The sequence below is a fragment of the Podarcis melisellensis genome (genome assembly GCF_964234715.1).
Source record: "Podarcis melisellensis genome assembly, chromosome: 8".
NCBI lineage: Eukaryota > Metazoa > Chordata > Lepidosauria > Squamata > Lacertidae > Podarcis > Podarcis melisellensis.
The window spans coordinates 70,590,274-70,726,117 of NC_138540.1; the positions used below are offsets into that span (position 1 = coordinate 70,590,274).

At 44.2% G+C, this 135,844-nt stretch overlaps 3 protein-coding genes across 12 annotated transcripts; 2 read left to right on the forward strand and 1 right to left on the reverse strand.

Annotated features, from left to right (window-relative positions):
• Window positions 1-46,162: 46,162 nt before the first annotated feature.
• SCMH1 (Scm polycomb group protein homolog 1) lies at window positions 46,163-91,596 on the forward strand. Of its 6 annotated transcripts, XM_081920628.1 has the most exons (16): window positions 46,163-46,581; window positions 51,241-51,305; window positions 54,479-54,564; window positions 59,845-59,913; window positions 64,506-64,576; window positions 66,259-66,493; window positions 67,508-67,596; window positions 68,855-69,098; window positions 78,439-78,674; window positions 79,307-79,433; window positions 79,888-80,088; window positions 81,898-82,080; window positions 83,640-83,768; window positions 86,636-86,839; window positions 87,129-87,271; window positions 89,586-91,596. In XM_081920628.1, exons 3-16 carry the CDS (start codon window positions 54,540-54,542, stop codon window positions 89,709-89,711), a joined length of 2,082 nt encoding a protein of 693 aa, XP_081776754.1. In that variant the 5' UTR covers window positions 46,163-46,581; window positions 51,241-51,305; window positions 54,479-54,539; the 3' UTR covers window positions 89,712-91,596. The 6 variants fall into 6 exon arrangements, with proteins under 6 accessions (XP_081776754.1, XP_081776755.1, XP_081776758.1 ...); XM_081920629.1 differs by lacking the exon at window positions 51,241-51,305; XM_081920632.1 differs by lacking the exon at window positions 83,640-83,768 and having other exon boundaries at window positions 46,164-46,581.
• Window positions 91,597-92,421: 825 nt separating this feature from the next.
• Window positions 92,422-96,365, forward strand: SLFNL1 (schlafen like 1). 2 transcript variants are annotated; one of them, XM_081920775.1, is made up of 4 exons: window positions 92,422-92,553; window positions 93,156-93,860; window positions 94,424-95,095; window positions 96,174-96,365. In XM_081920775.1, the coding sequence occupies exons 2-4, from the start codon at window positions 93,408-93,410 to the stop codon at window positions 96,285-96,287; spliced, it is 1,239 nt and encodes a 412-aa protein (XP_081776901.1). In that variant the 5' UTR covers window positions 92,422-92,553; window positions 93,156-93,407; the 3' UTR covers window positions 96,288-96,365. The 2 variants fall into 2 exon arrangements, with proteins under 2 accessions (XP_081776901.1, XP_081776902.1); XM_081920776.1 differs by having other exon boundaries at window positions 94,424-95,042.
• A 435-nt stretch (window positions 96,366-96,800) lies between these two features.
• CTPS1 (CTP synthase 1) lies at window positions 96,801-116,668 on the reverse strand. 4 transcript variants are annotated; one of them, XM_081920663.1, is made up of 20 exons: window positions 116,482-116,627; window positions 114,973-115,098; window positions 113,208-113,385; window positions 112,409-112,579; window positions 111,293-111,393; window positions 110,071-110,187; window positions 108,823-108,906; window positions 108,507-108,587; window positions 108,040-108,191; window positions 107,048-107,180; window positions 105,706-105,794; window positions 103,916-104,010; window positions 103,492-103,554; window positions 102,737-102,780; window positions 101,680-101,776; window positions 100,594-100,649; window positions 100,407-100,503; window positions 100,008-100,152; window positions 98,643-98,733; window positions 96,801-97,791 (listed from the first exon to the last, which is right to left on the reverse strand). In XM_081920663.1, exons 3-19 carry the CDS (start codon window positions 113,371-113,373, stop codon window positions 98,649-98,651), a joined length of 1,776 nt encoding a protein of 591 aa, XP_081776789.1. In that variant the 5' UTR covers window positions 113,374-113,385; window positions 114,973-115,098; window positions 116,482-116,627; the 3' UTR covers window positions 96,801-97,791; window positions 98,643-98,648. The 4 variants fall into 4 exon arrangements, with proteins under 4 accessions (XP_081776789.1, XP_081776792.1, XP_081776790.1 ...); XM_081920666.1 differs by lacking the exon at window positions 114,973-115,098 and having other exon boundaries at window positions 116,482-116,668; XM_081920664.1 differs by lacking the exons at window positions 114,973-115,098; window positions 116,482-116,627 and adding an exon at window positions 115,761-116,044.
• Window positions 116,669-135,844: the final 19,176 nt, after the last annotated feature.

Below are 135,844 nucleotides of genomic sequence, written 5' to 3' on the forward strand. Positions count from 1 at the left end.
TATTTTAAAAAAATAATCAAGTACGTCCAAGCCTGCTTACTCCAGGCTATAGTTAAGTGTGCAGAGAATCACAACCTAATGCAATCCTATGCAGGTTGAGTCAGAAGTAAGAAAAAAAATCACTTTGTCCAAGGGTGCCTCCTTCCAGGTAAATGTACACAGGATCGTGACCTCGGTCCTGAATGTGCCATTTGTGACTAGACCCCAGAATATAGAAGAGAAGCCTTTTAAAACCAAACGTACAATCATGCAAATGTAGTTTTTACATTTCAATTACACTTGTAGCATTTTTTTAATTAAAAAAACCCAACAATTTAAGCCCCCACCTCACCGTTTGTTTGTTTTTTTGTTTTCAAGGCCTGTTGAAATGTTTTGCGAACTGCGCCAGCTGTGATCCTTTGTGCTAGGTGGAAATCTGCCAGGTTAATCCAGCCCTGATGGTGATCTTGGAGGTGAGAGGTAGAAAGAATAGGTGGGTTATTTTACGCCAGGGGTCAGCAAACATTTTCAGCAGCGGGCCGGTCCACTGTCCCTCAGACCTTGTGGTGGGCCAGACTATATTTGGGGGGGGGGAATGAATTCCTATGCCCCACAAATAACCCAGAGATGCATTTTAAATAAAAACACACATTCTATTCCTGTAAAAACACGCCGATTCCCGGACTGTCCATGGGTCGGATTTAGAAGGCAATTGGGACAGATCCTTAGTTTGCCTAGCCATGTTCTACGCCAATGAAGGTGAACTGAATTGAAAAATATATTGGTTAAAGGTGCTGCGCTACTTTGTCCTCCCATCTACCTGTTCTTCTCCTCCCACAGTTGCTGGAGGGATTGTGGGCAGGCCACCCAAGCCTTGGCTGGACTTGTGAGGCAGAATCTTTCAGAACTCTGCTTTCCGAAGTCAACTGGGAGCACTTTAATGACAGCCTGAGACTGAGTCAGCTCTCTCACTCTGTCCCTGGAGAAATCTGGACTGACTCAGTTAAGCTTTCGCTGCCTCCATTTCATCACAATGAAGCCTCTTTTCTAACCACTGAATTCATGATAATTACAGATCTATTTTTTATTATTTTAAAAAAGGTTACTTTTTGCTCACGTGGGATGTTATGAATGGTGAGCCACAAACCAGCAGGTATTTTGCAATTTTAGTGTGAAATTCTGGGGCACGCACACACAAAAACAACCATACCACTCCAGGCGGATTATTTTCATTTATTTTTTTTTGTTTGAAAAATTTTACGGAGAGCAGCTCACCAGAAAAACATTGTGGGCAGCTCACTCAATTTTATTATCAGGCTTATCTTCCTATCCAGTTCTTACAATCACCAAGCAACAAGTGTGGGTTTCCCTAGAAGTGTAACCCGTCTTGCTGGTTGGCATTGTTGACCAAGTGGCTTCAAGGCTCACTTACCAGAAAGCCATTTGCAAAAGCATGATAAAAAATTTTAAAATGCATGACTGATGCCAATCACTCATTTTAGAAAAGAATCTTATTGGAAAGATGGTAGGTGTGCTTTTGGCCACATCGATTCTGGCCAACATACTTTTTATAAAAAAAAAAAATGGGAGTAAATAAGGAAACCACTCTAAAGAAGGGTGGGGATATTTTCACATTACATGGATAATTGTTATTTATTCCAAAGAGATGACATATATAATTTCCCTCCTTCTCATTTTATCCCACAACAACCCTGTGGGGTAGGTCAAGCTGAGAGACAGTGGATGATATCCAACTAAGTTGTACTCCATTAATTTCCATGGGTCTCCTTTGAGCAGGACTAATGCCTGCTTCTTTGGAGAAAAGCAATGACAAACCTAGACAGCATCTTAAATAGCAGAGACATCACCTTGCCAACAGAGGTCTGTATAGTTAAAGCTTTGGTTTTCCCAGTAGTGATGTATGGAAGTGAGAGCTGGACCATAAAGAAGGCTGATCGCCAAAGAATTGATGCTTTTGAATTATGGTGCTGGAGGAGACTCTTGAGAGTCCCATGGACTGCAAGAAGATCAAACCTCTCCATTCTTAAGGAAATCAGACCTGAGTGCTCACTGGAAGGACAGATCGTAAAGCTGAGGCTCCAATACTTTGGCCACCTCGTGAGAAGAGAAGACTCCCTGGAAAAGACCCTGATGTTGGGAAAGATGGAGGGCACAAGGAGAAGGGGACGACAGAGGACGAGATGGTTGGATAGTGTTCTCGAAGCTACCAGCATGAGTTTGACCAAACTGTTGGAGGCAGTGGGAGACAGGAGTGCCTGGCGTGCTCTGGTCCATGGGGTCACGAAGAGTTGGACATGACTAAACAACAACAACAATATTGAAGACAACCCAATGACTTGCCCAAGGTCTCCCAGTGAGCCTGGTGGTCAGAGTAAGGATTTGAACCCAAGCCCTAACCTGACACTCTAACCCAGCCTTCCCTTAGCTAGTTGGGGATGATGGGAGTTGTAGTCCAAAAACATCTAGGGACTCAATGTTGAGGAAGGCTGCTCTAACCACTAGATTACACTGCCTCTCTCTTCAGCTTGGAGTGCGTCACTTGTGAGCTTCTCTTAACATGAAACAGGAAGCGAGCCGTTTGAAATCAAATGTGCATTCTAACCAGTGCCATCCAGATCTGTAGATTCGGGGAGACTAAAAAGAAAAAAGGGAAGAGAGGCAAGTTGCTGCTTCTGTGTCCCTTTTCCTGCCACATCAATAAAACACTTTGGAATTCGTGGGGAACAACAGCGACACCAAATGCCGTATGGGAGAAAGTGCAGACCATTGTTTGGTTGCGGGGGGTGGGGTGGAAAACGCTTTAATGTGACTCCCTTCCTCAAAGGCAAGAGCCAAGGGCAAGCAATAAGCCGCTGTCTCCATTTGGCACGTCACCCGCATCCTCCACCTTAAGAAATTAAGTGGGTAGAAAATAAGAGCTGGGCTGCATTTCCTGACAGGTCTGAATTAAGAGATTCCAGTTTTTTTCTGCTTTTTTTTTATAGACCCACTTCCAATTCCCTGAAAGTTAGAGTGCAAGCGTAATTTGTATGCAGGATGTATCCGCGCTCAAAGGTACCAGAACTAATGCTGTCCTGTTAATGAACTGAGTGAGTAATAGCCATGGGTATAGAAAGCTTATGTCTGAAACTAATCCTAGTTAATGAATCTATTGTTACAGGTATTAAATGGTGACAGGGGGGTTCATCCATCAAGCCTCCATTAATCACAGCATCCCCGCCTTTGCTTATTATTTAGGCGCCAGAAAAGGGATCTTAATGATATTAGTAATAGACCAGTCGTGGTACGTGACCTAGGACAAGCAGAGGATTTAAGGTGATGAGTGTCTGATCGGATGAGCATTTTTAGAGGTGATTCAAGCAGCTCCTTTCCCCGCTGGTGTGTTATCTTGTCTCTGCCAGCCCAGCTTGCTTGGGGGAGAGCACAACTTTCCCCTCATGTGTGCTTGGTGCCACCATAATCTCCCCGTCTTCTTATTTTAAAGGGAACCTTGCCCAATCCACAAAGAAAACACGAGGCTAGCTCACAAAGCCAAGCAAATTCTTTCAACAACCCCCTGGACTGAAACACACAAACACACACACACATATACAAGTGTTGCATACTTGATTATCAAAGCAGAGGAGAAAGACCAAAAATGGTCATCAAATGACCCATTGTTAATATTATCCAAAATGATAATTATTAGTATTAATAATAATAAATGAGAGAGTTTAGTGCAGATGAGAGCCAGAGTGGTGATTAGGGTGTCGGAATAGGAACTGGGAGACCAAGGTTCAACTCCCTACTCAACCATGAAGCTCACCAGTTGACCTTCGGCCACTCTCATCCTACATCCAGGGCCAGATTTAGGTTTGATGAGGCCCTAAGCTACTGAAGGTAATGGGGCCCTTTATATGTCCAGCTGTCCTTTGTCAACAACAAATTGTCACTGTTTTTTGTGTTGAACATATGCTATATGGTAATTTATGGACCTAATAGGTATCTAAGGCCATTTGCATATGTTGCCACGCACACAACCAGTCCATGCAGAATGTAGGCACCCTATATATAGAAAGGAGCAAACCAGTGATATTTTAGGGAGCAGGCTAGCAGGTGGGGCCCATTATTTACATCATAGGAGCCTACACAACACAACACACTGTTGCTGTATGTAGGGGTTTTTAAATTGTTTTTTATCTCATATTTTGGAAATGTACATCCAGGTTTTTTTCCTTTTTGCGGGCCCACAAGAGAGTGTGGCCCTAAGCTATAGCATGTTTAGCTTATACATAAATCCGGCACTCCCTACATAACAGGGTTGTTGTGAAGATTTAATTAAGACCGGGAGAAGCATGTAAGTCGGGTACCTCGGGTTACAAACCCTTCAGGTTACAGACGCTTCAGGTTACAGACTCCGCTAAGCCAGAAATAGTACCTCGGGTTAAGAACTTTACTTCAGGATGAGAACAGAAATTGCACAGTGGCAGCAGCAGGCCCCATTAGCTAGAGTGGTACTTCAGGTTAAGAATGGCTTTAGGTTAAGAACGGACCTCCGGAACGAATTAAGTTCTTAACCCAAGGTGCCACAGTAAATGCAATGAATAAAAAATTGCCCATGCTCCATCCTAAGGTCCTTACGCCAATCAGGTTGAGCTCATAACTCGTAACTGCTGCCTCCTACATTGTTTGTGCTGCTAATGCAGGGTGCAAGGCAGGGCAGTGTCCCTGGAGGTCTTGGGCTGCTGTGGTCCAGTGGAAAGGAGAGCATTTGGCACCAGTTTGGCTGCAAGAGTTGCTGGGAGGAGGCATCCAAGATACCAACTGTCTTAGGGACTCGATTCGCCTTTTCTATTCCCCATGGAGGCACATATTTGTTAGAAATGCCATTCAGATTCTACGTTCCATTTCCTGCATATATATTTGTGTATGGTTTGTTTTTGGGTTTTTTAATGTTTTCCAACACCCTTTATCTGTCCAAGCTGCAGCAAAAGCAAAAAAAGAACTCAGTAATCCCAGCAGAAGGATGCAAATGAGGTCAACACACAGCTGAACTGCGAGTCCTGCCTTACAGCTATTCAAAGCCTCAATCATGTGCAGCAAATGGCGATTACTTGCGGGGAGAGAACTGTTGTGTCCCACCATCATCCAGGACTGGTCTAGACCTCAGAGGAAATACTTTATGGAGTTCAAGGTCAGGTGGACACAGATAAGTCTCCTGGGCGCTGGTGTAGTTAGAATCATAGAATTATGAAGTTGGAAGGGACCCTGAGGGTCATCTAATTCAAGTCCCGTGCAATGCAGAAATATGCTGTTGTCCTTTTTGGGCACTGAACCTCCAACCTTGGTGTTACCAGCACCACGCTTTAACCAGCGGAGCTGTTTGTATGCAACTAGAACAGGAATGGGAAGGAGCACAGCTCTGGGTCAAACAGAAGCAATGATGCCATTTGCCAGAGTGCCAGGACAATGGACAAGTGCTCCCTGCTTTAGCAGATTAATGAGGAGACAGTGGGGCGTTCAAGTTTCGCTGCTGTTTGTGACTGACTAGCAAAGAAGACGTCAGAGAATGAGGGAAATGAACGTGCAGAGAGGATTCCTGTTCCATCCCAGCAGCTTAAATGGTAATACAGTGGTACCTCGGGTTACAGACGCTTCAGGTTACAGACTCTGCTAAGCCAGAAATAGTACCTCGGGTTAAGAACTTTGCTTCAGGATGAGAACAGAAATCGCGCAGCAGCAGTGTGGCAGCAGCAGGAGGCCCCATTAGTGGTGCTTCAGGTTAAGAACAGTTTCAGGTTAAGAACGGACCTCCAGAGCGAATTAAGTTCTTAACCCAAGGTACCACTGTACTTCTTTGCAAGGTTGACTTGATTATCTGATCAAAAGGTTGCATTTCAGCTGACTGAAGACCTTTCATTCAAACCTCTATGTGTTTTACAAGTTGAACCTATGCAGTTAGAAGTCCATGCTATGACTGCCAGCTAATCCCAATAAATTAGGGGTGGTAGTCAAGTAAGTTTTACTCAGAGTAGACCGACTGAAATTAGTGCACTTAAACGTCCTGAATATTCTCTAGTACAAGGCCTCTGCTCCATCCATATCAAAATGTCTTTAAAAGATGAATTTGAGGGGAGATATGTTTTTATGCCTCCCTCTCTCTCATAAATACCAGAACCCAGGGTCACATCCAATGAATGGTGGGATATTCAGATCAAACAAAGGAGGTGCTTTTTCACACAGTTCATTGTTAACACAAGGAAGTGGTTACTATGAGATAAGGTGACGCTCTCCAGCCTGGATGACTTTGAAAAGGAATTGGACAAATCCAGTGGTTTTTTTTCTTTAAAAAAATGCTTAGGGGTACTTTCATTTTGACTCAAGAAAATCACCATTTTATAGTTCAAATCGGGGGAAAATAATAATAATTTATTTGCACCTTGCCCATCTGGCTGGGTTTCCCCAGCCACTCTGGGCGGCTCCCAATCAAGTGTTAAAAACAGTACAGCGTTACATATTAAAAGCTTCCCTGAACAGGGCTGCCTTCATATGTCTCCTAAATGTCAGGTAGTTGTTTATCTCTTTGACATCTGATGGGAGGGCATTCCACAGGGTGGGCGCCACTGCCGAGAAGGCCCTCTGCCTGGTTCCCTGTAGCTTTGGTTCCCAGGCCCTGGGCGCTGGACCTCAGTAAATGGACAAAGTACAGAGATTCACAAAATGTTTAGGGGTATCCGTACCCCTGTGTAAACCACACACACCCCCGGAAAAAGCACTGGACAAATGCATGCTTGAAGGGGTTCTCAGTGGCTACTGGTCATGATGGCTACATTATTACCTCCAGTATAAGAGGGAAGATGACTCTGGATTCCAGTCACTGGTGATCACAAGTACGAAACAGCTATGGTACTGGTGAGTATTTTGCTCCCAGTTGCATCTTCATTAGAATTCTCTGACATGCCTACTCCTGGATGGGCATTTCCTTGACCACTGTGGGGATAGAAGATGTCTGGGATAGAAGAAGACCTGAGCTCTTCTTAGGTTCTTAGAATTGCATAGTTTGACAGCATATATGTTTTAAATCTACAATGATTATTTTTGTTTTATAAAAAAATCAAATTAATTTAGAGATGGGATGGAATTCTGAAAGAGCACGTCTGAAAGTGACATGGACTGCAAATAGACTGATTTTTCTAGTCCTAATTATGAGTTAATTTGCATTCCAAACTAGGTGATTATGAATTTTGGCACTAATCACTCGAACAGGCTTGCATTCTGCGCACCTTGCGTTGACCTTTACATCAATTTTATTCACACATTCAGCCTTCTTAACATGTATATAGGTGGCATATTTGATCATGTGCCGTCTGCGTTTCTGGCTATATACCCCACCCAGTAACAATATTCTTTCGTTGTTTCAAAGAGGCTAAAAGGTTGAAAAGGGATTTAGCTTGAGAGCCCGTCTCAGACCAGTAGCCTGCATTTCAGATAACAAAATTCCGAGAGCTGATGAGTAATTTGGTGCCAAAGGAGAGGTTAATTGAGAGATGCATTTAGTTACAATACATGTGCTTGCATGCCGTTTTGTTTTTGTTGTGGGAAAAGTCCATTATGGGAGTTAATGAGACTGGAGTGGCTTAAATCTAAGGTCTCTGGTTTAGAATTCTTCTTGATCAGGCTGCGTGGGCAACATTCCTAAAATCAAGCGTGGGAAGCTACTCCAACTAGCTCAGGAGTGGCCAACTCCCAAGAGACTGTGATCTACTCACAGAGGTAAAGACTGGCATTGAGCTACCCCTTTTGGGGGGTTCAAGTCAAAGTTGTTGAGCTTTTTTAGGAAGGAAAGCCCTGTTTTGGGGAGTTCAGGGCAAAAAAGTTGAGCTTTTCTTAGCACAGCCAAATTTGTTGAGCTTCTTTGGGGGGAGCCAGTGATCTGCCAGTGATCTACCACAGACATCCAGTAATCTACCAGTAGATCACAATCTACCTGTTGAATATGCCTGATGTAGAAGAACATGCCTCTATCGCTATTGCTCCTACTTTGCTGCTGATATTGTCAGCATTGTGTACAGTGGTACCTCGGGTTAAGTACTTAATTCGTTCCGGAGGTCCGTTCTTAACCTGAAACTGTTCTTAACCTGAAGTACCACTTTAGCTAATGGGGCCTCCCGCTGCTGCCGCACCACCACAGTGTGAGTTCTGTTCTCATCCTGAAGCAAAGTTCTTAACCCGAGGTACTATTTCTGGCTTAGCGGAGTCCGTAACCTGAAGCATCTGTAAACTGAAGCGTTTGTAACCTGAGGTACCTCTGAATTCCTAAATACACAAACCCTGCAGTCTCAATACTGTACTGCTGTGGTGGGGGACCTATGGTCCTCCAAAAATTTGTTGATCTACCTGTTGGACGTGCCTGATCTAGCTCCATTATTATCTACACTGACTGGAAGTGGCCCTCTAGAGTTTCAGCCAGAGAGTCTTTTCGCCAGCTAGTGCTGAATGAATACTTCAATTTCAGTTTCGCATTTTTTTCACTCCTCACTTCAGTTGCTGCTTCAGACCGAGATTCTTTTTGTAGAAATCAGCAGGGAGGCAGATGGGGACTCAAGCAAAGTTAGTTAGCCCTGCCTATCATTGGCTCTGGGTCCACCTATCACTGGGCTCCAGTGCCAGATTTACATATAAGCTAAACAAGCTATAGCTCAGGGCCCCACTCACTTGGAGGCCCCCCAAAAAAATTAAAGGGGAAAAAACCCTAGATGTACATTTCCAAAATATAAGATAAAAAACAAATAAAATAAAACCTACAGCAACAGTGCTTTGTGTTGTGTAGGCTCCTATGTTGTAAGTAATGGGCACCACCTGCTAGCCTGCTCCCTAAAATATCACTGGTTTGCCCCTTTCTATATATAGGGTGCCTACATTCTGTATGGACTGGTTGTGTGCGTGGCAACATATGCAAATGGCCTTAGATACCTATTAGGTCCATAAATTACCATATAGCATATATTCAACACAAAAAACAGTGACAATTTGTTGTTGACAAGGGACAGCTGGAGATATAAAGGGCCCCATTACCTTCAGTAGCTTAGGGCCTCATTAAACCTAAATCCAGCCCTGCTGGGCTCCCCACCAGTCTCAAGGAACACCAGCCAATCTCACTCCACATGATCTGTTTATTGAGCACTCATTTGCTTCCACAAAACTTATGTGGGGGTTATGTTGGCTGTTAGTCATACAGAGTAATGCGGCGGTTTCACCCTCAAAGCCCTAGTGAGGAAGTAGACTCCACACAGATTTTGAAGGCGACTCATTACTTATAGGGCGGCAACTATTAACAAGCTGTAGTATTTATGCGTATCAAGTCCAATTTACAATGTGTTTCTCTCCCTTGAGCCCAAGAGAGGGTCTTCTCCCTTCTTGCTTCCAAAACTCCTTTGAAGCTTTCCATAAATTATAGCTTGTCTGTGCTCACCAATTCCTCCGGGCAGCACATTCTTGGAGTCTCCACACTCGGCAAAACAACCAGACAGCCAACCTCCAAAACCCACCTCTCCTCTCACTACCTAAGACATACACATGCTCACTTTTAAGGGGAATTAACAAATTGACAAGGCAATGATTCAGCGTTTCTGTGACCTTAATTGGAGACACAAGATTTTGCAGCTGCCGTATTACAATACTTTACATAGGTTTTCTTTTCCCCAGTAGAATTTATTCTTTGTATAATCCATCTTCTAACAAATACAGTACAGATACTAACAGGTTATACAATGATGCCCTGACTTTTTTGGGCATTCATTCTGTGTGCAGGGAGGTTATACAATTCATCCTGATTAGCATAACACCACATTTATCTGTCTTCCCATCAATCATTCATTCATCATGCACTTTTCATCGCATTTCCCCATCACTTTCCTACCTGCAAACATCTGTTGTTTTGGATTTGTTGCATCAGGCAACAGAGCACTTTAATCCTCTTTAATGGCACACATCTGAAGTTCTGGTATGTACTGCAAAAGTAACAGTCTGGAGCACCCCTTCCGCCTGCCTTCAAGTTAGAGATGAGTCAAAAGTCTGAGGGTTCCAACTCTCTGCTCAGGTTTTTCCTTGGACAAATGAAAGGGGTACCTAAAACTTGGGAGGTGAGAACAACTGATACTATCTGTGATGAAACATTTGTTGGAAAGATAGAGATGTCACAAACGCATTTAGAGCATGTGGCTTCCCCAAAGATTCCTGGGAACTGTGGCTTACAATTCCCAGCACCCTTAGCAAACTACACTTCCCATGATTCTTTGGGGGAGCCATGTGCTTTCAATGCTTTGTGTGGATATGACCAATGAGAGAGAATGGTGCCACTGGCCTGCCACTAACAGTAAGTGCACCTTAGCAAAAACTCTCTAGAAAACTCCCCACTCTGAAATGTTCATTTGCATTTCATCTCACTACTGTATTCCAGCCAAGGGAAGCAATGGCAAAGGTTTGCATAACTAATTGTTGATATTCATTGATTTAAATCTTTTTAGCTGCACACTTACCTGGGAGTAAACCCCACTGAATTCACTGAAGCTGACCTCGGAGAAGATAATACCTTGGTTTACAAACTTAATCCGTTCCGGAAGTCTGTTCTTAAACCAAAGCGTTCTTAAACCAAGGCGTGTTTTCCAGTAGCAGCAGGGGACTCAATTTACAAATGGAACACACTCAACAGGAAGTGGAACATGTTCTGCTTCCAAGGCAAAGTCCACAAACCAAAACACCAACTTGCAGCGTTCTTAATCCAAGTTGTTCATAAACTAAGCTGTTCTTAAACCAAGGTACCACTGTATGTAGGATTGCTTTGTTAAGCAACTAAAATGTGCTGTCCCACCGATTAATCAGACAGCAGGTTTGAGAGAGAGAAAGAAAGAGAAATTTAATTAAATATGGGGGGGTCAGTAAGCCTTGCCCACGTAATTGATCACATGGCATGGTGTATGCACACCATTTGAATAGCAATGCCCATCAACTTTGGGGGAGGCCTGGCACCCTCAAATATTTTATTGGGGGGCAAAGACCCCTTGGTCCCTCGGAGTTTTCTCTTATAAAAGGGAGAATACATTTAAAGCACAAACACAACAAGACTCCCAGGAAATGTAGCTTGTTAAGGGAGAGGGGAATAGTAGCTCTGGGGGGGACAAACCACAGGTCCCAGGATTTTGGGATGGGGGAGGATGTGCTCTTAATGTGCTTTAGATGTGTGGTGTGGAAGAGAAAGGTATTTATATACAACCTTTTGACCCTAACGGACCCCCAATGTGATAAATAATTGTGAATCACAAAAAGAGGTTTAACCAATGAAACATGTTAAACCAGAGCTTTAAAGCCAAGACGAGCAGAATTAAAACATTCCATCTCGTATAATTCTTTTTTTTTTTAATTTTTTATTGCGTTTCTTTTCATAATTTTATGCATTCCAAACGGTACAGAAAACAGAAATACAAGAAACATTTTTTTTTTTTAACAAAAGAAAGAAAATACCCAAAAAGATTATAAATACTTAACAATTCAACTGTCCTTGAATCCCTTTTGGACTTCCCCACACCTTCCAGATCTGCGTTCTTTAAATTAGCAATGTCAGCAAATTGTTACCTTATTTCAAACCTTATTGTAACTTCCAATCATTATGTCTTCAAATTCAATATGTTGTAACTCAATTTTAACACCTTTATAATAAACATAATGTTTTAGTTCAGATTGTCTCCTTTTCTCTTTTATGACTTATTTTACCATTTACTTAGTCCTATTTGCTAAAGCATAACATTTCCTAATCGTGCACTAACTTAAGCTTCATACAACATATAATATTTCTGCAGATAATCTTTAAATTTTTTCCAATCCACCTCAATTGTTTCTTCTTCCAAATCTCGGATTCTGCCAGTCATTTCGGCTAATTCCATATAGTCCATCAACTGCGTCTGCCATTCCTCCAGCGTGGGTAAATCTTGAGTCTTCCAGTTCTTTGCAATGAGTATTCTTGCTGCTGTGCTAGCTGTGATGGGACGATGAGCTGCTTGTGCGTAAAATGCAAGTCCCTCAGAGTTTGATCAGGTTTTCAAACTTCTGCCTGTGACGGAGCCCCTCCAGCATGGCTGCGTCAATCACTAGTAGTATCCGAAAGTGGCTGCTTTCGGAAACGTTTCCAACATAAAAGCTCCTTAACGGAAACACGTCGTCTGGCCTCTCGGCGTGACAGTTTCCGTCGAGGTGTGGGTGTCCCTATAGGAGGTCCTGAGACCTCCCCACTGGTTTCGCTTGAAGCGTCTCTGAGCCATCCCTCCGACTCACTTTCCCTTGGAGTTCTTGCTCGCCCTCTACTGGTTCCCTCTTCCGCTGCTACTGCTCTCTCAACCTCAGGGAGCCTTTGCACCTGCGGCGCTTTAGATGTCAGTTCCCTGACATCCACCTCCCCTCCAGGGCCCCCTTCACCCCCTCCCGTCTCCTCTCCTACTGGCGGTGAGGAGGTAAAACCCCTGAAAGAACCTCCCTCATCTTCCGACGTCGCGAACACTTCCTTCCACTTGTTGCTGTTCCTACTCTCTAGGTACTCTTCGTCATCAGAGTCCACTCCATCTTCCAACTCCGACTCCGCGAACCCTTCCATTTCCTCTTCCTCATCGGTGGTGCCGAAATACTCCCTCCTAAACCTTGCTATAGGCTGAGGTTTCCTCGGGAACCTTTGGTGGAACGTTTCTGTTAAAACCTCGTCATTGACTTCCTCTGCACTTACCCAGGTGTTTTCTGACTCCGGTTCCCCTTCCCACGCCACCAAATACTCCACCTGATTACCCTTCCACCTGGAATCGAGGATTTCCGCTACATGGTTGCGGCGTTCCCTCTCTTCCAAGGCTGGTCCCCTGACGTGCTCCCCTTCACGTCCCCCCCTGTATGGTGACAGTAACGACCTGTGGAACACTGGGTGCAATTTCATGTGGTTGGGTAATCGGAGTTTGAAAGCTACCGGGTTGACCTGCTGAATCACCTCAAAGGATCCCAATCTTCTGGGCCTCAGTTTCTTACAACCCCCTTTGAACGGCAACCCTTGGGTTGACAACCACACTTGATCCCCCACCCTTATGGTTTCACCTTCCCTTCTGTTCTTGTCTGCCTGCTTCTTATATTGTGCCTTGGCCCTTTCTAAGTTGAGCTGGAGCTGCTGATGGATGGCTTCCATCTCTTCTACAAAATGTTCAGCCGCTGGAACGCTCCATCTCTCCCCTCCTTCCCCTGGAAATGCCCTGGGGTGACACCCGTAATTAGCCAAAAAGGGACTCATCCCTGTGGACACATTCTCCGCATTATTGTAGGCAAATTCTGCCAACGCCAACTTTTCGACCCAATCGTTCTCTCTGTCATTGACATAACACCTAAGATATTGTTGAAGAATGCCATTTGCCCTTTCCGCCTGCCCGTTGGTTTCAGGGTGCCGGGCAGTTGAAAAATTAACTTCCACGTGTAGCAAGCTCATGAGCTTCCTCCAGAACCTGGAAGTAAATTGTTTGCCTCGATCTGAGATCACCCTCGAGGGAGCCCCGTGCAACCTAAAGATATGTTCCACAAACAACTTCGCCGTTTCTTCCGCTGTGACTGCATGTGAGCATGCTACAAAATGGCACATCTTAGTTAACAGGTCTACTACTACCATGATGGCTGTTTTCCCCTTGGACCTTGGCAGATCCGTCATAAAATCTATTGATATCGCTTCCCAAGGCCGTTCTGGTGTGGGTAAAGGTTCTAATAACCCTGCCGGCGCCCTTCTTTCCCCTTTGGCTCGCTGACATTGGTCACACCCTCTTACATACTCCCTTACATCTTCCCTCACCTTAGGCCACCAAAATTCCCTGGTAACCAACCACATGGTCTTGTGTTGTCCAAAATGTCCCGCCGTGGGGCTATCATGCAACTGCTTGAGTACTCTCCCCCTCAATTCACCTTCGGGTATATACAGTGCCCCTTTGTAATACAATGCCCCATTTCTTTCCTCAAAACCTCCGGGGCTCTCGCCCTCCCCCCTGAGACCTCTGAGCTTATCCTGGGCATATTCATCATTTTCCGTTTCCTCCACCAGTTCCCGTTGCCCCACCAGCGCCGCCCCACACACCCAGCGGTCCTCCGGGATGACATGTCTCTCTTCGATCACCTCCTCCCCTTCCCAATATTCTGGTTTGCGTGAGAGCGCATCCGCCCTGACGTTTTCTGGGCCTGGCACATAACAAATCTCAAAGTTAAATTTGGAGAATTCCTGTGCCCATCTCACTTGTCGTTGGTTGAGCACTCGAGCTGTTCTCCAATACTCTAAATTTTTGTGGTCGGTGCACACTTGCACCTTGTGTTGTGCCCCAATTAATAAATGTCTCCACCTCCGGAATGCTTCGTGAATGGCAAGTAGTTCCCTGTCATACACCGTGTAATTCCTCTCGGACTTATTCAGTTTCCGCGAGAAGAATGCACACGGTCTCCACTCCGACGCACTCCTCCCCGGTTGAAGAAGGACCGCCCCTATAGCCCGGTCGGATGCATCTGTTTCCACTCTCATGGGTTTTTGTAAATCCACATGCAGAAGTTGTTCTTCTGAGGCGAAAGCCCTTTTCAGTTCTTCAAAGGCTCGATCCGCCTCCACCGTCCAAACAAATTTCTTCTTGCTGCTGAGGCAGTCGGTGATGGGCGCCGTCAAGTGGGCAAAGTTCTTGATGAACTTCCGATAAAAGTTCCCAAACCCCAAGAATCTTTGCACGTCCTTCTTGGTCTTCGGTGTCTTCCATTCCAGTACCGCTTGAACCTTGCCTGGATCCATGGCCAATCCCTTGTCTGACAAGCGGTACCCCAGGAATTCCACCTCCTTGGTATGAAACTGGCACTTCTCCAGTTTCCCCCACAGCTGGTTGGCTTGCAGCCTGCCCAACACTTCTCGAACGTCCCTCACATGCTGTTCCTCATCTTCCGAATACACCAACACGTCGTCTAAAAAGGCCACACAGTTCTTGTAGAGCAAAGGTCCCAGAACGTGGTTTATAAAAGCTTGAAAACAGGCGGAGCCCCCTTGTAGACCGAAGGGCATAACGAGGTATTCAAAGGCTCCCAAAGGGGTAAACATGGTGGTCTTCCATTCATCTCCCTTCCTTATGCGTATCAGATTGTACGCCCCCCGCAGGTCCAGTTTTGTAAAAATCTTTCCCTTCCTTACTCTGGTCAAAATGTCGTCAATTCGGGGCATAGGGAAAGCCAGGGGCTCCGACACTGCATTGAGGGCCCTGAAGTCACACACCAGTCTCGGTTTGTCTGTGTTCTTTTTGTCCACAAAGAACACTGGGCTGCCCCCCACCGCTCGGGACTCTCTGATGAAACCTCGCTTCAAGTTTTTGTCAATGAACTCCCTCAGCTCCTGCATCTCCCTGTCTGACATGGCGTACAGCTTGCCTACTGGGAGTTGGGCCCCTGGGAGTAGGTTGATTTGACAGTCAAAGGGTCTATGCGGTGGCAGTTTGTCTGCTTCCCTTTCGCTGAATACGTTGCTCAGATCTGCGTATTGCGGGGGCACCTTCCCTTTGCCCATCACTTCCATCCCCGCTAGGGTGACTCTGTCTCCTCCCGAGACCTTCCCCTCCTTGCAGTGTTCTAGGCAATGCGCTGACCCAAAGGAGACCACCCTCTGATGCCAGCCCACTAGCGGATCGTGTAGCGCCAGCCAGCTCATCCCCAAAATGATGGGCGCTCCTCCCAGGATGGCCACATTAAACGCTATCTGTTCGGTGTGCCTTGCCACTCTCATTATCATCGGGACAGTCTGTTGGCTAACTTCTCCCCCCAACAGCTCTCTGCCGTCAATCGTAGTCACCTGCAAGGGGTTACTTAAAGGGATGGTCTGTATCTGGTGCTCAGCTGCAAACTCCTTACTCATGAAATTACAGGAGCTGCCTGAATCCAAAAGCGCCTTGACCTTTAGTGGGTGTCCGTTTGGCAGTTCTAGTAACACCTCTATCACTAAAGCAGGTCTGGGAGGTTCTGGCATGGGCACTTTCATTGCTCTTTGGCCTGGCTGCTGTGCCCCGACGGTGGCAGCCAGGCGTTGGCTTTTACTTGCTCCTTGCTTTCCTCTTCCTTTCCCCCAACAGCTCCTGCCATCCCTTGCCATTCCTTTCTTTGTGGGCAGACTCTGGCAAAGTGCCCTGGCTGTTGGCAGAGATAACATCTCTTGGCGCTCTTTCCCTCCTTCTTCCGCCCTTCACTGGGATTTGAAACTGCGCGCGCCCGCGCTGTTCCAACTTCCATCGGCTCTGCCGGCGGGAAAGATGGCTCTGGAATGTCTGGAATGCGGAACTCCCTCCAACGGTCTCCTTTCCCTTCCCGCCTTTCCAAAGCCCTCGCCTCCTGGCGCGCTCCTATGGCCAGCGCAGATTTGGTTAATTGGTCCATAGACTCCGCCCTGGGCCCCCGGGAAAGCTCATCTTTGACGGTTGAAGAAAGCCCCTCTTCGAAAAGCATTTGGATGGGCTCCGCCGATAGGTCCCACCCCAATTTATGAATCAGCATAGTAAATTCAGTCCAGTACTCACGGACAGATCTGCTTCCTTGCTGGCAAGCCATTAACTGCCTTCGCACCACCCCCTGCTCAATATCGCTGGAAAACATCAGGTCCATGGCACGAAAAAACTTCCTCGTGTCCTTTAAGATCTCATTATTCGCTGCCATCAGGGGTCTAACCCAATCTTTCGCCCCGGATTCGAGATGGCCAATCACATACGCCACTCGCGATTCCTCGTCGGGGAAGTCATCAAACTGCAAGTTTAGAGCGTATTGCATCTCTGTTCTAAAGGCATGATAGTTCCTGGGATCCCCCCCGAATTTCTGCACCAATCCTGGTACCTTTCTGGCGAGCGGGGTGGTTTTCTCCTTTCCCTTTTCTGCATCCTGAGCCCTCCTCTCCTCAAGCCTCGCCGTTTGCAGCGCCAACTGGATCTCCAACGCTCTGTACCTTTCTTCCAGGCTTGGACCCCCTCCAGCTGCTCCTGCACCCCCGGTTCCGGCTGGGTTGCTCATGATGCTTCTCTCTGCACAAGCTGGCTTTCGGTGACTTTCGGATTGCTGTGATGGGACGATGAGCTGCTTGTGCGTAAAATGCAAGTCCCTCAGAGTTTGATCAGGTTTTCAAACCTCTGCCTGTGACGGAGCCCCTCCAGCATGGCTGCGTCAATCACTAGTAGTATCCGAAAGTGGCTGCTTTCGGAAACGTTTCCAACATAAAAGCTCCTTAACGGAAACACGTCGTCTGGCCTCTCGGCGTGACAGTTTCCGTCGAGGTGTGGGTGTCCCTATAGGAGGTCCTGAGACCTCCCCACTGGTTTCGCTTGAAGCGTCTCTGAGCCATCCCTCCGACTCACTTTCCCTTGGAGTTCTTGCTCGCCCTCTACTGGTTCCCTCTTCCGCTGCTACTGCTCTCTCAACCTCAGGGAGCCTTTGCACCTGCGGCGCTTTAGATGTCAGTTCCCTGACACTAGCATACATAAAAAAAGTTCTATCCTTCTTTAACACTTTCTGGTCTACCATACCCAGCAGGAAGGCCTCCGGTTTCTTAGGAAAGGTATATCTAAATACCTTTTTCAATTCATTATAAATCATTTCCCAGAAGGCCTTCACTTTTGGGCAGGTCCACCAGAGATGAAAAAATGTCCCTTCTGCCTCCTTACATTTCCAACATTTGTTATCAGACAGGTGATATATCTTAGCTAACTTGACTGGGGTCATGTACCACCGGTATATCATTTTCATAATGTTTTCCTTCAAGGCACTACATGCCGTAAATTTCATTCCGGTGTTCCATAACCTTTCCCAGTCTTCGAACATAATGTTATGTCCAACATCCTGTGCCCATTTTATCATGGCAGATTTAACTGTCTCATCCTGTGTATTCCACTTAAGCAGCAAGTTATACATTCTCGATAATGTCTTGGTCTTTGGTTCTAACAATTCTGTCTCCAATTTCGATTTTTCCACCTGGAAACCAACTTTTTTATCTATTTTAAAAACCTCTTGAATTTGAGCATAGTGTAACCAGTCCCGCACCTTATTTTTTAATTTCTCCAGGCTCTGCAACCTCCAATTGTCTCCAATTTTTTCAATTATTTCCCAATATTTCGGCCAGTAGGCCTCCATATTGAGTCTTTTTCGAGCCTTAGCCTCCATCGGTGATAACCACCTCGGGGTTTTACTCTCTAATAAGTCTTTGTATTTCAACCAGACTGCAAAAATTGCTTTTCTAACAATATGGTTTTTGAACAATTTATGAACTTTAACCTTGTCGTACCATAAATATGCATGCCCCATCTCGTATAATTCTTAAAAAGCCAAGTGGGATAGGATTTTTGTTTTTGTTTTTTACTGCCTGTCCAAAAGTAAAAACCCCCAACGAGGTTACAGGGCCAATCTAAACCTAACTGAGAGAATTCCACAATTGGGGCACTGCCACATATAAGAAGTTTGGGCTCTAGGGGTTTATCCCCAAAGGAGGTCCAATTTATTACATAAGAAGAAGGAAAAATCCCACCAAGAAGCTTGGAGGGTCATGTCAGAACAGGGGTGGAGAATCTTGTTCAGTCCGAGGGCCACATTCCCTTCTGTGCGACCTTCCGAGGGCCACATGCCAGAGGTGGGCGGGGCCAGAGGCAAAAGTGGGCGGAGCAACCAGTGTGAATTTTATCTTTCACCAGTAGGCTAGTTTGTACATATAGTGGTACCTCGGGTTAAGTACTTAATTCGTTCCGGAGGTCTGTTCTTAACCTGAAACTGTTCTTAACTTGAAGCACCACTTTAACGAATGGGGCCTCCTGCTACTGCTGCGCCGCCGGAGCACAATTTCTGTTCTTATCCTGAAGCAAAGTTCTTAACATGAAGCACTATTTCTGGGTTAGCGGAGTTTGTAACCTGAAGCGTATGCAACCTGAAGCGTATGTAACCCGAGGTACCACTGTACACATTGCTTTCTGTCCAGGCAAGCAAAAAGCATCATCAGAGTTCAAGGACATATACCAGGCTGGCAAAAGCACCCAAGGAGGCTGCATCTCAGGACTGCTGAGGAGTGTGGCTTAGGACAGCGCATAGCCTGGGAAGAGTCCTAGGGGCCAGATAGAGAGGGCTGAAGGGCCACATTTAGCCTCTGAGTCTGAGCTCCCCCACCCCTGCTTTAGACCAATTGTTCTGAGAAGACAAATGGCAGCCAGCTCCTCCTTCTCTCCACAGAGATTCGAACAACTGGAGCATTTTTTTCCCTGACAGCAAAGCCATGGCTGCTCTCCACAGCTCTCCAGCCATCTGCAGGGCGATCAGATTTTATCTGCACATGGCAGGTAATCAGACCTGCGAATTCCCCGAGACAACTCACGCCAAGTAATTTGTCAGTGGGGATTTTTTTATTATTATTTTTAGTTTAATGACAGATGTGCTAAGAAGGAGTACATTCCTTTCCCCGTGATTCAGAGCCAAGCGGCTACCCGTCGCCAAAGCCGAAATGTAACAGGAAGCCGCGCGCTCGAGCCTCACCCTTGCCAACAACGCAAATCGCACATGCTCACCCTTTGCTTTGCTGCACTGCTAATTAGCATCATAACAAATCTGCAGCTAGCCAGAACTTCCCAGATGTCCCTCTTCGTTTCCCTGTGGGTTGGCACTCAGCATTCTACTGAAGCGCTAGGAATGGAACAAGGCCCCTGCTGTACCAGGGAGATGCTGCCCCAACCATTTGGTCTCGAGGCATCATGGCCAAGCAATGGGTCTTCGGCACTCAACGTGACCACATTTCAGAAGTGTGTAGGGGAATGGGAGAGCAACAGATACAGAAGAATGAATGACCATGAACTTCCCACTTGTTTCTATATTTTCCCATTTTTATGCCCCCTTCACACCAATTGATTGCCTTATTTTTTTTAATTTACTAAGCTTATACAGTGGTACCTCAGGATAAGTACTTAATTCATTCCAGAGGTCCGTTCTTAACCTGAAACTGTTCTTAACCTGAAGCACCACTTTAGCTAATGGGGCCTCCTGCTGTCGCTGCGCCGCCGGAGCACGATTTCTGTTCTCATCCTGAAGCAAAGTTCTTAACCTGAGGTAATATTTCTGGGTTAATGGAGTCTGTAACCTGAAGAGTATGTAACCTGAAGTGTATGTAACCCGAGGTACCACTGTATTATTACATTTTTTTAAAATCCCCATTGCAATTCATGTGCCAAGATTTGGGGTGAAGGACCTGTGGCCAGTTCATATCCTTCTAGACTACAATTCCCATCAACCCTGATCATTGGCCGTGCTCTCTGGGTCTTCTACTCTTAACAAGATCTGGTGACTTTTAACCATTAAAAACATCAACATGCAATAGCTACCTGGAATGGCTCCTGAAACATGCATTGCCATCCTCCCAGTGTCCTCCCAGGGACATTGTACAGGAAGAAGAAAAAGATGCAGCAGCCTTTTCATCACCTGTCAAAGAATGAGAAATAATGGGTTGTATTCAATGCAGCTAACTTGGGTCCATTAATTTCAATGGCTCTACTCAGAGCAGAACTTTGTTGGATACAATCCAATGTTTCCTATGTAATAAACTGACCCACCATATCTGGCTTCCCTTTTCCATCAGCTAACCTGAGTCTTGTGATCCACAGTCCTGATCCACTACAGGAGAGGTGATGGCCCAAACAAAGGGATGTCAGTAATTCCTGGTTTCCAAGGCATGGCCCACCACATTGCCACCCATTCTTCACCCCAAAACATCCCATTCTGGGTATTTGCACTGGTTATCACCAGCAGGAATACTACCACCTGCAGCTTCTGTCCACCATTTTTGGAACACTAGAGTGCTCCTTAGTGATAGGGCTCCCCCAGTGGCAGAGGCATGCAGAGCTGGGCAGATGAACACCCCCATTCAAACCCCATCCAGCATGTCAGATCGGAGCTTAGATTGCTCCTCCCAACTTCCAAATATATATGTGGATGACTTCTAAGTGAGATCTGCTCAACTGATTTTAAAAGCGGAACTTTTTGTCACCTGTCATAAAGTGTGTGGGTGCAAGATGACAAGCCGCTGGAAAGAGAACTGTCTCCCAAAATCAGTATCTCTAGACACCTCTCTTAAAAGTTACCAAAATGAGAGAAGGGTCGAAGAAATGACATTTATGTTAAGTTTTAGGAAACTGAAAAAATGAATCTTTCCAAAACTTTCTCAGGGGGGGTAATTTGGGCAGCTTCCGGTCGGGATTTGTGATATTGCATTTGAATGCTGCTCTTAGGACGCCTCATACATTCTTATTTTGTTGTTTATTTGTTTAAAATACCTTAAGATGCCTGGGCTAATATATGGGTGAATCTTCCTATAAAGACCATTTCATCCAGAGTCCAGGAGGTAGTGTTTTTCTGGCACTAAACCATGCTCAAGCTCTCTCGCATCACCACTGCAACTTCATCCTGATGTTAGCAGGCCTGCAACAACAGAGGGACCTTCATACATTTATGGTGGAAGTGCGACAAGCTTACTGGGGTTTTGGCAAAGCATTTATGACATTGCTTCCAATATTGTTGGTCAACCACTGAACCCAAACCCAGCTCTGTCCCTTCTGTCACTAGACTCCGATCTAAATCCTTATACAAAACGATCTAACTGCCATGCTGTTTACTGTTACCCATTTAGAGATCTCTCTCCATTGGAAAGATTCCAAGGGACCATCTGGTGATAGGGTGGCAAGGGAAAGTTTGAGATCTGGCTGTTTCTGAGCATCCAACACAACACATATATCACTGATACAAGCATGTAACACTCTACTGGAATTGACCAATGAATAAAATATTCAACAGCAACAAATATTTTAAGCTAGTTTTTAGAGCTATGTTCTCACAAAGTGATATACAAAGGAAGGAGGGGAAGACGAGATGCAACAGAAAAACAGTCACAGTAGGACAGATCATTGGGAGAAGCTACTTATGGTAGCAATTAAAGGACACTGTGAAGAAGTAGATCAGGCTGGCCCAAATGTCTGTGCTGAAGGGCCAAGGAGAAAGCCCATTAGAAGGCAGTTCCAGAATATGAGGAACACCATTGACAAGGCCACTATCTCTTCTGCATACCAACCCAACTGATCTTAGCACTGGGCCCTCAGCAAGGACTGCAATAGATCTGAAGGCTAAGGAAGGAATCTATGGGTGAAAGTAGTCCTTCAGATAATCTGGACCCAAGCCCTTGAAGGCAGGGGTGGGAAATCTTTTGAGCCCAATGATCCAGATTGTTATCTCCTTCTCCCTACCCAGGCCAAGTGGGTGGAGCTGACCCAGATGACTATTTTTGCCCACAGGGGATTTCCAGAGCCCCCCTCAAAACTCTATTTTGAAAAGGGCTTCTGAAGATCTAGCCATCAGTTGATAATACATCTATCCCTTGGTCATCCGAGAAGCCCAGCTTTTAAGTCCTGGAAAATTCACTGTCTATCTATGTACGACTGCAAGATCAGGAAAGCCCTGTGACCACCCTGCTTATGTATGGAAAGTCCTTCCTCTCAACTTCTTGCAGAACTGAGCCTATATAGGCTACTATTTCTCGTCCCTTCCAGCAGAACAGTGGTACCTCGGTTTACGAACTTAATCCGTTCCGGAAGTCCATTCTTAAACCGAAACTGTTCTTAAACCGAGGCATGCTTTCCCTAATGAGGCCTCCCGCCACTGGTGCCCTTCCACCGTTCGGATTCCGTTCTTAGACCGAGATAAAGTTCTCAAACCGGGACACTATTTCCGGTTTTGCGGAGTCTGTAAACTGAATCGTTCTTAAACTGGACTGTTCTTAAACCAAGGTACCACTGTACTCTAGTGAAGTTTCCTTCAAATTGGGTTGGTCATTGGGTCCCTCTAGAGGCAAAGCTGCACCACTGCATTTAGGCTGTTCATTCCGGGCAATGAAGCATGAAAAGATCAGTCAGGTATGTACGCCACAGTTTGTGCTGGGTGCTGCAGATGTGTGTGTGTGAAAGAGATAGAGAGGAAGGAAGGAAGGAAGGAAGGAAGGAAGGAAGGAAGGAAGGAAGGAAGGAAGGAAGGAAGGAAGGAAGGAAGGAAGGAAGGAAGGAATCCATTCTTCATTACTAAAGTCCAGAACAAACTACCATTGCTGGGTGCTGCAGGTGTGTGTGTGTGAGAGAGAGAGAGAGGAAGGAAGGAAGGAAGGAAGGAAGGAAGGAAGGAAGGAAGGAAGGAAGGAAGGAAGGAAGGAAGGAAGGAAGGAATCCATTCTTCATTACTAAAGTCCAGAACAAACTACCATTGCTGTTTCTACTCTCCCAACTGCTAACACATTCTGAAATCACATATGAACACAGGGGTGTCTTACCCATAGAGACTAGTGGCGCAGGGTGCCAGGGCACCAAATTCTGGAGGGCACCAGGGAAGAGGCAGAGGCTGGACGCGGCGCCTCCTGGCATCAGCTCGCCGCCCTCGCCTGCCTCTGCCATGCAGCGCCGAAACAGCGCCGCGCCCAGAGCCTCTGCCTGCCATGGCCACCATGGCACAGAGCAGTCAGCTGAGCCGGAAGCTGCCATGTCCAGCCTCTGCCTCTTCCCTGCCGGAGGAGCTGCCCTCCAGCCACTGCCTACCTCCTCCAGCCCAGCAAAGCTAGGTGTGTCTCCGGCAGTGCCGTCCTCCCTAAAAAAAGGTCTGCAACTCTGGGTAACGGGGGGAGGGGGAGCGCCAGAGGGATCTTTGCACCATGGCGCCGGATATGCTTAAGACGGCCCTGTATAAACCCAACAGCTTGCTGGATCAGGCCAATGGCTCATCTAGCTCAGCATCCTGTTCTCCATGTGGTCAGCCAGATATCTGTGGGAAACCCACAAGCAGGATCTGAGCCCTCTCACCTCCTGTGATTTTCAGCAATTGGTATTCAGGAGCATGACTGTCTCCACCCGTGGAGGCACAGCAGAGCCATCATGGATTGTATTTTCAAGACTGCTGATTAGCATATCTTGGACAGAGGAAAAAAGCTCTCTTGACTCAGGCCATTGGTCTATCGAGATCAGTATTGCCTACACTGACCGGCAGCGACTGTTGAGGATTTCAGAGACAAGGCGTCCCCTGTCCTGCCTAGAGATGTCAGGAACTGAACCTGGGACCTTCTGCATGCAAAGCAAGAGCTGCACCAAAATATGGCCCTTCTGCTATCCTGCCAAGTGGTGACTTTGGGCCGGTCACTGTACTACCTTACAGGGACATTGTGAGAATAAATTGGTGGAGAACAGCCTGCGTTTGTTCTGCCCGTGCCCCATTTGTCCTAATGGGCCAGGCTCCGCCAAATCCAAGGTCAGATGAGGACACAGCACTTAGAAAGTACCGCGCCTCTGATGGCTTCAGCTGCTTTGCCACCGTTTCTGCTGAGGTGGCAGAACATCCCACTGATAAGTGAGCTGCAGTTCATATTTAATGCCACAAAGTGTATGGAATGGAGGGGCTTGTCCAAGCAATGTTGGGACCAGTGCTGATGGGAGATAGCAAAGGATAGCTGAAACCCTGAGGAGGAAATTATATATATATATATATATATATATATATATATAATTTTATTAAGTTTTATAATTTTGTATTCAACACAATCATCATTGTCACCAAAATAATATGTAAGTCCCAAACTCCCCCCTCCCTTGAGTTCCCTCAACTTCCTCTTCTGGTTCTTTAGATACAGTGATACCTTGGGTTACAAACACTTCAGGTTACATATGCTTCAGCTTACAGACTCCGCTAACCCAGAAGTAGTACCTCGGGTTAAGAATTTTACCTCAGGATGAGAACAGAAATCGTGTGGCGGCGGCGCGGCGGCTGGAGGCTCCATTAGCTAAAGTGGTACCTCAGGTTAAGAACAGTTTCAGGTTAAGAATGGACCTCCGGAAAGAATTAAGTTCTTAACCAGAGGTACCACTGTATTTGCTTCTCCTGCCTATTTTATTCTACCTTAATTTTGTATACTTTTAGCTAAATATTATTACAGTCTTATCATTTTTATAACATATTTTTTCAAATTACCTCATACACTTTGTTATTTTCCCAATTGTTACATCTTAACTTTTACAACTGTTTTCTCAGTTGTAAGTCTTTACTCAAACCCTGCTAGTGAGTCCACTTCTTTACAATGTTTCTGTAAATACACCATATACAGTTCCCAGTCCTTTTTGAAGTCTCTGTTGTCCTTGTCTCTAAGTTTTCCAGTGAGCTTCACCATTTCAGCATAGTCCATCATTTTTGCTTGCCATTCTTCTTTCGTTGGTATCTTCCATTTTTGGGCTAGTAATATCCTAGCTGCTGTTGTAGCAGCAGTTTCTTCCACTCTTTTGGCAAGTCTTGACCTGTAATGCCTAGCAGAAAAGCTTCTTCTAACAAAGGTTGTCTTAAACATTTTTTTCATTTCATTATAAATCATTTCCCAATAGCTTTTGATTATTTTACAGTTCCACCACATGTGATAAAATGTGCCTTCTTTCTCTTTTTTTTTTTAATATATTTTATTGAATTTTGACATAAATATATTTCACAAACGTACAAAAGACAAAATGAAAAAGAAAAAACAGAGAAAAGGATAAAAAGAGAAAAAAAACACTTATTGGAGCTTGTTCTATCCATTTTTCCCATTTTAGTAGGAGTAATATACCATCAATACATCATTTTCAGAGAGGGACATTCTCAATCTGTGCTGCATTAAAGAGACACAGTAAAGGTCCCTTCTTCACAGAAGAGTAACTTCATCACCATGAGACACTTTCAGGTCTTTAGGCGAGAGCACGACCAGCCTAGCATATGTTCCAGCTATCCCCATTCATAGGACCGGCTCTGCAGTTAAGCAGAGGTAGCCAGTTGCCTCTGGGAGCAGAGAGCGATGGCAAGTTGCTGGAGTAGAGAACCAAGTGTACTTCACAGCCTGTTCTCCTAAGCTAACTTGTTACCCACCAGTGCTGTGGAGAACATGGTCCCATCAACACTGCTGAAGAAAGGTCCTTTCAGCTGCCAGTTTCAAATGTGTATGAGAGACATCAAGCAGCACAACGGGCCTTCATGTTGTTACCATCCCTATTGTTGCAAGACTGACGGCAGACAAAAGAAAGTAGTTCTCCACACAGTGCATGGTTAAGCTATGGATTTTGCTCCTGCAAGATGGCCGCCAATTTGGATGTCTGGACCTCAGGACTTCCCTTGGCCCTCTCCCAAGGTCATGCCCCCGACTCCACACCTCACTGGACTACTTTTGCCTGGTTGAGTTGTGTCCTTGCCTGGTAATAATGCCTCTTGCTTAGATGGATGGAGAGCTGTTCTGGTGGATGCCTTGGGAGAGGCTTGAGAAAGGTCCTGAGAGAGAAACCTGGAGGGCTGTATTTAGGCCTGTTTCCCCACCCACAATCTAAAAAATAGGATCCAATAAAACCCTTGGCTTTCACATAGCTGGAATGTCACTGACTGCCCAGGGGCAAAAGCAGCATCCTTTACCATACCCTCCAACATTTCTCTGATGAAAATAGGGACGTCCCATTCCATAATGATAATTTTACTCTTTATACCCCACACATCTTACTGGGTTGCCCCAGCCACTCTGGGCAGCTTCCAACATATATAAAAAACATAATAAAACATTAAACATTTAAAAAAAAACCTTCCCTAAACAGGATTCTCTTCAGGAGGTCAGATAACTCCACCTAAACATTAGGAAGAACTTCCTGACAGTAAGAGCTGTTCGACAGTGGAATTTGCTGCCAAGGAGTGTGGTGGAGTCTCCTTCTTTGGAGGTCTTTAAGCAGAGGCTTGACAACCATATGTCAGGAGTGCTCTGATGGTGTTTCCTGCTTGGCAGGGGGTTGGACTCGATGGCCCTTGTGGACTCTTCCAACTCTATGATTCTATGAACTCCATACCCTCCAAAATTTCTCCAATGAAAATAGGGACATCGGAAGGAAAAGTGGGACATTCTGGGATCAAATCAGAAACCAGGATGGCTTCTCTAAATCAGGGATGTTCCTGGAAAACAGGGGCACTTAGAAGGTCTGCTTTGCTCCTCCATGCTTCTAGCCTGTGGCTGCACCCACTTTTGACCTCTGGCCCTGCATATCAATGGCAGGTATTAAATACCACCTGTAAAGGAATGTGGTCCTGCCCCTGCGTTCGAGGATCCACAATGGATCTCCTTTGGCACATCTTCTTCTTTCCTCTCTTGATTCCTTCTTTTCTCCCCTTTCTTTTTCAAAGTGCATTTGAAGAAGAAGAAAAAGTTCTTTACTGTAATTTTATTTTTTGTTACATAAAGTGCCCTGAGTACCCACTGGTGGGGAGGAGGGGGCACAACAGAGACAAATGCACACATCAAATCAGCCCTGCTTCTCTATCCACAAGACAGGATGAACTGGTTCGCCTCCCCAATTAATTAATTAATAACGGCTGTTTGCAAGTTTCAGCAAAAAAAATGGGGCGGGGGGGAAGCAAAGCTTCACGTATCTGCAGTAATCTAAAGTTTCAGCTCATGAACCGGCTAGAATGGCCGTTATGAGAGATTCCTGGTAGACATTTTCCTGACAATAACTGGGCATTATTCCCAGCCTTTTTTTTTTTTTTAATGGCGGGCGGGGGGGTGAGTGTGGAGTGGTGTTTTGAGCTCTATTGTGAAGCAAACACCCAGCACCCTCTACTGGGGGAAAATAATCCTGCTCTTCGAAGCACCAAATTGCTACAATTACCCGAAAGATTCTGTTGCCAAGGAAACCATGCGTTCTGCTTTTTATCGTGTTATGAACATTTACTTTGGCGGTGTTACTCCTCTGCGTCTCAGACTCTAGAGCAGGGCTGAAGGGTGGGGAGGGGGGGATGAGTAACGGAGCTGAGCTGCTGCTGTGACTTACAGGCTCAAAGACGCCATGCGCACACAGGCACGCAGGCACACAAATCCTTAAGGGATTCCCAGGGATTTAGGGTGGCTTCTCAAAGAGTCTTTTTTTTTTTTTTTTTTGCACTGGAGTACACAGAGATGCAGGTATAAAATACAGGCAACACTATGTTGTTCTATTAATTATTATTATTTTAATTTATTGTTGCTTGCCAAATAAGTCTCCAGGTGACTTAGGAGCATGCAAGGACACACAGGACAGAACCGATAAAGCTATACAGCAGCAAAAAAAATATATAATCAGTGCGTGACAACATCACCATAATCAATCAAATTCCTGGGACAGGAGATCAGGTTTTACCCAGAACTGAAATGATGTTAATGATGGCTCCAGGCAGACTTCACTAGTTGTGAAGGACTTGTAGCTATTGTCCATCAGTGGTCCTTTTTTAAAATGTGCAGAGGCAAGTACTATTTTTATTTATTTAGCTTACACACACACACACACACACACACACACACACACCTTATCAGGAGGTCCATCCAGTATGACATACAAACTTGGGGCAGATCTACACTCATGGTTTATAACATTATGGAAGAGTTAAAGAATGATTTTCATAGCGTAGATAGACATATGACGTTTTGCTTGTAATGTTAATAATGTGTTATTAAAATGTGACATCAGAGGGTACTGCAGAGCAGACAGGAACCAGCATCAGGGAAACTGCATTGGTACGGACAAAACGAGATAAGGAACATTTTTTAATTTCCCAGTATGCCCTGTGACGTTTTAGAACGACCATCTAATATTGTTCTAATAACATTTTAAAAAGATCAGTGTAGATCCAATCTTGAGTGTGGTGACATCTAACCTTTGGAACTCCTTGTCATTACATATCAGACTAACTCTCATTATCCCGTCAATGCCTGTTGAAGGCCTTCCTTTTCCTTTTCATCCCAACCTATATATGTATTGGATTTGAAATTGGTTTTATATATGTTTCAATTGTTAGATCACTTCAGAATGTTTTACGGGAAGTGATTCATAAATTTCTGTTTGTGTGCGTGTACGTGCTGCCCCACAAGACAATGTCATTTTTAAGCAGCTTACAAAATTAAAAGACAAAAGACAAATATAATTGCAGCGTAGCAGCAATCAAAATACAACAATAGCCTACAAGTAGTGGCAATAGAAGGGACACGGGTGGCGCTGTGGGTTAAACCACAGAGCCTAGGACTTGCCGATCAGAAGGTTGTGGTTTGAATCCCTGCGACGGGGTGAGCTCCCATTGCTTGGTCCCTGCTCCTGCCAACCTAGCAGTTCGAAAGCACCTCAGAGTGCAAGTAGATAAATAGGTACCGCTCTGGCGGGAAGGTAAACAGTGTTTCCGTGCGCTGCTCTGGTTCGCCAGAAATGGCTTAGTCGTGCTGGCCACATGACCCAGAACCTGTATGCCGGCTCCCTCGGCCAATAAAGTGAGATGAGCACCGCAACCCCAGAGTTGGCCACGACTAGACCTTTACCTTTACCTAGTGGCCATAGAGTTCATTGGAAAGAAGGTTTGACTGCTAAACCACTCTGTAAATTGTAGCTCCAGGAAGGCAGCAGGGCTCACCTACCAACTCTCAGCGCTCTTAACAAACTTCAGCTCCCAGAATACTTTGGGGGAAGTAATGCCTGTTTAAAATGGTATTATCGTGCTTTAAATTCATGGTGTGAATGTTGCCTGAGCCCAACCCTGTTCCTAATTTGACCCGCAAGGCCATTTCCCCGAGAAATATAGGGCAGATCCACATATATTTAAAGCACATCTGATACACTTTTAAAGCACATGACTTCCCCCAAAGAATGCTGGGGACTGTAGTTTGTTAAGGGTACTAGGAATTGTAGCTTTGTGTTGGTAGACTGCAGTGCCCATAGTTCTGTGGGGGGAAGTCATGTGGTTTAAATGTGCATTGAACGCACTTTAACTACTGTATTTTTTGCTCTATAAGACTCACTTTTTCCCTCCTAAAAAGTAAGGGGAAATGTGTGTGCGTCTTATGGAGCGAATGCAGGCTGCACAGCTATCCCAGAAGCCAGATCAGCAAGAGGGATTGCTACTTTCACTGCGCAGCGATCCCTCTTGCTGTTCTGGCTTCTGAGATTCAGAATATTTTTTTTCTTGTTTTCCTCCTTCAAAAACTAGGTGTGTCTTGTGGTACGGTGCATCTTATAGAGCGGAAAATACGGTATATGGTGTGGATCTGCCCTTAGAGGGATTGGTCGCAATTTGAATTAATATGTGAACATTATATATAGCTAAATCCTGGAATGGCCGGATTGGGCAGCAATTCCCCTGCCCCCCATAACAACTAACCGCCGATGGCTATGGTCTGCCTCCACTGCCAGAGGCTGTATGCTTCGAAATACTAATCGCTGGAAACCACAGGTGGGGAAAGTGCTTTTTGCATTCCAGCCCTGTTTGTAGGCTTCCCACAGGCATCTGACTGGCCACTGTGAGAACAACACACTGGACCACATGCGTCATGGGTCCCATGGAGACATCTTGGCAGGATTTGTCAGAGCGGGAGGAGGACTGGGATGAGAATGTGGAATTGGATCCCTGAGGAGGGGCCTGGAAGGTTGAGAGATTCTGATCTGGATTCAGGTTGAAGGGCTGAGCAGACTTATCAGGAGAGAAGCCCACCTTGGACACCCGGAGTGTTATGTCACAGCAGACTGACGTGAATGCCTCCTATCAGCTAAGAGCCCTCTCTCCTGGAGAGGTGCCTGGAATAGATAAAATATTGGTACAGTGGTACCTTGGTTCTCAAAGTTAATCCGTTCCAGAAGTCCATTCCAAAACCAAAGCGTTCCCAAACCAAGGCGCGCTTTCCCATGGACAGTAATGCAAAATGGATTAATCCGTTGCAGACTTTTAAAAACAACCCTTAAAACAGCAATTTAACATGAATTTTACTATCTAACGAGACCACTGATCCATAAAATGAAAGCAATAAACAATGTACTGCAGTCACACAGTCAATCAATCAGTAGCTGAACTGGGTTCCACACAGTCACAAAAACAAAACAAAAAAACAGCAAAAACAAAAAAGCGGCAAAATAAGTAGGAAAAACAGACACACATCAGGGTAACACTCAAAACGGAAGTGTGGCACTCAAGACTGAAGGGTGGCACTCAAAACAAACCACATTCAGCTTCCCGAAAAAGGTTCGCAAACCAGAACACTTACTTCCGGGTTTGCAGTGTTTGGGTTCCAAGTTGTTTGAGTACCAAGGCGTTTGAGAACGGAGGTTCCACTGTATGTCTCTATGTGACACTCAGGAATTTGGCTGCTCTTCCTCCCCAGGCCACATTCCCTTACTGGCCGTGCTCTGTGGCCTTCTTGAATGCTTTTGACTGGCCAGGATATAATAATGGCTCTTGTTAAGGGGAACAAAATCCATGGATGGAGGCTACAGAGATGTGGGTGGAGAAACCTCTGACTTTGCATGGTTGGGGTGCAGCCTACTGTGCAGAGCAGCCATAGCCCCTGTCCTACCGACTTTGTGCCTCTGGTCTCATCCACCACTGGTATGTGGGCCCCCTAGAAGATTGTTCAGCAGGGAGTGTGGCCCTCAAGCTGAAAAGAGACTCTCACACTCCGGTCTATATGGTCAAGCCAGTCCCAGGTTCCTCTGTCGGCAGTCCTCTCTCCAGCATTCTTTGGCCTAAGTCTGTTTTAACTGCTCTTCCCACCAGTCTGCTGAACCAGAGATATATTTTTTTCTACCTGAAAGGCAGCTAATGAGTTACAACAGGGCCAGGCACACAGTGTGAGATTCACAAGCAGGATCTCTCTTTGATAAGCAGAGGGATGGGTTTGAGAACTTAGTGGAATGGCCCAGCCAAGCCAACGGTCCCAAATCGATTCTTTCATGTGAGAAGTGCCTTGTGTCGCATGGGATGTCTTTATCGCATGGGAGGGAAAGATCAAAACGACCAAGGCATGAAGCGTGCTAATAAGCACAGGCACTTAAACGCTTGCTCTGTCCTTCTGCCCAGCATGTATTCATTTAAGCCAGCTGTCACGCTGACCTTCATTCTCTTACGGCAGGGTTTATGCCATGGGATAATGTGAAATTTAACGTCAGATGGAGATTCAGAGGCAATTTCAAGCTAACAAGGAGAAACTGAGCTCAGTATCTGGAGCTGTCACTCAAGTATATGCAGGGAGAGCTCTTACTAGCCCGGTGACTGACTGAACGATATAGCACACCCCACCACAAGGAAGCAAGGAGGAGATATGAAGCTACTGCTTCCATTCACCAGGCTACATGTGTATCTAAGGTAAACAATGGGATGCAGGTAGCATTGTGGTCTAAACCACTGAGCCTCTTGGGCTTGCCGATCGGAAGGTCGGTGTTTCGAATCCCCACGACGGAGTAATAATAATAATTATAATAATAATTTATTATTATTAATAATATAATGTTATTAGTTTTTTTAACATATCATTTTCAACAGTAATTAAACATACTTTTACATCTTATTCAAATTTTTGACTTCCATCAATCCTGTCTGAAAATTTTCCAATCTAATCTCTCAGTATGCATTTCTTATCTTCTCTATTACATTTCAGACTCATAACCAATATCTTTATCTTTTTATACTTTGTAACACTTCGTATATTTCTCCTTACAAAACAACAAACTGTAATTTGTTGATTACAGTTGCTCTTCAAATAATTCATATACTTCTTCCAATCTTCTGTAAATCTCTGGTGCCGCAGGTTTCGAATCCTTCCTGTCATTTTGTCCAATTCTGCATGGTCCATTAATTTCGTCTGCCATTCTTCTTTCGTCGGAATTTCTTCTTGTTTCCGTTTCTGTCCTAATAATACTCTTGCCACAGTTGTTGCATATAAAAACAATTTAACATCTTGCCTATTAATGTCCTGACCTATAATTTATGATTTATACCCCGTCCATCTGGGGAGTGAGCTCCTGTTGCTCTGTCCTATTTCCTGCCAACCTAGCAGAAAGCACGCCAGTGCAAGTAGATTAATAGGTACCGCTATGGCGGGAAGCTAAATGCCGTTTCTGTGTGCTCTGGTTTCTGTCATGGTGTCCCGTTGCGCCAGAAGCGGTTTAGTCCTGCTCGCCACATGACCTGGAAAGCTGTCTGTGGACAAACGCTGGCTCCCTTGGCCTGAAAGCGAGATGAGTGCCGCAACCCCATAGTCGCCTTTGACTGGAATTAACCGTCCAGGGGTCCTTTACCTTTACCAAGATAAACATGCGGACTTCCCTCCCGCTTCAGGATCACGATGTATATTCTTGCCCTCCGCACTGAAAAATGGTGAAATGCCTTCCTCCAGTTCTCTGCCAATGGGATAGTAAGTTTGGAAGGGGGCATCTTGCAACCCAAAGAAAATGTAGAGGGAAATCAACTTCTTTTAGAAAACGAGGACAGCCCCGAGGAAAACTAATTCATGTGCGGATGAATCACTACTGAACTTTGCCAGGGAGGAGATGTATTCATGAGAGATGCATGAGCTTACTCAAGACAAGAGTCATCCGTAACTTCTGATTGCAGGAGCTCTGTGCCGGCTCCTGTAACCTACGCCTAAATCCTCTCTAAGCGAAAGGAGGACTTTGATCAAAACACTCCACACGTTTGACATAACGAGGGGTCTCTGCAGAGTGCCATTAGCCATATAAAAGCAATTGAAGGGAGTTTCACAGGGACTCGGATTGTAGACTGATGCTTCTACTGTCACAGTCTCAGAGGAAATCATGGTTCCTCTTAATTAGCAACAAAGAATCGCAACCGCAAGGACAACATCAAAACATGATTCAGAAAAGATGTAAAGCGCCCGTTCGTCTGCTAATCCTGAGTACCAAGCTCCTGTGCCCAATGCAGAAACCGATGGAAGTAGAACTCTATCCTTTGGTCTTAAATCGTTGTTTCTGATGCTAAAGGGGCAACCAAAATTATCAAGGGACTGGAGCAACCACCCTATCAGGAAAAGTTACAATCTTTGGGGCTTTTTTGGTTGGGGGGGGAGCGAGTCAAGGAAGGCACAACTAGAGAAGGGGGAGAAATTTGATTCAGTTTGCATTCAAGAGCAAAACTACTTAATATCTGTCAGAGCCACCCGTCTGGTCCCAGCTCACAAGAGACCCAAATCCGATCCAGTTTATTTACAAAAAGTCTTTATTGAAGATAATTGCTCCATTAACATTCCATCTTTGTGACTCTACGTCTGTAACGTTAGACCGCTGAAGTACCCTCTGAATCCGTCCCGCCTCTACACCAATTTAAGAGGCTTGTGCTGGACCACCTCTTCCTCTCCTTCCTTTTCCGCAGGGTCTTTCTGCCCCCCTGGGTTCCCCCTCGCCGGGACTCGCCCGAGGCTGAATCCTCTGATGCCTCTGCCCCCCTCCTTCTCGCTTTGGGGCCGGGCTCCTCCCCAGGGCTCTCCTCACTTCCGCGCGCCTCTACATTTGAACTTGGCGCGCGTACGTTGCTTCTGACCTTTCTCTCGACCGCTACACTGCTCCCGGTGCTGCTCTCCACCCCTTCCGGCTGAGCGTCCTGCTCCGATCTCCTTCCCCTGTCTCCTTCTTGCTCTGCTCCCTCTGACACACTGGTAACTCCACCCCCTTCACTCCGTTCCGGCTGAGAAGCCGGCTCCGGTGTCCAACTCCCACTGGGGCTTCTCCCTTCGCCCCCCTGCTCCTCACTGTTTCCCCCTTGGCCTCCCTTTGGTCTGACCAGGGGGGCCCCCTTTTGGGAGTCCTCTGACTCACTGGACAGACTCATGGACGACCTTTGGTCATCGTCATCCTCCTCCTCATCTCTCTGGGATTCTTCCCCCTCGCTCTCTGTCTCCTCCCCCATCTGCTCTTCTCTCCCTGAAACCCTGACAATATCACTTTCCAAAACCATATGCCAGGGTTTCCCAAACTTTGATCTCTAGCTGTTTTTGGACTGCAATTCCCATCATCCCTGACTACTGGTCCTGCCAACTGGGAATGGTCGGAACTGTAGTCCAAAAACAGCTGGAGACCCAAGTTTGGGAAACCCTGGCATACGTGAACCGAAACACAGTTGCGCTTTGAAATTCACACTTGAAATTTGGCAAAGCAGTTTTCCAGTCAAGTAACGTGGACAAAAATGCACATACTAGGGTAAAGTGTGCATAAAAGTGCATATATTCATGAAAGTTGCATCCAGAAATGGAATATATTCAGGAAATTATCAGAAAAATTAGCTGGTCATGAGGACTTAAATTGCAAACCAATGTGGAAATGTGGGGGGATGAACTTAAAAGTGAAGAAATGAGAAATAGAGAGAAAACAAAATGGACAGACTCACCTAACTTAGACAGTGATGGATGTCCATAAAATTGTGCATGACACAGTGAAAGTGGATAGGGAGGTGCTTTTCTCCCTCTCTCCTAATGCTAGAGCCCAGGGTCATCCAATGAAGCTGAAGGGTTGGAGATTCGGAACAGATAAAAGGAGGTACGTCCTTACACAGCGCAAAGTTAAACTATGGAATTTAATCACAAGAGATGTAGTGATGGCCATTCATGGATGGGTGAAAAGAGGATTAGACCATTTCATGGTTGAGGCTGTCAACGGCTACAGTGGTACCTTGGGTTACATACGCTTCAGGTTACAGACTCCGCTAACCCAGAAATAGTGCTTCAGTTTAAGAACTTTGCTTCAGGATGAGAAAAGAAATCGTGCTCTGGCGGCACGGCGGCAGCAGGAGGCCCCATTAGCTAAAGTAGTGCTTCAGGTTAAGAACAGTTTCAGGTGAAGTACGGACCTCTGGAACAAATTAAGTACTTAACCTGAGGCACCACTGTACTGGTTACTTCCAGTATCAGAGGCAATACACTTCTGAATACCAGTCGCTGAGCATCATGAACGGGAAAGTGCTATTGTGATCATGTGCAGCTTCTGAGTTTTCTGAGTTTTCTGAGTTTTCTGAGTTTTCTGAGTTTTCCACCAGCATCTGGTTGACCCAGCAGGACTCTTTCTATGTCCTTAACCAAATTTCTAGTTTAAATTTCAGCTAGTGAACAAGACATAGAGAGGAGTAAAAAACAACGGGTTGCATCCACTCTGGGGCATACTTAGAACTAGAGGTGGGGGGTGAAATTTGATTAAGTTTACTTTTAAAGGCAAACCTACAGAATCCACACTTTCTGAAACAACGCACGCACTGAAACAAAAGCATCCTTCAAAATGTGCACTTCATACAAGTTATGTGTACAAAAATGCATTCATATGGGTAAAGTGCACATAAGAGAGTGGTAGGGGATGCTTTATCCCATGTTGATGGCCTTTCAGCCGATTCCCTGGTGGCCCGCTGGAATGTGGAGTTAACCGGGGCTATTGACTGTTTGGCTCCGAAGTGCCCTCTCCGATTGCATGGAGCCCGGAGAGCCCCGTGGTTTTCCATGGATCTGAGGGCAATGAAACAATCGTTGAGACGGCTAGAGCGCCGGTGGGGGATAACTCATTCCGAATCTGACTGGACACAGGTTAGAGCTCAACGTTGAGCCTACCAAGGTTAGAGCTCAACGTCGAGCCTACCAAGTGGCGATAGCGACGGCGAAGAAGACTTTCTTCACTGCCTCTATTGCATCTGCAGAAAACAGCAGCAGGAGACTTTTTCAGGTGTTTCACAATTTAGCGGAACCACCTGCAACATCAGGGCCCAGTACGGGCCACATGTTCTCCTGCAATGATTTTGCAAAGTTTTTTGCAGATAAAATCGCTCAGATTCTGGAAGAAGTGGGAGCGGGGCCGGGGCGGGAGAGTGCTAGAGTCCTGTCTAGTCAAGTTGTGTGGGATCAATTCCAATCTGTTACCTCCGAGGATGTGGACAGGCTGCTTGGACGAGTGAAGCCAACCACCTGTCTCCTGGATCCTTGCCCATCCTGGCTTATAAAAGCTAGCCGGGAAGGACTGGGCGATGGGCTTCGTGGGGTGGTGAATGCTTCCCTCCGTGAGGGAGCCTTCCCAGACCCGCTGAAAGAGGCGGTTATTAAACCGCTTCTTAAAAAACCATCGTTAGATGCGGCCACGATGGCCAATTATCGCCCAGTCTCAAACCTTCCATTCTTGGGCAAGGTGATTGAGCGAGTGGTTGCTGAACAACTCCAGGCACGCCTGGAAGAAGCAGACCATTTGGATCCCTTCCAGTCGGGATTCAGGCCTCATCATGGGACTGAAACTGCCTTGGTCGCACTGGTTGATGATCTCCGGCGGGCTAGGGACAAAGGTGAGAGCTGTTTCCTAGTTCTGCTGGATCTCTCAGCGGCCTTTGATACAATCGACCATAACATCCTTCTGGACCATCTTGAGGGGCTGGGAGCTGGGGGCACTGTCATACAGTGGTTCCACTCCTTCCTCCTGGGTCGTGTTCAGAAAGTGGTGGGGGGGATGAGTGTTCAGACCCCTGGGCTCTCACTTGTGGGGTGCCTCAGGGTTCTGTCCTCTCCCCCATGCTTTTTAACATTTACATGCAGCCACTGGGAGAGATCATCAGGAGGTTTGGGCTGGGTGTTCATCAGTATGCAGATGATACCCAGCTCTACCTCTCTTTTAAATCAGAACCAGTGAAGGCGGTGAAGGTCCTGTGTGAGTGTCTGGAAGCGGTTGGAGGATGGATGGCGGCTAACAGATTGAGGTTGAATCCTGACAAGACAGAAGTACTGTTTTGGGGGGACAGGAGGCGGGCAGGTGTGGAGGATTCCCTGGTCCTGAATGGGGTAACTGTGCCCCTGAAGGACCAGCTCCATCTGGTACATAGGCTGAGACCCTATCTGCCTGCAGACTGTCTCGCCAGAGTGGTACATGCTCTGGTTATCTCCCGCTTGGACTACTGCAATGCGCTCTACGTGGGGCTACCTTTGAAGGTGACCCGGAAACTACAAATAATCCAGAATGTGGCAGCTAGACTGGTGACTGGGAGCGGCCGCCGAGACCATATAACACCGGTCTTGAAAGACCTACATTGGCTCCCAGTACGTTTCCGAGCACAATTCAAAGTGTTGGTGCTGACCTTTAAAGCCCTAAATGGCCTTGGTCCAGTATATCTGAAGGAGCGTCTCCTCCCCATCGTTCTGCCCGGACACTGAGGTCCAAAGCCAAGGGCCTTCTGGCGGTTCCCTCCCTGCGAGAAGCCAAGTTACAGGGAACCAGGCAGAGGGCCTTCTCGGTAGTGGTGCCCGCCCTGTGGAACGCCCTCCCATCAGATGTCAAAGCGATAAACATCTACCTGACATTCAGAAGACATCTGAAGGCAGCCCTGTTCAGGGAAGTTTTTAATATGTGACATTTTATCTTTGTTGGAAGCCGCCCAGAGTGGCTGGGGAAACCCAGCCAGATGGGCGGGGTAGAAATAATAAATTATGATGATGATGATGATGATGATGATGATGATGATGATGAATGCATGGTAACATACAAAGACACATGATATACGGGGATATTACTTTGCAAAAAAAGGTGTGTCTTAGGCAAAATTGCATAGAAAAATGTGTTTATTGGGAGCAATTTGTACTAAAATGCCAACAAATTTCCATAAGGATTTTTTAAAAAAACAACAACAACACAGATTGCTGCAGAAACACAGAGACCTGAATTTAAGACTGGAAAAATGAGAAACTGAAAGTACCCCAAAATGACAGATCCATCCCTGCTGAGAGCTTAAGATACTTGTTGAAATCGAGAGTCTGCATAAGTCATGCTGATTTCAATGGGTGTGCTCTAAACAAAACGAAGCCTAGATCCAATCCGGTGAAAAAAGCTTCCCTAGCTATGTTATCCTGCAAGAGGTCCAGAAGCAAAGACCCTGTCACAAACGAGGAGGGACCCAAGCTGTCTCCAACTCATATTTCTTGCCTCAGCTCATTGTAGAAGAACTTCTTCCATTCCTCCACAATGTGGTGACTATTTTGGAACATGTCGCCAGTGCACTACTGCCACTGCCTCCGAGGGAGACATAGGAAGCAGAGGGAACTATGGAACTGGGATCCAAATTGTTGTAGGTGAGCAAGGGAATTTGTTGTTGTTTAGTCGTTTAGTCGTGTCCGACTCTTCGTGACCCCATGGACCAGAGAACGCCAGGCACCTCTGTCCTCCACTGCCTCCCGCAGTTTGGTCAAACTCATGCTGGTAACTTCGAAAACACTATCCAACCATCTTGTCCTCTGTCGCCCCCTTCTCCTTGTGCCCTCCATCTTTCCCAACATCAGGGTCTTTTCCAGGGAGTCTTCTCTTCTCATGAGGTGGCTAAAGTACTGGAGCCTCAGCTTCACGATCTGTCCTTCCAGTGAGCACTCAGGGCTGATTTCCTTCAGAATGGAGAGGTTTGATCTTCTTGCAGTCCATGGGACTCTCAAGAGTCTCCTCCAGCACCATAATTCAAAAGCATCAATTCTTCGGCGATCAGCCTTCTTTATGGTGCAAGGGAATAGGTAAAGGTAAAGGTACCCCTGCCCGTACGGGCCAGTCTTGCCAGACTCTGGGGTTGTGCGCCCATCTCACTTAAGAGGCCAGGGGCCAGCGCTGTCCGGAGACACTTCCGGGTCACGTGGCCAGTGTGACATCGCTGCTCTGGCGAGCCAGAGCTGCACACGGAAACGCCGTTTACCTTCCCGCTGGTAAGCGGTCCCTATTTATCTACTTGCACCCGGAGGTGCTTTCGAACTGCTAGGTTGGCAGGCGCTAGGACCGAGCAGCGGGAGCGCACCCCACCGCAGGGATTCGAACCGCCGACCTTTCGATCGGCAAGTCCTAGGCGCTGAGGAATACAGGGTCCCAAATTAGCGTGTGGAGCCTCTAGCTCCCATGTTTCATGAAGAGAGGTAAGGGAGGGTGGCAACATATGCACCTTTCACACTCAGAAGGAGCACCAAGCAGGTGGGGGGGGTCCTTCCTCAGAGTGAAGCATTCTGAGTGAGTTAACCAGGAAACTGCCTGAGATGCTGCCTTACCTCCATGGCTTAGAAGTGCTTCACGGTCTTGGCCACTTTGAATATCTTTCTCTGAACAAAATGTGGAGCTGGGCTTTGGCAGTACTCAAAGTGTGGCCACAATGTGCATCTGTACAAGGTCATGATGATATGGTCAAGTTTATTTGTGATCAGTGCCAGATTTACGTATAAGCTAAACAAGCTATAGCTTAGGGCCCCACTCTCTTAAAGGAAAAGGGACCCCTGACCATTAGGTCCAGTCGTGGCCGACTCTGGGGCTGCAGCGCTCATCTCGCTTTATTGGCCGAGGGAGCCGGCATACAGCTTCTGGGTCATGTGGCCAGCATGACTAAGCTGCTTCTGGTGAACCAGAGCAGGACAGGAAACACCGTTTACCTTCCCGTCGGAGTGGTACCTATTTATCTACTTGCACTTTGATGTGCTTTTGAACTGCTAGGTGGGCAGGAGCAGGGACCAAGCAACGGGAGCACACCCCGTCGCGGGGATTCGAACCGCTGACCTTCTGATCGGCAAGTCCTAGGCTCTGTGGTTTAACCCACAGCGCCACCCACATCCCTCCCACTCTCTTAGGAACCCCCCAAAAAATAAAAACAAAAACTGAATGTACATTTCCAAAATATAAGATAAAAAACAAATAAAATAAAACCTACTTACAGCAACAGTGTTTTGAGTTGTGTAGGCTCCTATGATGTAAGTAATGGGCCCTGCCTGCTAGCCTGCTCCGTAAAATATCACTGGTTTGCTCATTTCTATATATAGGATGCCTACATTCTGCATGGACTGGTTGTATGGCAACATGTGCAAATGGCTTTAGATACGTATTAGGTCCATAAATTACCATATAGCATATGTTCAACACAAAAAACAGCGACCATTTGTTGTTGACAAAGGACAGCTGGACATATAAAGGACTCCATTACCTTCAGTAGCTTAGGGCCTCATCAAACCTAAATCCAGCCTTGTTTGTGATCCCTTTTCTAATGATCCCTGGAATGGAATCCACTTTTGTCACAGCTGCTGCACTCTGGGGCTGACATTTTCATTGAACTAATCATCACAACCCCAGTATCTATCTATCTATCTGGTTGGCAGCCCAAGAAACAGGGCCTTTTCAGTTTTGGCCCTGTCCCTGCAGTACTCCCATGGCATGTGCAGGATGTGCATTTTGCTCCCTTCCTAGTGGTTTTAAAATGGGTTTTTAAGTCTTGGATATTCCAACCCTTTTAACTGAATAATGTTATTGAGTTATAATTTTAATGGCTGGTATTGTTCGATGGCTATTGTTTTATGCTTTGCATTGCTTTATATTTTAAATTCATTTCACGCTTTTAATTGTGAACCATCCTGGAAGAACCCTTGACCCTGAAAGGTGGTGTTGGTGTTGCTGGTCTCATACTGTAGAATGTTCTTCCAGCAGAGATTCAATAACCCTCATTTTTAACTTTCAGGCATCTCTCAAATACCCTTTTGTGCTGACAGGCCTTTGCAGCTGTTTCAATTGATATGGCAGTCTAGATATACTGTTATAAATAAATCTAAATAAATAAATAAGCCCAAAACTTGGTATATACCACATGTCATACTGCACAAAGGCTCAAATTAAGACTGAAACCCTAACAAACACCCGACTGAGTTCCTTTAGGCACCTTCTCCACATATAATCTAGACTTTGCAAGCTTTTTTTAATGTTGATTTTTTAAAAAAGAAAATACTATGATAATTTAACAACATGGGCATGAATGTAGAAATTAACATGTTTTGAGAGTGAGAGAAAATTGCAGCACGAGGGACATCTGTGCTTATCATTTTGAGTTTTTATGCTGCAGGTTTTCTTGTTTGTAAGAGAGCAGAAAATATTATTTCCACAGAGAATTGGGACTGCACAAGGGGGGAGGTCTAAATGCCCTTAGAAAAAAATAGATGCAGTGCTTTCTTTTTTAAAAAAAATGTTTAGGGGTACTCTCGTTTTCCTACTCATATTGAAATATTGCCCCACAATGAGGCCAAACTTAGATTCACAAAATGTTTAGAAGTACACGTACCCCTGCGTACCCCACCGCGCGGAAAAAAGCACTGAATAGGTGAAAAACTTCTGCATGGCATCCCCGCTTTATTTTCCTCCCTTTCCATTTTGTTCCTCTCCTTTTTTGCACACACACCCAGATTCCCATTCTCTGTTTTAGATGATGAGCCTTTGGACAAGGAATATTTATACAACATTATTGCCTGCCACAAGCCCCTGAGACAGGCAGGCTGCAAATCTCAATGACTAAATATTCCCACATGGAGCACTTAGGATTCAAGATATATAAACAAAATAATTTGTTCCCTGCTGCGGAGAGATTCTTGGGAACGCTAGACATAATACAAAACTCTCACACACCTTTCTGAAAATTATGGCAAATTAGCACCAAAGCCAGTCTCGTGGGAAGTGTAACTAACTGGAGATAGCACTGAAAACGGATAGTCACACCCAGCCTCACTCCCTCACATTTGGGTGAAACGGGATACATCCTTCCCCTCCCCTCTCTCTCTCTCTCTCTCTCTCTCTCTCTCTCTCTCTCTCTCTCACACACACACACACACACACTCCTGGGTATTTACAGACCCTTTACAATCACAGGCACAGATGGAGGAACCGCAGCAAAAGACTCATAGCAGACATGCCAACAGTTGCTCAATGCTCTTTCCCTCACAAGCGTCAGGCAAAACAGCACTGAGAGCTATGACTGGCACATGAAGCCTTTTTCCTGTGGGCCTCTCCAGGTACGAATGTGAAAAGGCACCATTTCCCATTCTGTCCTGTATTCATCACATGCAGCGTCGTTTCCATTCCGCTGCGATTTGTCTTCCCACCAAAATCTATGTTGAAGTTCTCTGCGGTCTGCCCAGGACCAAAGATGGTTTTAATTTCTCCAGCTTTCCTTTCTTTGCGTATTTCCCACTACGGCATGGGCACCTAGTTCACAGATTTTGCTGAAGTCTAGTTATACAGTGGTACCTCGGATTAAGAACTTAATTCATTCTGGAGGTCCATTCTTAACCTGAAACTGTTCTTAACCTGAGGTACCACTTTAGCTAATGGGGCCTCCCGCTGCCGCCGCACAATTTCTGTTCTCATCCTGAAGCAAAGTTCTTAACCTGAGGTACTATTTCTGGGTTAGCGGAGTCTGTAACCTGAAGCGTCTGTAACCTGAAGTACCGAAGTACCACTGTATTGTTTTATGTGATACATAGTGCTTCTGAGATGTGGCCAGCTCACTCCTTCAGAATTGTTCACTGAATATCATTATTAGGCCATGCTGACTGGAATTCATTAAATTACCAAATATTCCTCAGCAGTCTCTCCCCCCCACTTCCTTATTGACCTTTCCCCATTCTTCATCCCCTTTCAAGCTACAATCCATGCACATGTACCTGGAAGCAAGTCTAACTGAACTCAGTGGGACATAGCGTAAACATGCATAGAACACTATAAATGTCTCTTCACAGCTTTCTTACTTTACAAAGATTTGTTATTTTTGCCTTCTCTTTTGAGATCAGTCTTCCAAGTAGAAGTATGGTCCTTGCATATCCTTTGTCTTTCTGTTGCTTCTAATATTAAAACATTTCTTATAATATTGAAAAGATTTATAAAATATTGCCTGCTCATTGCAACTAATCTGTATCTGTGGCATGAGCATTTTTGTTTTGACGTGTTCCATATACTGTACGAATCTACTGATATTGGAAAGGGTGGGAAGACAAGGGAACATTGCAGGATGTCCTAGCCAGGAACATAATAACCTCAGCTGAATCCTTGTTGGACAATGCACCTAATCCGTTTCATGCTCATTGCATGTCACACACCAGGCACAGTTCTCTTCCTTGGCTGAATGTGTTCTTATGAATACTTTTTTGGGAAGCAGCGGACAGGAAAAACAATAGGTGACCGAACAGTCCGAACTGTTCACATTCATGCATGCTTCCTATATATAGCTGATAACTTGCAGAAAGAACAACCAGGGTGTCTAATAGGTATAAATATTGTTAGGAACTCTCTGTCTTATGAATTCAACAGTTATCGTTATTGTAGGGAGGGTGGTTGAAGTGATGGCATATTGCTTCACCAGTCAAGAGACCCATGTAGGTTTTATATAGGGCCACAATGTTTTAAGGACAGGAAGGATGCTACTGTTGTGGAGAGAAGAATAGGAAGAGGAAGAGTTTGGATTTGATATCCTGCCTTTCACTCCCTTTAAGGAGTCTCAAAGCGGCTAACATTCTCCTTTCCCTTCCTCCCCCACAACAAACACTCTGTGAGGTGAGTGGGGCTGAGAGACTTCAGAGAAGCGTGACTAGCCCAAGATCACTCAGCAGCTGCATGTGGAGGAGCAGAGACGCGAACCCGGTTCCCCAGATTATGAGACTACCGCTCTTAACTACTACACCACACTGGCTCTCAGAGAGTTTATACAGAAGATAAGTAGCAGACAATGAAAGTTTTATGCTGTGGAGTATATCAGTTTATAACCTCCCCAATGTCATTCTTATTAATCTCATTCCATGGTGCACCAAGAACCAATGTGATCTATCTGCTCCCCCTGTCACCGCCGCCAACGCCACCAAAACACATTAAGGTCCCAGTTAAGTCTTTCTAAATTCTAGAGAAATGCAGAAAGCTGTTGTTGATGATGAAGAAGATGATGTTATTGTTGTTGCTGCTGCTACTATTACAGTGGTACCTCGGGTTAAGAACTTAATTCTTTCTGGAGGTCCATTCTTAACCTGAAACTGTTCTTAACCTGAGGTACCACTTTAGCTAATGGGGTCTCCCGCTGCCGCTGCACAATTTCTGTTTTCATCCTGAAGGTTCTTAACCTGAGGTACTATTTCTGGGTTAGCAGAGTCTGTAACCTGAAGCGTCTGTAACCCGAGGTACCACTGTACAATTATTATTAACAGAGGCAAACATTTCTGATAAGGCATGTTTCCAAAATAGTACTGAATCAGCCTTGCTGATGTGATCCTAAGGAAAGGAAAGCAATAGAAAAGAATAAATGGACAGAAATCTGAAATAGCAATATTGTAAAACCAGTGGGGGACATTTTAACCTCCTAGACACTGTAACTGACCTTAAGGTGCCTATTCTGGAACAAAGGGAACTTGAAAAGGAGACAAAGTGAAACCACCAAATTGCAATTCATCAAGACATCCAGTGAATTGAATTAAGAGGATGAATTTTCTAACACTTATAGCATTGGTTCTCCAATGCTAGAAAGTCTGCTTTCAACAGCTATTTTTCCTTCTTCTTTAATTAACAACTTTCCTGCATTTCCTTTCCTTCTGGTCCTCACCGTTTTACCATCTCCTTTCCCCATCTGTGACTCAGGATAAGCCCATTTCTCCCTCTCACCCACGTCCCAAAACGTGTAAGAATTACAACATCTGAAGTGCTTTACCAGGAATGAGGAACCAGAAAATTGCTATTACTGTTACTATTGTTATTATTCATCCTAAGTTCCCAGGGCGGGTTACAACATTTAAAGCACAACAGTACAGGGGGGCAGGGTATTATTGGGTTATTGCTTTTATTTTTATTTTATATACTGTTGGTCTTTTTATGTGATCCGCCCTGAGACCTCCGGGCAGGGTCAGATTTAGGTTTGATGAGACCCTAAGCTATTGAAGGTAATGGGGCACTTTATATGTCCAGCTGTCCTTTGTCAACAACAAATGGTCGCTGTTTTTTGGTGTTGAATATATGCTATATGGTAATTTATGGACCTAATAGGTATCTAAAGCCATTTGGACATAACAAAATATTTACATCATAGGAGCCTAAACAACACAAAACACTGTTGCTGTATGTAGGGGTTTTCCCCCCTTTATTTATTTATTTTATTTAGCTTATACGTAAATAATAATAATAATAATAATAGTAGTAGTAGTAGTAGTAGTAGTAGTAGTAGTTTATTATTTATAAAAGTCTGGTAGTTGTTGTTCTCTTTGACATCGGGTGGGAGGGCGTTCCACAGGGAGGGCGCCACTACAGAGCACCGATTGGGTTATTGCTTTATTTTTATTTTATATACTGTGATCTTTTTATGTGACCCGCCCTGAGACCTCTGGGTATAGGGCGGTATATAAATTCAAACAACAACGCTACGTTAAAAAGCGAGTGCAGGCGGAAAAGCAGAATATCTGTGCGGCGCAATGGGAGGGCTGGAATTGTGTGTGTTTGTGTTGGGCCTATTTAACTGCCTCTTGTTTTGTGTGAGGCGGAGACGCGGCGGCGGCGGCGGCCTTTTGAGGAGGGAAACGGCGCGGAGAGGCCGCGGACTGATGTTGCCGCCGCCGCCGCCGGGGTTGCAGTCGAGGCTCCTCCTCATCTCGGCTGTCGTCGTCTCAGCGCTGTGAAGCAGCGGCGCTGCTCCCGCCACCCGGCGCGAGGCGGAGGCGGAGGATGTCTGGGCTCTTTCCCGCTTCCCCTGACAGGCCGGGGCTCCCCGGCTCGTCCTGAGGCGGCAGGGGGCGGCGCTGCTGGGCCGAGCGAGGCTGGGCCGGGCAGGCTCCTTCCTTCCCTCCCTCATCCCCCCACCCCCTTCCCCACCATCACCACCTCCCTGCGCTTCGGAACATGGCGGCGGCGATAACGGTGGCGAGGGAGTGAGAGGAGGGAGCCCCGGCGGCCGCAGGTGAGCAGCAGCGAAGAGGCCGCGGCGGCGGCGGTGCTTCCAAGCGGGGAGGCCGCCTCGGCCTGGAACCTGCCAGCAGCGGGGCTTCGGAGCCGGGCACGGCCCGGCTGCCCAGCGAGGGGTTGGGGAGAGGGGGGCTGTGCTCCCCGCAGCCCAGCAAAGGCCCGGGCCCTCCAGGGGCAGCCGAGCCCATCCTGGCGGAGTGACAGCCAGCGGCCCATAGCACTGCCTGCCTCACGCATCGTGGGCCCTGACTTATCCCCTTCCTTGGGGTGATGCCTCCTGACCCCGCGGGCCTGCTGGGTGGGGTGCAGCGCCTCCTTGTCTGGTGGGTGCTGCTCACTCGCTTTAACGGGGTGCTGTTGTTGTTGTTGTTGTGGCCGCGCATTGCTAGAATTATTGTTCCAAAATTACACCCCCCCCCCGTTATACGAAGCCTGCTCCTCTATTCCTTCGCCTTGCTCTCTCTTCTCCAACCCCCCCCCCCCGCGCCATCTCTGGAGCATCCTCTGGCACACGAGTCTAATTAATTCATATGGAATTGGCTGCCATATGATGTGGCGACGGCCACTTTGTGTGTGTGGCCAAATCCATGGAGGAAGATAGACCCGGTCGATTTATCGAGGGCTGTTAGTCATGGTAAAATGGAGCCTCTGTGTTTAGAGGCAGTATACCTTTGAAATAACACGTGCTGGGGGAGAGCATATAAGCGGGCAGGATAGCTGCCTTCCTGACCTGCTGAATGCTTACTGGAGGCATCTGGCAGGATAGTTGTTCGAAACAGCATGCATGCCGACTACTTTTCCTTATTTAAGAAGACTGCCTTTCTTCTTAAGTTCTGATCCAATGTTTTGATATCTTTCACCCGTGCCCTGCCCTTTCCTCCCCTTCCCTTCTTTATCTTCTTTACCTGGGAATCCTCCCTTATCAGTCTTTTGGCTCTTCCAAAATAAAAGTTTACAGGAGGCTGTTAAACACACACTTTGGGCTAACCCCCCCCCCATATACTTCTCTTCTACTTTATTCCAGAATAACTCTATATTGTGTTGGGACTTGGGTGTTACCTGCACTTTATTTGCTTCACTGTTTCCCCTTGATTGCTTTGAATCTGTAAAAGTGACTGAGGTTGTCACATGAGGTCATTTGTGGATTTTATTAGCAGATTGGTTTTAATTATTGTTGATTTGAAATTTGTTGAATTATTGATAGACGAACTTAGTCTGAACTTTTTCCATCCCCCACTATTATCCAGATGTCCTCTCTTAGCAATGTCTCACATTCAGATCCTAAACATAATGTCAGGTGGGGATGTATGTTCTGTTGGAATGAAAGAAGTTTAATATATAAAAAAATTCTATATCAAGTATATGGCATCAGGATAGTTTATAGAATTTAGGGAATAGGGTAGTGTATTGTGTTATGAACAAATGTGGAATATAAATATATATCATTTGGTCTCTAGTGTGTGTATATATTGCTTTGGTTGTCGGTATATATCTGTCATTCTTGCAGTTTTGAAAACCAAATGCACAAATCAAGGGGTTTCATCTTTCTACTTTGAGTGTAGTTATATGTTACAAGTTACAACTTAAAAAAATAAAATAAAATGACAGACATTTTGATAAACTGCCGTATTCCCTTCTGGGGAACGGGTTCAAGTTCAAAGTGAACTTTCTAAGCACATTACTAGTCAAATCTATGAACTAAATGAGACTTGCTTTCCGCAATCATTTTAGGAGTGAGGATGAATTATATTAAATGCTACCTGAAAAAGTCCTGTACTGTACTTGTCTGCATACTACAGTCAGTTGATAGGCTTGCTGTAGCTGTTGCTTTGATTATTGATGCTTGGTCTGTCATGGTGATTGTTCACTCATCAGTAAACTCTAGAATCTTGTCTAGCCTGTCAGAAAAGGATGCATGTAGTCTCTCCTCTAAAGGATTAAAATCTTGGCTAAACGCATGTATTCGGGAAAACAAGGAGGGACCTAGCCACCTAAAGGAGGCAATTTCATGTTGCTGAAATGGAGGCCATACAGATGATAGTGGCCCAGTTCGTATATTAACTCTAAGCCAAACTATGGCTTAGCAAATGCAAGCAAGCTTGTGGGTACCCAAAACAAAAATCTCATCTACTTCTATCCTCCCCAGGTCCTCCTGCTGCTGTGCTACCCACAGCTAAGCTATGGCCTGACTTAGCATTGTGTGTGAACCTAGGTTTGTCTCACTCCGAACAAACCATGTGCTGTACCCAGTGTTAGAAACTGAGATATGAAAGCTAGGAGCTGAATGGCACCTTAAACCTAGATTAAGGGCGCAACAACAGAATGTCTTTTTATAACAAGAATGCAAAGCTGAAAATGAATGAACTGTAGCTAAAATATTGTGTTCATTTTTCACATGGTCTAGTTCTTCCTCTGCACACACACCCTAATATTCTTAAGAGCGTCTCTTCTCCAGTCTTCAGAGATTAGCTGAAAGTGGGGAGGCAGAAAAAGCTCCTCCTTTCCTTCCACACTGCAGTTTTAATCTGAAATCTTAGGCGCAGTACTGTGCCCAGAGCTCAGAAACTGTTCATGCTGATGAAATTCCCTGTCACAAAATGCGCCTAGAACAATGGGAGTTTCAAACACTGGCTGTAACCAAGGTTTGATATTGGTTTATCACTCATTGTTTGTTTGGCTCAGCATTACCTGCAAACAAGGCAAATATATTGTCTTGTTCAGTAGATTATAACTGAAATGCTAGGATATGCAACATACTACTGAATCATCTTTTGATGTACAGATGCACAGTAGCCAATATGTGACATAGTAAAGATTGCGTTTTGGGAAACATTTGGCACAGAGTAGAAATGTAACATATGTATGTACCAACGCCCCATTTTTTAAAAAAAAAAAAAAATTAAACTAACTAAAAAGCATCCTCAAAAGTCTGCAGTCTGGAGAATAATCACCCTTTCCCTGCTGGTAATTTTGCCACTTAAAACTGCCCCCCTCCACTGCTTCCCCCTTCCAAATTCTAGATGCCTTTTTATAAGAATAAATGTACACTTGGCCTGAAGGCATGTGATGCAGCTGCCTTGTGAAGCTATGCAGGCCTGGGTCTAGGCAGTGTCTGGAAGGGAGACTGCCTGGGAACCTTATATATGCTGCATTGTGTTATATGTGGAAGAAAGGTGGGGTAATAAATAAATAAAAATGTGCAACCATCCATTAAGAAAGAGGAAGGAAAATTGTTCTTCTAGTTTACCAGATACAGTACTATAAGAAATAGTTTTAAATAAAGACCAGTTTAAGATAAGCATTAGCAAAAGCTATTTAAAGGTTTATCAACTCTAGAATAATTGTGAAATTGTCATCCTTTGGAGGTTTCAAAGAAAAGCTGTGGTTTTACCTGTGGGTAATTTTTCTGAAGAAAAGTGTTTGGGCTTAAGCTTTTCTAGAATATGGAAATGTTACCCCTCTATCCGCGATACTTGGAAACTGACCAAGTTTACTTATGGCAAGAAAGTTGATTTATGCCTAGAGGTGTTGATTTTAAAATACAGTTGACTCACATCTTGCACACATTTAACTTGCGCGATTGCAGCTTTATACCCTTGGCAACTGGCCAGCTGAAAATGCATCCAAGGCGGATAGCTTAAAAACTTAAAGAGATTTTAAAAGTCACAAACTTGCTTACAGGGCACTGGGAGGCTCTTGCAAGATCTTGGACAGCCCCACAAGATCTCACAAGAGCCTCCAGAGTCTGCACGAGAGTTTGCCATTTGTTTCAGCTCAGTGGCAAAAAGAGGAAAGTGATGTGGCAAACAGAAGGAGGAGCTCTTTGAAGGAAGCTTCCGTTGGAAAGTGCAATTGAAATATGCTTCTTGTAAAATGAAACTTTGTCTTGGTATTTTCTTGCAAATATACCATTATACATGGTATGGAAGAAGTGCATAGCGAGAACTTTTTGTTCCTTGCTCGTAACAGGAGAATTGGTCGTCAGTCGCCCAGTGAAATTGATTGGCAATAGGTTCAAGTGGGTAGTAACCAGGTTGGGCCAATGGAGGGGGTTGGCCCCAGTTGAAATCCTGGTTGGAATTCCACCAACCCACCTCCTGTGCCTGCTATCCACAATGGGAGAAAAGCTTACATTTGTACCAATGAGAGCAGGTGTGAAGGTGCAATTCTAAAAAACACAAAAAACTAAACTAAAAAAACCCTCTTCTCTTGCCACAGTCCTGATTCAGCTTAGCTTCCCTGAACTGGCTGTTGGCTTGTTTCCTCTAGCAAAAGGACACACAAGGGTAAACAATAAATGTTGCATGGTGCATCTATTTTGGCCCTGTATCCTATAGTTCGCAAGCCAAGTTCAAAAAATGTAAATGTATCACTTTACAATGTGCTGCCACTTGTGCCTTAGGGGTAGTTTTGCCTTTGATCTGCTGACTAGAGCAATATAGCACCACCAGAGAGAGTGGGTGTGTGAGAGAGGGAGACATTTTATCCCATGGCCACTTACAGTGCCTATGCCACTTATGGAACCCAGCCTGCAAGCTTCCCACTCTTACCCAGAAAGGGAAGCTGAAAGAAATATTAGATTGACTTGTTAAAAGCAAGGCTGTTGTAATGGTATATTTGACCATCAATTGTTTTTTGTCTTTTTGTATCATAGGAAGTGGATGTGGTTTCCTCTTTCAAGAGCAGCCACTTGAGATGCTGGTGAAGGCCACCTTTCTGGTTTGTATATATCCTTATGATGGACTTTGCAGAGCTGCTTAGTACTTTGGGAGTACCTTCTTCCTTATGTTCCTCCTCTTTGAGTTCTAGGAGGGAAAACCTATTGGCATTCTCATAATCTGTTAGTGTTGTGGCCAGCACTGAAAAATTGTTTTCACTGGTGGCCTCCAAACTATGAAATCAGTTGCTAAATTCAGCATAACAGATTCAGGAGATTGGCCCCTTTAAAACAAGTTGCCAAGATCTTTCTCTTTTGGCAAGCCTTTTATAACTACAGTATCGTTTCAGCGTCACCTCTCTGTTTTTCATCTGCAACTTTTATAATACCCCACTACTATTTCTGTAATTTTAATAGTTCTTTGTTTTTCTTTATTTGTAACCTGCATTGAGAACAATTGTTGAAAAATGGCTCCATGATCTCCATAATCAGAGTGAGAATTTCCACAATTGTCATTTTATTGTTCTTGTTTGATAAGGGAACACGGGGAAACACTTTTCTTCATCTCAGAACAAAGCAAAGTTGTAAGACCTGTTCTCACAGGATATTTATAACTGTGCAACAGTATATGCAGGAGAGGCAGTATATCAACTTTAGAACTTAGTGACTTTTAACTCTCTTAATTATTTCTACAGTATTACTGAAAATGGTCAGTGATCATGGTGCCTGTGAGACATCAGTAACCCTCTGAGGTTACTCCCTCTACTTTGCTAAAGTTGGCACTTCTACATTAACCCAAAATGTTGGCTCCTGCTCTAGTTTGCTCTTGCATCTACAGCAGCAAAGCAGTCCAGAATCCTTTCATGCTGTGGTTTTTCTGGCTTGTCACTGTAACCATGCAAGTATATGTGGCTGTTAGCTCTTCTCCCATTCAAAAATACAGTCTGTTCTACGGTTGGAACATCTGACACTGTGCCAGATACTACAAGAGACTCCCTCTCCTTTGTGATAACGCTATCTGAGAAACTACTCCAGTTTATAAATTGCTGGAAATGTTTGCTGCTCTCCTGTTGAACATGCTGAGAGCATAGTATAGCATTTCCCCCAGAGTGTTAATGATGCCTTCAGTGTTTAGAAGGATGTAAATAAATGTTTGGGGAGGTGGGGGTTAAAGAGTTGATCCTGTGAGTACACATACCAATTGCTGATGTAGGAAACCAGTTCTCTTAGAAGCTTCTTAGTCCTATGATATATGCTTGGTCTCTCACAGTATATTCCAGGACATTAAAGATAAGACTTTTAGAGACAAGCCAAGAACTTCCTCCATATGCCTTGTAATCGTCTTCAGCTGACTTACAGGTCTAGGATCCTTCTTTTGCCTGTATATTCAGAAATGTCTCCCCTCTTTGCAGTAGCTTAGGCCTATCTCCTGCCATCTCCTGCTTAGCAGGCTTGATTCCAGCTTGAAGAGCACGCAGCCAGGTGACTTCTCAGTAGACAGGGAACTTATGCTCCCTGGTCACTGCCTCCTGGCATTTCTGTTAGCTCAGATCCTTTCTGGGCTGACTGCCAGAAGGTCTTTGCCCTGTTCTCCCCTTCCAGTGTCCCCTGCTGTTTTGCTCTTTTAAGAGGTGGCCAGTAGCCAGAAAGTAGGCTCCATGTGCATGGATGTTTTTCAGCTCAGAAGAGCTTACTGGAAGGTAAATATTCCCTGCAGTAAAGATGGGTTGCCTGCAATATAGAGGGGTGTTTACTATGGGACTTTGTCTCTATGTATTCTGCTTATTTTTTGGGGAAACTGTAAGAACACTTGAGGAAGGTGAGTTGGGGCAGGGGTGTTTTGGCCAAAAGCTAGAAGCAGGAGTAGTTTTTGAGAGCAGTAACACTTTCTATATTATATCCACACTATAGTTATCTCATGGTTACTTCTTGCAAAGCAGGTTTTTCAAACAACACAAAAGTAAAATGATTGCACATGTTTAAGTTGCAAGCCCTCTTTCAAATCATTTTCATCTCTTGCTGGGGGGAAACAATTGTTCTCCTGCCACAATTAATTTTAACTTAGTACAAGATAACTTTACGATTAGTTAGCATTCTGTTCATTTTACTTTTAAAAAATTGGCGGCTCCACACTAGGGCCTTGCCTGGGATGGGAGTAAGTCCTCTGGGACTTAGGATGACTTTTATTTCTGAATAAATTAGCACTGCAGCAGGTTGTAAATGTCTCTAACAAAGATCAACTAAGTGGGCACAAAATATTTTGTGTAATAAAACACAAATGGCTGGTGACTATAATTGTGCTAGCTTTATTTATTTTTGTCTCCTAATTATTGTAACTATCAGGTCTGTTTGCTTCTTAAACAAAGGCCAAGAGCAAAACCTATCTTGGGATCAAATATTAAAAAGCAGACATAGGATGTTCTTTTGAATTTATTATGTTATCAATTATACCTGTAAACTTAAAAGTTTGATGTTTATGGTGAAAGCAGTTGTTGAAGTAAACTGTCAGCATTTCATTAGTGAGTTGGTCCCTTGGCTGTTTCATAAAGTTGTCAGTTTATTTTTATTACACACCTTGAAGTCTCACTGGAAATCATGCAAATCTCAACTTTTTGTTGCAAAGCTGCATTTCTGGCATTCATAACTTGAAAGCATTATTGCAATGAACTCAACACTTAGAAAACGAGGGAGTTACAGTATATTACAATAATGATTTATTTTTAACAGAATAAATTATTTTTAAGTTGGCCACAATATTTTTGAGATATAAGTTGGTTAGAAAACATAATCACTCTTGATATGCCATCCCACTCTTCTAACTAAAAGGAGCCTTATGGTTTCCCACAGGCCAAAAGACCTGGGCTAAAACAGCTATCTGCAGTCTCCACTTTCTAGATCCATCTGTCCAGATAGGAATGGAACCAATGAAGAGTGGTATTGCATGTTCCCATCAAAGCCAGGAAACCCAGAAGGGTATCATGGCTGATGGTATCAAAAGATCTCAAAGTAGAGTAGAGTACAGTTCTCTATCCATCTCTTGGCACAGATTATTCATTAGGATAACCTTTGCACTTTTTGTTCCGAACCAGGCCCGAAAGCAGACTATAATGGATCCGAATCAGGTTAATTTAGGAAATCATGGAGCTGAGATTACTTATTTTCCTGTATATTGGTTGCGAAAAAGTCATGAAGTTCCTAAGAGGATGTAATATTTCATCTCTTTCCCCCCCCCTAGATAAATTCAGATTAGAAAAGCGGAGCCAGTTCCAGGGTGAGGACCTGTAAGAGGCAATATAATGCGGAAACCAAGCCCTCAGAAAGGTAAGCAGTAATCTTCAAACAAGGAAAGCCCATGTAACTGGTTTATTGATATATCCTTAAATATATTAATGGGGCCAGATATGAAAGCTATAGATGCTTTTTCAACCATCTGGACAAGCAAAATTATGGACAACATTTGGAAACCGGGTCCATAAAACTACCTCAGATTTCTGTGGAGAGATGACATGCATATCCCATTTTGTTTTCTTCTTTCACACCAACAGATCTGTACATAAATTCATCCTGTGTTCAGGGCTGCTTCAGACCAGACAGAACTTATTACACTATGATTCATTATGCATGATGAATGCATGCATGTGTCTCAGTGCAGTGGGGCCCACTCTGAAGTAAATCTCCATGGGATTTTCAACTTTATTGTGAAAGACCCTTCAAACATGGGATATGTAACAAATGTCTGTCTTCCCAAAGAATATTCACTGCATAGGCTGGGCAGATCTCATTACCAAAAGCTTTATTTCTACATTTATAATGGAGCATTTCATTCAGATGTTAGCACAACCTCTCAGCCATACAGTGTGATGAGTTGTTTTTCTTCAGATGCGTACAGATATCCTCAAAACCAAACTTTTGTACATGATGATAAACAAGTACAACGTAGTTTGGTAACCTGACATTAGGAGCTGGGGATGCATGCACAATGAATTATCATTACACTGAGACTTGAGTAATACACAGGTGAAGGAGAAAGGTTACCTTGAATTCTTACCGAACTTTTTGCACTTTTCATTTTCATTATCCGAATAGTTCTTTTGAGCTGCAAATGGAGCAGTTCTCAGTGAGCAAGTAGTGTGCGCACAGCATATAGCCCCTTCCAAGATTGAGGTGTGTATAGCATGAGTGGGGAACCTTTTTAGCTGCATGGGCCAAATCCTTACCAGGATCACCCTGGTGGACCAAATTTGGCAAGTGGGTAGGGCCTCCCACTTGTCAGCCACCTGACATCATGTGTAAGGTACTTGAAGCTGGGACCTCAAAGAGCCTCACTAAGTGCTGCTAAAAGGGGAGGGTTTCTTTCTTCATCTTAGCCAGGGGTTGAATGGAATCCCCTGCTAAAACAATGATAGAAAAAGTCTCAATTTCAGCATGGGATCCTGATGCACACCTGTTGCTGAATCAAATGGGGGGGGCATACTCAGAATCTCCCATTAAAGGGTGAGTGTTCCCGTCATTTTAGCATGGGATCCCATGCAAGTTTTCATGGAAACCTTTGCGAAAATAATGAGGAGAAACTCTTAGCAGGAGATTGCAATGCCAACCCCTTCCTGAATCAGGTAGGATTTGCATGGAATCCTGCAAAAGTGAACAGGATTTAACCTCCTCATCAACTAATGAGCAGGCTTAAAATCTGCTCAGATTGGATACACAGTGCTGGGAACAGGGACATCCTGCTAGCACAGGATTTAACCCCACCCTGGTGCCTATCAGGTGACCACATTAGGGATGGCAGTGGTGGGTGAGTGCAATTTGAGTAAAAAAGTGTCTCGGGACAACTTGGACTCCCTGGAGAGGACTCAGTCTTTTGTAAACATACTCCCATAGACCTCAGAAGCCCTTAATGAACAATTTTAATCCTGATTGTGGGACAGAGCAGGGGATTAACTAGAACATCCTTGGCATGGGTGGAAGGTGGAGGCACTACTTTCTGATTTTCTGATCCACAGCTGTTGGCACCCCACCTTTCAATACTCCCTTTCCGCTGGCTGCCTCTTGCAGGAGAATACCTGGCAGTAGCTTGCCATCTGAGTGGGCAAGTTGGGTCTGCACTGTGGCTGAGCTCCCTCTTCAGCACCACCACCCCCAGCAAACCCCAGTGTCACTCCTCCTCTCCAGTGGAGACTTAACAGAGGAGAGACTATGCAGTATCCTCATCCACCCCATTCAACATCAGGAGGGTTTGGATTGCATTGCTCACTGGTATATATCTAAGGAAGTAATGGCTTGGTCAAGCTTAAGTTGGGCAGGGGTCTGCCTTCTATGTAAGATTATTTTGTATGCTGCCTTGGCCACTGACGTTGCAATGTAGTTGTAGCTGATACTGCACTTAGTTTGACTATGTTGCTTCGTGGTAGGAAGTGTTTTGGCTTCCATCAGCATAGACTCCACTTTTCTGCACACACACAGATGAACTTTCTGCCCATAATTACTTTTTAAGGGAGCCTAGCTTGCCATTCTGTTTACAGCTAGGCCAGCTGAAGGAAGCTCTTCTGAGCCTGTGTTGCTGCTTTGGCACCATCTGCTTATACTCCCAGCATGGTGCAAGCCGGTGCTGTGTTGGCAGATGCATCCTTCCCTTTAATGAGGCATGAAACCAACAACCAGCCTACCTCATGGCACTTTTCTCTAGTGACTATAATATTTTCTCCGACTGCAAGGCAAATTGTGATTGTGTCTGTGGCATATGCATTTAAGGCAGATTTTTCTTTGCAGCTGAATTAGCCTTTTTCTCCCTGACTCTGAGCAGTTGACTAGCAATTTTGATATAAAGGAAAGAAGGAAAGAAATCCAGCTAAGAAGGTAGTATCTGATTCTGCTTTCTATTCATATATGCCATACAAAGTGCAAGGATCTTTCCAGGAAATTCCTTGTCTGATTTACAGTGGTGCTGCTACTCCTTCTCTCTCTACCACCCCACTTCTTTCAGATTGTTTTTGCACCTCTAGTTGTTCATCTTACAGAAGTTAGTCCCTCTCTAGCACCACTTGTCCTTTTAATAGTGTGAAAGTAAATGGAGGAAAACAGAAGCCCATGTGAGCATGCTGAGAGGCAGCTGGAGAACTTGATAATAGTGATGCTGGTTGATTAGTCTGCAGCGTGGTTGTCTGGTCTTTGATTTCAGCCTTCTGTTCAGCTGATTATTTTCTTCATGGAATCTGTATCCTCCAGCCACTGCTACCGTTGTGACCTCTGGTTGTGAATATTATGCAATATGCTTCAAAAGCAGCACCTGTGCTTTTAGCCAGGCCGTTTCCTGTCAGTGCAATTGGCTTTCTAGAAAGCAGTTGAAGGTGTATTTGTTTTCTCTAATGGAATTATTTTAGCAGTAGCTGTCGTGCGCTTCCTGTGTGTCTGTAGCTCCCTGTTTTTCTCCTTTTTTTCATCTATTGGACCCTAACAAAGCTTTGTCTATATAAAAATTTGATGAAAAATTAGATTCCACTCTCTAAGGAATCCTAGAGAGTGTTTAGCAATCCTATTTGTGTTTACTCTGAAGTAAGTCCTATTGACTTAGGAGTGAGGAGATGGAACAACAAGCATCATTAAGGCATGTTTATGTAAATATTTATTTATATGCATTTTTAATAATTATGGCCCCTGCCCCACAACTTACATTTCTACCATATAAGTATCAGAATCACTTTTGAATTATTTCTTGTTACTTTAGAAAAGGAACTTCTCCCCACAACCCTTTGGGCCAAAACAAATGTTGTTTGCCATTATGCGGTTTATTTATCTTCCAAAGATCTCAAGGTGATGTACATAGTTCTCCTGCACCCCATTTCATCCTCACAACGACTCTGTGAGGTAGGTTAGGCTAAGAGATGGTGACTAGCCCAAGGTCACCCAGTGAGCTTCATGGCTGAGTGGGGATTCCAACCCTGGTCTCCCAGGTTGACCTTTATTTCTTTAAAAAACAGCTAGTGTGGTTAGAGAGTGAGCTGGTTTGGGAACATGGCATGGGAAGATGGGCTAAGGTATTGTCCCTGACATGGTGCTGATAGTAATTGCCTTCCCCACTATACCTGCTGTTCATAGTGGGAGGAAAACATCCATTGGTGCCAAGAGCCGACCTGGTGGGGTTTGTCCCCCCTGGTCGCCCCTGCCCCCCCCCCCCGCTACTTGTTGAAGAAAAATCAGCTTCACAAGGGAATATCATATGACAAATATTGCTTCCACTTTGGCCCTCTTTTACTGCTTAGTGCAGGAGTGGGGAACCTTAACCCAGGGACCCATTGCAGTTTCTAGGCCTGTCTCTGTTTGGCCCTTGGGACTTTTCCCAGACCTCACACCCTCCCACACGTCACACACTCCTTGAATGCCTTTGCTGGTTGGAATGTGTCCTTGAATTGTGATAAATCCTCTTGCTTGCCTGGAAGAAGGATGGAGGGGTGTGTATTTGTGTAGAAATCTCTGACTTTTGTATGGCTGGAATGTAACCCTAAAAGTCCCATCCATTGCTCTGCTCATTATTGCATCTGACCCCAAACACCACTGGTATGCGGCACTCAGAAGGTTGCAGATGAAAGAATGTGGCCCTCAGGCTCAGATAAAAGCGGGGAATGAAAATAACTTGATAGTGCTATTCACTAATGTGTGCTGTATATTTTGTATTAACAAGGTTGGAGGATATGTGATAAATCATAATAAATGTGGTAGTCTTTAAGGTGTCTCAACTGTTTATAAGGAAAAAGTTGAAATAGAAGCTGTTTTTTCAATTTTATTCCCCCCCCCACATCCCCCCCTGATTTTGCAACACCATTACTAGCATTTCAAGCACTTTTTCATGTTTCTAGATGACAGTCAGTTTCCACAACTCTCCTGGCAATCCAGTTTGCTATTTGGCTCACAATGAAACTTCTGTTAATGTTTCAGCATCTTCATCAAGTGCTCAGTAGTTTGTGCTGGCTATATTGATTGATCAAGGCCTCACTTGTGATTTTGTTGTTGTCCCCCATGATAAATTACTTAAGTCTCTTAATTCTGTTCTCTCCCCACCCCCTGACACACCACTCTCCTATTTCTGTGTGAATTACCAGAGGCTGCACAGGGAGGAGGACTGTAGGGTTACAAACTAGATACAGCAAAGTAGCATCCTGTTTTCATCAGCTTGCATCCTGTCACATCAGAAGGATATTGACTTGGCCATTTAGACATGGGCATGGAGCTTTTTCTTCAGTTCTCAGCAGTGTCTTTGCTGTGTTTTGCAGCTGGCAGGGATCAGACAAATAAGCAGAAACTAAGGAAAATAAATTTTCCCACTGACTGTTGTGACCTTTGTGGAAAAGGGCAGATCTCCTAATTTGAGGTTGGCCTCTGAAACTCAATATTTTAAACATCTCATTATATGTTAGCATGCAGTCGGTTTCATTTTACTTCTAGCATAATTAGTTTGAAGGGAATTTTGGTCCAAACAGTGACACTTATACATTGAAGGGTAAATCTGCTTGCGGTTGACCAAGAAACAGTAGGCAACATGGAGCATAGTTTCTTGCTGATGAAGGAAAAGCTCTTTGTGAGGTTATTCTCTCTCTTTGGTCTTAGCAATAGACTGGAAAGATGGCAAAAAACACAAGTATGGGCGCCTGTCAGAACCTCCGTCTCAGTACCAAGGTATGAATTAGATCCACCATTCTTTTCTGTTCCCCTTTGTTAGAAGAGCAGCTAGTGAGTTTTCTGCTGACCACAAAAGAGAAGGAATATAGAGAATAATAATAATAATAATAAATTTTATTTATATCCCGCCCTCCCTAGCCGAAGCCGGGCTCAGGGCGGCTAACAACACCAAAATAGTGCGACATTATAAAAACATTATAAAAATTAATTAAAATCAAGATTGATGGCAGCCATAAAGTTTTGTAAAGGTTGCCAGAGGGGGGAGTCAGGCTGCGCCCTAACCAAAGGCCTGGTGGAACAGCTCTGTCTTGCAGGCCCTATGGAAAGATGTCAAGTCCTGCAGGGCCCTTGTCTCTTGTGACAGAGCATTCCACCAGGTTGGAGCCGCAGCCGAAAAGGCCCTGGCTCTAGTTGAGGCCAGCCTAACCTCTCTGTGGCCTGGGACCTTCAAGGTGTTTTTGTTTGAAGACCGTAGGTTCCTCTGTGGGGCATACCAGGAGAGGCGGTCCCGTAGGTACGAGGGTCCTAGGCCGTATAGGGCTTTGAAGGTTAAAACCAGCACCTTAAACCTGATCCTGTACTCCACCGGGAGCCAGTGCAGCTGGTAATATAAACTTTTAATGGGCCATGTCAACATGTGAAGCTGTCATATATTGAGTCAGATCATTGGTCTTTCTTGCCTCAAGGTCTCAGGCAGCGCTCTTCCCTAATCCATTTTCCCAAAATCTTTTAAATAGAGATGCCAAGGATTCAGTCAGAGCAAATACCCAGCCAGTGAGCTATTACTCCTAAATCAATCCAAGTTGAAGGAGGGATATCAGCTTTTTAGTCCTAAAGAGCTTTGCACAGAGCAGCTGCTTCTATTTGATAATTCTAGATCTGTTTGCATCTTCTTTATTAGCATATCTGATTATGCTGTAATTGCAGTGGAGCCCTTCTCGGCAAATAGTTTGTGAAAATGCATCCATGCAGCACAGGTACATAGGACTGGTTCACGCATACTACATGTATGTCTCTGGTTGACTTGGAACTGAACATACAGAGTAACTCCATCAAGAAGCAGTGTGTCTGAAGTGATACAAAATATTTGAGACTTGATGGATTTAGGATAGCTTGTTCACATGTGGAGGTCTTCATTTGATGTTGCAGTTATCATGTGGAACATGGCATATGTGAACCAGCCTAAAGAGGGATTTTCTTTGGTTGCTCCACAACAACATGGAATCTTGCTGTCCAAGATCATCCTCAATGTCTGGCATCCAAGGCATTGAAACACACACAGTTCAAAACCTAGATTTCATTGAATATCAGCAGCAGAATCCCTCAGTGACAAAAGGCTAACTTGTGGCTAACTTTGAAGACACAGACAAGTCAAAGAGCTCCTAATTAATTTGCTGGTTATCGTGGCTTCACTCTGCTTTGTCCAAAGGCAGTAGTTCTGTCACGGTGGGACCTTTTTCAGTATAATCACTGTGGTGTGTTTCTGCTACCACTGTACCTCTGCATGCATGCTGCCTTTCTGTATAAATGTGATTAAACCTAATGAGTTACACTTCAGTGTTTCTGTGCTCAAACTCCTATGAGGATTCACAGTCTTTCAATCCCATGCAAGAGCATGATATGGCCTACAGCTTGTGCAGAATGTGTGGCTTCTGAGGAAATAAAGGCAGCAGCAAAAAACATCAATTGACAGGAATAAAAGCACCAACAAAATCAGTTTAAAGGTACCAGGTGAACAGGCCTAGAGACCACATGATTAGCAAGTTAAAATGGCTGCACCAGCCGTGCCAATTTTCCTAATTGGCTTTGCCAGTGTACCATCCAACTGCCATGATAAAGAATTAGTATTTTGTTCCTTTATTTCTCTGGTAATTATCAACAGAGGGGATTGTTATTGCCTGGTGAAAATCTAGTTTGCCTGAATGAGTTATAATAGGAGTTATAAATTGCCTCAAACCTAGGTGCTTTCCAAAAATTAAAAGCATGAGTCATCCTCTGCCTGCAGTCTTATAATCTCTTGAGATAAGAAGGGTGATAAATAAGGCAGAAAATGAAGTTGAAGGAAGAAATGGAGGGAAATCACTAGCTTATCTTGTACAGGCAATCCTTTTGGCTAACAACTCACAGTTAATGCCAACCTGGGACACTCTTGGATCAGTGAATAACAGAGTAAACTTTAGCAAATGTAAACCCATTATCACTGAGTGGGGAAGAAAGCCCTTGACTTTTTAAAAATCAAATTAGTTGGTTAGCAGGTGATATGAAAGACCTCTGCCTGAGATCCCAGAGAACTGTTGCCAGGCAGAGTAGACAATACTGGACTATATAGATCAGGGGTGGTCAACCAGGTCCCTACCGCCCACTAGTGGGCATTTCAGGATTTCAGGTGGACACTAGGGGGTTCTACAGTACAAACTAAATCCTCCTTCCATCTAGCACTGGTGGGCGGTAAGGAAATTTTACCATAAAGAAAGATGCATTAGTGGGCGGTAGGTAAAAAAAGGTTGACTACCCCTGATATAGATAGACAAGTGGTCTGACCTGTTATAAAGTAGCTTCCTTTCCTGTGTATCGGCTGTTCTGCATAGCGAGTCACTGTAACATTAATGTACAATTGGTTTCTTCCATTAAATTAACTTTGCTCTCATCTCATAGTATGCCACCCTCCATGTGGCTCTGTGTGGACAAGTCCTCAGGAAAAAGGGGACTTATACAAAATAAGATGGACAGTTTATCAAAATACCATGAGGCTATCACATGAAACAAAATAGCATTCTGCTAATTGTTGAGTGGGCTAAAACAGGTTTTCTGCATTGTAAAGACATGTTCTAGTTGTACTGTGGTGCTCCATGCCAGAGATGGGCCATTACTAAATGTAAAAAAGTAAAAGGGATTAGTTTCTTTGGTTTCTTTACCTATGAATTGCTGGCAGGTGAAATGTGGGCATAATCTGTCTACAGTAGTGTGGCATGTGCAAGCAGTTTAAAAAGCTATTATGCCACTTGCAGGCCAGTTACTGTGTAAGACATACAGATAAAGGCTGCAATCTTGAATATTCTCTCTTGAAAGATAGGGCCCTAAATTGGTAGACTTCACTTTTTACAAAACATGCTTAGGATTGCATGTAAGAATCCTAGCATTTAAAATAAAAAAGAAAGGATCCCCCTACGACTCTGTACTATATTTGTTCTGTTACATCTGAATAACCAAGAAGACCTCTGTTTTCACTGTATTGTGCAATAAAAAGGGAAGACTTCAGAGAGGTGCTGCTCAAACTAGCAGCTAGTTGTGTGTGTTAAGTTCCCTCCCTCTCAATCCTTAACATCTAGTTGCTGTGTTCACTGTTCTGACATCTGCGTGGCATTCATTTCCTTGACACTGGCTTCAGCAGCCAATGATATATGGAGGTTGTTCGAATGATGCCAGGGCCCTTAGTAAGTTATGAACAATTTGGGCTTCACATTAAAAAGTGGAAAAGGGAAGGAATTTGACCGTGGCTGCTATTTTGGACTGGAGTTTCCTGTTCCTTATAACATGTAGCTGTGCCCTCTCCAGCTTGGCTGACTGACTTTGTCAGCTACTAAGTGTATGAGTCATCTTGAGGTCTCTTTGGCTTCTTAAGGCATGGAGAAAACCTTAAGAATGTTGAGAGAATAATGTAAAAGTGCTGCATGCAGTTCTACAACTGAAGCAAATGAACCATACTATATGTCAGCTACTGTGTGTGCCTGTGGGAGATGGAGCAAGATATAACTGCAGTTATATCCCTGGTCTTCAATTGGGGGATTGAAACCCACTAGTGGGTTGTGTCCTGATCCAAGCTAGGTCACAACAGGAGTGCTAGCGCCATGCAAATATATGGTAAAAGATGCTTGTTTGAGTTAAAAGTGCGTCCTGGGTCTGAAAAGCTTGAAGATACCTGCAATACATGAATAGATACATAGACTAGGATTCAGGTACAAAGCTTTTTTGGTTGACTTTAGACTTAATTTAAGTTTCTCTACCACAATTGGTGGGACGCGGGTGGCGCTGTGGGTAAAACCTCAGCGCCTAGGACTTGCCAATCGTCAGGTCGGCGGTTCGAATCCCCGCGGCAGGGTGCGCTCCCGTCGTTCAGTCCCAGTGCCTGCCAACCTAGCAGTTCAAAAGCACCCCCGGGTGCAAGTAGATAAATAGGGACCACTTACTAGCGGGAAGGTAAACGGCGTTTCCGTGTGCTGCGCTGGCTCACCAGATGCAGCTTGTCACGCCGGCCACGTGACCCGGAAGTGTCTTCGGACAGCGCTGGCCCCCGGCCTCTTAAGTGAGATGGGCACACAACCCCAGAGTTGGACACGACTGGCCCGTATGGGCAGGGGTACCTTTACCTTTACCACAATTGGTAATTCTGTACTCTCAGCCCAAACAATTCATTGTGATCTTTTGAACTTGAAATTGTTATCATTGTGTAATTCATTTTGATCAGCTCCTCTGCCTAATAGCTAATACATTTATAGGTATTTCATTAAGGTTCTTATATAGACTGGTCATTTTCCAGAATTATTCTCAAAAGTTCCATTGCAGTCTTTTTTTTCTTCTCCTTTACACAGGTCACTTTGCCTGGGATAGATACTTGAAAGAGACATGCTCCATCCCTGCTCCTGCCCATTGCTTCAAGCAGGTAATGGAGCATTCCATGTTGTAAAAGAGTTGGGATGAAGGGGTCAGCTTCTAGACAGCTCATGGACAAGTGTGGAATAAACTCCTGTACCTTCTCTTTGTGGGGGAAGAGCAACCGATGCAGGTACCCGGTTGTAAAATATATAACAGAACAGAGCTTTTTAAATAAAGGTGCAGTCACATGACCTTTAAGGTTGGTGAAATAGCTCAGGAACCTTTGTTCACAGGTAGGTTTGAACAGGAACATTAGATTTCTCCCTGCTTGGACTATGTATGTATCTGGATCATTGCATGTGCTGACATTAGTTTCCTTTAGGTCTAAAGTTAAAATAAACATTTGTTGTAGTTCCTTGAGTTATGAGATGATTGTTTGGGCATCATCTTTGGCTACAATTTTAAAATGCTTTCTAATGAAAGTGTCTGCCTTATAAGTGAAGCCTAGACAAAAATATGTGAATTTTGAAGGTAGCATCGTGCCTGGGTTTGATTTACTAGCAAATTGGGTTGGTAGGAAATGAAGGTCCAAGAGTACAGTAGGACTCCAAGCCAAGTTTTAAATATTGTTGAATGCAGACTATCCCAGGTTTGATCCTTGACATGTCAAATTAAATTGGATTAATTTGGAGATAATTTGAAAGAACTCTGTCTGATAGCCAGATGCGTCAGCTTGCCTGCACGATTTAGGGGGCTGGTGACGTGCTGACATCACTGGTGTGTGAGTTGCTGATGTGCTGTGCACACACCACACAGCTTGCGCAAGTGATGCAAAATACTGATGGGACCCAGCCCCCTCCTTGAAAATTTCAGCGGGACCTTGTCCCGTCTGCCCCTTCTAGATGTTGATAGCCCAAAAAACTACCAAGGCAACCAAAGAACCTTTTGGCACCTTAACAGCCAACACATTTTATTATGGCATAAGATTTTGTGGACTGAAGCCCACTTTGTCAGGTGCAAGATGAAGAGCAGCTGCCAGTCAAAGTAAGCAATAGTGGGCTAGATGGACTCAGAAAAGTCAGCTTCCAATGACCCCAAGAGTGCCTGATCAAGGAGATAAGCATAGTGCTGTGATGTGCAAGCTCAGGGTTAAGGACCATTAACAAAGCATGACAGGTTGGCTTGAGCTCATTTAGATTTTTTAATAGACATAAACTTCTTAATCAAAAGGTTCTCTAAGCAATGTACTGTACATAAATCAATATAAAACAATTATCAACAATCCACAGATAAAATCAACAAAATTTTAATAGAAAATATTAAATTATAAGTGGATAGACTTGTTTAACTAAAAAGGGTTTTAGCAGGCATCTTGAACAGTATGGCAAAGGTGCCTGCCTAATGTTAATTCTGAAATATAGGCGCTGCCACAGAGAAGGCTTTCCATTTCTCTTGAATGGAAAGACAGCGGTGTTTTATTTCAAAAGCAAAAATAATGGGGAAAGAAGAGAATTTTTGGGTTTAGTGGCTGTAAGTGAACATTTTGGAGGAGAATTTTTACCATGTTGATGACTGAATTTCTTTCACTTGTTCCTTACCCTTGTTTCTCTTTCATTGCCTACTGTGACATCCAGTTCTAATATGCTCTTGGCATTCAGGTGCTGGGAACAATTCAGGGAATAAGGAGGAGGTTTGGGAGGGAAGAAAAATGTATCACTCAAGTCACGCTGAAAGCCTTGTTCTCCTCAGTCGTACACCCCACCTTCCAATGAATTCAAGATCAGCATGAAGCTAGAAGCCCAGGACCCCAGGAACACCACTTCCACTTGTATTGCTACTGTGGTGGGATTGACAGGTGCCCGTCTCCGATTGCGCCTGGATGGCAGTGATAATAAGAATGACTTCTGGCGTCTGGTGGATTCTGCAGAAATCCAGCCTATTGGCAACTGTGAAAAGAATGGAGGGATGTTGCAGCCTCCTTTAGGTGAGTTGAAACCTTGTTTGCCCCAAGGGCTACATTTATGCTATAATACGTCTTCTAGATTCCAAGTGATCAAAAGAGCTTTGGAATTGCAGTAAACAGCGATATGACATCTGAATATATGAAGTGCTCTGGAGAAGGGAGGCTTACTTAGAGGTATCTACTGTGTGCTCCATTCATGTTTCTTCCCTGCCTGGTTTCCTCTAGGCCATGGGTAGACAAACTAAGGCCTGGGGGCTGGATCCGGCCCAATCACCTTCTAAATCCGGCCCGCGGACGGTCCGGGAATCAGCGTGTTTGTGCCCTTTTATTTAAAATGCATCTCCGGGTTATTTGTGGGGCATAGGAATTCGTTCATTTCCACCCAAAAAATATAGTCCAGCCCCCCCCCCAAGGTCTGAGGGACAGTGGACCGGCCCCCTGCTGAAAAAGTTTGCTCACCCCTGCTCTAGACACTTGTTACTGACCACAGGTAGCCATGCTAGTGGCTCTGCATCTCTGAATTAAGAGCAGATTTAAATGTTCAGGAGGACCCGTAATACACTCTTCTGTACAAGTGTGCATGAGGCTGTACAGGGCAGATCACTTGCTTTACTGTAGTTCACTGTCAAAAGTGACACAGCTGAAGTTTTCAGGAACGTTCTTCTAATTTCCCAGCAGAATGGGTCCACAATGGATTACAATAAGAGGGCTGTGTTAGCTGTGATGTCATGATTAAGCCCACTATAAAACACCAGTTCACATTCTTAAAATACTGTTGCATTTATTTCCAAGTTCTGCTTATGTTACCTATTAGAAAATCTTGGTATGCTCAAGTAGTAGCATCAACAAAAAGTCCAGCCAATAGTATGGTGCAAACTAAGCTTCCTTAGACTCTCTCAAGAGAAATATTCCTTGATTTTCAGTACATTTGCTAAATGTTATGATGAAGACATCAAGGTACCTTCATAATAGAAGGATGGCAGAACTGAAAGCTGCTACTACACTTTTTATGGTCTCCACCTCTGTTTGTTGCAGGATTTCGACTGAATGCTTCTTCTTGGCCCATGTTTCTCCTGAAGACTCTGAATGGAGCAGAAATGGCACCTGTTAGGATTTTCCACAAGGTATAGCCATCATCGTTCCCTATTCTGAAGACAATGTAGCTAGCTTTGATGTGCTTATGAGTTTGGTTCTCCATTTGCCTGGAAGGAGTGGGGGTTGAGGCTTTGTTCCACTCCTCATCATTAACAGTACTCCTGTTCAGAGAATATAGATAGCAAGACTCTAAGTTTCTGAAAGAATGGAAGTGAATGTTTGTATGAAGTCCCTAAGTTTGATGTGGTGGTGTCATGAATGGCACACTTAATAACTTTACAGGTGGGGGAGGGAGGTATGTTGGCCAAAGAGGTAAGTCACAGAAGGATTGGGTCTAGTCAGAAGGCAAAGGGGGATCAGATTCGGGGCAGGAGCAAGATGGGATAAGAACAATATGAACATGAGCACAGATGGAAAGTAGGGATGTGAAACGTCAAGATTGAAAATTATATTTGTGGAGAGTAAAAGGGAGAAAATAATTCAGCAAAAGGTTGGCAGCAGGGCATCACAAGGTATGCCAGAGGACCAAGTTTTGACAGGATGGTGTAGGGGGCCAGAACTCTTAATGTCCCCATTTAGACATAACATTGAACTCTAGTTGTTTTTATACTGGGTGTAATCTTTCCCTGGTTACTGTAACGCAGGGGTGGTAAATATGTTGCATTCTAGAAGTTATTGGGGATCCCATATCTTTCCCAGCTAGCATGACCAGTGGTCAGGGATGTTAGGAGTTGTAGTACAGCAATATCTGGAGGACCTCAGGTTCCAGTGAACCAGGTTAATGTGTGATGCACAGAGTGCTACTCCTGCTACTGCATTCCACCATGTGCTTTCCCTCCCCCAGTAGTGTTCCATACAGCCCTCCTTTGTTATCCTTAACCAACCCTTCATCAGGGTAACTTGGCTTGGATTTAGGAAAGACAAGTGTATGAACTGCAGTTAGCAACTTCCTGGATTAAGCTCCCAATTTGAGAAGCTAAATTGACAGTAGAAAATGAATGAAGGTACTGTTGTTTGAACGTAGAATTTAACCATGTTTAAGAAAAATAAGCCAAAGTTCAACATTGCATCTGAACTTGGCCTGTGATGCAATTAAGTTCTATAAATTAGCCCACCAGTAGCCTTTATCTGATTCCTTGTGCAGCAGCTGCTGGGAAACAAGGGCTAATGGGTGCACTTCTAAGTCAGCAGAATAGGTCTGTAAAGTAAGCTGTGTGTGTACATGCACACATATGCGTATTAATAGAGTTGCATCTGATCCTTTTTCTTGTACCTTCCCCCTCCTAGGAGCCACCATCTCCATCCCAGAATTTCTTTAAGATGGGGATGAAACTGGAGGCTGTAGATAGGAAAAACCCACATTTCATCTGCCCTGCCACCATTGGTGAGGTGCGGGGTTCTGAGGTCCTCATCACTTTTGATGGCTGGAGGGGAGCCTTTGATTACTGGTGCCGTTATGATTCTCGCGACATCTTTCCAGTTGGTTGGTGTTCACTGACCGGTGACAACTTGCAGCCCCCTGGAACGAAAGGTAAGAGTCCTATCAAAGCATTACTACATTTCACCCCTGAAATGGGTAATAGTTGTCTATGGACTGGCAACATATCATTGTGCTCATATCTTTGATGGAGGGTTATTTTGGTTTAACATAGTTTTTAAAAAGTGAGCTACCGTATTTTTCGCCCTATAGGACACACTTTTTCCCCTCCAAAAATGAAGGGAAAATGAATGTGTGTGCGTCCTATGGGGCGAATGCAGGCTTTCGCTGAAGCCTGGAGAGCAAGAGGGGTCAGTGCGCACCGACCACTCTTGCTCTCCAGGCTTCAGGAAGCTATCCCCCAAGCCCAGCAAGCTCCGCTTCCCAACCCAGCCTCTTCTCTCCTTTGCAGTTCGATTGGGGGGGGGGGATGGCGCCGTGTCCTACTTCAGAGTGAGTGTGTGTGGCCAGCGCCAGCGAGGAGACCTAAGTTAGGCAGAGGCTTTCCACGGGGCGGAGGCAGAGAGAGAGAGAGAGACCGAGGAGCTCCCAACCCACAAGCAGGCGGCTCCAGCGTCCCCACGAGCGCACACACAAACACACCCACGGCCAGAGACGCGTCTGCCCGCACAAGCCTTAGTCAACACCCGCGACGGAGAGAGGGAGAAGCAGAACTGCGCCGGTGTGTGTGCCATAAAAAGCGCCCCCCCTTTCCAGACTTCTTCCTTTTAAAGTTTAAAGAGCACGTTACATGAATCTGCAGGTCAGGTTCTTGCGCTTGTCTAGGGGCCTGAAATCGCAGACAGCTGCAGCTGCTGCTTCCGAGGCAGGGGTAGTAAGGGAGATGGGGGCGAAAGGAGGTAGGTGACAGATCCATTTCCCCCACTACCGCCACCAGCACGGTGGAACCAAACTGCGTTATGATTTTAAAACCTTACGTAAATGCCCCCACCCCCGCGTTAGCGAAGGAAAACATCTTTAAAGAGGGTGGGGTTGGAGGGGGCACTTGCTTCCCCAGACACAGGCGAGTTCTTGCAAAAGAATGGGAGGGGGAGATGAGAGCTCGCACTCCGGTTCCTTAGCCATCGTCTTTACGCAGAGTAGAAGCCACCCAAATCTCTCCCCATGAAGACCAGCCTTCGAAACAGGCAACCTTCATTTCTCCTTGGGGCAACCTTAATTTCTCCGCCACCCCAACTTTACACAGGCTGAAGTGTTTTCTTCTGTTGCAAATGGGCACGGGGGGGGGGGGGGACGGAGCCCTGGAAATCGCCCGGGCGAGGCTGGGAGACTTTACAAAATGCAGCTCCAACTTCTTCCTCGCTCGGACAAAGTTTCACTTTTATTTAGAGGCAGAAGCAGAACAACATCCCAAGTCCAGCCCCGAGGAAAAGGGGGGTAACTCAACCAGTCAGCAACCCCCGCTTCCTTTCGCCCGCCTTTTTGTGTATCTTGTGTTTGCGTGAGGATGGTGGCTCCATCAGGGGCTGCTTCGGCCGCCAGCTTCCTTGCCCCCTTCGCTATATCGGAGGGTTTAAGCCCCCGACCCATCCTCCAACCCTTGTATTGAATGCAAACGCCCCCTACCCTCCCAAAAACTATGCCTGAGCTTCGCAACATCTGGGGAGGGGAGGATGAGAGGGAGAGAGAAAGGGCGCGTTCATGAGGACTATAAAGTTGCAAATATGGCTCCCCAGTCACCCTTGCCTGATCCGCTGCGAGGAGGCAATGAAACTGGTGATCGCCCTCCCTCTGGGACCCGTGCTGGGGACGGGGGAAGCTCGGGCTTCCCCAGCCCCGCAAGCTCCCAGAGCGATGCTGAGGCTGCGCGCAGCTTCGGGATCGCTCTGGGACCCGTTCTGGGAGCTGGGGTCAGGGGAAGCTCGGGCTTCCCCCGCCCCAGCCCCGCGCCTGGGGGGGGGGATAATTTTTTTCCCTTTATTCCCCCCCCAAAAAAAATATCTAGGTGCGTCCTATGGGCCAGTGCGTCCTATAGGGGGGGAAATACGGCAATACTTTGTTCGTGTTGTCTTTTGCACTCTCTGTTGCGGTATTGGATTCTGAGGACGTTTATCAAATGGGATGCTTTGAAATCTTCCCAGTATAGTCATGGTTGTGGTGGAAGCTATGTCAAGCACAAAAATACTTTGCCATGTCTCTGTGCTTTCTCTCTCTTTAAGCATATCACAGCTTATGTTCTCCATAGATCCTTCTCATTAAGGCTGGCTCCTCACAGCAGCTTCCCATAATATTGATTGTACATTACTGCAATGAACTTTTGAAGCAATAGTTTGTAAATCTTGGCTTGGCTCAGTCATGCAGAGAACATAGGCAGGGTGCATGAGTGCATGTGTCTTGCATTACACTGCACTTTGTAGTAGGCAGAAGTAGTGCAGAAATCTCCCTCCTGTCCTCCAAGTCCTTGGGCAAACATGTGGGGGAAGGCTGGTCAAATGAGCTTCAGAGAAAGCTGAAGCTTCTCTTGGGTTGTCTGCAATTTCAGATAACTTGGGGGAGAAGATCTGTGTGCTGTTGATGCCCTGATAAGGGCAGGTGAGTGATGGCAGAGGGCCTGAAGCATTCTTTCCTGGGGATTTGTGGAATCCTGGCTGGAAGCATGCCCAAAAAAGGATTGCACAGGACCATGCACAACTATCTTCTTGTTCTATGCTGTCTTTACCAAGGCTGATAATCCCATTAACTGTTCAGACTAGAGAATGCCAACATAGGAATTGACCCTACAGTTACTTGTGCTTGTCAACTCTACTGAACCAGAAGTTCAGGGGTGTCTCTTCTCTTCCAAACTGGGCAGTGCTTCAAGAAAAATGCAGCTCTTTGTATATCAGTGAGCTCTGTTTTAATTGTGAAAATGGTATCAGTTGAAAGGTGTGCTCAATGCTGCTGTGTTACTGTTTCCACCCTCTTGATTTATATTCTGGGTTTCTAAGGGAAAATTTACTCCAGAGGTGGGGAACTGAATCTGGTGGGCCAGCCCTTTGGGAAAATGTGCAGCCTGCAAAGTGTTCCACAAGAACACTTGATTGTTTGTCAGGTCTTGCAGAGTCCTTGCAGAGTGCTTTGCAATGGACTCCACAAGACCTGACAATTAAAGACCACATTGCAGAGCCCTTGCATGGCATGTTGCAAGACCTGATGATCAGCAGATTGTCAGATCTCCCGAAGCCCCTTGCTAAGCAGTCTGCAAAACCTATCAGTTGATTGTGGGGGCTTGCAAAGTCCTTCACACAAGGCTTTGCAAGTGGCTGCAAACCCCTTTTGACTATATGTGTCCCATACCAGAAGTTGCATGACGTTGGGTGTAGGGCACGTAGGTGTAGTTTGGCCAAAATGGCCTTGCACACCAAATGGGAAGGCCTGATGGGCCTTATTAGACCCACGGGCTGGTGGTTCTCCACTTCTACATACTTTCCTAGACCATGTCAGTTTCTGGATCATGGAACCCAGCATACTACCAGTGGCTACTCCACAGTCAGAGGCAGTATGCTTGCGAATGCAAACTTCTGGAAACAGCAGGAGGGGAGAGTGCTCTGGGGCTCAGGTCCTGCTTTCCAAAGGCATCTTGTTGGCCACTGTGAGAAAAGGAAACTGGACTAGATGAGCCATTGGCCTGATCCAGCAGATTCTTATTATGTTCTTATGGAGAACATTTATTTCCTATATGCTAGGGCTACTGCAAATCCACATATGACTCCTCTCAAAGCTTCAGCTATTGCTTTAAGAGCTAATATTCCAGTAGCTAAGATATTAAAATTATAATGGCTAGAAAGCAAGGTGTGTACTCATGGGTTCTGGAGATGTGAACTTAATTTAACTATTTTCAGCCCATCCCAATAACTTGACGGGTGTAAAAAAAAACACCTCTGGAGTATTTTTGCTTCTTTAGCACTAGAGGGAGCAGAGTATCCACCTGTCCATCTTCTGCTCACGGGAGCCACCAACTTCAGATACATGGTCTGCATTCAGGTGTGGGATTTATTACGTTAGTTTTACTGATTATAATGCTAGTGCTTCTGCTCTGGTTCCTGGTGTTCCTTTTATACTGCATTACCTGTTGCATTATGGAACTGTGGCTGTGATCAACATGCCACCATGTCATGCTATATTTCATTCACACCAGTATCTGTGGTTGTCACAACTAATATCGCCACTCTCCCACTCTTTCTGTGCATATGCGCTTCTTTTCTCCTATGATTCTTCATGTAGTATGCCAAAATACCTGCCAAAATTTCATTACATGAGCAGTGGGGCATGATCTCTAAAAACTGCAGGAATCTTACAACTCAAAACTCCCATGATTTTCCAGGTTGCCAAGATTGCAAGCAGTTATTTTTTTTCTGGAAACAATTAACACGGAAATGAATGCTAAACATGGGCTAGATTTCTAGAAGTAGCTTTTACATTGTGTGAAAGGTCATATAAAATGCAATAATTAACAGGTAAGGAAACATCAAGAAGATGGAGTCATAAAGTAAGCAAGTAGATAACTTTCTGTATCATCTAGGTGGAGGCTTTTATGTTCAGGGCCAGTGTGTAAGTCTTTGTGATCCTAGTTCCTGATCCTAGTTCCTAGTTCCTGATCGTGTGTGCTTGTGTGTTTGCATGTATAATAACTACCAGGTCCTCCATTTAAGAAAATTCTGAAATTTCTGGAAAGTATTAGAAACCTCTGATCAGAAAGTCTGAAGAATGACTAAAGGATTTTACTAAGTCCATGTAGTTTCATCCTTGCTTCTGTCATCTAGAGGTACATATTATTTATTGGTACATGGCAAGGCACTTGCTAAATATTTAGAACATAGTCTTCTCTGACATTTAGGAGAATATTTGAAACCATTTGATCCCTTCAGAACCACTGGATCCCTTCAGAAAATGATCCCAGTTATCCTCCTTCTCTCTTAATATGTAGCTAGTTTTGTCGGGTGATCATTTTCAGAAAGAAGGGAGTCTGTCAACCCAACACCTCAATACCCATTTTTCAAAGTGGCCCATTATGACAGCTGATGGCCCCCTTACACACACACACACACACACACACACCCCGCATTGGCAGCTCTGGGCCTCATGGAGTTCTAAACCATTTTTGGCCTGTGGCCACTGATTTCTAATCCCACCCACCAAACTCCTTACACCAAATTTACAATATTTTACACAAGGTTTTTGTCTGCATCAGTATATTTTCTTTACACGCCCTTATCTCTGGTAATACGCAAGTCATCTTTCTTTGTACATTTTTAATTGCCCGTGGTGAAAATAATGGAGAGGAAGTTTCTTGGATACAGTAGCTGAGTGGCAGGACTGCAAGAGTTAACTGTCCTTGGGCAGACTGTGAGCCAGAGGCAGTCTTCCACTTTATCAGGAGATCTGGAATGCAGAGGAGTGGAGTTTCTGCCTTGGCACTATCCCAGCTGGCAGGAATGCACTAAGATCTTGCCAAGCAAAGGAGACCTAAGAAAGGATGCACTCCCTTCATTGCTGTGCCAAGGGCGATGAACGTTACTGTGGGTACAGCAGAGATCATAATTGCAGACGCTTGTCCCAGTTTCCTTTGTTCCCGTTAATGCAGTCAGCCTTTTCAACACAACTTTACTCTGCTCAGCAGGCAAGCAAAAGTTAATCGTTTTTAAGTTGCCATGGAGATGTGTTAAGTGGCACCATACATTCTTCTTGTATTTGTCAGCCATTTTTTTCCAAACAATTGTGTACAGATTAAGGGCCCGGAAAGCTTTACTTCATTTGCCTGGAAGGGAGAAGAGCTTCAGGTAGAAATTAAGGAAAGTGGGATCTCTGTAAGAAGACCTGTAAGCGTCTACACCACCTCTTCCATTTAGGGTAGTGTGCCTTCAATTGGACTACTAGGAGGTGAATAAGTCGAAGTGACACTGTAGAATTGCCTCTGACGGAAAGGTAACAGATTTTGACATTTGTTTTTAGTTGTATTTCTAGTGTTCATTTCTTGTGTCCTCTTTCAAGCAGAATCTTGGGGGATGGCTGACTTATGTGGGAGCAAAAGATTCAATTTTGGGAGTTAAGTGGTTGTTCTTTAGTCCTTCCTAGAAAGAGAATATCATTTCTAGGCATTTGGCTTGGAGCTGAATACGAGTGGGAATTCTGTGAACAGGCAGCTTTCCAAACCTTGTGGGCAAGCTGTTGTCAGACTGTTTTGTACTGTACCCACTGACTACTTCAGAGAGTTAAGTCCTTGGACAATGTTAGAACGACAGAGGGTATGGGTGTGTTTAAAAAAATTTTATGCTGCCTTTCAGGGAAACCTCCACAGTAGTTTACAAAACGAAACACAAAATTAAAATACAATGAATTACAGCATGCTTAAAATAATACATTTTAAAATAAGGGAGAACAGGAATGTCTTTATCTGGTGCTGACAGGAAAACAATGTTGGCATCAAGGTGGCTTCCCTTGCAGTGAAATTCCACAAAGCAGGCTCTGCTCTTTAGTTGCTACCTGCCTTATCTTGACTGGTAGGGAAACCTGGAGAAGAGTCTCTAAAATGAACTCAAGGTTTGTATACAAGCAAGTGTCCACTTAGGTACCTGGGTCCTAAGCTGTCTGTGGTTTTAGGACTAAGAAGCAGCACTTTGAATTTGTTTGGAAACAGACTGTAGCCATTCGAGTTATGAGTGGTTGCAGTCAGCTGCCCAACGTTCTTTAAAGTCAACCCTACACATATTGCATTACAGTAGGTGGTCCAAGATAGACAATGAAAACCTGTGGCCAGGCAGTCTCTGTCCAACAAAGGCCACCAGCCTAAGCTAAAAAAAAAAAAAAGGACTGCTTGGCACAGAAGCTACTCAGGCCTTCAGTGACAAAAGTTGGATCAAGGAGCCAGCTCTGGAGTGAAAACTTGATCAATCTCTTTGAACAAACTACTTACCTAACTGCAGAACCACCATCTTGCCTGGATCAAGCTCCTTTGTTTGGCCCTCATCCAGCCCTCTATGAGTGTGAGCAAAGGCAGAATTAGAGCTAGATATCATATAGGTTTCATATAGATATCAAAAAGCATGGGAGACTAGATGGAACCTGCAGAACCCCACAAACACCCTGAGGCTGAGAAGTAGTTCCCAGGCATAAACTTAAATCAGTGTTCCCATGGCACATTGTGCCTCTTATTCCCAACCCCGAGAGCCTATCCAGAAGTATGCTGTGGTCAGTGGTATGGAAAGACTAGAGGTCCAGGAGAATTAGTGAGTTCTGACACCTCTGTCCTTTTCCTGTGTTGGAAAGGCACCTCTCCCAGCAGCTTGCTAAACTGCTGGGTGAAGGACCTCTCCACCCCTCCATATTAAACCTCACTGCAGATGTGCTGGGAGGGCAGGTGCTTTGCACCTCACCTTTCCTAATAAGCAGCTTGCCTGGGCCAGCCTACTGTTCTTCATGCTGTGGTTGGTTTGGCTGCCACACATACTACAAAACTTGGGGCTCTATGTTCTGGAACTGACTACAAAGCATCTAGAAACGCTGCTAACTGCAAAACAAGTGTTGTCAATAAACACCATATTGTCTGCAACAGCATGCTACCTCCAAAATATTATGGCTAGTAAGCATAGGTTGCCCTGTCCTCCATGAATTTGTCTAGTGCTGTTTTAAAGCCATCCAATTCGGTAGTCATCTTTGCATGTTGTGGGAGCGAATTCCAAAACTTTAATTGCACACTGTGTGAAGAAGTACAGTGGTGCCTCGCAAGACGAAATTAATCCGTTCCGCGAGTCTCTTCGTCTTGCGAAGCATGGCTATTAGCGGCTTAGCGGCTATTAACGGCTTAGCGGCTTTAAGAAAAAGGAAACAAACTCAGAAGCAAGCCCATAGGGAAATTCGTCTTGCGGAACGACTCAAAAAACGGAAAACTCTTCCGTCTTACGCGTTTTTCGTCTTGCGAGGCATTCGTCTTGCGAGGTACCACTGTACAGTTCTGATCTTCCAGCATTCAGCTTCATTAATTAGCCCCAAGTTATAGTATTTGGGGGAGTAGAATTGTCCCCATCCACATTTACCCCCATAACCTTGCACAGCTCTGTCATGTCTTCCCTGCCTTTCCTTTTTTTGAAAACTAAAAAGCCCCACCAAATGTTGTGAATTTTCCTCACAGGGAAATTGCTCCAGCCCCATGATGATTTTGATAGCTCTTTTGTGAACCTTTTCCAGCTCTACAATGTACTCTCTCTCTCTCTTTTGTTAATGTTGGAACTGCTTAGTAGGTGAACATTTGGGGGCATGGTTCTCTGGTTTCCCCTTGTGATTTTCATTTCAGAAGAGCTTTTATGTTCCAAGCAGTCCTCTTGGAAGCTATAGCACCTCTGAACAACTATCTTAGAAAATACCATATTCTTGGATTAGTGGCAATTTAAACAAAATAAAGTTTTTCTGTAAATAAACATAGTTTTCTTGGAAAGGAAATACTTGATTTTTTGTTGTGATTTATGTCTAGTCTTGCATAACAATAGTCAAGTTTATAGATTGCACTGGAGTTTCCATATGGAACTTCATGAAAGAGTACTTGAAACGGTCTCATTTTTCTTAGATTGCATCCAAGAGCCTTTTTTATGAGCAAACTGCCGCAGAAAATGACTTTTATATGACTGCCAATAGGAACTGAACTTTCGCCTGGCCTTTGAGGCAGATTTCGAGCGTTAGCAGTATATTGGATGTGGCCCTTGGAACTGTCTTGGGGCTTATCTAAATTGCAATTTATCAAAGTTCAGGTGTACAATGTTGGCTTGCACCACACCCATATATTGGCTTGAAGCAATATATAGTGACATATCTCATGCTGCAAGTCTAAATCACGCTCTTTAAAAGAAAATCACATAAAAATGTAGCATATGCGGCCAGAACAGCACAGTCTGGTAACCTCTTAAAATGTGGTGTTGCAGAAGCTTTCTTGGGCCACGTGTAACAAAGTGGGCTGTGGCTCATGAGAACTTCCGCCATCATATGCTTGCTCACTGTTTTTTTTAAGGTGCCACCAGACTGCGTTTGCCACAACAGATTAAGACTGCAGGTCCATACTCACATACCTGGGAGTGTGACTCATTGATCTCTACTTCCAGTGGATCTTACTTCTGAGTAGACAAGCAAATAGGACGTTGCCTCATAGCAAGGCAGGTCATTGATCCACCTAACTAGTAGTGTCTAAACTGACTGACAGCAACCCCCCAGGGTTTCAGAGTGGAGTTTTTAACCTCCGGATGTCAGGGATTGAACCTGCTACCTTTTGCATATCAGACAAGTGCTCTACCACTGAGTCGCGGCTCTTCTGTTGAGTGTACAGTTGAATACGCAGATGTCCATGAAAGTGTTTTTGCATAAGGCTATGTTGGTACCTGATGGTCTTCTCTCTCCTTTTTTGTGGTAGTGGTGATTCCAAAGAGCCCATTCCCCCCTGTGCCTGATGTGATCTCTGAAAAAGGCAGCATGCACAGTGGCACAAAGACTCTCCTGGAACATCAGCCTGGACAAAGGGGACGCAAACCTGGTCGTAAGCGAGGCCGGACGCCCAAGGCTCTGACCAACCACGCCACTCCAACCCCCTCCAAAGCTGTGGAGCCTTTGAAATTCCCCAAGAAGAGGGGACCAAAGCCTGGCAGTAAGGTGTGTATTCATGACTTTACAGTTAGTGTGTGCTTCTTCAACTAGGAGCAGTTCTACTTAGGTACCTTTCAAAAACTATTCAAGCAAATAGTCTGCAGAATTAGGGATTGGGGGGGGTCATAGTTTGGTTGTTGACCACATGATTTCTTATGTTCATTTCCATTTAAAAGCATCCAGAATCAAGTAATGGGAATGTCGTAATCTGAGAGACCCCAGAGTGCTGGGCTAGATGCAAAAGTAGTCCAATGCAACTTTCCGTCTTCAGTACAGTTTCAAGCTGGCTAGAGGTGCAACTGAGGTCTGAAAGTACCCATTTCATTTCTAAAGCGCAGGTGTTGGTCTGACCAGAACCTGGATGGGAGGTTGTTTTTGAGCTCTTCAGAGGGTTGGCAGGATGGAAATGTAACAAACTAATAAAGTCTGTCATTTTAAAATACCTGTCCCATTATCATTTGTGACTGAATTGTTCAGGCCCCCTTACTCCCCCCCCCCATGCACCATTTCCTCCCAGCTTCCTTGAGATTAGGTCCTCAGTGCCATGTTATCCACTTTGTTTTTTGTCCTTTTGCCTGTTTAGAATGATTTTTTTATTTAAAGTTTATTAATATTATCTCTTTCCCTTTTTTTTGCAGAGAAAACCTCGAACTTTACTAAATCCAGCACCAACCTCCCCTACAACAAGTACTCCCGAACCTGACACTAGTACAGTACCACAGGATGCAGCAACCATCCCTAGCTCTGCTATGCAGGCCCCTACAGGTGCAGAATGCATTTCATCCTCTTTCTTGGGTGCAATAATTCTTTGGGGGGGGGCAGGTATTACTAGGAAGTTATTTTAAGGTAATATACAAACTAAAGCTGGTAATACATATATATGACCCCTTCCATTTCTGTCTATACTGGTGGAGGGAGTGGAAGACTTAAGAGGGGGAAATTGCTCAGTTTCATTTTACAGTCACATTTTAAAAATTACTGTTCTGTGATGAGAGCCTTTTGATGCAGCATCAAAATCGGTCCTCCAGTACTGAGACCAGCTAGATAATTGGCCCTTGGGGTAAAAGGGTTTGGGAACTGTCTGACTCTGCAAGGAAGCTATTTGGAACATCACGTGATTTTTTTCAGTGGAGCAGACCTACCAAGTTAGTAACTGCGCAGTCAGTTACAGGCAAACCAGAGTCCACTTATTAAAGGCTTCTGCCTTTCCCCCTCACAGTTTGCATCTACTTGAATAAAAATGGTAGCACTGGGCCTCACCTGGACAAAAAGAAAGTCCAGCAGCTGCCTGACCATTTTGGACCAGCTCGAGCATCTGTGGTGCTGCAGCAAGCAGTCCAAGCTTGCATTGATTGTGCTTATCATCAGCATACGGTCTTCTCCTTCCTGAAACAAGGCCATGGAGGCGAGATCATTTCAGGTAAGGTCTGCCTGCCCTACCCTGTTTTGAACAGTGTCCTCCAGGGGAACACTTCTACAAGCTACAGCCCAGTCGTCGTGTTCTCAAGACTATCTCAATGTATGCAAGAAAAGACAGTCAACTGCAGTGTGGCTTCATTAGGCCAGGGTCATTTTCCCACTCTTGCTGGGGTACATTGTAAGTATTTAAAGCAGTAAACCTTGCACCAAGAGGTGTGTTGCTGTTTTTTCCCTTTGAGGCAGTAAAAATTCTTTTTCTTCCCACACTCTTGTACAGTCTCTCTTGAAGTTGGTGGATCTACTTTCTTATTTTATACCTAATCATGAATGTCTACAGCACTTATTCCAGGGGGTGTGGGCAAAGTGAAACAATCAAAGGAGTCAGTGGCAGGGTTTGATTAAACACTTCCAACTAAGAAAACAAGTTCAAAGGTCAAGAAACAATAATATGAAATATAATTGAGTGTAAGATGTAATTATGAAAGAAAATTCGGTATAAAATTGATAAGAAAATAAGAGCATTTAGATATAAGATCATAAAAATAAGACAACAATTAAGCAGAATTGGTAAATATTTTAAGAACCTGACGGGGAAGCTGAGGGAAGTCATGGGAAGGGTGTGTGTGTGTGTGTGTGTGTGTGTGTGTGTGTGTGTATATAAGCCTGGGAACTTCCTCTCTGCCCAGAACATTGGAGGCTATACACCACACCCCCTCAACAGTATTTATAGGAACTCAAACACTGAGATCCTGCTCTGTTCCAGTAACAAGAAGCCGAAAGCACCAGCCTGAAGATGACGAGTGAGACCTCGTCGAAACGTCGCCTAGACACCCCAACTTTTACACGGGAAGACACCCGAGGACACCAAAACCTGCATATATATATATATATATATATATATATATATATATATATATGATAAATGTTATAGTCTTATATGATTGAATATTGTAAAATTCAATAAAAACTTTTTAAAAACAACAACAATGAAAGGAGAAGACTAGTTTCTCACAAAAATTGAGGAGAATTGTGCCTTCACATTTTGCCTTATAACTCAAGCTTTACAAAAGCTTTAAAAAGAGAGAAGCAGAGGAAAGAAATCTGGGAATCTGGCAGTTATGGTTCATCCGGGGGAGGGGACTGCCCCCCTCATGGATGCTCATGTACTTACTTTACTTATAGATCACCTTTCATCCAAACAGAATCACAGGGTTGTTTGCAATGCAATAATAAAGCAATAAAAACATAATCCATAAAACCGTCAGCCACTGAACATTAAATAAAACCAGTTGTTTACTTGATTTCATTCAACCTGAAAATCTAAAATAATCAATCCAATTAAAAGCAGATCCCTGATGGAATCAATTCTATTAATTCAAAAAGTAAATTGGAATACTGTCATTGGGTGGTATTCAATTAAGTTTTCAAGCCTAGACGTGTTGAAATTAATAGACCTAATTTAGCTATGTTCACTAATTTCAGTGGATCTGAGTAAAACTTCTTTGAATGCCACCCATTGTATTTACTCATCTAAGCCTGTAGATTGTATTTACTCATCTAACTGTAGATTCATCTACAGTTGCTGCAGCTTCACCTTCTGAAGGTGTTTGTCAGCCTCAAAAAGCAAGATTTAAATATTTGTGTTTGATATTTTCACATAGACACCTCCTGCAATTCTAGTGGAAGCCAGGAAAAGTTGTGGTTCTAGTCATTCAGTAAACTGAATTGCAGGAGAGGTCTATGTGATCCAGCAATCCCAGACAATTTGGTAGACTTTTATAATTTGGCTTTGTTCTCTTTCCTCCGCCAGCTGTGTTTGATCATGAGCAGCATACTCTGACCTTACCAGCAGTCAACAGCATCACCTATGTCCTCCGCTTCCTTGAGAAACTCTGCCACAACCTACGTAGTGACAACCTCTTTGGGAACCAGCCATTTACTCAGCATCATGTGCAGCACTCACGCGAGTACGACCACGACAGGTACCTACCAGGTAGGAGTTGGGGCTAAGAGTTGTTCCAGTATATCTCTGCAGATTGATGCAATAGCGCAGATATATTTATTCCCCATGCAAATGCCATTTGGGGTGTTTTTTCCCCCCTTGGGTTCATTCTGCCTGCAGCCTGCCTCTTTTGTACGCTACTCCAAAATCTGAAACGACAGCTTCATTAAACTTTTTATTTCCCCTGACAAAGTACTGAGTACATTATGGTAAACCTATAAACGTAGTGGTGGCCTTAGATTACTGTGAAGCATTGCAAGGGTTTGAATGGCTTTCCTATGTATCTGCTACTCTCTGGATCCCCAAAGCACCCATCGCCCATTGAGAAACTAGGTCTTTTGCTGAATGGTGCTTGCAGTCTGCATAACAAGAGCCATCCGGAAGTGTTACATTAGACAAGTTCTGCTGGCCAGTCACCATGTCTCAGAACTGCCATGGTAATTCATTGGTTACTTGGAAAGGTGGAGATAGAGGTTACGGTAGATAGATAGATAGATAGATAGATAGATAGATAGATAGATAGATAGATAATAATAATAATAATAATAATAATAATAATAATAATAATAATAATATCTTTATTGTCATTGCCCCCTCTCGGGGACAACGAAATTACTTGGCTGCTCCATCCACCCAGGTAGGGCACTCCACACAAAATCAAAACAACTATAAAAACACTAATTAAAACAATACAGTATGATATGCAGATTGATATACAGATAGATATGCAGGCACTGGCAAAAAAAGCAAGGCTTAGGGCTATACATAATTAATTGTTCTTTTCCCTGTGCTAATTGTCCCATATGTCACTGGGTGTTTTCTATCTTTAGGAATTTGACACATAGGAGTCAGCACTGTGCAAAAGAAAATGTGCTAATGATATAATAGATGAGCTGTATCTATTTCTGTGGGTTTGAACACTCATTTTTATCAGGTTGCACCTTTCCGCTGTTCAGAAATGTCATACATAATGAACTAACTTCACACTTTTAGTCATGCTCACTGAAACTAAGACACCCAGGTTCGCTACAGTCCGCCAATATATTTGAGAACCATTTTGAAAAGCACCGTCCAGCACATCTACTGCCACACCTGCAGTTGTAAAGGAGTAGAGCTGTGTGTCATCAGCATATTGCTGACAATGTACCCGAAAACCCCTAGGTCTCTGTGGTCTATTAAAACAGGGCTGTGAAAATTTTGAGCCTTGATTGAAAATGTTCAGCAGTTTCACATTCAGAAGAACTGAAGTAATATCATTTCTTTTCCTAAATTGCACACATGCTTAAAAGGTAAAAGAATGGCTTGAGAACAGTATGTGAAGTGCCACTGTCCCTTTCATAAGCCTTCCTTTATTGAATGGACCAAAGTGCTGGCAGGTATTATTTATTTTGAACCAACTAGATTCCAAAACAATGGTGCAGTTCTGCAGCTCTGATGTCTGTTGACTGAGGTACGAGCTTCCACGCATAGTGGAAGTTCTGGTGATCTTGGGCATGGCTGATTCCCAAGGAAGACTCTGATCCTAAGCAGGGCTTGTTCTCTCTTTCTAGACAGGAGCATTTCGTTAGATGGCTCTCTACTGGGACCAGGACGGGGTGCAAAGAGATATTTACAAGATTCCCCTCCATACAGTGCTCTCTCCCCCAAGTTACCAAAGAATGACCATCACCCTTTGGAAGGTGAGCACAGCATCTTTTTCCCAGCCTGGCTGTTAATATTAATTATGAATCAGCAGCATAGGTTGATGAAGATGTAGGAAGACATATAGCAGCTCCAAGTCTAGCATGCTTCTATCCTGGTCATTCATTGTTTAAGGTAGCTTTTGCCAACTTGGTGGTTTCCAGATACTTTAGATTACAGCTTCCACCCCCCCCCCCACCAGCATGTCTGTTCTGACTGAGACTGATGGGAGTTGTAGTTCAAAACATCTGAAGAACATCAGGTTGGCAAAGGTTGATTTAGGGTTATCAAGACAGTAACTTCCTGCCCTTTCTATGTCTATTCTTGAATCTACAATTAGGATTGAAGGAAGTGTTTCAGGGGAAGTGAAGTACCTCCCTTCCGCACCTTCCAGTGCTGGATTGAACAGCCTGCTTGGTCCCTGTTAGCTGTGTGCACCATTGAGGGGTGAAGCAACCCAACCCCACTCCTGGCCCCCCAGACTTTTCTGACCAGCTCTTACTGAATTTTGAGAAAGTCAAGACAGGGTAAAGGGGAGTTTCTTTCCATCCCTTCAAGCAATCACTACATTTCCTGAAGCCTTCTGCTTTTTCTTGTACACAATACAATTATCCAGTTGTCTTCAGACAATCCAAATGCAATGTTTACAACATGACTTTTTTCCGCAATAAGTTTCGTTTGGCGTCATGCTTTGAAGCTGGAAATCTTCCTTAGCTCTATACCATCTTGTTCCTCACAGCAAATGCATGCAAGTATGAAGCTGCTGGTCTTTGACTTGCAAAGAGCTTTATAATCCTTGAGTAGCAATTGGAGCTGAATCTACTGTAACCCCTTATGATTTTTTCTAGCTTTTTTATTATATAGTTTTGATGGTTTTAAAAGTGTATTAGAAAGATTCATCAAGAACAGGCCTATCCATATGTTCAGAAGTAACATACTGCTGAATGCCAGTTGCTGGGGAACAATAGCACAAGAGGGCTATTGCCTTCATGTCCTGCCTATGGGCTTCCTGGACAATGATGGGCATGATTGACCCTTGTTATGACCCAGCTGGCATCTTATGGAAGTTTCTTTCTCTTTCTGGCAAGAGTTGGCACTGTAGGTGGGAGACCGTCTGTAATGTCCTGTTGAGTGATCCCACATCTGCCATCCCACTGGTATTGTTCCCCAGGTATACTGCCCTTGGAACAATATTCCTGAAAACATTGTTCATCTCAATGATGCTATGGGATTATCAATACAGTAGAGGGGGCGGGGCTGGGGCGGTCCAGATGTTATGGGATTCCAGCTCCTGTCAGCCCCAGTCAACATGACCAGTGGTAAAGGATGATGGGAGTTGTGGTCCAACTACATATGGAGGACCAGTGGTTCCACACGCATGCAGTAGAGAATGGACAAGGCCCTTCTACCTTTTTTTCCCCAGTCTGCAGTCCAAGTTTAACCAATTCAAGAGCCTGCTAGGGATTATTCACGAATGCAGATACTGAGCCGGTTGCACTCTCAGTAAACTTCATTTCTCATGATAGGATTTGCCAGGAAAAGCAGTCAGTCAGACAGAGGGTGGAATTCTGCATTACACTCTTCAGTCATTCAGTCTGCACAAGCATTTCAACTTGCCAGATGGAACAATTCCACCTCACTATCCTCACCCCACCCCCATGTTGTTCTGGGGGTTCTCCCAAACACTACCCTGAACTCACTGCAGGGACACATGGGGCGGGGAGAGGGGGGAAAGCCCTGTTGAGCAAACAGAGGTCCTTGCACAAGACTGCCACAGACATAACTGGTACAGTGAATCCAGCCCAGATGCTGAGGGATCATTTGAACTGCACTTCATGTACACTGAGTTTAGTAGCAAACAGCTTGGAGTACAGAAAGATCAGTTTTTTCTCTTAAGTTATCATTGTGGTACAGGTTTCCCTCTGTAACCTGTAGTATTGTCTCCCCCACCCATCTGCCCACAGGATTTAGTTTAAAACTCTCCATATCAGGTTTGCAAGACTCTTAACAAACACATTCTTACCAACCACTCTGAGGTGTAACCCATCTCTTGCCAGAAGTCCTTCCTCAAGGAAGTGGAGACCATGGTCAAGAAGTTAAACCTTTCCTGATGACACCACCTGTGCAGCCAGAGGTTTACTTCTAGTATTGTCCTCTCCCTGACCCATGACCGTCAACAGGAAGGAGTGATGAAAAAAACCACCTGTGCCCTATGGCCCTTCAGCTTCCTACCCAGAGTTTTATAGTCCCTTGCTGTATGTCAAAGGGTGTGTCTGGCAGTATCACTTGTACCCACATGAATCGGAAGGAAAGAGTTGTGTTCAGTGGGCTTTATCAGACTCAGCAACCTCTTATCACATTGTGAATCTTTGTGCCTGGAAGACAGCACACCTCCCAGGGCACCCTGTTATCTCTGCACACTGCTGCCTCTGTCACCCTCAATAGGGAGTCACCCACCACTACCATGTCTCTTCCTCTTCTGGGGAATGGCAGGAATTGTTCCGAACACTGTGCCTTCCACAGCCCCTGGAAGATTGACTCGAAGAGGATGAGGCCCTTGAGCTGGAAAGAGTTCTCTTCCCTACCCCTGCTATCTTTTTTATGATGATCAAACAAAATGATGAACTTGAAATGTAAGTAGCAATAAGTTTGGATTAGTGAATAAAACTGGTAGAGAAGGGGAAGCCACCAAAAGGACTGGAACTCAGTTGTGAGCAAAGTGATTACTCCTCCTTTCCTTTGTTCTTTCCCTGACTTTCTGTCTTGGCAGAAGCTGGCTGTTTCTGCAGTTTGGATGTTCTGGGCACTTTGCAGCATTGCAGCTGGTGGCTGCACTTCTCTCATTAGTTGGTTGTATGTCTTCCAGGTGAAACGTTTGTTTTGAGTGATGGCCTGCCAGGTCCCTTGGAGCCACGCCTAGACCCCATGGACTCCGCCCTGAATGCTGTCAGTGCATCCAGTCCCAGCAGGAATTCAAGAGACTACAGACTTCAAGGATACAGGCACCTTCACCAGCCCTCCAGTCTTTCTCAGTGCAGTACCTCTGCCTTGCATAGACTTAGTGCTGGGGGTAAGGGCAATTAGAACATCTCTTCTCTCTAATGAAGTATCCCTAGCTCCATTCTTGTGTTTCCATGCAATGTATTATTTCCCATGCATGATGGAAGAGAAGGGGGGCAACTAGTGACATGCACCATTGTTCACATGAAAGTGGCTCTGTGCAAACTAACACTGACAAAACAGGTGGCAGTCTTTTGAAAAACGACCATCTGGAAAAATCATGAGCCTTGCAGTATCCTGTCATGCCAGGACACAAATGTGTTTGGGTTTTGTTGATTTGTTTCTGTTGTTCCTTCTAGGCTCTGACAGATACCTTGCTCCTCGAGACACCTCACGGTTGGGCAGCCGAGACCCATCTGGCTGGACAGTGGAAGATGTCATGCAGTTTGTGAGGGAAGCTGACCCACAACTGGGACCCCATGCAGACCTCTTCCGAAAGCATGTAAATATAACCAACACCATGGGTGATTTATGGAGTGGGGTGTCTCTTTCATCGTCACTCTCTCCTCCTGCTGCAAGAATCATGGCACAAGCACTCACAGTCACCATGAGGCAGTCTTTAACAAAGAAGCCTTACTTTGTATCAAACTTCTTTTGTACCAAGTTCCTTTCCGCTTGGGGAGCTTTGGTCCTTGTCTAGTCAGAGGAAGCAAAGCTCCAGCAGGGTGGATGTGCTTGATCATCAGATGTAGAGCAAAGACAAAGGACAAGAGGTAATCTCTGCTGCATGTGTCTCACTGAAGGCACCGCAGGCTCAGCTTCACAAGTATTGTATGACAGCCGTCTTGGTTTGCACGTCTTGTGCAGATCTGTGCAACTGCCCTATTGAAAGCGACATACCTGACTGGGCAGAATGCCAGCTTTTGCACAGTTAAAATGTTGTGTGTATACATATTGGAAACTGGTTTGCATCTTTTGTAGCTTTAGTTATTGAAAGCAGTTAATTGGTAATGAAATAATGGTATTTGCATATCCCTCCACATTCCCGCTTCAATGTCTGAAAAAGATGCACAAATTTTATTATATATTGAGCCATTTCAGTGAGGGAGTAGTGCAATAAGCGGGAGATGTTTTATGTAGAATGGAGGAACTGGGGGGAAAGTGAGACTGTGAAGTAGGAACATTCCTGGTGGCACTGAGTTGGCAACTGAGCCCAGGAATAGTGATCTATTCTTTGAACTGAGTGCAGCCCTCTCATTTCCATTCTCCTCTGTGCACCTTTTAGCAGGTGACTAATAGCTGGGATCTAATAAGGATCTGTCTGGTTCCCCTGAGGCCTCTTGGGATTTCATATATTTGGTTCAAGGAATAAACAAAACATCCCCAGCATAGATTGGAGGGGAGAGTTGAGGCAAGACTTGTTCCCACAGTACATAAAAGGCTCCCATGAAATCTTATTCCCCCCCCCCCCCCAAGTCTGGTGATAGCATCATCTTAGATTTCATTTTTATTCATGTGAGTATGTGCTGGTGAAGCAAACCTATACAGTTCAAGAAGGGGAGGGAGATGAGGTAAAATGCTGGTGGTGGGCACTGTCAGGAGAGAGAGAGAAAGCAGGCAAAGTTGACACTAGCTGATAGCCAGCATGAAACCTTGTCTGGGCTTTCAGATGTGGCTCCCTGACAATCTCTCCTTTCAACCCAACAATGCAATTCAGCCTTTAAAGTATTTGGGCAAGACTGAAAAAGATATCCAGTGACTTACAGAAGTTGTTGTCTTCCCTGTTTTTAGCAAAAGCAGAATTGTGCCAAACGGCTTCTGTGCTTGCAGAATTTGGATTTGTGTATATGCAAAAAGGGCATAACTGCCTTTGGTGGAGAGCAATTGGGTTGTGGGGAGGAACAAAAAATTGCTACAGGTCAGATTTTCCCCAAATAGCTATACTGGCTTTAGACAGGGAAGACCACCCTTTTCATCTTTTGGAATAGGAATAGAATGGGTGTCCTTCCAGATGTTACTGACTTCAATTTCCATCAGTTTGCAAAATCAGGTACGATGGGAAATAGGAGTCCCGTCACTTGTTGCCCGTGCCTGCTTTAAACAATTGTAGTGTTGGGAGCAGGGCTGGAGCCGGAACATAGAAACATGGGAAGCTGCCTTATATTTATTCAAACCATTGGTCCATCTAGCCCAGTTTTGTCAACTCTGACTGGCAGCAGCTCTCCGAGGTCTTTGGCAAAGAGCAGTGTTACCTATCACCTGCTAACTGAGCCTTTTAACTAGAAAGACCATGGATTGAACCTGGGACATTCTGCATGCAAAGCATGTCCTCTACCACCAAGCTATTGCCCCACTTTGTTGCTAGCCTGCAACAATACTGTGAATATCTAGATAGCCACATAGTCTCAATATCCTACTGCAGGAGTGGCGAATGTGTGGCCCTCCAGAAGTTGTTGGACTCCATTCCCTCAGCCATGCTGATCACTGCTCAGGGATGATGGGAGTTGTAGTCCAGTAACATCTGGCGGGCCACACATTCCCCAGGCCTTCTTTAAAGGTTGTACAGCTGAGATTTTGGTATGTGCTGCTTGTTATGCCATAGTGCCTTACAGCTTTGAAAAAGCAGCGCCTGGAACAAGTTCCATCTTCTATACAAGTACCATTGAAAAGTCCACCAGCCCAGCCATAGCATTATCTCAAACTAGTGCTAGCCCCACCCGCCTCTTTAAAGTTTTGCTTCTGGCCATGTTGAGGCATTATCTTGCTGTGAGAGGCTTGGCCAGACAAATGTGGTTCTCTCTGTTCTGTGTTTCCAGGAGATTGACGGCAAGGCCTTGCTCTTGTTGCGCAGCGATATGATGATGAAGTACATGGGCTTGAAGCTTGGGCCAGCACTGAAACTCACCTACCACATTGACAAGTTAAAGCAGGGCAAGTTCTGAGAAAGAATCCTCCTGGTGCAGTCTTGGCCAAAGTGGCGCTCTCAACTCCCCACGCAGGCAGGTATGCGTGCCTACATTCCTTGCCCGACACATCTCAGCACTATGAGGACACCTTCGCCAGCAGACAGGAGGTGGTTTCCTGGAGGAAGACCCTGGGCACCCCTATCAATCAAATGAGACTTGGCTTGTTGGTACAAAGGGATGAATGCTTCCTCTATTTTCTGCTGAAGGCGTTTTGGGACCGCAGTCCAACTTGTAAGGAAGAATATGCTTCTCCCTGTGTGTGTATGTGTGTGGCACTCCGGCAGAGCCACACTCATGTCGGATATGGTTGTTTTGGCCCTTCTTACTTTTCAGATGCCCTGCCTTCTTTTGCTGCCCTCCTCAAGAATCCCCTTCATGCCTTATGAAGAGTACGGTTTGGACTCGAAAGTTGGCAGTGCCAGGCGGTGTTCCCTTTTTCTGTGCCATACAGGACAGATTGACTGCGAGAATCCAGCTCTGGCATATGACAAGCAGCTGCTGCTAACCAGATTGTTTACTCCCTTGGGTGGCAGGGGTGGGTGGGTAAGGCAGAGGGCACGCCACCCTACCATCTCTTCACTTGGTGCTGTTACAGCCTTTTCCTCCATGGAAGTCTCAAGCTAGCAGTTTTAATGAGTTGCTGGCATGTGGGCAGAAAGCTCTAATATTTATTTGGAACAAGGAGGAGAAGGTGATTATGGTAGGGCACAGCAGTGGATCTGTGTTGATATCGCCATATAGCTCTCTAAGTGAGCTGGGAAGAATGGAGAGGGAGGAAAACGTAGGTTCCCTTATCCTAGTGTCGCAGGGCACACAGCTGAACAACTCAAGCTCTCCCCCCCCCCCCCAGATCCTGAAATGTTTTTTCTACTTGCTATGGGAATAGCAACTGTTTTAACCTTTTTCCTGAGGAATCAAATGTTTCTTATTCCACAACGGTACCGTTCAAATTATCCCTCCAGTCTGTCAGAGCTGTTCAGTTGTAGCTACCTGACCATGTGTGGGATAGCAGATGGATGGGAAACAGGTATATTTAGATGGTTTGTCCTTCCCAAACTCAAATTGGGAACATGAATTGTTTTGTTTGTATGTATTCTGAAAAACGTTTTAATGTATTTATTTTTTATGGCACTTGGACAGTGGCCTGCGTTGTCTCATAGTAGAGGGCTTTTTTTTTTGCTGCTGGCCAATGAGAATGGGAAAAGAAGGTGGTTAAGCTGGTGCCCCAAAGCTCTGCCCCTCTCCAGGTCCTAGACTGAAACCTTCTTTGCTTTGAGGAAGCAAAGTAGTGTGTGTTTCCTTTCCTCCACTTTCTGGAGAGTAGCCTTAGCAGCTTAACCTTTGGGATGAGGACAAATGGACCATGAGATTCAGTTGTGCTTGGCTGTTTCCTGCCCTACACTAATAAAGTGAGGAAGGGCAGCTTTAAGGTGCATCTCCTTGTAGGCACTTCTCTCTTCCTAAGTTGCTACCCTTCAGTGGATGCCAGGCTCTTGCGGAAGAGTGATTTCAGACTAGCCCAGAGATATTAGAGACAGACTAAATTGATAATGCAAAAAACAAACAAACCCCAAGCAATGAAAATTCATAGGCAATAAGCCACTTCTAGGAAGGAGCCAGAGCTCACTGCAGTGCAATGGGGTATTAGTGTGACTCGGCCGATGTTTTGGGTTGTCTGGTGTAGCTCTCTTTGGTGGGAGGGGGGTGGTTACCTCTGTCTGCCATCACTGCCTGGCTGCAGAATACCATTTCTGTGAGCACTGCCTGCTGCAGGTAACAGGGGGCAAGGGGCTGCCAATATTCTTTTCTGCACTTATTCTGTTGATTTTGTTTATAAATAAAAGAGTGGGGGGAAATAGGATAGGTGGAGCTGTGCTGTGATTCTCCGCTGATTGATTACATGAACAACTTAAGACACTGCAAAAGAGTGGGGCCAGGGATTCATCCATCCTAAATCCGTCCTGGGTCTATAGGCTTATCAGGAAAAGCTGAGAGAAACATCATTCCATCCCCACGCCCTTAACAACAGAGTCTGAGATGGAGGCAGTAAAGACCACTACCAAGTTTTCCACTTGCAACCCTGTTTTTCTCATTCCCTACAAGAGAATCTTCCATTTACACGTTAAATGCATTTAAATATGATCTAGCACAACTGAAATGCACACACAGGTAAGGGTTAGGGTAACTCGTACCTTTTGTATGTATGGGAGGCAGCTTTCCAGCCATGCAAAACTCAAAAGGAGATTTCTGCACATGCATTGTTCGATTTTCAATCCAGGTAAAACAAAAAGCATTTATATCACTATTCAGTGACACATTCCAGCTGGGCAAAAACACTCAAAGAGGCCATGGATCATGAAAAGGTGTGACCTGGGGAGAATGTCAAGGACCAGTGGGAACAGACTGGAGTGCTGCATTTCACCCCTAAGACTTGGGTTCCCTACCACTGACACACACACCCTCAGTTGCTGCAGTCCGGGTATTTGCTCCCTGCAGTTCTAATGCCTTCCTATTGCTGGTATCTTGAAACCTTGCTGTGGTATTTAAGCTTCAAATTGGAAGCAGTTGTGTCCATCTTCCTTTAGGTGAGCAAGTACTGCTTGTCCACAGGAAGCATAGGCCGCCTCCTTCATTGTGGGATCTAACTGAACACAGGTTAGAACTGTAAGTAGCAAGGGCATCTATGACCTCACAATTTAAGCTCTATTAAAGAGATTCAGGGGGGACAGGCCAAAGAAGGGCCTACCTGGAAGCAGCAGTGCTTCTGAACAACAACAAAAACCTGTTCAGTCCAGCATGAGCACCACCGCCTTCCATGGTAGCTTGATTTTTGAGGATGCTGCAGAGGGTAGGGAAATAGAAGTTATCCTTGGGCAAAAAATTAACTCTGGCAGAGGTTTATAACTGGGATAGAGAGAATGTTCTGCCGCTCAAACATTGCTAGAACTTAGTATCCAATCAGGCTAATTTGCAATCAGTAGGGATAATTCTCAACATCATTTATACTGAAAGATACTGTAATGGCCACTTGCTGGGGTGGCTTTTTCAAAAGGATTAGCCATTGATGGACACAGACCTTGTCTCCATGAATATTAGCCACTGTAGGTAAATAAAACCTCTTGGTACAGAAGCAGCATGCAGCCAGGGACCACATGCTGAAGATTAATAATGGCACCTGCTCTTGTGAGCTTCTAAGTGCATCTTCTGGCCACTTTTGGAATTAGAGTGCTGGGATATATGAACCTTGGGTTGAACCCAGCAAGGCAATTATGTTCTTAAGTCTCATTGACCTACTCTCTATAAAAGAGAGGGCCAAGGAAAAGCAACCACCTACTGGCAGATTGCAATCCTTGCCTCCAGATGACATAGTGACTGCTAGAAGCAAAATTCAAGTTTATTGTGGGTTCTTTTCCCCCGTAGGCTTTGAAACCATGCCAAGGCCTTTTCCACCACAGTTCCTGTAGCTCCCTGTTTCTTCATCGACCACAGAAACAAGCCAGAAACTAGTGACCATACATCAGTCATGTGCTAAGTAATAAGAGTAAGTTCAGCATAGAATTAGCAAGGCAGTCTGGCCTCCTGTACACCAGCCAGCTATACACCAATGAGGAATAAGAGCAACTACCACCAATCCCGCTTTTAGAATTTTTCAGACCATTTTTAGGTCTGCAAATGGAAGCAACAACCATTCCAGAGATCATAGTAGAATGTGCATTACCAGTTGGCAACGTTGACCAGGCCACAGAGCAGTCTTTGACAGAGGCGAAAGCTGAGGAGGAGGTAGAAGAAGATGAAGATTCTGGGCAGGCCCGTCCCTATGTTCTCTACGTTGGCAACCTGAACCCCAAGTATTCCCGCGAAGTTCTCTGCAGCATGCTCAAGGACATCTTGGGCATGGCTAGTGTCACCCTCCAGAGACACAACATTGAAGTGGTAAAGAAACGCAGGCAAGCCTATGCCTTTGTCCAGGTAGCCACAGACTCCAACTTGGAGCATGTCATAAAGCAGCTGCTACTTGCTTCTGAGACAGAGTCGGAGCTTACCAAGGAGCTTGTGAAGAAAGGGAAGAATCTTGTCGTGGGACATGGCAAGACGTTTGCATTTCATGCCAAAGGTAACAAAGAGGTAAGACTCCAGCAATGGGAACACTGAAAGAAAATAAAATAATAATAATAATTTATACCCCGCCCATCCGGCTGGGTTTCCTACAAAAGAGAATATTCATTAGACCTTCAGAGTACTGTACATTACATTTCTTCATTCTGATCCGAGCAGTGAAAGGAAATTAATCACCTACATTCCCGCCCCCATTTTTTTGATAGTTTCTATAGTCAAACATCTAAGGCAAACACCCCAGATTTCACTTTCAAACTTCCAATGACTGTTTAATAATCACCCAGGTCAACTTGTTTCATTACTAGATACACGCATTTCCTCTAGCTCAGCCCCTACCAGAGTCAGACCCTATTGCCTCCTTTTGCATGTCTCAGATGATGAGTTGTCTAACTACCAGCATCAATGTGAGACAGGAAGGGAGAGGGTTGTTAAAGGGGTTTGTATGTTATAGCCATGATCTAAATGGCTTCCTAGTTTAAATGTTACCTCCCCCCACCCCCAAAGAATTGTATTTGCTATAGCCCTTCTCCATGGCATTTGCCCTTACCTGTTTTTCCTTGTCATGTCTGCAGAGTGACTCTGTTGGCAGCAGCTCAGAAACTTTTCTGGGAGGGCAAGGGTATGAGAGAAGCAGGAAGTTGATTCTAAACGAACACCATCTCAACCGCATCAGAAAGTTTCCTCAATACTCCTGTATGGCAGAACGGCCGGAGGCCTTTCTGAGCGGCACCCGCTCAGACAGTGCCATTGTCCAGAGAGCGATCGTAGGGAAAGAGTGCCTATTCTATGGAGCTTCCATGGGCAGCGAAACCCGGAACGTGGAATTCAAACGTGGAAGTGGGGAATATCTGGCAGGTACCCTAAAACATCATGTGCGGAAGTATATGTGCGCATTTCTCAACAGTGAAGGTGGCAGCCTTTTTGTGGGGGTTGAGGATAACGGCATGGTACGTGGAGTCAGGTGTGACCACAAAGATGAAGACAGGATCCGGCTGCTCATAGATGCTCTTTTGAAAGGCTTCAAACCGCAGGTTTTCCCATCGGACTACACACTGAGCTTCATCCCAGTTATCAAAGCCGAAGACACTGGCATCTTCCTGAAAGTTATTCGACTAAGTGTTCATCCTCCAAAGCAGAACAAGCCTCTCCTTTATGAAACAGACCAAGGGGAAGTATACATGCGACGAGAAGGTAGTATTCAGGGCCCCCTTACTGGTAGCGCCATTCAAGAGTGGTGCCGGCAGGTAATTTTCAGTTTTTGCACAGCCTAGCAGGATTGAAATCTACTGGTCTATCTCCAAGTGATATGCAAGGCTTCCCCAAGGGTTTTAACAATTGTTACCATTGTTAAATGGGGGAAGGGCCATAGCTCAGTGATAACCATTTGCCTTGCATGCATGCTCAACTCCTGACATCTCCCCTGCCTGCAACCCTGAAGAACAGCTACCAGCTAGTATAGAGAATACTGAAGGGTGAACCAATGGTCTGATTCAGTATAAAGCACTTTCCTGTGTTCTACAACAAAAATGCTTTCTTCCCCCCCACCCCCGCCTTTCTCAATTAGGCTGCTGAAATGAAAGGCAAAGAGGAAATCCCTAAGTGGATTTTTGTGTGTCACTTTGGGTCTGAATTTTGATACGTGGCAGCAGAGTGGGGGAGTTTTTATTTTGTCAAAATTATTTGCAACTTGGCTCAATAGGCATAGGGAAAGTTTAGCCACAGATGGGCAACTTCACTGCTTTCTTCAGAAAATGTTACACTCGAGCTAGGGGAGAATAATAACTAACTGACTTGTGAACTGCCCTGAGGGTATAGGGCGGTATATAAATTTAATAATAAATAATAATGACCTTTAAAACATTTAAGACCAAATTACTTTCCATTGGTTATCAGTGAGGAAGTGGACCTTGTTGTAAAAATAGATGCCTCAAAATATGGATTCTATTAGGGAAAAAATTATAAAACCTTTTGATCAGCTTCCCACTTAGTTCTAGCCCCCAAAAGCATTATTGACTAATTCTATCCCTGGTGGACTGACATTGTGGCAGCCATAGCAGGCAGATGCAATAAATCACATTATCTGCTGTCTTTGGCCTTTGATTGCTATTCTTTGCTTGATGATGCACAGCGTAGCTATCACTTACTGCTGCATTTGAACCAAGCCAAACAGCCTGGCCTGAAATACATACTGCCAATTCCCTCAAATCTATTCACCCTTCTAGCAAAACTCACTGCCAGAGATCAATTTTGGACAAAAAGGTAATTTGGCAGCAGCTGCAAATATCTGAAAGGAAATAACTTCTGCTTTTTATAAATCTCCAGAAATGGACAGATGAGATCAAGAAGTTGGAGGTGAAAATAGAGAGCTTGCTGAAGGAGAAGGAAGCCTTACAGCAACAAAATACCAGCAATGCTACCTGCTGTTTTTTCAGGTGACAGCTAAACACCACAAGCCAACTAGTTACAAAACCTGCACACAAAGGAAATGTAGTCCAATAAAGAGCTTGCGTCTAACAGGTTTCTTGTATTTGTAGATGGTTTGCAGGAAGAATTCTGGAGCTATGACCGGGTCTTATTCCTAAGTTGGGTAACTTCTTCAAGGCTACTGGAGAGCATTATTCTCCCTTGGCATCAAGACAGCACATTAACATTTTAACTCTGAATGGCACCACTGGATTTTGCTTCCTATGGAAAAATGCCATACATGGTGGTAAAGCTATGAAAAAGTGGAAGGGAAAATTTGTGTATTAGCAATCTCTATAATTAGCCCTTGCTTTCCAAAACAGCATTTTTCTTCAACTACTTATCCAGGAAGTTGCTGACGTAACCCATTATAGCAGGAAGGAGAAACAGGTATGAAGTAGACACCATCTTACAGCAAGATGGTGAAGGGGGGCGAGTGTAAAATGAGTCCTCAAGTTTGATAGATAATCAGAACAGACACCCAGATTGTGTTCCCCAAGTTTTATTAAACTCAGAAGTGTTTAGATATGCGGTACATTTTTTTAGTAACAGAGTTTCTCCTAGCTTGCTGGAAAGGCAGCTTACAACCTACACTGGAAAAGGGGAGATTACAAACACTTGTTTCATGCAGCTCCCGCCTTTTGCAGAAGCCTAGCGTCATCCTTTTCCTCTTCTTTGGGATGGAGTAAATATATTGCTGAGCACAGGCCACATATTGCATATGTGTCACATGACAAGTTCCCAGCAGTGTGGGGCCTCGGACGTTTTAGTCCAAGGCAAGTCTCTCAATGAGAGTTGCAAAGGCAGCTTCTGAAAAGTCACTTTCTTGATGGCCCCCTTGATGCAAGGAGTTATGGCAGTCCAGGAAGCAGGACAAAAACAAAAACTGCCCATCACAAGCTTCTAAAAGGGGTGGTGGTGTTATACTCTATTTTAATTATATCACTGCAGCATAATATGACTTGTGTATAGGATTAGAATTAACCAAATACCCTAAGATTTGACCAGCAGGAAGAGGAATCTCCTGGAACAAAGGTTCAATGGTGGCACCAAATCTCACCACTTTGCTTCTCAATATGTGTCAAGTTATTCCCTCTTTGTGGCACCTCTCTTCCCACAATCCACCAAGAGAGTAAATACTGTAATTTAAACCAACCACAATGGAAGTGAACAGAAAGCTTAGACACATATTATCCTTGGCAACACTGACCATTTACACTGGTGTATCAAGGCTCTTCAGAAATCCAGAATTTGTCCCCCTCTTTGCTCTGTTTCTGAAGTTCTTGTTTTTAAGCTCACCATCGTGCACGGGTGAGCACCACTGTGTCAGCTTCTCAGAATACAAAATAAGTTTAAATGAACAAAAAAAGTGTGCCATGATTTTTCAAAATACAATTAACGTGACGTGATTTAAGAGACTCCAGCAGTTCAACTATTGCATCAAAGGAATGAAGGATCTTCTGAATATTAGGCATATCTGAAATGGTGGGGAGGAGGGTAGATAAAAGAGACAAAAGGATTTTTTTAAATAAAAGAAATGAATTTGTTTTAGTATATTTACATCACAGGTGAGAAACCTCAGGCGCAGAAACCACCCAACTCTCTCCCATCTGGCCCTTGGGAGTCTCCCCAAGCCACACACCATCCTTAGCCACCCCTTTCACTGCTCATGCTCCATACTTTCTCGAGTATTTTTGCCTGGCTGGAAACTCCTTGAACTCTGACTGCCTCTTGTCTGAATGGAGGATACTCTGTGTCTGTGTATAAGTGCTAACTAGTCAAATGTATGTTTCCTTCTGACACCACCCACCACTGACATGGCCCCCAAACAGTTACTCAGAAGGGAATGTGGCCCAATTTACATGCTAGCTTTCTTTTAGTAGCATAAAATGTTTGCCGATTTCTCTCCTGACACATCTTTACAGAACAGGTTAGTCACTGAGAGGTAGCGATTGACACCACCCAGAGAACTTCATGGCAAACTGTGGATCTGAATCCTTGTCTCTTTAGTCTGACACTCTAACCACTACACTGCTTTTCCTTTCCACAAAAGGACCCAAGGCAATGTACATGGAAATGTCACTGTTAGCAAAGCACACTAGCCAGGTTCAACATGTAGATGTCAAGATGTCATGGTATATTTAGCTTTGCCTGTATTTGTGCACTATGCTTTGAGATGCCACTCCTCCCAATCTGAAAGCACTAAGACCAGACAATTCCCCCCCCCCCCATGGTTAAGAAACGCCCAGAGATTTGGCCCAAATTCACAACTGGGAGAGATGGAAGAAAGATAATTTGAAAGTTCAGAACATGAAAGGACAGCATTACCAGCAATCACTCATGATTCACTGCAGTGAATTTCAGTTCTGTGATCTCAGAGTCTGGTGAACTACTTCCGCTTCTGTCGCTGTAGGTATCCCTGTAACATTCAGACCATTAGAAAGATAAGCACTTCTACACACTGGCTCTGGCTCATTAGTTACAAATGCAAGTTCATCTAAATGACCTAGCCAGTCAGAAACTACAGCCTATGACAGACTTCCACAAAGTAGCCTAGCTGGTCCTTCTCAGCAAACCTGGCAGTGACAACAGCAACATTTTAATTTCTCACAGGGCCCCACAGCATCTGACCTAGTGTCACTCTAGGGTACAGAATGAAATAAATATGACTTTCGGACCCCAATCACATAAGTGGGGGTGGAATGGGGGGCAGAGACATCAGTGCTGGTGGGTCTTACTGGGCCACCAGAGTCCCAACAGCTACTCTAGGATATCAGGTGCTGACACCAGGCCTGCTTTCCAGCCTTTGAGGATTCTCAAACATCCAATTTGTGGCTTGTATTGTTCTTTAAAATTGCCCAATTTGTTAAAAAGGCATGGACCTTCTTAGTGCAGAGGGCAGGCACTGACCAGGTGACATTAAGGATTCTTGCAGCCCTTTATTCAAGGGGCAACTTCAAGTGCTAGGCAGAATAACAATAAAGGATACCATGTGCGGTGCACAAAGGGGGGGGAGCATGCTTTTTGCAAGAGGAAATATACAGGAGACTGCCACATCTCTAGAACACACACTAAAATGCAGGAGAGATGAATGGAATTCCCCCTTCGCTATGTTGAACAGAAAATGTAAGCCTTGTGCACATCCCCTTGCAGCTTCTCCGAGACAAAGCTCCTAGAGAGTGCAATTTTGTGAAGAGTCATTCTGAGTCTGGCAAAACTCCACAAGCCTTTGGCAGGCAGACTACTATAGTGCCAGACTACACTGGGAGGGAAAGGGGGGAGAGATTGTTTGGTAGCAATTTCTTTGTAAGTGGAATGATACCAGAAGACTGGCCTTAATCATGACAAAGAGCATTTAGGACACTGATACCCAAAATATGTGTCAGCAGTATTCTCCACTACTTAACAGTATACTGATGTCAGCTGCAACAAAAGATAAAAGCAGACCAATTTTCCAAAGGAGGGAGATTAAGCTAGAGACTAATGAGCCACAGTAGAAGCAAAACTTCCTACACTTTCATTCTACAAAGGCATTACTGATATTGTAGGCCCAAGTTCAAGGAAGGAAGATACAATACAGCCTTAAGGTTTTTATGCCTAACAGACAGCCTTTCATTGGTGCACCATGCTGAACAGAAAACGCTGCCAAGCCGGCAGTTATACCACGAGCCAAGACACTCAAGCTGAACTTACCTGGGGGAGAGTCTGCATCCTTTCTGTAGATAATGTGTGAGCCTCCCTGCAGAAGCCAAGAGGAGGCCGAAGTAGGGAGGAGATGGCTTTATAGGTCTGGAGAGGAACTCTGGATGAAACTGAACACCGACAAAAAATGGATGCTCTAGGAGAGAAGGTGGTAACATGCTTTGTTAGGTTACTATCTAAAGCGCTCTCAATCGGCAAGGCCAGGCCAAAGTACATAGGCAATATAAATCTTTTCTGAGTACCATCATCCATCTCTCTGCTGCATCTACTAACTATTGTGGTACTTGACATTCATTCTCCCCATCCAAGGAAGGAAGAGTTCCTCTTTCCATATTTGTTGTCACCTAAGACAACAGTGTCAGTCTCCCAGCTACTAATTCAAGTGCTTACCTTCCAGCTCAACCACCTCCATTCGCTCTCCTTCGACATCCTGGCCCACAAATTTCAGACCGTTTTCTTCAAAGGTGTTTTTCAACTCTGGGTTTACCTGTGGAAGGGAAAGTGGTGTCACTTCTCTTCCGAAAAGCCAATGTGGTGGCGGGGGTTGATAAATATCGCTGCATACTAGATGACATACCTCGTATCTGTGTCTGTGCCTCTCTTCCAAATAGTCACCGTCTCCATACAGTTTTCCTATCCATGGAGAAAATATGGCTGTGCTTATTACAGACTGGCTAAACACATTAACACCACACCTTCGCCTCCAAAGAATAAATTTCAGAATTCTACTGGACCACCAAAGAAGATAAAGAAGAGACTTGCTAGACCAGCCTAGGGTCTATTTAGACCAGGCATGTCCAAAGTCTGTTTTGGGGACCTAATCGGCCCCCCGGCCATTTTTATCCAGCCCCTGTGGCAGTATATTTATTGGGGTCAAATCCTAACGAAAGCGCAACAAGTTCAATCCTAAAAAAAGCTCAACTTTGGTCGGCCCTCACACATGTTCACTTCATCAAATCTGGCCCTCTTTGAAAAATGTTTGGGCATCCCTGATCTAGACCAACGTGCTACATCCCAGTGGCCAACCAGATGCCTCCAAGAACTTCAATAATGACATCAAGGCAATTGTCTCCCCCTGTCGCTCCCCAGCAACTGGCATATCATCTCTGGACCTGGTTTGGTTTTATTTAACCAATCACGGTCAGCAGCCACAGACTGAGCTGTCTAATCCCCTTTAAAATCAAAACTACTGGCCATCACATCATCTAGCAGTGAATTCGATATTTTACATATGCATTGTATAAAGTAGTATTTCTTGTCTACACTAAACTTGCTACCATTAAAAGTCCCTGTACCACCACAAAGTTTTGGTATGAAATGAGAGAAAAAGTCTCTGTTCCTGAAAAGTTTGTTCCAAGAAACTTTCCAGCTAGATCAACACATCTCTGCCATATTTATCTGTTTTGTATTGCTTTTAAATTCATCTGTTATTTTTTTGTGCCGTTTTGAAACTGCTTTTATTATATGTTGTGTGCATTGCCAAGGGACATACGTGGAAGGAGACTGATCAATTAAAACAACAGGAGTGGGAGCCGTTTAGCACAAAATCTTCCAGTACTTAACACAATAGATCATGCATTTGTACCATCACTGTTCACCAACAAGCAAAAGGAAAGTGGAATACAAAGGAGGAGAGATAACATAGGTCTAGGAAGAGCCATACTCATGACTGAGTTCTTGGTGTGAAAAACTGTCTTCCTCTTCCCAAGCCTCATGGTCCCACCCATTTGGCCAGGATTATGCTCCGGCATGTCTACGATCTGAGGAAAGTAATTCAAAAGAGGACAATGGGATTGAAAAGGAATTAGAAGATAAGCATACATCAAAGGGTAGCTCTTGGCATAAACAAAAGGCCATAAACATCAATCTTAATCATTTGTGTTCTACAAGTAGAAAACTGGTTTCATCACATTTCAATCAAGCCAAGAGATTACTTTAGAGAGGAGTCATGGGGCTCTGTAGTGGAATGGCCTGGACTTTCCATTCAAAACAGATAGTCATTCAGTTCTGTAGGTTGGCTGGGGCGAGGAGGGAGAAGAGAGATGCAACAGACACATAGGCTCAGGGGGACCATGGGCGAGTCACTGTCTCTTAGACTAAGCTTCCTCACAAGGCTGTTGTGAGGATAAAACACGGAGAGAGAAAACCCTGTATGCCACCTTGAGCTCCTTGAAGGAAAGGTGGGCTATAAATGTCCATAAATTTAAAAAAATCAATAAAATCAATAAAATAACATAAAAGCAGAAATATGGTGTTAACTGTAAATGATCCTACATCCTGGGTCTATATGCATCAAATTTGACATGCCATATTATAGCGTATTTGAACATTATGTCCCACATGGATACAGAGGTCTTGCTTTCTCTCCAGGCATATGGACCAAAACTTGTCATATCCAGAGTAGACCTACTAAAGTTAATGATTATGGTTACATTAGGACCATTAATTTCAATGGTTCAACTCTGAGTAAAACTCAGTTGAAGACAACCTTGAAAGTTTTGACTTATACAATGCAACAGAGATAGGCACCATAGCCACAATGCTCCATTCATCAATTTGTGGTTGCATTCCATAAGACCATAAGGGGAGTATGTTTCACACCCCAGCCGTTTATTCTTGCCATTAATTTCTGTGCAAGCCAGCCAACATATTTCATATTTTTGGTTCTCTATGGAAAAATGCTGAATGGTCTTGGCGTGCAAGAAGTACATCATACTTACCACTGGATGTGTAGTTTTGGGGTCAAATTCTGTAGAGTTGGCATCTGCCAATTACAAACGTTGATCAGATATGACTAGCAGTGCAAACCCCAATTTTCCATCAATCACTAGGTCTGCAGGATAGGTCAGCATTAACCCCAAATTGCAGGGCTGCAAGTGAGGGTTTGAGATCATGACCAAAGCATAATTTAGCTATGGGCTTATGGTTCACAGTCCAACCTTTAACTACTCACATCCCATACCATATAAGGCTTCTTTTTTCAAAAAGGAGCCTCTAGGCACAAAACTCAGAAATATTAACATAACACGCAGCTAAAGAATACTTTTCAGGGTGCTCATGATGTGAGTTGGGCTGTACTGGTCATGCTATCATGAATACCTGTGACCCATCCTGCAGACTTGATTCAGGGATTACGGAGACAATATGTCCCTAAAGCACTCTCAAGCTACACAGATCTTAATTATTATCCTGTGAAACTCTAAGGTCAGTAGTGAATGCACTGGAAATACTGCCTCCTATTCCAATCAGTTCAATTGAATACAACAGTTTGCATAGCAGATGTCTGTGGCTTGGAAAACAGTTACAAGGACAGAGTGAAGAAAAATGGGTGCTGTTCCCCTTTAAGGCTAGTCATTTTAAATGTCACAGGTAGTAATTTATACCAATCCACTAGAAACACCAGTCATTAGCAATCTTAAGTATTGGCACCCATAAATCCATCCCCAATGAAGTGTTTTTACATCATTGCATTTACCTTTCCAACCCAGGATATTGCGGGCGAATTCCACAACTGCTAGCTGCATTCCCAAGCAGACTCCTGCAGAAAAAGACAGCACAAGCACTCTCTTCAAGTCCCCAATAACTCTGTCATAGCAACCACTATTTGCATCAGGGGCCACATAAGCACAAAGATGACAAAAATGTTATAATGATGGGGGGGGGGCGCTGTAAAGGGTATGCTGATCTCTGCTTGTATGTCCCCCAAGCAAGCTCAAAGTCATGAAGAAAACAGATACTGATCAGTGTAAACCAGAAACTCCTCTTGCCAGTTGCCTCTTACATTTGACAGGCTGCACAGCAACTCAATTACCTGATCCTGAGGTATTAGAGTGGATTATTGCCTAATAGTTAAAACCTCTACCTGGTGTGTAATAATAATAAAAAAAATCATCTCTCACCTAAGAAGGGTTTTTTCTGTTTTCTTGCCCAAGAAATAGCTTGGATCTTCCCTTCCGTTCCTCGAACACCAAACCCTCCTGGAACCAAGATTCCACTGCATAAAAGGGGGCGGGGGGGGGGAGAGAAATCCATTCAGTGACACCTGAAAGACTGTTACACTTTCATAGAATCATAGAATTGTAGAGTTGGAAGGGACATGAAGGGCCATCTAGTCCAACCCCTGCAATGCAGGAAGGTGAACAATCTGCATTCCACAAAGCTTTTCATTATTATTTTAAACTTCAAACGTCTACACAGAAACAGAACAGAGTGACTCATAAATGCAAATTACACCACCAGGGTATACAAATACATTCCTTTCGGGTCATATGTCCAGTGCATCTGCCAACGATCTATAGAACATGTCCATTTTTCAGCATATTAACTTTCTAACAGCTACCGTTCTTCCTATATATGACATTAACTAATTTGTCCATTTCTTTCATGCATTTCATTAATCACTCTCAAGGGACGGGAGTTTCAGAAGTTCAGCGAACACTCTTGGATCTTTTCCAAATAACTGCAAAGCAACAGCAGAAAGGCATGCTTAAAGTAAAGTATATTGTGCAGGGTTGCCTGCTGTGTCTGACCTTCAAAATCTCTTTGCTACTTAGCAGACATGCAGGTTTCCAGACAAAAGTCTCCACCAAATGTGTAGTTCCCCTCAAACAAATGTTTTACATTTATAGCTGTTGTTTAATTAGAGTAATCCTTCTGAAGCCAGGCAACTGAAGCATATAAAAGGGGACTGGCTTCAAAGGCTGAACACCATGGCTGTTTTTCATCCCCATCTCCAAAAGAGACTATTCAGAATGATTTAAGTGCTCTGCAGTATCAATCTATGTATGACAAGGGTCAGAGATGCACGTAGATGTTCCTTCCAAGGAAGTGCAAACCTTCAACAGCTGCCTGCAGTATCCTTGGAAATTTGGAGTGCACGACTAAAATGCGATATACACTACTTCTGATCATGTATACATGGGATAGAATTGTATACATATATTTGGTTTGTGTCCTACTCTATCTTTTTGTGGTTTTATTGTACTATATTGCCTTTGTTTTGTATCTTTTTACATAAACATTCTTTAAAAATATTTATTAGGGGGAAAAGGGTGCATTAACAGCTAAAAAGTGAATCTCATTAATATACTCTGTTCCAGAATCCTGCCACCATCATCAAAGAATTATAGAGTTGAAAGAGACCACGAGGATCATCTAGTCCAAACTCATGCAGTGCAAGAATCTATGACCCAACATAGGTCTTGAACCCACAACCCTGAGATTAAGAATCTCATGCTCTACCAAATGAGCTATTCTTCAGTTATCAACTGGCATTCAGTGGCAAATTGCCTCTGAGCATGCAGGATCTATGTAACAATTGCAGTCAACTGCTATTGAAAGACCACTGGATATTAATATATAACTAGACTCTTATTTGTGGCAGTATGATTTCTTGCTGTTGAGTAACAGGATGTGTGGCACGTTGGGTTTTGTGCAACTAAGTTCTGCCCTGAGCAGACCTACTGATATTAATGAACCTAAGTTAACCTCATCTATCCATTTCCACGAGTCTACCCACTGTCTACTTGGCTCATAAGATAAAAAGGAAAACGACCACTCTAACTCTATATAAACAGACCCAGCCAGACTAGAATACTGAGCCAACCAGGGAACAATAAAAGAAGCCTAGAATGATGCCAGTAGGAGTCACAGCGTCTCAAGGAGGAAAGCAAGGTTATGTATGCCTTACTCAGCACTGCAGAGTTTCTGCCAGGCCTCATGGTATCGAACTGGTTCTTCTTGGAGAGTAGCTGGTTCCAAGTCAGCAGAATCAATGTACTAGGAAGAAATCCATTTTTAAAAAACATGAGATTAAAGCAAAATCAGAGGTACCACTTTTTTAGATCATTGGAGCAAAAAGCTTCTCCCCTCCCTCACTGCTAGTATTATTATTATACAACCAGATCAAACACTATCTGAAGACATTGACAAATATTTCTTTTTGTTTCCCCAAAACTACGTATGACACAACTGTTCCAATTAGTGAAGCACGGAATTTTTGCACCCATAAAAAAATTGTAAAACAGATGTTATTTTTGATGGTCAATTTATTGTTCTGTTCACAAATCTTTACTGTTTGGAGCCAACAGGGCCTCCACCACCCCTCTCCAATACCCTTGGCGCTCTAGAATTGGAGGCCTAGTCTCCAGGTGCAGAGTCTGCTTCTGGGTATAGTAAGAAATGCAAGAGAGAAGGATGGGTGGGATGCAAACAATCTTTTCTGAAACAATCAGATAATCCAACAGTTTGTGAAGGAAGACATCCACATAGGCTGAAACACTTCAAGAGCCTTCCACTTGGTGGAGGGCTTCTGCCATCATGACAACTGTTGTCTTTTGTTTGCTCTGAAGCTCCAAAGATGGAGGTTTCGAGGTGTCACATTACATGCATGATCTCTTCCAAGAGGGTTTTGAATTTCTATAGCAGCAAACCGTATCCCTCCAGACATTCTGGACCTCAAATCTCATCATCCTTCACCATTGACCATGCTGACTGAGGCTGATGATGTAGCCCAGAACTTCTGAAGGGCACCAGGCTGCCTACCCTTCCCCTGTAGTTTCTAGATCTGAATTGCTGCTTAAAGTAAACAAAACCTATATTCTGCTTAGTGACGTTCCTATCCACTTTTGTGGGGGGCAAGAGAAGAATGGATGGCCTCTTTCCCCTTCCATATATTTTATATGGCAAGCTTCCCAAAATCTTTTGTCCCCTGGAAAGTAAGAGTACCCAGCTGGGGATTCAAAACAGCATCACCATTATGCTTCTACCACCAATTATGTCCAATGGCTATGCAAGTAGCAGCAGGTTAGTAAGCTTTGTTATCCTCAGTGCTGCTTGAATGTAACATTAAATGGATTGTGTTTTTTTCTAAATACAGCATGAGTATTTTTGGGCTGGAAATATTGACACCTTGGCTGCTGCTGAAGCACCATTCTCAAACAGGAAAGTACATCCTGTTTATTGCTGCTCTTTGCTTTAAACATGAATCCAGAGAAGACAGCGATTCTGCTGGGGCTAGTGGAAAAGCATACCTTGATCTCAAGCTTGTGATTGATAGCCAGGGCAGAATGTTCCAAAGCTTTGATGACAGAAGCATAGGAATCTGAAAACTTTGTGTATTTGCCAACAAGAGCAATAGAGCAGGTCTCCAATAAGCGATCATATCTGTGTGAACAAAACAAAAAAGCACAACACTGTATCTTCTATCTTTAACCTTTAAAAGCGCAAACTATATACTATTAGCTAAAATAATTAGTTAAAAGATCAGACCTGCATGATCAAGCAGCCTCTCGCTTTGGCAGCACATATGCAATATTGTATATGTTTAAAGCCCAGGCATACAAAGCCAAATGTTGAATGAATAATATGATTCAGCACGAGAATTCTCAGGCCTCGTCTATATATGCAAATAATAAGATGGTAGATCCCTGAGGTTGCAAAATTGATTCTACCACTACAGAATGAAGATATGGGGATAACGGGGGGTTTTTTAGGCTTCTCTACATGAAGGCGTGTCTACTGAGAAACATCCCATTGGGCTCAATGGGGCATACTCCCACCTTAGTGGTACAGGACTGTAGCCTTAATTAAGTTTAAATCTTTCCCTTAATTCCCTTTACTGGAGGTTTTTAAGCAAAGGTTTGGATGGGCATCTGTCATGGATGTTTTAGCTGAGATTCCTGCATTGCAGGGGGTTGGACTAGATGACCTGTGGTGTCCCTTCCAGCTCTATGATTCTAAGTACTCATCCACATATTATAGCTACTTCAGTCCAGTTAAGATAAAACTATAAAGGTTAACACAGGAACTAGTCCACAGCAAAATTTGCCAAGTTCTAACTTACTGTACCTGTAAAAAGATTTTTCTACAGTTTTTCTGTGGGTGAATAGTTAGGAAGAGAATCTATTCTTGCCAAAATACTCTGGAGCTCAGGAGGGCTAAGGAAACAAGCTCTCCTCCTAGCCGCTCCTCTGCTAACACAGTAGGTCAGAATAGCACAGTTGCTTCCTACGAGCGAGCTCACCTGTCAGCCATCTCCTTCCATTTCATGAGCATTCTCCTAGGCTGCTTTTCAATGGGAAGGTCAAGGCGGTGTCGGAAATAATCAACCACCCCTTGCTCCTCTAGCAAAAGAGGTACCCGATAGATGGAAGAGACATCATGAACACAAATTACCTGTTCAATAAAAAAAAGAATACTCACTGTCACATTTATGAAGTGCATAATACACAGCTCTAGTACCTGGGAGGATTATTATTATTTGGGGGGGAGTTTATATGCTGTAAATTGCAAAGAGAAGATTTTGCTACATGCACAGACCAGATCTATGACCTAAGTACAGTGGTGCCTCCGGTTGCAAACAGGAAGTCCGGCCGTATCCCAAAGTTATCGCAACCGGAGGACTGCTTCTGCGCACACACACGGAGGTATGACTGTACACAAATAAATGTGCCAACGGTATCAAAACACATACATTTAAACAATTTTTACCTGTTCTGGTTCTACATGACAGAACATGGAAATCTTCTCTTTTACTGAGGTATCTAGAGGCGTGGAGCATCTGCATACAATCTAGGAATGAAAACAGTAAGTTATCAAACTATACTGCACCAGGTTATAAACCTAACCTTTAGCACTTGGTAGGTTAATGAAATATGCCTTGTAGCCTTCTGCAAACAAAATGCTTCATGGCTATTTGTCGATATGGCATCATTTAAAACAACTCTCTCCACCCCGTGACTTATGACATTTGAAAACTTCTATAAAACCAGCCGAGTGTGATTTGTACATGCCACAGCTAACTTACCAGATCTGGTGAGAGACCAAGACCCCGGAGTTCACGAACACTATTCTGGGTGGGTTTTGTCTTCTGTTCTCCTGTAGAGCTTGGCTAGCACACAAGCATCAAGAAATATGTATGAGAAGACAGTGTGTCAAATCTACAGCCTCCAAAGTATTATGTACTGCAGTAACATATACAGCCATCATCCAGGTTTTAGCAAATCTAACAAATCACTGAAGGAAACAGCAAGCAATAACAGCAAAATGAAGTATTTTTCACTGGTCCAGAATAATGTAAAATTGATTTTATCTGAACATCATTAGAAGACAGCTTCACATGCTATAATAAGGCTCGCTGAACAATTTAGTATTAAATGTGCCTATACTGATTAATTCCTTATCAGATGCTTTCAGGAACATGATTAAATGCTTCTATTTCGATGAGCAAAACTCACAGGAATTTGGGGTATTTTTCTATGCATATAAGCAAGGCTCCACTAAATTTATTACAATACAAATGGAAGAAGCTATCAATGTCATGGCCATATACTAAGATATATATTTACATTATTTCAGAAGCCAGTGATTTCTTTAAAAGGTAAAGGTAAAGGGACCATTAGGTCCAGTCGTGGCCGACTCTGGGGTTGTGGTGCTCATCTCGCTTTATTGGCCAAAGGAGCCGGTGTACAGCTTCCGGGTCATGTGGCCAGCATGATTTCTTACAGGATATTAAATACTTGAGTAATCAACTATATGCCAGCAACACTGCCACAAAAACTGACATAAAAAGAAATGTTTATGTGGCAGTAGCTCCTACCATTTCCGAAAGGATTTAATACTGTATATAAGATTTTGTAACCTAATTGTTATGATGACTATATCAAGTGAAGCAGTCATATTTGAGGTGCCAAAGCTGCAATATAAAGCATGTAAGAGGGGGAAGACCCACTGAACATAAGAAGTACTTCCACGTAAACCTGTACAGGACAATTCACGTAGTGCCTGGTAGATCCAGGTTACTTCTCCAGAGATAATCTATGCAATGTGATACAAACATCAACTAGTGTTTGTATTTCACAACATATGAAGATCACCTAAATTACCATATTTTACTTAATATTTTTGCCTTTATGGCTTTTTCGTATTTTTTTTAAGTACTAGTGTTCATAATGCTAAAAAAAAAATGCCAATTTCATTTCCCATTTCCAAGGACACACTTCTAATCATCTGATATGGAGCAACATCATTAAAGAACTGTAAGGTAAGACCTTACCTGTGGTACCAGACTGACATGAATATTACAAAACTTTTCCCGCTTGACTTTGAATTGAAATTGGCGGAATGCCTCAATGAAGGGCATACTTTCAATGTCTCCTACAGTTCCTCCAAGCTAAAACAGAGAGAACTAGAATTAAGCACCATACTCTGTTTTTAGAACACAAAGACAGTGTCAATGTCACTCTGTATAACTATCGACAGTTGACCTCAAAGTATGCTATGTAATAAGATGCTGGATGATGCAAGCCATAGGTTGGATCCAGACTAAATTACCTCCACTTCAATTTCATTTATTCCAATGGGTACTAAGCAATAACTAACTATCCTATCCCAGTTCTTTGAATGGAACTAAAGTTCAACTCATTCAGCCTGGATTCAAATAGAAGTGTTTCCTAACCAAGCAAGATCAACCCAGAGCAATTAGGTGTTTGACACTTTCAAATTTCCAGTTGACCCAACCAATATTTTTTCTTTTAAATTTCCTCCATATTCTGTGACTGCAGGCAAAATCTTCCCAGAAAATTAGCACTATATGTTATCTGGAGAACATATGAAAGGTTTTGCTCTCTTGGGTGGAAAGGCTACTTTAATGCAAACAAATCCTTAGGTGAACAAAGATAGAACTTGCTAAAAGGAGGGAGGGAATTGCTGACACTCTCTCAAATGCCCCTATCAGAATTCTAACCAGAGTACTGTATCAATATATGACATTTCCTAAAAAGATATTGGGTTGCATCCATCTACGTTTTACTCCGAGGAGACTCACTGGACTTAATAGAGCTAGGTTAGTCATGTTTGTTAATTTCAACAAGTCTAATCAAAGTATGACTAAAATTAGATACAACTCTTTGGCCAAATTTGCATGTTACTCTAAAAAAATACATGGATTACTGCAAACTGATGACCAGAACAAGCTGCAGCAAATCTTGGGCTCGTATGCCACCTATCCCCCCTACTCCTCCCACACAAGGAGGAAGAGATCAGAAATTTTCACTTACACTTTTGCTTTGTTGTTTCATCCAAAATAGAAGAATACTGTTAATGTTAACTATGGTTTGTCTGAAACAAGCCAGCATGAAAAACAATGGCCAAGTCAGAAAGAGAATAAGCATCAGGCACAACCTTCCTACAGCTCACCCACACTGCAATACACTATGGTTTAGCAAGACACATCAACATTCAGCCTTTAACCTGTGCAACAGATCATGGATACCAACCTCAATCACACAAACTTGAGGTTCTATGCCATCGTCATCTACTGGGATTCGTGCTTGTCTCATTACCCACTCCTGGATAGCATCTGTAATGTGGGGTACAACTGCAAAATGAGACAAGAGAAGAGGAGAAGTGTTTGGAATACATTTGTCCATTTTCAAACTAAAAACAATAATAAAACCAGTATCTTAGAGTTCACATGCTCCATACCCAACACAGAGCAGTGCCCTATTAATCAACAGATATTTGTTGTGACTTGCACATAACATGACTAGGGCTGAAATCCTATTCCTCAGCTTATGTCTTAGTTTTAGAACCCTCTCAACACAGACTACTCTTCTTTTATATTTATTTAAAATAAGCAGACCCTGCCACTGGAAAACTGTTACCAAGAACCAGGGCTACTATGTACCATATTTACCCAAATTTATTGCACATCTTTTTTGGCCAAATTAGGGTGAGCATTGGATTTGATGGCACCAGCAAATATTTCTTTGGTTTCAAAAATTGAGATGTGCATTAAATTCAAAGGTGCATTAGATTCATTTAAATATGGTATATTTTTCTTTGATATACTTTATACATTTTAATTAATATACTGATTTAGTTCCCCACTCAATATTCCTAATAAATACCCAGATGACGTAGGAATTACCATAGCCTTGTCCCAAACACATTGTTCCCATGAAGTTGCCACTCCTGTTCCAAACAGTAGAAATACTGACAATAATATGAATCAACGCAGAGATATTTTAGGTCAGCAAACAACATAAACGATCAATTTGAACTTCACAAGCCAAACCACAGCATAACAACGATTTATATATTGTCCATATATATGTATATATCAAGTGTTGTCATGCCTTATTTTTAGAATTATTTGTATACTTTTCTCAACTGTGCATGCCACCAAGAGAGTCAAGAACGAATGGGCAGAAGGGATAAATGTGAACATGCCCATCTTTGCCAGGTACAGATCAGAACGGCATTCAGCTGAAGTACACAGAGAACCAATCATTGCCTTCGTGTTTCAAAAGGCACAAGGCCTGTCGTAATACTGGAAACAGTGATATGCTGACCTCTATTAAAGCCAAGTGAACCCAGTTCCAATATCCTACCTTGAACTGTTTTCCCAAGATAGTCTCCCTTCCTTTCTTTGTTGATGACATACTGATATATCTTCCCTGTGGTCAGATTATTGTCTTTCGTGAGTCGAATATCAAGAAAGCGTTCATAGTTGCCCAGATCCAAATCCACTTCCCCTCCGTCATCCAACACAAACACTTCACCTAAAACCAAGTGACATGCATAAGTTAGACTTGCTTGAAGCAGTAACTACCTTCTTCCCTACAAATACTAACCAGTATTTCTATATTGTGGGAACGCAGGTGGTGCTGTGGGTTAAAGCCTCAGCGCCTAGGACTTGCCGATCGAAAGGTCGGCGGTTCGAATCCCTGCGGCGGGGTGCGCTCGCGCTGCTCGGTCCCAGCGCCTGCCAACCTAGCAGTTCGAAAGCACCTCCGGGTGCAAGTAGATAAATAGGGACCGCTTACCAGCGGGAAGGTAAACGGCGTTTCCGTGTGCGGCTCTGGCTCGCCAGAGCAGCGATGTCACGCTGGCCACGTGACCCGGAAGTGTCTCCGGACAGTGCTGGCCCCTGGCCTCTTAAGTGAGATGGGCGCACAACCCCAGAGTCTGTCAAGACTGGCCCGTACGGGCAGGGGTACCTTTACCTTTACCTATTTCTATATTGTACCCTAAAAAAGTTGTCACCAACTCCATCTATAGCACTGGCAATTCCAAACCCTCACCCCAATGCAACAGTCAGAGTGCAATTATACACCACCATCCCTCAAAACATCTTCAGCATTATTTTATTCTTAATGTTTAAAAGTTTGCTCTTTCTCTCCATCTTACCATGCTCATAAGGAGAAAAGGTGCCTGCATCAATGTTAATGTATGGGTCAATTTTAATTGAAGTTACGTGCAAGCCACATGATTTGAGGATTGTCCCAACGCTGCTAGCAATTATTCCTTTCCCAATCCCAGAGATAACACCACCTGTTACCAGAATGTACTTCATTTGTTTTAATACCTGGAAAAGAAAAGAAAAAATAATTTGACAACACAGTAATAATAATAATCTCTGCCTAGATACTGGAACAATAGTGTTGTACTTAAATCCAAACATGAAAACATGAAAATGAAACAGAAAATGTTTTAAGTTTTTACAGAATAAATACACTAACACCACTTGCACAAAACTGTCAATGGTATGTGAAAGATCTTTTAACCAATTTATTTCTGTGAACTTTGTCCAATTAAAACTAATAAAGACAGAACAATTATACTTTAAACTTTATTTTCCATTTGGATGTTGTTGTTACACTCTAGGCTTAATTTATACATTTAATTCCATCCCCTTATTGCCTTAGGGAGCAATTCTTGACACACCTTCCTATATAGTAAGCCCCATTGAAGTCAACAGGATTTACATCTGAGTATTCTGTAATGAAGAAGGTTTTCTTATAATGTTGATTGTACTGTGTATTCTGCTGCTTTTAAAACCACTTTTTGCTTTAAACTGTTGTATGGTTTCACTGGTCATTTTGTTTCCATTTTAGATTGTATTTCTGCATTTTCACGACATTTAATATATTTTGAAACTTACTTTGTTTTGTATTGGTTTTACGTAAGCTTTGTGTACTTTTTTGGCAGGCAGAGTAAAAATTAAACCACAACGCACCCGGCATATTGATAGCAGTCTATAAATATAATAATGTAGCTACCAGTGAAAAGTAGAATAACTTGCAACAGCCAAAGCAAATCGGCAGTCCATCTAAAAATAGGATATTGACTTCCAAGTTCCCAGAATTTTAGAGACAAATTTGATATAAACTACATTGACTCTTCACAGTGCATAACAGGAACAACTGTATGCAAAACTTCTAACTCCATTTAAAAGTTAATGTAACACATTTTTTTACCTATAATTAACCTCATAAAATCCACTACTCATATTTATAGTGTATGCCTTGATTAAAGGAACAGTGAGACAGCAAATCATAAATATGTCTTGTTCTGCGTAAGCAGGAGAACAAATCATAAAGGAAAGACAGACAGCGGTCATTTATTTATGCTATTAATTTCTAATCCACCTTTGATATATATTTAAAAATTAAGGTTGCTTACAAAATAAAATTTAGAATCTGAATAAAAACAAAAATAATAAAACAATAGTGTATAAACTAGCAGGAACATCCAGCAGTGCTTTCAAAAAAGGAAAATCTTCACAAATTAAAAGCCCTGGCAAACAGCATGATTTTGCAGAGTTTGGGGTTGACCTCGGTAAGATCTCTGAAGAGGCATTCTGGTAGACATAATTCCTCCACTGCTGCCAGTTCAGTGTCCTCCAGCATGGAATTAGGGAGAAGAATATAAATGTATGATAGTGGTAATGTGACTGAGTGGGGCCAAAAGGATTCTCGCATTACCATAAAATCCAGCATATTAATTGTGTCTTAAGTCACAAGCAACAGCAAACGGAATGAATAGCCTTAAAAACTAATAAATGTATCATGGCACAAGTTTCTATGGACTACATTGCATCTGATGAAATTAACATTAGTCCACAACAGCTTATGCCATAATAAATGTGTTCAATCTTTTAAGAGCCAGATACCTTGACAACTGCTGTAAGAGACGTGGCTACTCCTGTGGGAAAAGAAAGTTCCAGTGTGGCACAGTGGTTAGCTTCTTAGACTAGAATGGAGAGATATGGTTCCTCTGGATGATCCTGCATTGGTCACTAATCCATTGCAAGGATAAAATGAAAAGAGATGAACCACTTGCATTATCCCAGAGTCCTTGGAAGGACAGTACTATATAGTAAAAGTGCCATAAACAAACGTATCAGCTTATACAGTCCACAGCCTACTTGCATTTGATGAAACTTACAACATAGCAATTCTGTTTGTCTATTGCAGCAAACACAGGGATGTGGGAAGTCTAAAGATTACTTCATCTGTTCATAAGAAATAAAAAGTTTTGGAAAAGCTACTAGGGTACATTTAGTTGGAATGCATGTCATATCCAGCACATTTGATGCCTCTCCTGGCACATTCCATTGTTTTTGCCCCACACACATAAATATTGCAAGAATTGTAGGAAAAAAATTAATTGGGGCAGGGGAGGGTGGAAGGAAAGAGACCAGGGAAAGAGAAGATCAATAAGAACCAAAAAAATCTCAATCAGATAAAAGGGTAAAAAATATAATCTTCATTTAAGTTTTGAGATATTACCAGCCATGTCACCCCAATTTAGAGTATGGCTGGAACGCACATCATTAATAGGAACCTCTTGAGGCACAGAATTCAACTGAGGATGGGATCAGAGGCCTTTCTTTACAAGAGAGGGGAAACAAGAAGAAGAAAAATGAAGGAAGGGGGCGTACTATATATTTTTTTTTACCTTTCCTCCAAGCAAGCACACCTTTTATCCTCTCAACAACCCTGCGAGGCATATCAGGTTGTCAGAGAAAGTAAACCTTCATGGGAGGGGGGAGGTCCGAGAATTTGAACCTGGGTCTCTGCCATTCCTAGAGCCAACACTTCCACCTCTCTAGGCCATGCTGACCAAAAACCAGCACCAACTGTGGGGCAGTTAGATAATCTGACACAACTGGGCTTCATGATGCTTCAGCTCCTTCCCTGACATGCATCTAAATACGGGGCAAAGCCACCTCTTCTGCCTCTCCTGATCCGTCTGCTGAGGTTTTTGTTTGTTTGTTTGTTTGTTTGTTTTTTGTTTTTTTTTGGAGGGGGTCGTCTCTGGACTCCAACGCCCACCCTTCCCCCCCCCCAAAAAAAATCCAGCATCGCTGAGCATCTGTGGTACGCAAAGGCAGCCCCCTTGAAAGAGAGGGACGACCCCACAGACGAGGCAGCCTATGGGAGGGTTTGGCCGAGGGAAAGAGGCGACCCCTTTCGCTCGCCCTTCTCCTCAGCTCAGTCTAACCGCCTTCCCCCCTCGACTCTCCTTTCTGGCGGGGGGGGGGACCCCGACAGTTTGGCCGCCTCCTCACGCGGAAGCCTCGAAGCTCGCGCCCCGCGACCCCTCCCCAGTCACGACAGGCGCGCGCGCTTTGCCCCCGCCCCTTTTAACGGCCGTTTCCCCCTCGCGCTCCCCTCACCCGCGAAGCCGAGGAGGAAAAACGGCCCGCCCGCCTCGCCTGCGCCGAATCTCTCGAGGCCGGAACCGGAGGAGGGGGAAGCAGCGCCACGAGCGCGTGAAGCCGGCACCGCGCGGTTAGAACACATGGGATGGGGATGGGGAAAAGAGCAGGGAGGAAGAGGAGGAGCCAGGCGCCGGCGGGCTCCAGAACATGTATACATAGGCATATTTTTCATGAGGAAGTGCGCCTGCGCAGAGCTTGGCGCGAGCTGTCCGCCCGCCTTCTTCTCTGGGCCCGCTTCTGATTAGCTGGGGCTTGACAAGGGGCGGGGAGAAGGGCGGGCGGGCCGAGAATGAATGGAGTGAGTGCGTGAATGAATGAATTGCATGTGCGTTCGATGGGCGCCGAGGATGAGCCACAGGCTCGTGATCGTATGCAGGTCTGTGGACGTAGGAGCCGGATCCTAGGGGACGAGGTCCTTTAGGGGCTCCCAATAAAATATTTTTATATTTTTCCCAGTAGTGATGTACGGAAGTGAGAGCTGGACCATAAAGAAGGCTGATCGCCGAAGAATCAATGCTTTTGAATACTGGTGCTGGAGGAGACTCTTGAGAGTCCCACAGACTGCAAGAAGATCAAACCTCTCCATTCTGAAGGAAATCAGCCCTGAGTGCTCACTGGAAGGACAGATCGTGAAGCTGAGACTCCAATACTTTGGCCCACCTCATGAGAAGAGAAGACTCCCTGGAAAAGACCCTGATGTTGGGAAAGATGGAGGGCACAAGGAGAAGGGGACGGCAGAGGACGAGATGGTTGGATAGTGTTCTCGAAGCTACCAGCATGAGTTTGAAGTTTGACCAAACTGCGGGAGGCAGTGGAAGACAGGAGTGCCTGGCGTGCTCTGGTCCATGGGGTCACGAAGAGTCGGACACGACTAAACAACAATAAAATATTTGAGGGGGCTGCCGCCCACCCCCAAGTTAATGGGCATTGCTGTGCGTGTGTCGCGTATTATGATCAGTTCTGCAGGATGACACTTATGTGGGCTCCCCCCACCCCAATTTTTTATTCAAGTTGGCACCCCTGTCTACAGAGACGTGTGTTCTACTGCGTTGTGCAAAGGCTTGCTTCCCAGTAAGCTGGCACAGGCTTGCTGCTTCTTTGGTTGTCTGAAATCCTCCTGAGCAACCCTTGCTCACTGCATATTTGGCCGTGCAACTGTAGCGCAGCCACCTCCAACCTTCAGGTGTGGCCAGGCATCAGAGAGGGTAGGTACAGCAGAGGGAGGCATGGGAAACAGGGCCCAATCCATTGACATGGCTGAGTGACAAGCTTCATTGGGCTCCTGATCATTCACACTGGTCCTTTGCAGCAGTCTTTCCTCTTCCCTCCCCTTTTCCTTTTGTGTTGTAGCTTTTTGTTGCCATTGTTAGCCTGTACACGAGGGCTGTTTCGTTAAGCTCATGCAGTAAACATGCATTACATATAAAACAAATTACCAAGTATTTGGTTTTGCTAAGTTTCTATGCTGCCCATCAGTAAAGCCCCTGAGAACAGTGTACAACAAAATAACAAACAGTAAATATATAAAACATGTTCATAATAGGAAAGGGGGGGAATCTAGCCCAGTATTGTCCACCCTGACATCAGATCTGCAAAAGTGCAGCTGTCAGTTTGTTTCCAGTCATGGCGAATCTTTAACTGGAGATTGTACAGATAACAGGAAATATGGACAGTTGAAGCAGCTGACTTTCATAAACTAGATTATTAAGAACATAGGAAGCTGCCTTATATCTAGTAAAACCATTGGTCCCTCTAAGCCAGTATTGTCAACTCTGACTGGCAGCAGCTCTGCAGGGTCTCAGGCAGAGAAGCGTGTTACTCATCAGTTGCTTTTAGCTGAAAAAATAATGGTTTGAGCCTGGGACCTTCATGTAGAAGAACATGTCTCTATCGCTATTGCTCCTACTTTGCTGCTGATATTGTCAGCACTGTGTATACTATCTAAATACACAAACCCTGCAGTCTCAATACTGTACTGCTGTGGTGGGGGACCTATGGTCCTCTAGAAATTTGCCAGACTCCAACCCCCATAAGTCCCAGCCAGCATAGCCAATGGTAAGGGATGCCATCGCGGTTGCACCCCCCACGCTAGGTGCCACGCCCCCGGGACACGCACCAGCCACGCCCCTGCCAGCTCTCCGCACACACACCCCGGACAGAGCTTGAAGCTCCGCCACTGGGTGATGGGAGTTGTAGTCCAGCCATGTTTCCTATAACCAGTGTAATCCCGTGCATATTTACTCAGAAATCAGTTCCACTGTATCCAATGGTGCTTAGCACTGCAGCCTTGTTGACAGAAATAATAACGTATTTCTTTCATTGTTTTACCACTGCCATCATTTCCTTCCCTCCCTCCGTTGTCTGCCTAGTGTCTATTTTCAGACTGTGAAGTCTTTTGCTGCAGGGACCTGCCCTCTCGTTCTTGGTAAAACACAATGCACATAAGAAAGAGTATCAATAAACGAATAAATAATAACTATGTGTGCATATGGGAGGGAGGACTGCAGGGTCTTTTAAAATATATTTAATTTCATTTCCCAATATAACAAGAGAATAATTGACACACACACAACCCCATTAAACTGATGTGTGCCTGGAGACACTCAAGACCAGTACGAACATTCGACATACAGCTTGAAATTACTTAATTATCAATTTTAGAGGAGAACATCAAGATGTATTGGTGCTTTCATGTGTTGTTGTTTTTTTAAAAAAGCATAATTCCAAAATGATGGAAAGAAGCACTGGGACCCTGGCAACTGCCCGAAGGTGCTGACACCAGACTCCTGATACTGTCCTAAAGCAGAGGTGGAGAATCCTTTTGGGCCAGCAAGACAGATCTTTATCTCCCTCCACCTGGGAGCTATGAGACTAATGGGGCTATGAAATTACTTTGAAGGAAATGAAGCTCAAGCTTCAGGGCCCCTAATCCCAGAGGAGCCCCAGAAGCAAATTTAGCCAACATTGCTTAAAATAAATTAGGTCTAGTACACCGAATTTGAGTCACACAACTCCATTTGATTATTTTGTTGTTTTAGATATTTCAACTACAGTAGTACCTCAGGTTACATACGCTTCAGGTTACATACGCTTGTTACAGACTCTGCTAACCCAGAAATAGTGCTTCAGGTTAAGAACTTTGCTTCAGGATGAGAACAGAAATCGTGCTCCAGCAGCACGGTGGCAGCGGGAGGCCCCATTAGCTAAAGTGGTGCTTCAGGTTAAGAACAGTTTCAGGTTAAGTACGGACCTCCGGAACGAAATAAGTACTTAACCACTGTATCCCAGAGTTTAGCAGCAGCACAGATGTTATAAAGGTGTGGTGATCTGTCCTGGAAAAACCCCATTGAAGAACATCACAGTGGTTACCCACTGTTTCTGGTTGTGGTGCTATTGTTGGAATCCATCTGTCTTGAAAGACAATGGAGTGCGTCTCCAGGCCAGGGGTGAACTCCAACTCCTGGAGAATCACAGCACCTGCTGTGGCTGTAGAGATCAGTAACTTGTAGCTGCTGCTGTGTTAGCAGCACCAAAGTGACCTCTCCAGGGCACAGGCAGTGTGTATGGAGATCCTGGGCTGCCCAGACAACAAGACCCCCACTTGGCCTCACTGATGTCCAAAGGAAAGCAGAGCAATACATTTGGCACCAGTTTGGCAGCAGGAGTTGGTGGAAGGAGGCGTACAAGGCGCCATCCTATGCCCTCCAACATTTCTCCAATGAAAATAGGACATCCTATTCCATGACAATAATTTTACTATTTATAGCCCACACATCTTACTGGGTTGCCTCAACCACTCTAGGCAGCTTCCAACATATATAAGAACATAATAAAACATTTCTAAAAAACTTGCCTATACAGGATTGCCTTGAGGCAGCTCTGGGGTCAGATAACTCCATACCCTCCAACATCTCTTCAATGAAAATAGGGACATCCTAAGGAAAAGTGGGACATTCCGGGATCAAATCAGAAACTGGGACGGCTTCTCTAAATGAGGGATGTTCCTGGAGAATAGGGACACTTGGAGGACCTGCCATCCAACTGTCCTTAGCCTTTGCTTCTCCTGAAGATGTCCCAAAAGCCAGTCCGTACCAATTGTTCCTCCGGGTTTGCTCCTGAAGCCTTTCTCACAAATGAGCATGGCCACAAGGCAGCAGAGGTTTAGGATCAGAGTTTCCCTTCTCCCAGATGGGCTACCTTCGCAGGTTGACAAACCCCTTCTGCCCTATATACATGCATAAATATACCACAGAACAGGGGGGAATCGTACAATACATTAATATTCCATACAACGTATTGGGAACAAAAAATCAATACAACAGCCCATCCTCACATAACAGTAAGAAAAACACCAGCAATATGCAGAGAATAAACAAAGCAATGGCCCCATCTACTTCCTAGCAGATGAACATAAAAACTCCACAACAACAACACACACACAACCCCTAGTGTCGGATGGTGGCTTTAGGGTGGATGAGGGCAAATAGGTCCATAACAGATGCAAATCAGATGGAGGTATTATGGATAGGGGAAGTGATAGCTGCAAGGTCACACCACTGTGTTTGAATTAACATTTAGTAGGGCGTAAAAGTGAAAACCTTCAGATTGACCCAGAGAACAGAGTTCAATTTATCGTAATAGGAAGACTGGTTTTCATACAGAAAGTGCAAGTGTCATAATAGGAGGAATCAGAATGGTGCACGTACAGAAACATAGAAAGGCCAGCCCTGTTACACAGAGGCGCAAACCAAAGAGGAACACTTGTCTAGGAGGTATCCATTATTCAAGTAACACAAGGCCTCTTTGTCTTGTATATAAAAGGCACTAGTGTGCATTAGGGGCTCTGCTCACTAGATGGCGGAATTAGACCATACAACATCACAAGGGAAACAACCGAACAAAGAAGTTGTCCAGCAATAACGCCTAAAACATTAGGCAACAGTGGTGCAGATGCACATTCTGCAGCTAGGAGGATTATTAGCAGGTTTAAAGAAACATTTGTCTGCAAATGCTCAAGCCCTCCCCCCTGCGATATTTAGAGATTATGGACTGGAAACTCGTAGCAGGAGCTTATCAACTGTAATGATGACACCGGCATGGCTATAGAGCTGTAAAAGTAGAAGGAAATCACCTAAGGCCATGGTTTTACAGTACTGTAAAGCAGGGCAAAGACTGCCTCAATGACTGAAACAACGCAGACTGAAACAACGCGGACCCTGTTGTCATGATCTGAGGTCCTTCTTTGTCTTCCTCTTCCATAGAGGTCTGGAGGGTGGCGACACAAGAACGGGCCTTTTCTGCAGTGGCTCCCCGTTTGTGGAATGCTCTCCCCAGGGAGACTTGCCTGGTACCTTCATTACATGTCTTTAGGAGCCAAGCGGAAATGTTTCTCTATAACCAGACCTTTGGCTGATTAACATTCTATAGCCTGTTACATGTGTTTGTGGGAGAGGAGGGATTTATTAGTTTTCTTTTTGTATTTGTGTTATTTTGTATCTGTTTTGTATTTTTCTGTTGTGAACCTCCTTGTGATCTTCGGATGAAGGGTGATATATGCATATTGAATAATGAAAATAAAATAATAACTAGCACTGTTTCATATGGCATAACGATAGTGCAGTTTGACTGTTTTAATAATGTAGAATTTTAATTCACTGTTTCTGTTAATACAATTAACATTGTAAACAACCTAAAAGGTGAGTTAATGGGAAATTAACTAATTAAAAATAAAAACTGGATAGGACAATAAATGCATGGTTACAATAGGGTCAGCTGGCCCTGCCCCAGACCTGTGCAGATTCACTAGGCTGTGTGAACAGATCCTAGCCGTGTACAAAATAGTAGCCATATAGACTACAGTATGTGACCAACAATAAAACAGGATCCCTGATTACCTATATACAATAGGGGGCTGTTCACATGGACCATTGAATTATGCGAAGATAAGGGGTGACCCCAGAAGGTGTGCTCACATCTCTCCCCTCCGTTTCTTCTCCTCCCTCATGTACACGTCATGTTGCTTGAACAGGGCTACAGCCTTCTTGTCTCTCATTGATCCTTGTGGTGACCCTGCTGAAGTCAAAGTTAAGCTTTCCATTGATCTGCCTGGTTATTATTTGTTACTTTGGTATGCATAGGCAAACTCGGCCCTCCAGACGTTTTGGGACTACAACTCCCATGATCCCTAGCTAACAGGACCAGTGGTCAGGGATGATGGGAATTGTAGTCCCAAAACATCTGGAGGGCCGAGTTTGCCTATGCCTGCCTCAGGTGAAGGGTGGTATTGAAATTTAATAAATGATGATGATGATGTTGATGATGATGACGACAACTCAAGTCAGCTGGGTGGGAGGCTGCCCAAATGCCATCTATACCAAATGCCATTTCTTTTCCTTTTCCTCTCTCTTTTTAAAAACACAATACAGATATTTGTTCTAAAAATGCAGTGGCGCCTGCAATGCATCCAGGAAACAACAGATAAACATCTTGATTCTGCACAAAAGTAAAAGAAAAGAAAAGAAACCCCAGAGCTTATTCTAAGTCAATCTGGTTGCGGCTGCTATAGCAGTTCCACTTTGGAAGTGAACTTTCTCCAGCATAACAGATGCAGCACAACATGACAGCTCCATAAGAAACGAGTGCAGAGAGCTATCAACGAAGAGAATATTGACTCACTGGAACTGAAGTAATATTAGTGAGATCCGATGCCATTCATTGGCCGGGTGGGGGGGGGTGAGCGGGAGAGACGGCTCTCAGTCCCGGCGGCTGAATGATGACATTACAGCAAACCAAGCCAGCTTTGTGCTTTAACTTGAGCTGACCTACTATTTATCCTGCTTTCCATCTTCCACTGCAGAACAATCCCAGCCAGCCCGAGGCAATGATGCCTCAGCAGCATCTTTTGCTGTTCCAGAAGGACTGTAGAGAGATTCAGGCCCCTCCAATTGTTCTAGAAACCAGTCAGAAAGTAGCCCAGATCTGGCATGACTTAGAGGACAAAGAGTACATTCACACCGAGGCTTTTTTTTTTTTTTTTTGCACTAAGAAAAGAAAATGGAGATGCCTTATTGACTGTGATTATCATTCACACTTCGCCAGAGAAAGCTGGTCCTGAATGGTGAGCTTCCAGCTGCAGTTGTTTGCTGTTGTGGGTTGCAGGCTCCTCCAAATGACCTATTTATTCAGCACCCAGCCTCAAGTGCTTACACAAAGCTTACACAGAAGTTAGATGAGATCCTATCTTTATTGAGCATTTGTCCTGATTTGCTTGTGGGGCGCTCGTATTTCTTCCCCATTGGTGGCTGGTGCCCACTGGGACTGATAGGGCAGAATGCAGGAGGTCCAACATTAGGGGGCGCCAGATCCAGTGACAGGTAGAGCCAACTAATTCTAGTTTTTCCCCCATCCTTCTCCCTGCTGAGATCTACAAGGGCCAGAGGAGGAGGAGGAGGAGGAAGCTGACAAGCAGTGCCACCACCTGGACTGGTTGTAAGTAAGAAAGCAGGCAGGTGGGAGTTGGCTGAGGGAGACTGAGGTTGGTGGCACAGTAATTGATCAGACTCCACTGGTAAAAAAAAAAGTGCTCTAAATCCAATGCCTGCTTTTGTGCCCTAGATGTTATCGAAAAGTGAATTATGCCCGAATGGATCACAAGATGGGAGTGAAGCCATTCAATACCCTGAATGCAAATGGCTACTTCCAGGGGGGTCTTGATCAAATTAACTAGCAAGCCAAATGAGCCCATGATTGAATTAGCTGGAAGGCAATGTGTCCCTTCTGCGTGTCACAGTGGCGGCTAATCCAATAGCTCAGTAAAGATCGCCAAATGTCCCCCTGAGATGCATTTGTGTTTCTAGGAAGAATGTGCATATTCTAAAAGGCCACGTCTTTCTTTCTTTGAAATGTTTCTCCCTGTACACTTCCTTCTTTGCAAACCCAGAGAGCAACAGGAAGACCATCTCTCTTTCATTTCTATTTTGCACACACCTAGACATGGATGGGGCATTTGGGGAGGGTACCATCTGACAAATTCGCAAAGCTCATAGGCTGCAAGTTGGAGCGTCCCCTGTTACTTACCGTATTTTTTGCTCTATAAGACTCACTTTTTCCCTCCTAAAAAAAGTAAGGGGAAATGTGTGTGCATCTTATGGAGCGAATGCAGGCTGCGCAGCTATCCCAGAAGCCAGAACAGCAAGAGGGATTGCTGCTTTCGCTGCGCAGCGATCCCTCTTGTTGTTCTGGCTTCTGAAATTCAGAATATATTTTTTCTTGTTTTCCTCCTCCAAAAACTAGGTGCGTCTTGTGGTCTGGTTCGTCTTATAGAACGAAAAATACGGTACTTTCGGTGACAAGCAATTCATATGACTGCTTTATCCAAGTTTACCTGAGCACAACATAGTTAGGAGGAAGCCTGAGGCACCATGTAACAAAGAGGCTGGCAGCTGAGCTACAGGTATAAGTGACCCAAGGGGGGGTGAGTGGGTCAAGAGCCGCTCTCCAGGCAACCAAGGGTGGGCAAACCTGTCAAGTACATCCCCTCACCTTGCCAATCTTAGGCTCTGTTCTCCATATTTCCAAATCAGCTTGCATTTTAAAAAAATAAATTACGAAAATTCATCAGCATTTTAGTGCAATTTTCCCCCTAGCATGCAGGGGTTTTTTTGCATGCAGTTTTGCCTTTTATACACATTTTATGAAGTATGCGTTCCCTAATATTTATATAACATGAAGTTGACACAGTAAGTGCCACACTTTTAATATTTTTAAGGTTCTGGTACGCCGTACCATTGAGTACCCTCAGGGGGAAAAAAACACTACCTATATATAGTGCATTGTGCATGTTATTTTCATGAATAGATGCGTTTTGATGCACATTTGACCCCAGTATATGCCTTTTCATGTACATTCCTTGGCTGAAGAAGTGCATTGCAAAATTCAGATTTTCAAGGCTGGATGTGTTTGCTTTGCATAGTGTTTCTGAAACTAATAATTAGATAGGTATGCCTTTAAATAAGGACTGGATTTCCCTCCCATTCTTTCCCTCCTACAAAAGCATTCAAGCAACAGACTCTGTAATAAGAGAATACAACATTTCCTCACATTTAAGTCTTGCCTGGATTCAGCAAAGCACATGGAAGAATATGAGGCAAGCAGCGATTTTTTTAAAGTTACTTTCTACATTCTAAAATGTGCGGAGTTGGTGTTTGCTCTCAAAGAGGGCAAACTACACATCCATCTCCATCAGCAGACAAATGAAAAAGGACGATCTGAGACAAGGAGGAAATACGAAGAATTAAAATCCTTTAAGTTTCCCGCCACAGGATTCAAGTGAAATGACATCAAAGAGGTGTTCTCTCTAGGAATTCAGCTCTCTGTGAGTCTTAACCCCTTGACATACTTGTACAGTGAACATAAATTGTCATCAGAGCTGCAGATTTCCCCCACCAATTTTTAGTACACCTTCCTCACATCATTCAATTTGATTAGTTGTTCTGCGATGCTACCCCAGTGTTACTGCATTATTGCCTTGGCAGGAGCAGGGGCACACTTGGGCTACACGGCAACAAAGCGGGACAGAAGAAGTCGGAACATTTGTGGAATGCAAAGTGACGAGATTTCAGCAGGAAGCTATGGGACACGCTCCGACTGGAAACCAAGCAGTACGTCTGCCCCAAAACATTTACGGGCACAAATAGTATTGAAAGTTGGGGGTCATCTATAACCACCCCAGATACCATCATGAGTACAAATCGTCATGAATGCACAATAAAAAGAACCTCTGGAGGAGTCCAATTTAAGTGTGCAAACCCATAATATGCCATTGAAACCCCACTCTGCAAAATACTGACAGTTGTGTGGCACCCAGTGTCATGTAGCTGCCCCATAAAATGGGAGTGAATTAAGCATGGCAGCTCCCCGCAAAATACCTAGTGTGAAATCACCCTGAGGGTTAATATGACAGCTCTTGTCATATTATTTTTAACTTGAAATTTCCAGAAGCCCTCAAATAAGTTTACTTGGGGAACATATCAAGTCAGGACTTAGCTGGCAACTAGTTCAGGCAACTTTTTTTTCCTCCCCCAGAATAGATGATTATTATCCTGGTCGTCTTCATCAGTCATTTATTTGTAGCTTTCTCGGCACATTGCAGCTGCTTCAGCACATTGTTAATTCCTACTTCTTCTTTTTTGCAAAAAATAACAGAGCGGTTCTCTTGCAAATGACAATGCAGGGAAATGACTACAGTTGAGATATTAGCTAGAATTAACATTTGTAAAGAGGACAGAAGACAAAGGCAAATCTGGTGATGGGGAAGAAAATGAAATGGAAATAAAATCATGCTCATTATCGAGCTATAATATGGGATTGAGGCTGTGCCTCCTCCTGCATAAGAAGAAAAGCGTGAGCAGGCACCGGGCTGCCATCCATAATTTGTCCTGGAACAATTCTGTCCATGCTGAACTGAAAATGTGGAGTGGCACGATGCCTCATTCTTAAGAGGGAGATAAATCCCTGGCTGGAATGGCTTTTGCTAGCACATTGCTCAGCCCTCGGTCTCCAAAACAAGAGCGAATCAGAAACAGGCAGAAAACACCCAATTTCTGCTTCTGAAAATAGAGGAGAAATGAAGAATGCTAAGTCTGTTACAAAGGCAACAGCAGGGATCCTTCATTTTGTAACTTAAGGGTTAATTCTGTTAATGTTAAAGTCAACTAGTCAATAAGGGATAGAGGAGGTTTTTCCTTGATGTGTTTGATTGTATGTTTCCCTGCCATATACAAGGCCTGTACTGACAGTCGAAAGTTCCTTTATCCTCAAATTATACACTGTTTTCATTCAGTTTGCTCAGTAAACAGCTATTGTGACATTTCTCTCTGGACTCCATCTATGTTTTTAGTGACTTTGCTAACAAAGTCTTCTGTAAACAATGGTGCTTTGTGCATCATTAGGACCTTCACCTCCCGTCACTGGTCCCATCACCTCCTGGCAAATAGAAGGGGAAGAAATGGAGGCAGGGAGAGATTTTACTTTCTTGGGCTGCATGATCACTGCAGATGGTGACAGCATTCACGAAATTAAAAGACGCCTGCTTCTTGGGAGAAAAGCGATGACAAACCTAGACAGCATCTTAAAAAGCAGAGACATCACCTTGCTAACAAAGGCCCGTATAGTTAAAGCTATGGTTTTCCCAGTCATGATGTATGGAAGTGAGAGCTGGACCATAAAGAAGGCTGATCGCCGAAGAATTGATCCTTTTGAATTATGGTGTTGGAGGAGACTCTTGAGAGTCCCATGGACTGCAAGAAGATCAAACCTATCCATTTTTAAGGAAATCAGTCCTGAGTGCTCACTGGAAGGATAGATCATGAAGCTGAGGCTCCAATACTTTGGCCACCTCATGAGAAGAAAAGACTCCCTGGAAAAGACCGTGGTGTTGGGAAAGATTGAGGGGACAGGAGAAGGGGAGGACAGAGGACGAGATGGTTGGACAGTGTTCTTGAAGCTACCAACATGAGTCTGACCAAACTGCGGGAGGCAGTGGAAGTGCCTGGAGTGCTCTGGTCCATGGGGTCACGAAGAGTCGGACACGACTAAACAACAACAAAGGACCTTCCACTAGTGGTATCTTCATGGTGGGAGCTGCTGAATGGCTCCAACTCATCTTCCAGATGTAAATATCAAAAGCCTCAGGCCATCTGGGAGGAGCTTAGCTTTAAGGAGGGGAAATGGTCACATGGCGAGCAGCTACAGTATGGGAATCTCCCATAAGGTGTGTGACTTTTGATGTTGCCTTCATAGGATGACACGGCACTGACTCTCAGCCTGTAAAAGCAGTGTTTCCCAAACTTGGGTCTTCAGCTGTTTTTAGACTACAACTCCCATCATCCCTAGCTAGCAAGGCAGTGGTCAGGGATTATGGGAACTGTAGTCTGAAAACAGCTGGAGACCCACGTTTGGGAATCCCTGCAAGCACATGATAGAAAGGTATAAAAATATACATGTTGTGGAGAAAGTGTGAAGAGCTGGTCTTCCATTCAGGTCCTGATGTTGAGCTTTCCATAGGCACCTGTTTGGCAACAGTGAGAACCGGGTGCTGGACTAAACAGGACTTTGGCTTGATCCAGTCGGGCTCTTCTTAAATTCTTATAACTTAAGATAGGTAAAGGTAAAGGGACCCCTGACCATTAGGTCCAGTCGTGGCCGACTCTGGGGTTGCGGCGCTCATCTCGCTTTATTGGCTGAGGGAGCCGGCGTACAGCTTCCGGGTCATGTGGCCAGCATGACTAAGCCGCTTCTGGAGAACCAGAGCAGCATACGAAAACGCTGTTTACCTTCCCGCCGGAGCGGTACCTATTTATCTACTTGCACTTTGACGTACTTTCAAACTGCTAGGTTGGCAGGAGCAGGGACCGAGCAAAGGGAGCTCACCCCGTCACAGGGATTTGAACCGCCAACCTTCTGATCAGCAAGTCCTAGGCTCTGTGGTTTAACCCACAGCGCCACCTGTGTCCCTTTTTATAATTTAAGATAGAAGCCATTTAATCAGGGAAATGTCGGAGGGAGGGAAGAGCCAGGTACAATGAACACAGTCTGTGGTTATGCTGAGCTCCATCTTTTGCTGTCTGGCAGGATATCTATAGTATGGTAAACAGAACAAAGGCAAGCACCATCCCCATTTGACGAGGCCTACATTGACTTAATTAGCCTCTCTGACAACAAATAGGGCAAAATATCTGGAGTCTCTGGCTTCTTAAACAAATTTGCTCTCTCTGCATTTGATGCAGTGGCCCCCGGGACATGTTCAAGGCAGGTGGCTCTCTCCTTCCTCTCCTCTCCAGTTCATGGGGTGGCAACATGCGGTCTTCTGACTTCATTAGCTTTCCCTTTGGGTTGCTTTTTCCTGCATGCTCCAAGTCTGTCAGTATGCTAATTGCTGCACAAAACTGTCTACAGGAATTTGTTCTGAGGACATTCCTTCGCCAGCCACAAAGCTGAATAATCACTGGTGGAGAATGGGGAAAACATAACAACAGATAGTGGAAGGGGGCAGAACACAGGGGGACTTTTGAACAGCTGACCATCAAATCAGGGGCATCTCAGAAAACTGAACAAAATAGGATGGTCTAATGATTATTATTTAACAGTGCAATCCTATACTAGAGTTATGTAGCTGAATAGACACACAGCATTTTATTCTAGAATTATTGTGTTCTAGGCTCACTGACTACTTGTGGGTGTTGTTGTTTTTTACAAAGTCTCTACACAAGTAATACCCCTCCCCATTCTCTCACTGGTGACTTCTGTTTCAGTGTACAGTGGTACCTCAGGTTAAATACGCTTCAGTTTACAGACTCTGCTAACCCCAAAATAGTGCTTCAGGTTAAGAACTTTGCTTCAGGATGAGCACAGAAATCATGCTCCGGCGGCACAGCGGCAGCAGGAAGCCCCATTAGCTAAAGTGGTGCTTCAGGTTAAGAACAGTTTCAGGTTAAGTACGGACCTCCGGAACAAATTAAGTACTTAAGCCGAGGTACCACTGTATCTGAAGAAGTGTGCATGCACACGAAAGCTCATACCAATAACGAACTTAGTTGGTCTCTAAGGTGCTACTGGAAGGAATTTTTTTATTTTGTTTCTGCAAAAGCTGAATTTGTTGCATAATTTTTTTTACCTCTGAAAAGAGCTTCTTGAAAAACCAGTTTCGTTCTGAAAATAAAAGCTCATTGTAGATGGATTCTGCATTACCCCACGGTGCATCTATTTGAAAACAGATCGAAGTGGTCCTAGCGATGGGTGGGTGTGTTCACAAATGCCCACCCATCATATTGTGGGTGGGCAAATACCAATATCACAATCACCACTTTCTTCTTCATTCAGCTGGGGCAAGTGTAGGGAGGAAAAGGCATTGATAAAACTGAATACAAAAGACATCTTGATGGGCCCCTTTGTGGGGAAGAGAGGGATAGGAATTAAATAAATTAAAATAACATAACATTATGCACAATCATATCAAGATTGCTTTTTTTTTTTTTTTGCACCATTCTATTTCCAGTTTTCAGGTGCGTAATGCAGCTAAAACAACACCACCTACACACAGGAGGAAGGTATCAGCAAAACTCGGGGAACCCTGAGGTTTGCAGGCATACAGTACCTTTTTTTAAAGAGGGATTGACCCAAAATAATGTCAAACAATTGGGCATGCTCAGTGGCCACAGAATGTTAACTGACTACTGGTAGAGTGAAATGGAAAACCAGGTGGGGGAAATGGAATGGAATGGAGTATGTTATGTACTGAGTTGAATAGGATCCAAATGCAGCAGTCTGATTGGTCCTAGAACAATAGGATCTAAAATGCAGCGGTCTGATTGGTCCTAGAACAATGCAGCAGTATGATTGGTCCGCAGGAGCCCCCCCAATCCAGCTCCAGGTGGAAGTGAATCCGCAACCTGATTGGCCTACAGGAGAATCCAGGAATTAGCCAATCACGTCCGGCCCATTGTGTAAATAATGTATATAAAACAGATATTTGGGGGGAACTTTCATTCCTCACTACTGTACTATGAGTTGAATAAAGAGCATAAAAACCACACTTGACTCCAAGTATATTTCAGAGTATCAGGCAGAAGGGTACAGCTAACCATAACACTAAAAAATAGAACTAAGTGGCAGATTTCCCTTGTGTTTCATCAGTGCACATGTCAGAAATGTAGAGGAAAAAAGGAGATATGCTGAAGAGACTGCTGTGAGCTTTGCATGCTCAATGCTCTGTATTTTTTTTTTTTTAATGGAGCAATGAAAGATTATTAATGGGTTGGTTGTGCTTTGGAAACAAGACAGCGTAATTCCAAAATACAGGGAGAAGTTGAGAGGAAGAGAATCTGGGGAGCATCCTGAATGCCAAATGTCAAATTCTTCCCTTATAAATAAATTCATAAATACACAAGGCAGCTCTCATCTTCTCCGGGGGAAGAGTAATATTAAAAGCTCCATGTTCTTGAGATTGGATCCTGCTGCCGGTAGAGAGGTAATAAAGTATGAGGACACAATGCAGAATGTTTGGGATTGGTTCCGGGCAAACCATTGCCAAAAGTTAAACTGTTAGCGCATTACCGGGGATATCTGCACTTTCCCAGGATAATGGAACATCTCGGCCCCCAAGTTCCAACCCAGGAGGATGTGTATCGAAATCCTCTGTTTATAAAATGCTGACAAGGCTCTGCTATCACTCACTGCGCTGTGAAAAAAAGAAGAGCTGTAATTCACACCCCGAAGCTTGTCTTCCTCTGCTAGTGTTTATCAACATGAGTCAGTGGGTATATTTGGAAGAAAGCAAGGCCCATGGCAGCCAATCCATCAGGAGACATCTGAGAAAAGGTGAGAGGGATTGAGCCTTGTTTAGGATGAAGCATAAAGGGTGGGGAGGAAGCAAATAAGAGGGTATTTTGCAGATAGCCATCACACGTTAGGTTCCGGGTGGACAATGGAAAATTCTTCTTCCAAAGCACTAAGTATTGCTTGTATCATGAAACAGTATCAAGAGAAAAAGTGAACCGCATACCCTCCAGTATTTTCCCAAAGGAAATAGGGATGTCCTAAGGAAAAGCAGGACATTTCGGGATCAAATTGGGATGGTTTCTGTAAATCTGGGACTGTCCCTGGAAAATAGGGACACTGGGACCGTCCTTCACTGAACGTCTGAGTTTGCTGGTTGAGTAAAACATTGAGGCTGGTTTTAGTTTACAGAATCCTATCATTACAGAAGTAGGCCTTTCCTCAGGATTTTTTTACCTATTGACAGTGTTACCTTGTGGATAACTTAATAATAATAATAATAATAATAATAATAATAATAATAATAATAATATTTATACCCCACACATCTGGCTAGGTTTCCCCAACCACTAACGTCCCATTGAGTTCACTCCCAAGTCGGCCCACATAGGACTTGCAACCTTAGAACTTAATGGTGCAATCATAGGCATGCTTGCTTGGGAGTAAAGCCTCATTTTACTCTGTGGGACTTTCTTTCTAAGTAGACATGCATGCTTCCAATATTTATTTCTAATTTTTATTTAAACTACTCATATACAACCTAATTGCCAAAGTTTCTAAGGAGTGTATATCAAAAGTGTATGGCTTTTTTTAATTCAACGAACAAGCATGGGCGTAGCCAGGGGGGCAGTAAAATAAAATGAAATAAAAATACTTGACCAATTGTGTCACAAATAACTCAATAACATAAAGCCTACCCCCCAAAAAAACTAAATCCTGGTTACGCCCATGTGAATAAGATCAATTGAAATAACTCATAAATGATTTCTTTTAAACACCTCCTGAAATGGAAGAGTCTTTGTCCAGAGCCAGAAGTTCAATAGCCACAAGAGGATTAAAAATAAAATTAAAAAAATCTGTGTTGCACTGTTGTTTTATTGCTGTCATTTACAGATGAGAATCTTGCATAGCAATACACTGTTGCAGTTTTATCAAATCTTCTCATATGCCACCCTGGGAACAGCAAATGGTGTTGAAGGCGCAGAGTGCAAATTTTGGAAATTTTATATACAAAACTGAAAGGGAAGCCCCTTTGGGGCAGACCTTTATCTCCCCGCTCCCAAGAAAGGGAATTTGCTTCGAAAGGCCACATTACTTATTTAAAAATGCCATCTTTATTTCACGCTGTGTCACAGAGCAGGCTCAGTAAGGAGCCTGAGCAATAGACTGCTGCATGCCCAAGTATTTTTATATTAGCATTTATCTTTCTCTCTCATTCATTCATTCATTCCTATATATCCCGGGCTGTTGAGATAGCTCTGACAGCCGCTCCTTTGAAGGCAGCTTTATCTCTGTTTGGAAGGACTGCACTAACAATGATCTATATTATTTCAGCAAACTTTTGATAGCGCATCCCAGGAGGCTAAGAAACAGAGTCAATATCTCTGCTCCTGGAGAAAAAGCCCCTGCCAGCTGACAATATGCTGCTAACAAAGCTGTCTGCTACTTAATAATCATGATCTGCCACGCGTGAAGGAAATCAGACAAATGCCAAGGCCTCTGTGCCCAGAGAAGATGCAACAGGTCCAGACTTCTGATCAGACTTGTAAGAAACCATTTGTCCTGGACTGCTTGGTTGGTTCCATCAGGATCTGGCTTGATTTGGCAACCCCAGAGAGAAGAGGAGGATGAGGAAGGAGAATGGAGGATGGAGGGCTTTGTGTCAGGAGCTCGTCCTACACTCGAGTAGGACCATGGCAGAGACACATGCCCGACTGGAATGTTCTCTCCCTCCTGGTCGATCATTTGGGAGCTTCTAAAGCTTTCTTCAGCCCAAACATCACAACGACCGATGCCAACAGATATTGGCACACTTAGGAATCCGCAGAGTCTGCGCAATTCGCGTGACAGACCTCAGCAACTCAGCATTTTGTTTATTTACATATAAACACACACGGAGCGCGGCAACATGGCTCTCTCTTTCTCAGACAGCAAAGAGAAAAAGAACAAAGGACAATAGTCCCACTTCACGGAACACAGTAACACAAACATCCTGTCTCCATCATTTTCCACTCTGTGGAGTCAAACATACCACGTCATGTGAAAGACAACAATCCCAGGACTGCAATCATGGAGCAGGAATTCTAACACTTTGAAGGCTGAAGGATGGAGGCCCTCCACTTGTGACTCCAAATATCTGAGAGAGGGAAGCAGATCCACTGGCTCTCTCACCATCGCCCTTTCTGCAGAGCACAAAGCCTCATTGGGGAGAGGCAATGCTGGATTATCCAACAGGCAGACTAAGCAGAGCAGGGGCATAAAAAAAGAGAGAGATAAATTTTTGAAAGAATTTCATGCTTGATGTTCCAAAAAAGCATGGCTGCATCAAAGTAGATGGTAGAGGGAAATCAGTACTTTGTTAGACATTCTTCCACTCCACTCTCTTCCCCCATTTTTTGTTCTCTTTTTATTACCCAATCCCACGTAAACCAGGGGGCATCCTACTGCCACGGATCAAAATAATGCAAGGAAATCAGATCTTTTCCTGTGTTATGCATGAAATTCATGCATGCACATCTCAGCATTAGGGTTGCCATACGTCCAGATTTTTCTGGACATAGCCCCCTTAAGCAGTGTCTGGGTATGATAACATTTCAGCCCACATCGGTAGTGCAGATTTTGGCATTTTCATTTTTTAAAAAAGCTCAAAACTCTTTTTGTTGTTGTTGAGAATTTGCAGAAGACTTTGTTTTTTTAGAAGAAGAAGAAGAAGAAGAAGAAGAAGAAGAAGAAGAAGAAGAAGAAGAAGCCCAACTCTTGTGTCCAGATTGTCACATTTTTGAAATATGGTATCACTTCAAAAAATAATTTAATTATATGGTTTAGTATTGTTTATATTTTGAATTCCATATGGGGAGCAGAATAATCTTTTCAGTGCTAAGGGCCTCAAAAGGTTTAAATTCAGACCCAGGGAGGAGGGAGGACTTCAACCAGCAAGTGGGAGGAGCTGAAGAGTCAGAAGGACAGGACACAAGTCTTGTTGCTGAGAACCAGGTGCTGACTCCATAGGTGGGATCAGACCCACTTGCCCAGGAGGGACACACATTTGAATGGTCTTATCTTTAAAAGCTCGGTGGGAGGGGGTTGACCACCATTGGGACATCTTCACTGCATTCAATCTGGCATCCTTTGCCTTACACGTGTACCTTGGAACCATGACTTCTGGGCCCAGTGCTTGTTACTGAGCCTGCACTGTTATTATCCTGAACAAAGTTCTCTTTCTTACTCTCAAGTAAGAGCCACTGTCATTGTGGTTTGGGAAAGGAGAGGGATGCCACTTACAGTGGGGGGGAAAGTATTTGATCCCCTGAACAGGAAATAAATGTACCATTAAAATTATGGACTGGTCATTTCTTCGCCAGAGGGCAAACGGGCAAATTTAGCAGGGGATCAAATACTTTCCCCCCTCACTGTACTTCCACAGGCTCTTTAAAAGAAGAGGTACTTACAACCTGTCTGTCTGGCTTCCATACTTATAAGCCACCCAATAGCAAAAAAAAAATGGGGGGGGCTTACTGCACCAGTTGGGAACCTCTCTGCCAATCTTGAGAAGGTGTTTTCAAGGATGGAAGCAGTCTTTGGGATATTTGAGGCCTAAAGTTCGTGTGTGAATTTACTCTGGGATACTTTCACAGCGACGGATGCAGGTGGCGCTGTGGGTTAAACCACAGAGGCTAGGACTTGCCGATCAGAAGGTCAGCAGTTCGAATCCCCGTGACGGAGTGAGTTCCCATTGCTCGGCCCCAGCTTCTGCCAACCTAGCAGT

Bases quoted from the DNA above. Each gene is read 5' to 3' on its own strand.
- CTPS1 (XM_081920666.1), bottom strand. From the start codon at position 113,373: ATGAAGTACATTCTGGTAACAGGTGGTGTTATCTCTGGGATTGGGAAA. The intron at 107,181-108,039 runs GTGAGCTCGCTC...TTGTTCACACAG, and splicing joins TGGAAGGAGATGGCTGACAG to ATATGATCGCTTATTGGAGA. The intron at 103,555-103,915 runs GTGAGAGATGAT...CTTTTTCTGCAG, and splicing joins ACAGAAAAAACCCTTCTTAG to GAGTCTGCTTGGGAATGCAG.
- SLFNL1 (XM_081920775.1), top strand. From the start codon at position 93,408: ATGGAAGCAACAACCATTCCAGAGATCATAGTAGAATGTGCATTACCA. The intron at 93,861-94,423 runs GTAAGACTCCAG...TCATGTCTGCAG, and splicing joins ATGCCAAAGGTAACAAAGAG to AGTGACTCTGTTGGCAGCAG. The intron at 95,096-96,173 runs GTAATTTTCAGT...ATAAATCTCCAG, and splicing joins TTCAAGAGTGGTGCCGGCAG to AAATGGACAGATGAGATCAA.
- SCMH1 (XM_081920628.1), top strand. From the start codon at position 54,540: ATGCGGAAACCAAGCCCTCAGAAAG. The intron at 59,914-64,505 runs GTATGAATTAGA...TCCTTTACACAG, and splicing joins ACCTCCGTCTCAGTACCAAG to GTCACTTTGCCTGGGATAGA. The intron at 83,769-86,635 runs GTGAGCACAGCA...TATGTCTTCCAG, and splicing joins TGACCATCACCCTTTGGAAG to GTGAAACGTTTGTTTTGAGT.